At 37.6% G+C, this 110,928-nt stretch overlaps 1 protein-coding gene across 2 annotated transcripts; it reads right to left on the bottom strand.

The window, feature by feature from the left end:
* Nucleotides 1–28,232: 28,232 nt before the first annotated feature.
* On the bottom strand, nt 28,233–86,150 carry ADGRA3 (adhesion G protein-coupled receptor A3). Of its 2 annotated transcripts, XM_072862272.1 has the most exons (19): nt 85,535–86,150; nt 70,201–70,272; nt 63,916–63,987; nt 62,522–62,593; nt 61,562–61,633; nt 59,804–59,964; nt 58,714–58,927; nt 57,564–57,728; nt 50,555–50,756; nt 46,619–46,768; nt 43,751–43,912; nt 43,275–43,478; nt 41,963–42,176; nt 41,602–41,810; nt 36,638–36,762; nt 35,973–36,096; nt 34,039–34,184; nt 30,012–30,107; nt 28,233–29,813 (listed from the first exon to the last, which is right to left on the bottom strand). In XM_072862272.1, exons 1-19 carry the CDS (start codon nt 85,807–85,809, stop codon nt 28,571–28,573), a joined length of 3,978 nt encoding a protein of 1,325 aa, XP_072718373.1. In that variant the 5' UTR covers nt 85,810–86,150; the 3' UTR covers nt 28,233–28,570. The 2 variants fall into 2 exon arrangements, with proteins under 2 accessions (XP_072718373.1, XP_072718374.1); XM_072862273.1 differs by lacking the exons at nt 70,201–70,272; nt 85,535–86,150 and adding an exon at nt 67,073–67,221.
* Between the last annotated feature and the right edge of the window lie 24,778 nt (nt 86,151–110,928).

The raw sequence follows: 110,928 nt of genomic DNA on the forward strand, positions 1-110,928 counted from the left end.
TTCCTATTGTGACTTGTTCCAGAAAGTTTGATCAGGTATATAGTATTCTTCCTATATATTGCCACAGATTCTCAATTTAGGCCTCCCTCTGACTATCCAAAGCCTAAATTAATACATTAAAAAAATGTGGGTAAGGACATCCAAATTAAGCAATTCCAAGGTACAGTGTATTCCAGGCAAACTTAATGATCTGGAAGGGGTGACTTCTGAGGTAATGAAACTCACATGAGAATAGACAATTGTAATGCAAAGTCCTTGTTGGTGGGCCTTTCTCAAAGTTGTAATAACTGGCTCTTCTCTTGAGTATCACTGCTGACCTTCCCAACACTGGACATGGTAAGGGAATTCTGTGGCTAGGCTCATTGACATTTCCTTAAGAAACAAGTAAATTAAATGCACAGCCAAGAATACTCAGCTATTGTTTGCTGTTTATTTTGCAGTCCACCCTGATCCCTCATCCAGTTTTTGCTTGTTTGCAGATTGACCTTCTTCACCTGTTTGTAAATCACTTGCATTGTTTTCTGGGTGTGGAGAAGAGAAAAGGGGAGAGATTTTGGAGAAAAGTGGGAAAATAGGTGTAGGAGTAAGAAACTTTCCATGTTGCTTCTGAATTCCTTTCTGTTCATTATAAGCTTTCTCGGTATGTTTTGGTCTCTAGCACTGCTTTTTTTTTTTCCATGGTAAAGGAGTTTGGTAATAAAAAAAAAATAAATTACAACTTTGAGAAAGGCCCACTGATAGGGACTTTGCGTTACAATCATCCATTCTTAGGTGAGTTTCATTATATTAAAAAAACCCACAACTTTCCTCCTTCACTGTAGCCTTTCTAGAAACACTTTAGAAACTGGCTGAAAGTAGCAAACTTCTCCTTTTGATGAGCTATTGCTTTTTTAAGTAAATCAATCTTCATTAAAGTAGTGTACAGTCACTGTGCCCCATGTCTCTCCCTTCTCAGGCTAGTCTCACCACCTTTGTCAATAGGACTTATGATAATTAAGCATATTGAAGGAAATGTGAAAGGAAACACCTTTCACATTTTAGGCTTTCAAGCTAAGAACAGGACACCTGATATAACTTTATTAAACTTTCAGAGATCCCACGTTCCTGAGCTGGAGTCCTGGGAGCAGTAGTTCCTCCAGGGCTTTGCTCCTGGCTTCACCATGGAAAGCCAGTATCAGCTGCTTCCTGTAACTTCCTCAGATACAGATACTGATATTGCAAAGAGTTTAACAAATTATACCTGTTATCCACTAATGCATAACCCTTGGTGGTGTTAGACTCAAATAACAATCAGTTCCTTATGTCTTATGCATCTTTGTTTTAGGAAGTTACATCTTTTGTCTTTGTTTCATTGAATGTCTGTATTATACATGTAGTGTAAAACTGTCCTTTTCAAATCATTGTTATTAATAATTTGATATATCTGTAATGTGCCAGCACTGTAAATCTTTTGTCCAACAATTTTGGAAAAATCATAGTTTTGCATCAGTTTATAATGACATATTCTGACCTTCTTAAGAGAAAATTATGAGTATTAAATTACTGGGGTTAAAGCAAATGTCAGCATTGCAGCAAATGAAATAATTGGCTTTTTTTTAATTTTGCTTTTGTTTCTCCTACTTAATGCAGAAGAAAATTGCTGCCCTTATAAGAAGACTGACAAATCCTATTGCAAAACTTGCTTAAATAATTTTAACACCATATATCCTCTTATCTACCCTGTTCTCTTCTGGAAGTAGCAAGCTGGGAAATTAATAGGAAACAGCTAGTGTCAAAACCAGTTTAAGTTGTGTCTCTGCCCTCTGAACCTTGTGTCTCTACTCTTACTGGCTCAAATCAATTACTTTTCCCAGATGACAGTCTCTGTTAATGAAGTTTTTCCTCATGTGCAATGTATATGCTGAGCTAATTGCCTTCTAAAGAGGGGAAAATTCTTCTCCATTTCATAATAGCTAAAATAAGCAATTGTGATCCCAGCCTAAGCCGTGTAGAGACAGCTTAGTGAGAACTAAACTGAGGAGGGTAAAAGGGATACTCTTCAAGAATACCAGTCTTCATGTATGGAACTGTTTTACAGTGACAGATATCACAGGAGGCAATTGAAAACGCAGGGCTGGATAATGCACTGATTGCAATATCTACGTAAACAAGTGAAGCATTCCTCATGGGGTTTGCACAGAGTCCAGGGAAAGTCTGAACTTTCTATCTGTTCAGAAAGATCCATAGGGAGAAACCGGCGTTGATCTAGGAATGAAGATATGATGCATATGCACTGTAAGTAACCAAAATGAACCAAAGAAACACCAGATCCGTATCAGACTAACCTAGCTGGTGGAAATAACCTGATGAAGACACATCTGTTAGTTTTTAAGGGCCAAAAGGAAAAAGGTCTGACTTAATCTAGATGACAAAAGCAAAAGGCTTACCAATATAGAGCGAAACTATATTGTAAGGCAGAAATTACTTTAAACAGAGTTAACATACCTAATTTCAAACATTCAGTTTGGGTATTTGGATATTTAACCTTGGGGTATTTAAGCCCCAATCCAAAAAACCCCACCCCTCACACACACACTCCCCCGTATTCAAAAGAATTTACTGTAATCAAGACTTGCATCATCATACCTTAAATACCTATCTCACAGCATACAGCTCTGAGTTGACTTCATGCTATGCAGAAACTGAAACTGCATTGCTCACAGATTAATTGGTAGAAGTAGTAAAAGTTTCTTAAGTTATCTTCAAGGAACTAAGTTCATTTTTGGAACTATGTTATCAAATACTGCCTCTATAGAACTGTTAAGAGAGACATGTTAAGCAGCAAGCAGGATTAGTACTCATTTCTGCATAGACTTTATCCATTTATAGCTAGCTTACTTTAAATAACATTTCCTGCTCTAGTGTATTCTGCTGGCATATCCACTACAAATTGCAAATAGAGGAGGAATAATGTAGCTTATGGTATCTTTAATAAGCTTTAATGGCTAACAAAAGATAATGTCATAAAATGATTTCATCACTTTCCAACTGAAACTGATTTTCCCATCCGTGATCTCTAAATAGTATTTGGAATCTATAAAAATGATATAATGTTTAATCAGGTTCCAGTACAGAAATCTCTTGACCCTCCTTTGAGACTTTTTTAAATTACAGCATGTGCTCTGTTAATCAAGCTCCTTGTTGCTGAGAACAGAAATCATTGTCCTCTCAGTAATGGATTTCTGTGCCCATTTAATGCAGGAAGTGACAATGTAAACTAATCTTACTACACTGGTAGAAAGCATGTGACTCACTTAATGCTTTTACTGTCTAGAACTCAAATTTTCCAAAAGAAATTGACTGTGTTATTCAGGCTTCTGGAATTCCTGTGCGAGGAACGCAACTAAACCTGCAAATCAACTCAATGGATGTCAAAAGCTCTAAAAGATACCTCAAAACTATTGTCTCTTTCAGCCATTGTGAAACTTTCTTCTTTCTTACCAAGTTCATTACATAGAATTCAGAGCACCTCTCAAAGTACAGTAACAGTGAATGACATCTACAAACACTATGAAGCAACAGTTTGAAAGAGTTTCCCAATTTGGACACAATAGCGTATTCAGTTTTCCTTCTGATATTTCAGAAAATGCATTAAACAGGAAAGACACCTTTCCTAGCTAGGTTAGGACTGACCGAGAATCACATAGACCCTAAAGCTGTCACCACTTAATTACACCAGCTGAAACATCTTTAGGACCTGCCTCCTTGTATCCTATTTCCTTTCCCCCCCCTCCTCAGAATCCTATGTCTGGCCACCATCCTGTCAGATTTGTGTGCTAATTGTTCTATACATCCCGCTGGAGAAAAGGTAATTAAGAATAATGGGGAAAATACTCCTTTTAATGTTTAGATGGAACAACCAATAGAATTTAAACTGTAACAGGAGAAACAATTACTGAATTAAAGTTTTCTAATATTTCTCTTATTAGACCACATTATTAATAACAATGGCTCATTCCTCTTGTAGGAATATATTACAGTGGCAGGAAAGTGATGCTTTGAATTAAAGATGAAGTCCCATTGCTGTCTGACAACAAAATAATGTGTTTCCCTTCAGTACAGGTGATTTTAAATTTATGAATTATATCTATGCTCCACCCTTACCATATTAGTATTAACACCTAGCTATAAACACCACACACACAAATACTGGATAAATTTCATCCTGTATGAACAGACTACCAAATTTCAAAAGCAAATCTGAAGTCATGTGATATGTGTTTGGAGCTGGGATAACAGTATGTGTCAGCCAGCAGGAGAGAAAGCTTTAATAAGTTTTGGAATTAAAACTGAAGCATACAATATAAATTCGGCATTCTATTCAAGAAAATATTAACATTTTATAGGTCTTTGGTCTTGTTCTCCATTTTCTCAATTTAGGCTCCAGGCAGTTCAGGATGTTCAATTTATACCAATTACATGTGATTGTCTTGTGTACTTTGTAATGCTTGGAAAAATCAGGGGATGTAATCATCTCTCTTTCTGAAGCAATAATGGGTTTCATTTCAAATGTGTTCATTATACAGCACGTACTTCAAAAGCTAGATAAATCTGATGACTTTTTTTGTTTACATCCAACTTACACTCTAGGACATACCTTGCCTGTTAACACTCTGCTTTGTGGATTCTTGGCAAGGTAAAAATCAAAGAAAAATAAAGCTCTGACAGATTTTTCTTTTTTAAACTAGCGGAAATATAACCCAGCCAATAAAATACTCCATTTATCTGGGAGTAAATTTTGTTCATCTAACAAAAATCCAACGTTAACAATTCTATAAGAATGGGCTACACACCAGGCTAATGCTGCTTCAATGCCTTTTCCTCCATTCAGGATATTCCTGTATTAACCAACTGAGGCCAATATTCTTTAGATAAGATCTGCCTTTATTGTTAACCTTCTTATTATAAATTAAGGATTTGTATTTTGCTTCTTTAACACCAAACGTGCTCTTGACTAGAGGTTCCTGAAACTGACTTTTTCTGCTCTGGGGGGCATTGAGCTGAATTAGGGAGATCAGACTGCTGTTGCTGGTATCTGTACTAGTCTTGTTCCCACATGCGGTCTCAGAGCTACCCCAGCTCAATCATATTCCTTACACTGTTTCCCCTTCTTCACACTCCCTGCCCATGCAGACACTTCCCTCCACTTACTTTGTAAAAAAATAAAACAACTCTGTCCTTCTCCTTACTGGTAAAGGCTGGTGCATGTGATGGAAGATACGGACACACCACCTAGCCCTGTTCCTCCTCTGCACTGCAAAGCTGCTAGAGCTGGAGCTGATAATGTTCACACCCACAAATGCAACACTACAGTGCTTGAACCTGAGCGTCTGGCCCTTGTGAAGACTCCAGGGGAAGTGAAAGGCACCTTGAAATAAGATCCAAACCAGTCAGCTTCTAGGGCTTTCAAAAGAGGAAACATGAGCAGTGCGATGACTGAAATGCCTTCCTTTCTCAGAACTGAGGTGCTAGATAGAGGTGTCCTGGGGGAGATCTCTGTCCTTAGAAATGATTGCTCCTAGAAATAAATGCTTGCTCATTTCAAAAAACCTTTGTCCATTGTCCACCTCTCACGTCACTGTGGATTCCCACACTGGCAGAGTGTGTCAGAACGTGCACGATGGAGCACGGAGGCCCTCCTCTTGCCGCTCGGGGCATGCTCATGGAGCAGGGCTGCAGACACCAGCGAGGACTGCATATGCACCTGACCTGTACAGAGGTCCTGGAAGCAGTGATCACAGCAGAACCCTGGATGACTCCTCTCCCGACCAGCATTGCAATTACAAATGCTTGCTATCATATGGCACTCCCTCATGTATTTGCTCCTTGTGCTTGGTTGATCTTGGGTTCCTTTTCCTTCAGCCACAGAGAAGGAGAAAGGCCTTCTCTCCCTGAGCGTGGAAGCTTTCTTCTGCCAAGTGGCATGGATTTGAACTCCTCAGCCTGAGAGCAGGGGCTGAATGTAGCATTCCTACTTCCTCACACTCTGCTGTTACACAGAACATTGCTGCTTCTATCACAAATATGACCACCAGTACTGTTTTCTGTGTATAACCTGTCTTCTCTGTAAATATTACGCATAGTCTGAGAACACATACTATTTGATACCCCAGCACAAAAACACCTACTATTTGCGTCTTAATGAGTCTTAGGTATGGACTGGTACAACAGCAAGGCACTTAAGGAACTTTCAAGTAGTGCAATTTGTTACTGAACCACTAGCTGAACAGAAGAGGATCAGAGAAGTAGAAGAAGGAGCAAGACCTTATGTGTACCAAACCCCTCGCACATTACAAGGGTAGACCATGGATTACAGAGTGGGGGGGCTGGTGAACTTAAGAGAGCAGATCAGCCGCATGGCAGCCTCCTGACTCCTTAATAACTTGAGGACTTGCTTTTATACAAGGCTTACCAATAAACAAAATCCCCTTTTATCATGCTCCAAAGGGCTCATATATTTTGTTCTCTTCACAAAATATCTGACATACCTTTCCTTTTTTTTTTTTTTTCCCAGTGCATAACTCCAGGCAACCTGATTTGAAATATTTCATTTTAACCTGGATTTTTTTTTCCGTATCAGAGGTATAGGGCCTTTGGGACACATCCTCTTGTATATGACTACCAAGTTTACTCTCTGCAGGAACAAAGACGTTCTGAACAGAATTAACTTTAGGAATTATTAATAGTGACTCACACTCTCTCATAGTCTCAGAGAAAAGGAAATTGATTGAGTTAATGAATACTCAGAATAAGGGTTTATAAGAGCAGGGCGCAGGACAGCAGTCTTTGTCAGTTCACTTCCTTTCAGATAGTTACTTAGCAAAAGGAGCATTGAGACTCTGGCTTGTTTTTCAGTGATTAAGTTAAATACCTTCATGCAATTCATCAAGAGGAATTATCAAAGGTCAGTTGGCAGGTTGGAAAAAAAAATCTAAATCTTTTTCTGAGCAGAAAAATATTCCTGTCTAGCTAATCCATTAGTGACTTAAATTCTGCCTTTTGTGTTTCACAGCACTTAGTCCGATTTTATTCAGCCTGTGTTGCTCTTCTGGCCCTCTAAATCTCTGTAAATATGAAAACAAATGATATTTTAATGTAAGGGACAGCTTAGTAATATAGTCATTCACATTTACCAAAGTTTACAGGTTCATGGTTCATGACGTTCCCCTTTCCCTTCTCATTCCCCTCTGTTCCCACACACCTATTCAATTTTACTTGATTTAAATATTCCCTACAATTTCATCTTAGTAATAAACAAGATTCCCAGAGACTAAATTATCCTTGTTGAAAATATTACAAGCAGGTTAACATAAAAATTTAGAACACTTAAAAGTCAAGTGCCCCAAGTGTTGCCTCAGGTATTGGTGACTGAGTGTCACCAACTTTCTCACAGTGCAGACTGAAAGTGCCTGCTACTTCTCTCTGCCTTTCCTTGGTATCAGCTTCAGGTTTGTTTGCTTTTTTTCAGTTGATTTCCATTGGCCATTCTCTGTACTGACTACACTGCAGGGCTTGGCAGTGGAAGGACATCTTTATACCTCCTGCAGGATTCATGTGCGGTGAGACAAATAGTGCTCTGTCACTGTTCCTCAACTATAACTGGGGCTACTGAGGCTGGTCTGGTCCTCTCTGATTCCTCTGGACTTCGCAGCTTCTGTTAATCCCATCATAAGTCAGGCTGTTAGACAGTTGCTGTGCTAAAATAGATGGCATTAGCTTTCAGTCTCTCCGGTTACTGATTATGAGGCAGTTCTTAAAGGCTACTGAATGACATATGCTAAAGATGACTTCTTCACACATACCAAGAATTTATTGCGTAGGAGTCTTGTGAAAGTAATGAACAGAACAAGCACTCATTCCTGATCTTTTTCTGTATTTTTGACATTATATTTTCTGCATTTTTTCTGAAATTAACAGCTGGAGACTGCAGATTTAACCATTACTCAGTGGTTCATCATTATGACAAGTGTCTGAATTCAACAAAATTGACTTAAGGAGAAGTGTTGAAGTGAGTTGCACAACAGAATTCGACTTAGAAGCCTGTCTAGCTAGAGCCTAAATTACGAGAAAGAGATTTCAATACTGAAACATCTTTTTCATCTAAAAGTGCATCCTGAGAGTTTAAACCTGGAGAACACTGCATACTGAAATGGAGGTTAGGAAAAGACAGAGACAAAAAATGCACTGAATAGGGGAACAGAATATTTTAGTTCACTATATCTATGAAAATGCAATTGAAATCATTGCAGAGAATGATTTAAAGTCAGCTTCCAGGAGAATGCTTGTGATCTGTGTTAGAGGCTCAGTGGAGGAGCGAGAGCACTCACTCAGTGCTGTAACTGCTCTCTCCAGCTCTGCAGTTTCACATCTGCCAGCCCAGTGGAATATCTGCTTCGGGGTGTCAGCCCAACTGCTTTGCCCAAAGTGGCAAATTTGTGACTCCTTTCTCCCTCTCTCCGCTTCTTGCCAATACATTAGCTGTGGTCATCTTTTCTTCTTCCCTGTGATTTCATATACATTTAAATTAGACAAAGGTGGGTGGTTCAAGTCTCACTGGATTGGGCAGAAACATTTTCTGGCGCAGCTGGTAAACTGTGGGATTTTTTAAGGGTGCATGGGGGAGGTGGTGTTTTGGGTTTTTTGTTTAACTTTGCTTGGAACAGAATTTTTTCACTCAGCTGATGTGACTTGATGTGTTTACAGTATCTTCAACAATACCCCCCCCCAATCAACCTGTTGGTCTCAATGGATGTTTGCCAGTTCATAAAAAACAAATGTATGGTACTACAGAGGTTTTGCTGTAATCTTGAAAACCAAATGGTTGTCTCAGCAGCAAAGCTTAAACATACTTGAGAGGCTTTGTGTCTCATTGGACATGTGTTAGCCCAATTACAAAATGGAAGTTCTGAACAGGTTTTCAGGTTGTCGGGATATTGCTGTGTTTAGCTAGAGTGATAGTCTGTCCTCAGTATCTGCATTAGGTTGGCTGATTTTGTCTATAGTCACACAACGCAAAAACTTACCATCTCCTGAGATATTTATTCCTTTTTAAGTAGAGCTGAAACAGCCAAGAGTGTCAAAAAATTTTTGGAAAGGAGAACCAGACAATGCAATCATGTAAGACACATTGCCCAAGGTAACCAGGCTAAAGATACCTTTTGTTTGTTTTCTGTTGCTTTGTTTTAGGTCTGGCTTACCTATCAACCCAATTTCATTCTGAATTGAGGTCAGGCTTATCTGAAAGGCTCACAAACATTTTCAACAAGCCTAGGCTGAAGTCTTCAAATATATAACAATGAGAATTTCAGGAGCTTCTGCTCAAATTCTGTTTTGCTGAGTATCTTGCACAGCTCTGTTCTCTCCCTTGATAATACGTGCTGTTCTGGATCTGCCTTTAAGTGTGGTCTGCAATTGTCTGAGTGCCATAAATCTGCTTCTACTGAACTGCAGCACTATTGCCTCAAAGCATTTCAGTGTGCACTTCTAAAATTCAGTAGGCTTACTGAAACCCTGTAGTCAACCACTACATCCATGTGGGAGGTTTCAAAGTCATTGTGCATCTGCTCATTTTTTTTCTGAGTGTTTTTCAATTTGTCATCAATTTTTTCTAATGGACAATAGTCTATGGATCATCTACCTTGCTGATTCAAGAACTTAAACCTCCTATTTTTAAAGTTACTTAACAGTCTCACTATATCTAGACAGTGATTGAGAAAGGTGAATTAAACTGATATAATGGAATATAACTTAACTATATGTATAAGCTAGAACAAAATAAACCCAAAGATTTTTTTATGTCTTACAGATTTCAGTCCTATGAATTAATTTACTGCCCCTCGCCCCCCCCGCCCCCATGCCTCCCACAAATAACAGCACAGTTTATTTTGCCTATCTCTTTTGTGTAAGGAGAATAAAAATAGACTGCAAAACTCGCCAAAGCCAGTATCAACATGTTTCATCCCTTTCCTCTGTCTCAGCCCCTGCAATCCTATGTTGGTGGGAATAATTCCTTTTTTTGATCACCCTGGGAAACAGCTTGGTTCTAATCCATCCAGCTGGATATTTATCCATACCCAAGTATGAAAGTTACATTTGTGCTCATTTGTTTATCTGCTCATGTAAATGTGTATGGAAAAACAAGCAAGCAAAAATTAGTGTCATTAAATGTAATGCAGTGACCTTCTACTTGTCTATGTAAGTGTGATGCAAAAGGAAGAATTGCTCAGTTGGCTCATATAATGGTGCAGACCGCAAAGAGGAGATAATTAATGCGACCTTAGGGAATTATTGTCTGGTAAAATGTGTAGGTGTTTTGAATACAAACTTGCCTGAGAATAAGACAAACTTGTCTAGCAAGCGCTTGCGTGTGAAAACCTGAAATTACCACGGTAAGTCAAGAATGTTTCATACAAACTGAAATAGATGAAGGTAGATACTTATCTGAAAGTAATGTGCCCCAAATGGATCTTTTTTCCTTCTGCTTTTCTAAAAAGAAGGGAAGTTTATGATACAGAAAATTATAAGGGGAGTTTAACAGGCAGAAAGGATGAAGACAGACTTTCGTTACCCCTCTCAAGTGAAAAATTGCTGTGGATACTTGCATGCAATTTCCCTGATATGAAGGCTTACAGAATACCCACAGGTCATCTCCCTCAAACTACTTCCACACCTCCAAAAAAGGAGAGAGTTTTCCCTGGTGCTACCTGCTTATTGCAAGCATCACGCTTAGTTAAACACATGATGACTCTTCTCTGGGCTTGTCAGGCACCTTTAGCAGGAAAGGGAGAAAAACAGAGATGTTTTGCCATATCCACAACTGAAGTTCGATAGCTCCACTGGTTGCAAATACACTTTTTGTGCCTGCTGTGACCCGGTAACCTCTCTGAACGTACTACAGCTGATCCTTTGTCAGGGAACATTTTGAAGTGCTTTATTAATTTGAGATAGCTCAGAAAATCATCTAGAAATCTTAAAGTTGGTTTCGAAAGTCATCAACTCATTATTTAATGAGAGTTAGTCTTGAAAAGTGTCTGCCTAACTCAGGTCATTGAAGTAAAAGGGTGATATTGCTGCAGGGTAGGACACTGGTAATGATGGCGAAACGGTGCTGTGGTAGCACTACTTGGTCTTGCTTGGAGGCAGGACTTGCCAACTCCAGCCCAGCATCATGCTGATGTAGCCCTGCCGTGTTGTAATCCCCAGACAGCATCTCTGACTGGTACTGCCCAGCAGATATTATGTGGGTATACCATTGTGGCTGGAACTACCTGGGAAGTCTGGCCACTATATCCCATTTTTGTGATGTGGACATGCCCCATAAGCATACCTCCTTGTGTCTGCTTCTTTAAAATGCTGCTCCTTGAAGCAGCTGTCTTCCGAGTCAAATTCTAGTTGGCAGTACCCATTTTAAATATTTACTGGGAACTTACGATCTACTTTTCTCTTTCATATCTTATCACTTACAGTTCACCACTATCATAAAAGTATGTTTTCATTTTGCAACATTGAAAAAAGTCTATAAAACTATTCAGTATTGCCATTTTTATTACCCTGTCCGGTTTTATGAGAACAGTGCAATTCCAAATCTTTCCATTTATCTTCCAGACTTCTTCATGTTTCAGTAATTAAATGAAGAGATTATATATCCAGCTGGCTTTACAAGACAAAGCCAAGATTTTTATAGCAAAATAGTTAAAATCACGTTTAGGTATGAGATCAACCCCAAAATATTCTGCTTAAAGTATTAATAAGTGCTAATTCTGGGCATTTAATCACGTATTTAACAGCCTTACACTGTTTTGAAGGGGTCATGAAGATGTCTTCCAGCAACACAAACCATCTACCAAACTCTATCTTGATACGTTAATTAGTATGCAATTCACACTTCTTTCTAAGGACACTTTTGGTTAACATTCCAGTGATGGGATTTGAAATGAATCTGACTCTATTCCTCCCAAGTTTTGAAACAAGGAAAAACTAAAATTGCCTATAATTGAACTATTTTCTTTAATGGTCCTTGGAAATGGAGAAGTACTAATAACCCAGCTTACAAAAGTAAAGCCGAGGGACAGGAAAAGTAAAGCATCAGTGAGGAAAATATTCAATTCTCTGTTCTGGTGCTGCTTTTGGAGTGCTACGGGGTCATTATAAGTTGATATCTAGTATCAAGGTTGATAAGTTGATATCTAGGGTACCAAGTACTGTGCAACAGAAGCCACCAGGAGAAAGATCCTTGTGGAACCACTCAAGAAACTCATGCGAAAAGTGACAAATTTTGTGAGGATCTTCCTGCACAAACCACCAGTGAACCAGGTCTGCCTCCTGCTGAGGACAGCTTGGGGAGCAAGGTGACAGCATTGACAACGGCAGGAAAAAAAAAAGGAATATCCTCCTGCTGCTAATCACACTGGTCTTGTGGAGACCAAACATGATTTTTATGAGCTGGCGATATTAACTGTACAAAAGTATTGCTGAATTTCTGTAGAGGACAGCAGTAGTCAGTCTGTTCCAGCAAGCAGGTCCCAATCCCAATCTGATGAGAAGGCTTCGGTCACTACTCTCTAATGGGACAATATTATACCGAATCGGGCACTAGCTGCCTAGAGAGAGGCACCACTGTAACATGCCCATTGCAACAACAGGCGATAGGGAAAATCTCTGAAGGTATATCTGGTTCTGTGTCAGTCTGCTGAACCGTCTCATTAAACTAATAGTCCAATGCCACGTGACTTACAGAAAACAGAGGGGTTGAGAGTTGTAGCTTGTTGGTGAACTTGTCTGTGATGAGTTCTAAGAGCTCCTTCCTCAAACAGAAGGAGCATGATATTGATTTGCTTGGAGAATAGTCTAACCATTAGCCTAGATGTAAAATGCTCATTAATTTTTTTATTATTATTATTACAGTGCAATGAGGTACAAATTCATATTGAAGGAATTTCATGCTACTTTATACATTTGTAATGCAAACCATTACCACGCTGACTTCCACAACACAAAGTAAAGCTGCAGCAGTTTTAATGAATGAATTAATCACACAGTTTCTTTCAAAACAATTTTTATAATGGTAATAAATCCAAGAATTGCCATTGTTGTTCCTAAGAAAATTAAAATGAACAGGAAATTAAAATGAAAACCCCAGGCCCATTAAGAAACCAACAAATTTGAGGAAAAGTCTTGGAAATAGCGAGTTAACTGTTGCTGTTTTACTTTAATTCATGTATTCTCTGACCTAGTATTGTGGTTCAGCTTGCTTACTGCCAGATCTTTTCTTGGAGCAATTCAATTCGAGACAATCACAGCATGAGACCATATTTTTGTCTTCTTGGGCATGGGCTGGAGGTGAGAGAAAATTCAGTTTTGGTAAGGTAAATTAAGTTCCTCTCCTTCTTATTGACACTTTTGTTTAGGCAAGTAATAGGATTTGCATTTTGTTAATTGTTTACAGATGAGAGATATAAAAAGATTTTAATTTAACAAAGAATCTAATTTTGGATGGAACTTAGGCCTTCTCTCATCAAGATTAATCTGAGGCTTTACAGTATTTTTAAGGATTAGTGCTGACTTGGGAGAGAGAACTCCTCCTTATATCACGTTACAGTGGTGGAAAGACAAACTAAGTGATTCTGGGGTGAGCAGAGCTCCCCTTGCCACAGAGGTTACCCACAAGTTATGCAAAGATTGACTGACTGTGGGTTTTGCAGGAGGCTACTGGGGCAAAATAAAGAACTGTACTCTAGGAAATATTTACATATTGGCTGCAGATTCCTCTGGCTCAGCTGCCTGCAATATATCACACATGAAAGGATTTTATAGAAAAACGTGCACCTTGCAATATAGCCTTCAGAGCCATCTTCTGGGGAAAAAATGGACATTTGCCAATCTAGTAAATTGTATTTTATAAAAAAGAAAAAAGCAGCTGCAGCAAATAAAACCATGATGACTTCTTAAAAAAATTTGAAACACAAGAATGCAAGATGGGATTTTACAGTGTGCATTTTCAGTCAGAAGCAAAGATCTCTGTGATCTCTGCGAAAGTAATGTATTAGTTCCTAAATCACCTGGGATCTTCTGAAAATATCCATAGGAAATTGTACATTCTTTAATTAACTACCAGGGGATATTTGGAAGAGGGTGAAGCTGATACTTTTTATACGCCCACCCACAGACATACATGCACACATACAACCCCTGTTTTGATTTGCAACAAATCCTAAGAAATTAGCAAAAAACCTAGAATGAGCAGAATTACCCAGAGAATTTGGGCTCAGTTCCGACATCAACAAACACAGGCTTTTGTTAGACTGGACCCAAATTTCTGTTGTTTGTTCTTAGCCTAAATAAAGCCTCGTTTGGCAAACAACAAAACCAGCAAACATTTCCTTGATATAGGTGGCTGTTTTATTTTTTGCTCCTAGCTCTGTGTTTCCTTGCTTATTTTCTGTCTTAAGTTTCCGTGTCTTTTAAGCATAGCTGAATAAGCTTTCACCACTACCGTCGGACCTGGGAAACCGCTGGAGTCCATCACATGTACAAGTTTGTCATGACCCACCTAAGATGGGTACGGTGAACATATATGTAAATTTTGCATTCAAGAGCTAATGTTGCAAAATTGCCGTTTGATGTTATTCATGCAATGAATACTTGAAATTCCTGTTTTCATGCTTTAGGCAACAGTATCAGTTGATAATATATTTCTTGTATCTTGATAGTGAAAGAAGTTTATGTGGTAAAAATTGCAATAATTGTCTGACTGCACAGGTTTAGAGATGTCATTATTGGTTTAACTAGTACCTTCATCAACAAATAATCCCATGCAAATTGGCAGGACGACTCAAGACCTAGGAGATTACTAAGCAGAATTTAAAACTGCCTCTTCTAGCTCATGCAAGATGTATGCATGTAGGTTAAATTCCACTGGTTTCCTGGTATTGTCTATGGAAAGTTTTGATTTCCTGGTGTTTCTTGGTACCTTTATGACCATTTCTCTACTATTTTAGACAAAAAGTCTTAATGAATGCTACACTTACGTAAAAATGACCATGAAAAATCCAGAAGACCAAATTTGTTATGGCATAGATATTATGGCAAGGGTTTTGTTATTGTTGCATCCACATATTTCTCTTCTGAGATTGAAAGGTGAATATTTCAGTGCTGTACTCTTTCAGAAGTGCTGGGTTGCACTGAGATAAGCATATTCCTGTCCCTAGCTTTGAAACTATTTCAGAATCAGTAAGTGTCATTATGTTATAGTTAATAACAAAAAAGAATGTCTTTCATCTCCAAAAGCAATTTACAGCTTACAATAAACTGCCACATAAATTCTTCAGAAGCATCACTTCGTGCATTAACTTCTGCTGCACCTTACAAATATATTTAGCCATGAGAGTCAAAATGCTTTTGCTGAGCAGACATTTGAGCCTGCTGTTCTTTGATTAAACTTCTCGCATAATACAGTGAATGTTAGAATAGCTCCTTAATACAGGAGCAGCATACCAAAAATACAAGTTATGCACACTGTGATTTTGAGTGAAAGCTTTGAATTTCGTTACTATCTGATAATACAAGAATAGCATGCGAGGGGTAATTCTGCATTTGCTGGTATTAACACTGGAACCAAACGTAAGCTTTAATACCAAGGCCAGGTGTTATCTGTTTCCCTACAGCTTTAACTTCAGCGTTTTCATACACGTTTAGGGAATGCTTGTTTTTTATTGATTGTGAATCACCTTAATTCACTTAATTCTGTAGCTCAATTCTTAACCACTAAGATGCACACACAAAAGCCAGACGTTGCTTACCATAAATCAGTTTCCTTAGTGCAATGATTATATTGGCCAGGGCTGGGCAAGCAAGGTTGTCTTCTGCATCTGGATTTCATAATTAGACCTTTTAAGTATTTGGAGTTTATTGTTCACTCACTTCATAGGAGATCAATTAAAGCATCAAAGTAATTTAATAGATTACCTACAAAATAATGCAATTATTACTTTGGGAATACAGGTACATTGTTGTTCTAATAGGATTTCTATAAGAACCCAAAAGCAAAGACTTCAGGGTTTTGGGCAGGGGACATTGGTTTGTTTGGAGCCTTTTTTTTCTTCTATTGCATCAGGTTCAGAATAGGTGTTCAGAGGTTGATAGTGCAGGATTTTGAAGAGCTGATAACAATATAAGGATCAGAAAACAATTATACACTTCTAATGCACTTTAGAAAAAGTAAAAATAATAAAAGTATTTATTTATGAATGCAGTATTACCTGCTAGTTTTCTGCATTTTCTGTTTCTTATCACAGCTGCACTGTGCTCTTTGTTTTCTCTGCCACCACTATAAGCGAAGTAGGCTTTCATTCTGGAGATGATCTTGAGTGTGTTCTCATTTGGGAACTTTTTTGATTTTATTGTGACTGCAAGCAACTTTGAAAGTTTGTTTGTGGTGGGTTGACCCTGGCTGGACACCACATGCCCACCAAAGCTGCTCTATCACTCCCCTCCTCAGCTGGACAGGGGAGAGAAAATATAATGAAAGGCTCATGGGTTGAGATAAGGACAGGGAGAGATCACTCAGCAATTACCGTCATGGGCAAAACAGACTCGACTTGGGGAAATTAGTTTAATTTATTGCCAATCAAATCAGAGTAGGATAATGAGAAATAAAACCAAATCTTAAAACACCTTACCCCCACCCCTCCCTTCTTTCTAGGCTCAACTTCCAATTTTCTCTACCTCCTCCCCCCCAGCAGCGCAGGGAGACGGGGAATGGGGGTTGCGGTCAGTTCATCACACCTTGTCTCTGCCGCTCCTTCCTCCTCAGAGGGAGGACTCCTCACACTCTTCCCCTGCTCCAGCATGGGGTCCCTCCCACGGGAGACAGTCCTCCATGAACTTCTCCAACGTGGGTCCTTCCCACGTGCTGCAGTTCTTCACAAACTGCTCCAGTTCGGGTCCCCCATGGGGTCACAGGTCCTGCCAGCCAACCTGCTCCAGCATGGGCTCCTCTCTCCATGGGTCCACAGGTCCTGCCAGGAGCCTGCTCCAGCACAGACTCTCCACAGGGTCACAGCCTCCTTCAGGCATCCGCCTGCTCCGGCGTGGGGTCCTCCATGGGCTGCAGGTGGATATCTGCTCCACCATTAACCTCCATGGGCTGCAGGTGGATATCTGCTCCACCATTAACCTCCATGGGCAGCAGGGGCACAGCCTGCCTCATCATGGTCTTCACCACGGGCTGCAGGGGAATCTCTGCTCTGGTGCCTGGAGCACCTCCTGCCCCTCCTTCTCCACTGACCTTGGTGTCTGCAGAGTTGTTCCTCTCACATATTCTCACTCCTCTCTCCAACTGCAGTTGCACAGGGGTTTTTTTCCCCCCCTTCTTAAATACGTTATCCTAGATGTGCTACCACTGTTGCTGATGGGCTCGGCCTTGACCAGTGGTGGGTCCGTCTTGGAGCCGGCTGGCACTGGCTCTATTGGACTTGGGGGAAGCTTCTAGCAGTTTCTCACAGAAGCCACCCCTGTAGCCCCCCGCTACCAAAACCTGGTCATGCAAACCCAATTCACTGCTCCCTGTTGAAATCCATGGCAACACTCTCTCTGTGGTTGAAACCACCTATTGTGAGAGGCTTGCACTGCCTCCTTACCATCCTGCTATTACTCACGTTTTTACTTCAGATCATTTATTATTATGCCCCCTCCGTATGTTTGCGATGAGCTCCCATTCCTTTATTTTGCCCAACACTGCTACAAGTGGCGTCACTAGCAGCGTTACAATATATTTATACCTTTAACCATTTTTCTCCTCTATTCCTCCTTCTCAACTCTTCCCGGGCTCCCTTCAGTCCCTTGAAGTTATTTCTGCAGTCACAGCCTGTTCGGAGGTGTGGGAGCACTGGGAGGTGGCAGCAGCAGCAGGCAGTGGAGTTCAAGCCTATTGGCACTGACCAGCCCTCACAGCTAATAGCTCAGCTAGCCTGGCCTAAACGTAAAATCTTTCTACGAACCACCTTTTGTTTCACATTTTCTTCTTCCATTACCATTTCCATTCTCACTTCATCTATCTTTTTATGTTCCTTTAGTTCCTGCTCGCTTTTGCATTAATAAGTGGGGTGCAGTTCTAGGGAATTTTTGTCTTCCCACCGTTAAAGAGATGTGGTTGTAATGCTGCTGAAAAATGTATGCTTTATTTAAATCTGAATAAAGGAAAGATCGCAAAACTTGTAACTTGAAACGCAACAACTTTAATTTTGTCCTTGATGTGAAGAAGGGAATATTTGCATGATTAAAGGCTGGTTTTTTTAATAGCAAGCTTCCTTAAAACAAAGGCTGCACATAGAGAACTAAACATTTTCCCACTACTCTTAGTTGAATGCTTTGCTCTTCCAAAGTAATATATCTAGAATATCAGCCCTCCTGCTTTCCAGTATTTTTTAGTTGCCCTCCTAGGTCAGACTCGCTGTTATCATTCAAAGCCCATAGAAGTTTGTGGAAAAAGTCGGTGTTGCTGCCTTCTTCCTCACCTGGGTATGGGCAGTTCCCTTTCTTTGCACACAGCCACTGAAGCTTATACTTCTGGATGAAAATAGGAGAGTTAAAACAGATGGACAACAGTACTCTGCATCTTATGCTCATAGTATAAAAAAATGTATCAACAATTTCCACTTTCTGTAAGTAGTTTGGTTGATATCTAATATGCATTGTTTCTTTTTACTTATGTTTATTGCTCACAGGTCAAATAATTTCAAATGAAGTCTGTCTTTAATTCCTCCGTGGGCTGAGAGCTGCCAGGTGATGTGCTATAGGGATGGCTCTCCAAGGGACAGCTTTTCCAGAGCAAAACCCAGGCTTGTTACTTGCAACAGTTGTATGTGAGGCTGCGGGGGGTCAGTTGTGCAGGTTAGGTTTTGCAAAGGAGCATGCATTTTCTTCCTGCTAAGTTTTTATGTAGTATGGTATTCTGGGTGAGCAATAACTTACAGTTAGCCGGTAGCTCAGACTGCCAAGGCTGGATTTGATCATGGCTAGTGTGAGAGCATCAGTTCACTGAGATTCTACATCCATGGAAACAAGGAGTTGGGGCCTCATTATCACAAGGCACATGGTACCAGCAGCTCCCCTCCAAAACGCCTGCCTGACAGCACCCCAGCTTTGTCTGTACAGAACACGCAATGGAAATGGCGGAGCATGGGGGACGACGTGTGAGCATTAATGGGCATTCACTATAGCTCTGTGGTTCTGGACATCTATGCTGTAATAAATTAAAAAGCTTGTCTTAATGTAAAAATACATCCTAACAGTAACTTGGATCTTTTGAGCAGACACAGTTTGAAAAGAAAAACTAATTTTGTTAAGGAGGTTTGTATGTGTCTTTTTTTTTTTTTAATAGAGCTATATTAAACAGCCTTTTTAAAGTTACATTGGCAAGTAGTCATAAATTTAGAAACCCTGTAATGTGCTTTCAGAAATAAAAGGGTTGGGATTTTTATTTTCCTAAGAGTTCTGCTGTGCATTAAGAATGATGATTTAGTATTCTCTTGAGAAGACAAGGCTAAGGTGATACATGTTGAAAAGCAGAAACCCTAAGGAAATTAACAGGAATAATATAGCAGCTCTTAGAAACCTCCAGGCAATCTTTCGCATTTCTGATCCAGACTAATAATGATATCATGCTACCATAGGGCCCATCATCTTTACGTAGGTGAACAGCTGTTGTCTAACAGAAGAAATGCTGCGGCCTTGCAGAAATTTGCCATCTCTATTTTCATTTCAATAATGTTGAATAAAACTTTAAAAAAATGGTTCCTGGTTCAATAAAGCCACCCTGCAGCAGAAGCCAGTATTCCTGGGAGGAAGGAGAAGGGTATGCAGGGGACTTGGGGTGGGCTTTTTGGGGTTTTGCTCATTATGGTACACATCTTCAGGAGAAAAATTATTTGGGGAAATGAGAAAATTAGATGGATCCTGTTAGGAGAGGATACTTGACATATGTGTTGGACAAGCTGAGCTACCAACTTGCTGAGTTAACAGCTGTTACCTGTTAACTTAATGGAGGGGAGAGGGAAAAAAAAGCCCAAACAGGTGCCTATTTAAGTCGAGTATAAGCTGTGTGACAGCAGGGAGGAAATAACTTTACCCCAGTCCTAGAACTGTGGTAATTACACTGTTCTAAAACAAGATGTTTTGGGAACACAGATCACCCCTCAGATAGGTTTGGCCATTAATTGCTGTGGTATTTCTAGCATGTAACCTCACTCCAAGTAATTTTTTAGTGACACTCCTGGGTCTGCCTGCCTGTTTTCAGACAAAAGCTTCAAAAATAGGCCGGCAGGGGCTGAATTACCACCATCAGATCTCAGCAATTAAACTCCAGCATTATCACCACGTCTAGACACTGGGCACTCTAAGGGCATTTCAGTGCAAGGAGCAGCTTCATCTTTGCCACAGTGAACACATTTTTACCTGTTAAGCAGTACTAAGATTTTGCTCTCGTTCCTTTTGGGAGCTGCATCAGAAATCTGTTTGGTTTCCTTGTCCAGGAAGGCTTTTTGGTTGTTTGCCAGCTTGGGGTTTTGGTTGTTTTTTTTTTGCAAGCATTGTATTAAAAATTTCCATCTCCATTATCAGAAATATTGGACAGAATTAGGAAATTCTCCTCCAATTCCTCGAGCTTTCCTTTATACATGAGGTTACTTAGGAGTTCATTACAAAACTAATGATCAAGACATAAGCTGTCTTTATTTAGTGGTTCCTGGATACAGGAAATATAAGGTGGCAAGTGTAACAGGGAAAGGGAAACCCCACTGATTTAGCTGCTATCTTTAATGAATGAAACTTGCTGGGTAGCTCAGTGTTGAAACATTTGATGAGAGCAACTTGCAAAAAGAAAGATGAGAAAAATCTCAAAATATTTTTGTCAAAAGGATGGAAAGAACAGGGTTCACTTCTGTTGGCTGCTGAAGGTGGCAGGAAAGCTATTGAGCCATGTACTGGAGGGAACAGCTGACACTATTTGTTCCACATGCAGTTATCCTTGTGCATCTGACTTCATTTTAGATGGAAAGATATAGTTCTCTGAGATGTTAACATAAAACTGTTCTAACTGTATACAGTTATACATAGGTGTTTTTAAAGCTCCTTTGCACTGTCCATAAGGTTCAGAGAAAACTTCAGCTATAGGGTAACAGGACAGCCTTACTATCCAGGATAGGATAAAGTAAGTGATTTTCAGGCATGTGTCAATATACTGTTGATGGCTCCCACATCCAGATTTTTTTTTTTTTTTTTTTGAGAAGTACTGGCCAACTATGTATGTCACTCTGGCATGTTAGCATTTTAGGGCAATCTGCTGGGTTGCTCATTATCCACAGGTGGAAGGAACAAGGTATGGGTGACTCCATCCATTTTTGTTTATCAAATCTTGAGACTGGAATGGCCTGAGAATAGGTATTTTTACACCTACAACCACATTTAGTAAAGATGGCCTTTTAACTATCCTTTTCTGTTTCACATCAAACTCTTCTCCCCTGCAAACACTATCTGCCTTGTAGTTATCAACCCATGATTAAACTCAAGTATAGTTTTACTTGAAAATGGGTAACAGTAGTACATCTTCAGCCCATCAGAGCTGAAGATTAAGCTGTGGTCTGATCCAGTTAAGTGCTTGTCCTGGTTTCAGCTGGGACAGAGTTAATTTTCTTCCTAATAGCTGGTATAGTGCTGTGTTTTGGATTTAGTATGAGAATAATGTGGTAACAGACTGAGGTTTTAGTTGTTGCTAAGTAGTGCTTATACTAAGTCAAGGACTTTTCAGCTTTTCATGCTCTACTGACTGAGAAGGCGGGAGGCGCACAAGAAGCTGGGAGGGGGCACAGCCAGGACAGCTGACCCCAACTGTCCAAAGGGCTATTCCATACCATATGGCATCATGCTCAGCATATAAACTGGGGGAGTTGGTCAGGGAGTAGCGATCACCGCTCGGGGACGGGCTGGGCATCGGTCAGCAGGTGGTGAGCAGTTGCATCACTGTTTTGGTCGTTCCCCGTCCCCCTCCCCGGGTTTTGTTTCCCTCTCTTGTTTTCCTTTTCATTTTTTTTTTTTTCCCAGTTATTAAACTGTTCTTATCTCAGCTCATGAGTTTTCTCAGTTTTGCTCTTCTGATTCTCTCCCCCATCCCAAGGCAGGGGGGAGGGAAGTGAGCAAGCAGCTGTGTGGTGCTTAGTTGCCGACTGAAGCTAAACCACAACAGTGTTCTGTGTCAACTGAATCGACAAGTTCATGTAGCACAGCTCCTGTAAGAGCCTGTAGAAGTTGCATGTCTAGCATCTTTAGAGATAAGCCAGTTAATGATTAGATGCAGAGTACATCAGAGTATTTATTCTAATTTTAAATATCTTGCTCAGCACTTCTGGATGTTACCAGGGTTCCCTCCTCCCCCGGAAGGAAACCTGCCCTTCCTACAAGTTTCCATTTCACCAGCTGCATCCAACAGAAACACCATCAGATAACAGATGAAATTAAGTCTCTGAGTGCTGCACCTTTCTGCTGCTCAGATTTGGACTCTGATAGAGAACAACTCATTTGTGATTTAAAGGGAAATTGCTGCAAACAATTCTGGAAGCTGCTCTATAGCTTAATGATGTAGAAGGGTGTTGGAGACTGTAGCAGGCCATCTAACATTGTATTAATTTGTAGCTGAGCAGAGATTAGAAAAAAGGGTGCAGGAGGAACATTTGATGTTGAAGGAAATACAATAATCACAGTCAAACAAAACTTTTAAGTGTATGAAGTGAAAGAGTCAGGTACATACAATATGAAACATAGGTCATTACGTCAAGAATTACATAGTGATTCTACAAAGCCTAAAGGCCCTGCTATGTAAGTGTGCTGAAGTTGTCCTCCTGTAAGTGAAAATGGAAATTTACACTTAGGATTGTTTTTTCTTTTGTACGTTTGTCTTTTATGTCTTTACTCATTTTATGAAAAGCATGTTCTCTGAAACATTCCCTAGAAACTTAAATATTTAATTTATGTTATTTTAACATTTAGTATTCTCTTTCATTCATGCAAATTTAACTACTGGATTTGAGGCTGTTCAGTGATGTCCCGTTGGAAGAGATGTATGAGACTTCTATATTCACCAGTTGAGTATCAAATGCAAAATTTCAAGAATCTTCATCTAATAGAAACTAAAAATTTCCCCTCAATTTTATCTCACCTTAGTATCTTAAGTCTTGCCCCACCTATTTCACTACAGAGCTCAAAGAATGCAAGCTTTATAAGCACTATCATACTGAGTAAATGCTGACACTTCAGAGAAGATGCTGTGTTCAACTAAGCACTTAATTTGTATACTCAGATTGTACATTTTGGGATTTGATTTTGATTAATTTTCAAACACTTCCATCCTCATTGCAGATTGCTGCAGTGATTGAAGGTTTTGTTTGGTTTTTTTTTTTTAAACTAAAGCCACATTAGACATGTACTCAACTGGCTGCGAAGCATGCTTTAAGAAAGTCAGCAAGCCCCATCTCTGCACTGACCTTTTAGCTGCTGTCTTTCGACTGTGTAGAGCCATCCTCCACTTGACTCAGGATTCGGTCTACGATACCTTGGTGAGCCACAACCGCAGTCAGCAGAGAAGCCTGGTCAGCAGCACCAGTTCTGCAAGGGCTTTAAGAAGTGGCCAGGTTAGTAAACACCAGGCATACAGCTGCTTTCCTCACCTCTGTACCCAAGGACTGCAGCTACTGCCATTTTCTAACCGCTTTTATGGAGGTGAGTTTTGGTGGGCTAGTATTACAGAGATGAAAGTTTGTCATACTTCCAATCTTGCTAACCTAATAGTTTTCGAAAGTTAAGTCTTCCATATAAAACAAATTTTACATCTGTATTTATAGATATCACCACATTTCCTCCTCCATCTCCCCAAATGTCAATATTCAACCAGTCTTGGAACCAGAGAAGGTATAAGACTAATTTAAACTAAAACCAAACTCTCACAATACAACAGGTCCCTCTGGTTTTGAAAGCAGGGATTAAAAATTCACAGGATGCTTGTTTAAATTAGAAGCTTTCTTCATGTTTTGTATGTTAACCTTGAACTGTAAGGACAGTAGTATTTCTCACCAATGTCTATGCTCTTAATCTCTCTAAAATCTAGAAACTGTGACAAAAAAAAAAACCAACCCCCAACCAAAAAACATCAAACAAAACCGATCCTTCAAGTTTGCTCAAGGATGTGAAAAAGCAGCAATACAATACATAAGACAACCAGCTTCAGCAAGCAGCAGTATTAACGCAGAACTGGTCAAAAGGGAATAAAGTCAAAATGGAAGAACTTCACGAAAAGTAATTGTTTCTTCCTCCCAACACCTGAAGTATTTCTTAACCTACAGAAATTTAAAATAATTAGCATTTAAGGTGTTCCAACAACAGATTACCTATGAGCAAATAGTAATACAGGGAGCTCTTCATTCAGTAAGAGGGAAAATACTTGCACCTTCATGTCTTAATCATACACTCAAGCAATGATTGTCTGCATGTGAATTTTGTATGCAGATGTTCAGCAAAACAAGGAAAAAGTCCCTTTTGAAAAATCTTTTTGCTTATGAAAGACACTTTCTTCAAAGACATCTGTCTAATCAAAAGTTCGTTTTCTACGTGTTTTTTTTTAATGCATTCCCTGAGATTACAGTTAACAGCACTCGACATGATGCCTTTCTGCTACCCCATACATGCTGGTGTCACTCGTATTATACTCCATGAGAGCATCACAGTGGCTGGATGCCGTCATCTTCCCTCATCTGTTCCATTATAAATGCCTGGTTTAGTTCTCACCACTTCAGAATTGTCAATCTGGCTGCAAAACTCTAACTATTTATCATGTATGCCTCATTTCAATCAACTCCTTTTTCTTACTAACACTTAACTTTTTTTCTACCTCAATCCCTACCCTTGGTATCACCAAAACTTTTTTAGCCAAAAAAACAGGGTGTGTGTATAGCCGCCTTCCTCCAAACCTGTGATGCTTGCTTTTCAAAGTCTGATTTTGTCATGATTATGAATGGAAAATATACTGGCTTTTATCACAGTGACAAGCAGCACTAACTACTGCTGTTCTAGTCTCTATCATTTTTTTGGTAGAAAGCAAAGTTGTCTCAAAAAAGGCCATTCTCACACCAGTTTGTGTTATCTACTCCCCTTTATATATCTGACTAATGATTGTAGCTACTTTCTCACTGCCCCACTTAAACAGGCAAAAATGAGGTTTTTGTGTGGTGTTTTTTTCCACTGGAGTGATTTAGGTGGGTTTTCAGACAAAGTTTAATTACAACTCCGAAAATAGCCTTGCTTTACACTATTAGGAAAGGACATATAAAAAAGCTTGAAGATTTTCTGTTTCCAATTTCCTTATAAGACACTATACTTAACTCCACTTTTTCAGAGTCTAATAACCTGCCTTCCACCTTTTAGTTACATAAATTCTTTCATTTAAGATTCTTCATGAGAAACACACAAGATGAGTGTATTCTTCAGTATTTGTCAAGACTATATCTGAGAATAATGTCTTAAGTTTGTCATCTGAGCAAAAGCACTTGTTAGATTAAAAGCGAGTGTAGGTATGTACATCACTAAGTGGAGTAAGCATGTTTAATGTAAAAATATTTCTTAAATCATCACACTAATAAAAACCGCTATATGTACCAAGGCTATTCGTAATTTATTAAGTACTTAGCAAAGAGGTTTTTTTAATCCCTTCAAAACTTAAGGCAAGCTATCAAGCTATGCAGAAGTATTACCTGCAGAATTAATTTTAAAGGCATTTTTAAGATCAGCTTCAAGAAAGACTAAACAGATGTTCACTTCCAAACCTGTGCAAAAGGTGTCAAGCACTAAAAGCAAAGGGCAAGCAGATTCTAAAGGATAACTGATCTTATCCTAAATCACTATCATACCTTGTTCAGATAAGAAGAAATAATCTATGGACTGTTTTGACATTTTTACATATTATATAGGGATTGTATTTTTTTAGATCTATAATTTTAAAGAAAACAGAAAGTAGGCTTAAATTATTTGCATTAGTAACTATATCTGTTACTATAAAAAACCGGCACAGTATATATTCCTGATTAAATGTAATCTAAAAATATCTGGGTTTGGGACTACAAACTACATATGAAGGAACCTCAGTGATTATATTGCTGCTAGTTGTGTAACATACAATTCAGCTCAGAGAGACCACTCCTCTTAGCACATGCCCTTACACTTAATGTCTGCAATTCAGTTTTCATTCAACCAGTCACTAAATCAAGACAGACCGACCTGCAGCATTTGGAATGGTACAGGATCAAGTCACCAGTTTTGACTTCTAGGTCCAAAAATGTATTTTTACTAGGAAGAGGAACCTCCACCAAATAACAACCTACATACAGCTTTTACTTTTTCCCCAATTACAAAGCAGTGACTTGTCTAAGAAGCTTACGTATCTTGTTGAATAGCTTAAAATGTAAATATTTTACATTATTTATTTAGACATTTGGTTTAACTTTTTTTTTAAGTAATACCTATAAATTCCTTTTTTTGTGTGCCTATCCATGCGGTAGCTGTAAGGTTGGTTACAAGCTAAAAACTACCTCTCTTGAAGCCAGTAAAATAGAATAACAATCAAAACTGAGTCATACACTTGTCAAAATGTTGCTTTAACAATCCTTAAATGGCAAGTACTCACAAGAAGCAAAAATAGCACCCAAATCCTAACAACACTGTCCTACTGGAGAGGTTTGTACAATGCATCCAAGATTAGTTCAGACTATGAAACCAATTAGTAGAGGGTGCAGTAAACCTGGAAAGCAATAAAGAAACATATCTGAATGAGTGCTCACATAATAAATTATTTAACATAATATTTGAGTACTGAGAATGTTAGACCTGTATCTGTATTCAAACAGACTTAACTGTAAAATACCCAACAGTGACAACTCTGAATTAGGTAACCAAGTAGACAAGTATATACAATCCAATTCCATTTGTTGCTTAAAAGCTGAGTTGTGATATCAGTACTAGATCATACAGAACCATTTTTTGCTGTTTAATACATGTGGTTTTAGTAAAATGGGTATCACTTACTGGAAATAGGTAAAGCCACAAGCATTACTCTGCAACTACAACCTCAAATTTGTCACAGCAGCAGGATGACACAAAATATGATCCTGTTTACACTGAAGGCTCAACAATTTAAGTATAGAAAACTACACTCATAATTGACAAATAACCTATTCTATCATGTTGCATTTTACATAAAACCTTTTGACCTTTACTACTTTTTGTAGTTATACTGCAATTAAATTTAAATTAGAGTTTAATTTAACTGCAGCTTTTATTTTTCAATATTTACGTTATTGTAAATCACTGCACAACTTAGCTATTTGTACTGCAGGAATTTACATGCTTTATAAAACTGATAACTTTATTAATATAGCCCTTCTACGGAAACTTTTTTAAAAAAACCACACAGATGCTGTATGGTATTGGAGATTATTCTGCAAATGGTCACATACAGGTGAGTAAAAGTGAACTTGCAACTGAAAACACTCTTGAGAGAGTCAGCTTGTACAGTGACACTGAACCTAAAGACCCTGATTTTGTCTACTGATCATACTCTTAACAGATCATCCCATTACCACCTATCAAAACACTTGTGCTATTATTATTCCACACTATTACAACTGAATGAGTTTTCACAGATACGTGAAATTTGCAAATTAGCACCTATTGTCTGTGAACATTCATAACCTTCTCAATTACAAATAATTAAAGCAAATTTAAAAAACCATCCCAGTCATGTAATTATGAGGGCAAAATAGACTATTATCTAAAAACATTACCAAGTAAAACTCTGTGCAAGTGCATTAAAGTAAGCCACAGCCATCTGAAAATATAACTAACTTACGCAAATACAAGACAAAGATTTTGGAGTAAAGTTGCCTGTATTCTAAAAATCTCTTTAAAATGTAGCTTCTTCATTTCAAACAAATTCTAGGCCTTATGCAATTAATTGAGCTATTTAAATTGTCTATTTTGGACACCAAATATTTTCTTTAGTAACTGAAACTCATAATTTTCAGATACTGAAGTAGTGAAATCAAGATAACATTTAGTGCAATAATCTTTAAAAAAACAAACAAATCAGTGCAACATTGGGATGCTGGGGAAAATACTATTTATTGTACATTTAAATATAAATTTGAAATGTGTTGTGGACACATCTGCAGGGTTACAGGTAAAAAATAAAAATGTACAAAGTTATGTTCTGCATGTCTCAAGATTGACTCTTCAAAAAAAATTCCACAAAATACCAAAAGTTCATCTTTGTAAGAATATCAAAGATAATAATGCATACAATCTTTTGCTTAGCAGATTATCTTTGTTCCCTCCCTGCATAAAGTACCTAGAGTTTGTAAACAGTCTTTAAAAGCGTTAATAGCTTTAAGGAATGTGTAATCACAGTTCATATGGATTCGTCCCGCAATGAATTATAATGCTACACAGTAGTTTCGTGTTTCCACAACCCAGTTCTAATATTACCAGTACTGTCTGCAGTGAGCAAGGGTCCATCCTGTCCACTGCTTTTAAGTGGACCATTCTGAATGGCTAAATTTAAGCCATAAGATTTTTGTTGGTTTTCAAGTTCAACCGCTATTGGTTTCCTTAGAATATCTTTTTTGTTGTTGGTACCTATTGTTTTTTCAGTATTTCTGCTACTTTTTGGAAGCGTACTACAAGCATCGCTGCTATCTTGTTGGGATTGGTTATACTGACGTTCTCTATATGCCAAATAGGCTCTTCGGCTCCTTGAATGCCCTTCGCTGTTGCTTTGTCGGCTTTTAGGTAAGCCATTTTGCACACTTCCTTCCACACTTGTGGGAACATCATATGCATATTCCCTCAATACTGCAAGCCTGCTAGCACGATGTCCCTTGCTTCTGTTCTTATGATGCCGACTTGGGTGTCCGTTTGTCCGAAACTGTACCTCTAAGGGAGCTACATGCATTTTGATATCATTATCCACTGAATGTTCAGTGAGACTGTTATCAAGTTGAGGACCTGTGTTCAATGGCAGAGAAGTAGGGTGGCACTGAGCTGCTGCAGCTTGTAAGTTAGTTAGTTTACAACCTTGAGAAGAATTTTTTAGGCTTGATGCACTTTTATTCGTGCATGAAGATTCCGCGCTACTGTTGGTGCACTTAGGGGCCTCTCCATTGGTTCCACCGGAACTGGAAGGCTGAACATTTACTTGCACTGAATACGTACTCCTTCCAGGGCAGCAAGTTGTTATCCAAGCATGCCTGACATCTTCCCTGTTAATGCAATGGTGCACCATAAGAAAGGCACTGAGGCTTAAACATGTTGCCCCAAAAAAACAGCTGAAGATCAGGTCCATGGGATAATACAGGGAAACTGACAGAGCTCCAAAGATCCACAGAGCAACATACAAAAGCAAAGTAAGGCCCACTCCCAGCAGCTGTGCTTGAAAACTGTGCTCGTTCTCCAAAGCAGATGTAGAAACTAGTGACACCGACAATGAATCTTGATGAGCCAGTTCCCCGTGTTCATTGGTGGCCAGACGCTGCTGTTCCTCAACAGGTTCCTTAAGCTCATATTTACGTTCAGGGTGACGTTTTAGTTGTATGAATATGCTGAGAAAATACATACAGTTTATGAAAATTATAAAGCTAGCTGGTCCATAAAATGCTCCTAAGCTAGGTTCCCAAGTCATCCAGCAACTGGAAAAGAAACAAACAAAAGAATCAAGATTAACGTCTTCTCACAAGTCACTTAGACTTTCTCAGTTCATAACAGTACTTTGAAATTATCTTGGCTGTGTTACATTTTCTGGAAGAATCAGAATTAATTGCAACAAGTACTTAGAAAAGCAAACCCATTAAATCTTATGACAGAGCTCTTGGTTATATGGTACTTACTAAGGAGCATTAGGTCTGCTGCCATAATTTCGGATGTTTGCTGCTGCTGTTATTCCACAAACTATGATAGGGATCCCTCCACCAATAAGGTAGAACCTAAAAAGTAAAGCCAGTATATCAGTGGCTGCCTAGTGGCAATGGATTTTATTCAGTCACCATGAAGGAAAGGAGAGCTTTCCAGGATTCTGGAAATAAGCAAGTTCTTTAAGAAAATAATTAGGGTGAATCAGGTTTGGGCTTCAGCAATATCAATTTTTTCTGTCTTCCTCACTACCATTTTTTTCCTCCTGTTGTAAACCACCTCTCTCTCACAGCTGCTCACCTCCCTTGAAGGTACTGAACGAAGGTATACACAGTTAGAAGGAAGAAGCAAAAGCTGGCAGTCAAAAGTTGTAAACTGCTGGAAGAGAATACGGAAACTTTGAAGGAAAATACTAAGTGGTATATCTCTTGTTCCAGAGATGAACTTGCCTAACATTACGGACAATATGTTCAGAAGATCAGCCATAAGAGCTCTTGTTGCTTGTGGGGTTTTTTTGTGTGGAGGGGTTTCGGGAGTGGTGTTGGTGGTGTTTTTATTGTTTATTTTTAATGGGCTCTATAATCTCATAGTATATACCTCCTGCTTCCCTGTGGTGGTGGTGGTGGTAAAAACTGTGTGCCTTCACAAGGATGAGGGCATATATTGCTCGAGTATCTAGCTTTTCATTCCAGTTTCTGTGAATTCACATTGAATTCATTAGTGGCACATCAATAATTACTGACAGTCATTCAAATTAATGGCGTTCTGTCCTGCATCTTGTGTTAATTCAGTCCAAACTCAGGTCAAAACATGCAGCAAAAACTACTACTACCCATATAGATGGGTAGTTTGTGTTGTCAAAAACAGACACCTATTGCAATGGTCCTGGACCTTTCCACTGCATTTCAGATTATTCACCAGAAGTTACTGCTGTCTTACTTGAGACTCAAAACAACAGTCTAAAATAAATTAAGTGTTTCTTGGAAGTCTAGATACACTAAATATATTACTTAGTTGCCAAATCCTACAAAGATCAAATTCTATCATTGGTTTATTCTGTGTCTTGATGCAGCAATCAAGAACTGGCCAGATGAAACACATCTTTGTGGCAGATTTTACCCCACTTACCTTTCACTACAAATACTAAGTCATTGCCTCAGAGATGCACCACTACTCACACATGAACAGCTAGGTGAAGCTGGTTCTACACAAGGCAAATTGTTACTGGTGGAAGAGTGAAGCAATATGGATTGTTTGTAGCCATAGTTCAGTTTGCTGTATTGAAGGAACATATTTACAACCGGCCTTGAACCATACCAAGATACCAAGTACCAACACCAAAACAAAAGAAAAATAAAAAACCCAAACCACTTGTGTGTTGCTGTGTCTAAGTCTTCAGCAATTCCTAAGAGCCCAAATGACAAACCAAAACTATCATGCAGCAAGGAGCTGTACGAACAGAATAGTAATTAAAAAACATATACAGAGTATGCTAGAGGAGATGCAGTATTATTAAGATTTTGGGGCAGAATGCTGTACAAGCTAAAGCCTTTCCTTAAGTTAGATCAAAAAGAGAAAAACAAATCCAATGACATGGGTACACAAGAAGTGTTATGACAGCAACAGAAAAAAAATGTAAATAGTGAAATGCTGCATTTCTACGTAGAACACTCGCCCAGTATTTGTATTATAGTAATACAAGTATTTGTGTTTATTTTAAATAAAATTACAAAATACAAATATTTGTATTTTTATTTTATTTCATGCTTTACATGAAGTATCCCATTATTAAGATCTTCAGCAAAGTTCTTTGTAAAGTAGTTCTTTTAGTTAAAAATTTTGACTTTTGTCTTGGTTGGAGTTTGCTGAACAAAATACCGTTTCTGCATGACAAACTCCATTTCCTTCTTGTGACTGGCAGCTGAAGACCTCAGTTATTTTTACACCCTCTTGCCTGGCATGGCAATGCAATATACTTGGCATAAAGTTTTTCACAGTTAAACTGCAATCAGTGCCAAGTATTGCACCATCTTCTCAACATGGCTACTGTGAGCCACAGCAAATCTCTTCTCTACTGTCTATAGTGGCTTTCTGCAGAACACTGGATCCATTTCAAACTCTTTTTCCACCTTGTTCACGACCTGTGACAAAGTCCCATTAACACTGGAAGAATATCATCATCACCAGCAAAACTGTCTTACATGCAATGAATTTCCCAAAATAAAGAATAAAGCTTATCTATGCTAGAGGGGAAGGAAGCTTAACAGGTATGAAGTCCACCCTCAGAAAATACCTACAGGAACTGAAGATCAGCATAAGCATCATGTCTACCTATCATCTGCAAGGTGGACTTCTTCAAACCCAAAGAACACAAAGCAGAATAATTTACATATGGAAAATAAGGAGAAATGTATGTAGGTACACATTTTTATCAGGGTTTGTTTTTTTTTTTCTGTTCCAAAAGACCCTTTGTAATTCTGAAAAGGCATACGGAAGAGAAATATAAACAGCGTGGAGGGAAACAGAGAATCAGTTGGTTTGCCTCTTTAAATTCAAGAAACAGGGGGCCTGATAACAGTAGGTGACCGGTTGCAAACAAGCAAGAAACTCTTGCACAAAACTCTTTGCCTTATGCCACTATGGGTAGTTTTGTTTTGAACATAAGTTTAAAACACAACTGAATGAAAAAAAAAATCCTTCTATGGCTGTTCCATACAAAAACATCACACATCTATCTGACTGAGGAAATCCCTCATCTGCAAGAAGTTGGACATTGAGAAAATCTGAAAAATACAAAGCATGTTTGCTCTGTTCTGATACTCGTCTCCAGAGTTACTGCCATTGTAACAGTTGAGGTGTCCATATCCGAAATGGTACATAGATGTTTAAATCTATGCAGAGCTGAGCTTGTGAGGCTGGTAATTTTACTGCAACATTTTTCCAAAGCAAGAACTCCATGACAAATAATAAGGGATTTAAAAAAAAAAAAAAAGAAAAAAAACCCAAACAAAAAACCATCACCACAGATGTTAAAAAGGCTACTCAGCACCCTTCTGGAAGGCACACAGTTGGTGATGCGCATGATATCCTACAGTGAATACAACAGATTTACTTTTTCTTAAAAGAAAAATAATAAAAGTTAAGGAAAGCAAAGACAGCACTTAAGTGGTATAAATATTAACCTTCCCCCTTCTAACTTATCAATTCAATATTTCTATATGCTTGTATATAGTACTTCAAATTTTAGTTTATTATATTCAGGAAAGCATTTCTGATTTTCTGCAGTCTCTGTACTTTAAAATCAAGCTTTCTAAGTATTTGCCTTTAACTAATCAAAGTTAATCAACTTCTGCCACCTTGTGGAGAACGTCAGCTTAGCAGCTTTTAGTTAATATCCAGAGGCTCAGTAAGCTACGTGAACAAAGTATGTTAATGTTTTCTATTAAAAATATTTAACATAGGGTGCATTTCACAGATAGTTTGTCCCATTTCAGTGATTTCAGAAATAAAAATTCTAAAAGTAATGCTTCACAAAGAACACTATTTTCATTTGATAATGACTGATACCTATTTTTCAAACTATTTGTAAGCAATATTTGGAAGACATATTAAACTTTATTTACTTAAATTGCAGTGTTTGTTAATTGTGTGATAACAGTTATCCACATTCTTTCTTCTATGATAATTTAATGGAAAGTGTTGCTATCTAAAGTCCTAATCAAAGCCCCAGTGGTGATGCTGAACACTACCAATTTCTTAATGTACAAATCAGGAACACAGCATTGGAACATTAATATGCTAAGATCAATCGTCCTTTACCTCATCCTCCTTTACATAATGCTGAGGAACAGAAAAATCTGGAAGGGACTTTACAGACCTGGAAAGAAAATCTTCTATGAAAGGCACTTGCAAAAAAACTATTAGTGACCTGTTACATTTTCTGGTCAGAGTATGAGCATAGTGACTTGGGAAATAGTGAGTTGCAGACGCAAACAACAAGCTCACCTCAGCATTGGTCTGGGTGGAGGAGGTGGCTCATCAGGATCTTGACATCTTTTTGCTTTTTTGGTTACTTGCTTGTAAATATTACGAGACGTCACTCCCAGCCACAGTACTGTCGCAAGAGTGGAATAATGGAGAATTATCCCAACCTTAAAAAAATACAAATAAAAGTGAACCCCGAAACATTTCCTTTTCACCAAGTTAAAAAACTAACCATTTAACACGCAACTTGCATAAAGCCTGAATTTTCAAAAGCTCAGTTCACGAGAAGAAAAAAACCCTCTTGTTTTACTTTTTTGAAAACCACAATGACTTGGCATTTAGAACAGTCATAGTAAAATATGTTATGCAAACCCATCTTCGTATCAGTTGAGTCTGGAAAGGCTACGTAGCTGCAGCTGCCTCTAGTGGAAGCAAAACTTAATAACGTGGGAAGAACTTTGCTGGCCAACATTTTTAATATTACATATCAATCATACACTTTAGGAAACTCCGTATTTTATGAAACACTTAACTTTAAAATGTCTTGTGTTACAGATATTATTCAAATTGAAACAAGTAAGGGAAGAGCAAGCTAATGATATTATGGTAACTACGTAGCAGGCAGCAAGATATAGACAGCTAACAAACTCATCAGCGATTTTAGCATAATGTAAAAAAAAAAAATATTTAACCAGGCCAAACATTAATGCAAAGTCATCCTCACAGACTGACTGGGCACTACTGTTAAGAAAATGGTTGTTTGTCCGATCCTTTGCATCTGCAGTATTTTATAAACTGAACATTGTTTTCTTAAAAGAAGTTCCAGGAATTCCCAAGTCCCTGAAGTTTTGCCGAGGAAAGGCACAATCTGGTTGTCCCATATTTCCCTACTTATAAGCCAACACCAAGATGAAGTGACTGCAAGAAGTAGGTTTCATATGTCCCTCAAATGACGGCACATGTGCATGGAAGAGGTGACACTTCAGTTTCTGTTAAGATGACTGGAGGCGGTTTTTTTGCAAGTTTCAATCACCAGTAAAAGCACAACTCTTAAACAACCCATCCATATCACAGAATTTCTCTTGAAGGATTACTGTCTCCAAGAAGGCAAGAAAAAAATATTACAGTTTGTCAAACTATCTCTTCATCTCACAGGCATATGCATGCACACAGACTAGCATTCTCTTTATATTTGTAGGAGAAAACAGGAATGTATTTTATTGCAACACTTTGAACTGTCAACCTAATAACTACTGTAAATTTTTAAAAAAAGCATTATGGAATATTATAGTGAGGGATTAGAAACTTTTATGAATCACTGGATGGAAGAAAGAAAACATTAAAAAAACTTCACTGATATAATTCCAAAGCAGCAACTGTTATTATACTGAAACACTGCAACTGAATGAGAGATGACCAAATCTTAGAAGAACCAATCATTATAAAAGAGGAGTATCAATAAAGCTAGTGATGTTCGCTTAGAGAAAGCATGGGTCTTTGACTTGAAACACTTCTCTCCCCCTCCCTTTACGTTATACTGAGCAAATGGAAATAAATATTTTAATACCTGTGGAAATCAGTTTTCACATGGTCTGTAAAGGCCATATACAGGCCTATAAAACAATTTCATGAAAGGTAAGTCTCAAAAATAAAACTAACAGGTAAAACTTATTTTTTGTGATAGCATTTTCGGCAACAAAATATTCTGTTGCACTTCTGAAATACTTTTCCAATTTTCAAGTAACAATCTAGTTTTACTTTCATGGCTGGATGAAAATACAAGAGAAGTCTTTAAGGTAAAAAAAATAAAAATCAATTTTTTTGTCTAAATTTTACATTCTGATGAAAATGCCTGTACAGTACTACTGTTCTGTAGGAGGCAAGGGGGGACGTACATATATATAGGAATATGAAACTGGTAACTAATTTTTTCAAGTGTTTGCATGTTTACTTACTGCTTGGCAAATGCTGGCATTCCTGGTCTGAGTTATGCCTCCAATAAACATCACACATGTCAGGAAAATATGAAAGCTCAGGTTAACTAGCATATGCCAGCTTTTTACACTGATCCTGATCACACTGTTAAAAGAAAAAAATTAGACAACATAAAACACAGCTGCATTATTGTCTTTCAGAAACTAGCAAGATACACTTGTGATAAATGAGATATAATTACTGTTAATGATTGTTTGACTACCACATACTTTGTAATCAAATATAATCTCTGGTCTTCATCACAAGAAATTAAAACACCCTCCTATTAACCAGCTTTATACAACTATTTGGGGCCTGATTCAAAAATTTTAGGCTTCAAGCTTTCACATCAACAGAAATGTAAGAGGCTGAACAGTTTGTTAAATTCTACCATCATTCTTGAGTGGTCTCTTCTTTCATCATGAAGCAAAAGTGAAGAATTAAAGAGATACATGGTTACGAGAGCTAAATTGTCATACTCAAGAACAGATGAAATAGCTCCTTGCTTAACTGTTAGTTTGCATCAACAAATTTTATAGAAAAAAACCCCAAATGCAGATTACTGTATCATGTTCACAGCAAAAAGATAGAGTAGTCCTAAACACTATGAAACTAATTTTTTTAGTCTAGTGATTTTGATTCATACCTGTGATGGTATATGTAACTGACTATGATCATCAACAGGCACATTAGCAAAACCATGGCAGTGGCATAAATTACTGGATGCAAAAGATCAGCTGGCTGCGTATATAATTCAGCTCCTGTCAAGTCCTGACAACAAAAACAAAACTAACATTAGTTCACCTTATCTATTCATTTTGTGAGGGCAGGGGGAATGGCAGAGGAAACACAAAATGAAGAATTAGCTGGAACCTTTTAGATTAACCCCCCTCCCCCCAACCCTCCAATTATTTATTATTTAATATTCCTGGCTTTCTTCCACAATTACCTGCTATTCTGGCTGACCTTTATAAATGCAGTCACACATCTTAGAGAACACTTAAACTTCATATATGCTTGAATATACAGAGAAGTTAGCAGCTTGCAGACACACACCATTTTCTTCTTCTTAAAATACTCATATGTATGGCATGTAGAACTGTGTGTTTCAGTTATGATTATTATCTTCTGCCAAGAACCAAAAGAACATTACAGAAAGTGCCCTCAGCAAGTTTTCTGGGGAGACTGATCAATAGATTGGAGGATATTCAGAGGCATGTTGGTGAGCCAGAGAAATGGGCTGATAAAACATCATGAAATTTAGCAAAGGAAAATGTGAAAAGATCTGCATCTGGGATGGAATAACCCCATGCATGCAACAATACAGGCTGGGCATTAGACTGAACAGAAAGCAACCAAAGAACCGCTTGAGGGTACTGGTAGGCAAAAGCTGATGACAAGTCAGCAGTGTATCCTGCTGCCTAAGGCCACACTTCACTGTACCTAGCAAAACCACAGCAAGTGGGTGAATCAATTATTCCCTTCTGTTAAGCACTGTGAGACCACCTCTGCAGAGCTGTCTTCAATTTAAGGCTCCCCAGTACAAGAAAGGCATTGACATACTGGATGGAGCAAGTCTAACAGATCACTGGGATGACTAGCAGGCTGAAGCACACAATGTCTGAGGCTGAAAAAGATGGTTTTGTTCATCTTTAAGAAGAAAAGGAAGATGGGAGAAATCTCATTATTATATTGAGCTACATACTGGGATGGTATAAAGAAGACTGAGTCAAACTCTTCTTGGAGATGAACCATGAAATGATGAGAGGCAATGGACATTATCAGCAATATGTAAAATTCTGATGAAAGTGGTCACATACTGCCCAGAGAGACTGTGTAATCTCTGTCCTTGGAGATACTCAAAGCTTGACTGAGTATGACCTGGACCAGTATGATCTCACTTTGAAGCTGATCAAACTTCGAGCAGGTAATTGGACCAAATGAAACCCAGATGTTCCTACCAGACTTATTCTATGATTACTGCTTGACTGGAATAGATAGTTGATAACTCAAATAGAATTCAACAGCTCTTCAGCATCATTCAAGTTTTCTGAACCCACCCATCAAAATATTACTCAAGGAGTAAGCATGAAACGGAACATTGGACTGTTAAAGCATGGCAGTATTTCAAATAACATCTGAGGAGTGACATTTTCATTTACTAACAAGAATAGCAAGAAGAAATCATTCTGTTTGGATGCAGTTACAATTTACTAGGGTTCAATTTCCATAATGGTAATGAACAGTGAAAAAAAAGAAGAAAAAAACTTCAGTCCCTTCCAGCACTAAATAAAACAAATTTGCTTAACTAAGATTACTGGAAAAATCTATTGAAAAGAATTTTTCAGAACAGACAGGATACAGAAATTTCTCTCACCTATAATTATGAGTGGGAGTCACTCTTAAACCTCTAGAGCTGGCAAAGTTCAAAAGTGTGCTGGGGGAAAGGAGAACAAATTTGGCATTCACAAAGAACAGTAGAACATTAGGAGGAAGCTTCAGGTTTTTTTGAGAAAAATCACAGTGACATACAATCTGTTTTTAAGGTTAAGCTGGGTAATCCAATTTCATGGACAGGAGAAGGGTTTTTGAATTGAGGCTTACAATTAAATTAGTCAGCAGTCTCTTCACCACTCCTTCAATTGTTCTTTCATCAGAATATAAATTTGTTATTCCTAACTAACTCACCAACCTCATTTCAATCTAATTCAATCAGACTGTCAGTTTGATTTTTATGTATTTGGTTTTCTTTGGCTCCTGGAGAAAACACTTTGAGAAAGATAGTAAGATATTATGCCTCAGGCAGGCAGTGTAATCTGATTTCAACACTACCCATGGCCTGGTTGATAGCCAGCTGGAGATCCCTAGGAACTCATTGCTGTTACAAGCATGAGCGAATGTATTGTCACACATAGCCAGTTAGTATCGGAGAACAGAAACTAGGAGAATTCCTGTTGCTGCTTCTAGATTGGTGACAGGTAACAAGATGTCATGTGTGTATTGGTGTGAACTCAGAGAACAAGAGCTACAAATTCACAAGATTTACAATAATCTTCTAAGACATCTCAGAAAACTCAGTATGCCTAGCCTAGCTAGCAAAGGCCTTGACCCAATACACACTAAGTCAATGGATTTCTTCCTCATTGCACTGACATTTTTAATCAGACCTACTAAAAGGAGTGAGAGGAGCTAATAAAGTTATTTCTGAGCTAAACTAACCCTAAATAATAATAATAATTTAATAAAAAAAGAATAACAGTAAAACAACAGTAGAGATGACATTAAGAAGAACATTGGGGTGTTAATAGCCAACTAGCAGAACTCTGTTTCTTCTCAATTACCACTGCTGTTTTTTTTCCCCTCTGCTATAGGCCTATAATAACGAGATTTCAGCTAAGCCTCCTGGTTCTCTCTTCTACTATTAAACAGTGGTTAAAATTATTTGCAAATAAATATAAATTTTTATAACACTATCTTCCTAAATCACTAGATAGAAAACTAGGCACTCAGTTATGGGTTTCCTTATCAGACAGGACTTTACATTATGTTCTGAAACGTATAAAGACAGGTCAGTACATTACAACCTGCTTTCTACTTTAGTACATATGTGTGTAGAAAAGTAGACTACAAAAGTGTGAAATAACTCTGGTTAAGTCATTCGCCATCCAGCCAGGATGATGGAATATTGCATTCAGGTCCCTCCTGCCACCACTGTTCATGTATTTGATGTTAACGACAACTGCTGAATTAAAAGCCAAACTTCTAAAACCGAACCCCGACCTATGAGCCTGGGACCAGAACAGACTTTCACAACACTGCAAATGAAATAGGCTATTATGGCTCTTTTAGTTAATATATGGATAGGCATTACTGAAACCTTTTTCAGCAGCTACTTAGACACCCAGATCTTTTGCAGTGTATTAATTGTGTACAAGGAACATCTAACAGATGAGTGTTACTCTCTGTCCTCCTCCACCTACCTCCTCATCTCCAGTCCCTAGAGCCTAACATTTTGGGAAGTAGCTAAATACTTAAGGAATACCAGTTTTGAGCAAACATAGAATGAGAGTCACTGGCAGAAAAGGAAGAAAGATGCCCCTTCATCTAACTTTTTTGATTTCTGATTGTCAACACTTCTCTATATAACTCACGATAAGATATTCGTATAATCTTACCATGTATTAATTTAGAAATAAGTAATTTACAGCAGCAGATTGAATACGCTCTTCATTTTTCTTCCTCCAGATGGCAGAAATGTGACCAATTTAAAGCATAATCTCTCTTTACATGCATGCTACACATACAAATGAAGTTTAATTCCATTTTAAAGAATGCTGTTACATTTTAGGAAAGGATTATATATTTTAAAAATATCAGAGGGAACTATAGGATTATAAGTTTTAAGTAATTTAAAACAGTACCTTCAGAGGTAAAGTGAAAAGTTGCTCTCTTTGAGCTCTTTTTAAAAGCTTAACATGTAAATCTTAATTTATGTTTAGTTTTTTGGTATTTTACTATTTAATTCTCTTAAGAGAAAGATTTTTCAAAATTTGAGTTGCAAAACAAAAATAGCAACTTCTTATGCACTGATCATCATAATGGAATCCTCTTTCTTCCATGTACGATTACATACAGATATATATTTAATTCCACACAGAGTGTATTAACTACAACAAAACCCATACCAAACTTACACTTAACAGTATTTCCTAAACCTCTTAGTATTTCATTCAGCTTCCTACTAACCTACCATTTTTATGTATCACATGCTACCATTTAGCATCTGTGGTGATGATTGATAAGCAGGGTAGCAGTCACCTTCTCTAAAAAGGGAAGCTTCCCAGGCCAAATTCTGAAATGAAGAGCTCTGGGAACAGACAAAGAAGAAATCCTACCTCATAACTGAAGAGCACTAAAATAAGGTGTCTTGCTCCCTTCCTCTTCAACCATCACTGCATTTTAGAACTGGTTAACCATTTTACTGACACCAATATGCTAAGACTAGAGTTCAGATACTATTTTTTAAGCAATATTTCAAAAATATTTTGGATAGTAACTAAGTGTTTTGATTTTTTTTCCTTTTTCAATCATTGTCTTCTGGTAACATACCTACATACTAGTGAATGAACTGTTAATTTGCAGTGAAATAGCTATCCTCTGGTTAAGGATCACAGCAAAAAAAAATACCTGGGAAAATACTCCTGTCAGACAAAGCTAACAAATTTAATCTAACACAGAGAAGATAAGGGTTTTTTGACTCTTAGCTTTCTTTATTTTAAACTGTCATCATTAGACTAAAATTCATAAAAGCCCATTTGATTAAGTAGCTCATTAAAATGGCTTCCTATAATACTTTTCATATGAAAATTCTTTTGTGTCTAGTATATTCAGCAATTTATTCCACTTTGACAGATTTCCACTTAAACCTCATCTTACATCAACATTTATACCAACACAAGCAAAAACTGAAGATTTACTTCTTATGTCTAGTTTATGTGAAACGGAATGTGGAAATGCTCATTTTCTTTAACGCAAGAAAAAAACCCCACAGACTTGCATTTTGAATATTTTTACGTTCCAGAAAGAGACATGTAATTATAAGTGTCATACCATTAAAACTGCATAGTTGCTGAGGGAGTAGCACTGAATGGTAGTAATATTTTCATCGGACAGAAGAATGCGACAACCATCAGATTTCCATCCCCCTTGTCCGTTCAGTAGATCAAAGTCCCACTGAGCTGCAATAGCATCTGCTCCATGCGCAATGCGCCGCAGTGTCACATTTATAGGAACGTGGTGACTGGCTAGGTTTAAACCATCTGTTACAAAAGAAATATATTTGCACATAAATTTCTCAACATGTAACACATTAGATGCTAAAAACCTTTTATTAGATATACACTCGTCGAAACAAAGGAGTCAAAAATGTTTCTTATTTTTAAAGATCATAAAGTAATAATAAAAAACAAACCTATCTTAGTAAGAATAACTGGTGTTACAACTGTACGACGTTTCCCATCATCAGCCAGATTTGTTGAATTTCCTGTTGCTGGAAAAAGCTTTCCATTGCGAAATGCAATAAGCTGAAGCTTGTAGACAGATTCATCTGCTGGTCTGATTTCTCTTTTTTGCTTTTGGGTGAAAAGGGAAGCCGGCAACTGGATAGAAGCCTCTACAATTGTGTTCTAGAAATTAACAGATTTTTAAAGTTTTAAAGAGAAAATGAAATTCTTTATAGAGATTAAATTAGCAACTCCTCCAACTGAACAGTGTCAGAGATGAATGCATTTAGCAGACTATGTATTGTGACAAGCCTATTTGACATTGTTTCCAAGTAATCCGTGATAAAATAGTTGAATCAGGTTAATAAAGTCTTAATGCTTTTTTTAAGAGGAAAAAAAAAAGTTAAGATTCTGTAGTTACCTTACTTGTTACAGAGAACAAAGTTGAAGTTGCTATTAGTAAAAGTATTACAAGAGTTTTCCAGATTAGACTATTGGCAACTAGAAGCAGCAACCAAGACAAGCAAAGAGAAATGCTGTAATTGTGCATTAGTACCATTCAAAATGAAACACTGTATACAAACAGGTTTTGATAACTTGTATATAAATTATACTTGGGTAGGGAAGCATGCATGTAATTTCATAGAATTACATAAATATAATTGCAAATATAAACCCAGCAGTGACGTTCAAGCTCGTTAAGTGATAAAAGCAATCTGGTATGTTGGGGAATATAACTGAAAAAATACTTTTACAGAACATGAGGAAGTGTTTCCATTCTATACGTACCCACATATATACATGTGTGTGTGTATGCACACACACAAATATAAACCTTTCGGGTCCATTTTCTACTTCATGTTTAATTACAGTATCACTCTGAGCAGAGTATTTCAGATATTTAAGGAGACTGGTAATATGTAATAGACTGATTTAATATGTAATGAAGATGAAAATACAGAAAATAAAGCCAAGTATTATTATGAACTAGGGAGCATTTCAATTTCTATACTTATAAAAAGGTCTGAAAGCATCTTTCAAGTTAAGATGTTTTAATAAAGAAAACCACACCTACTCATTAAAAATTGCAGCCATTAAAAAATTATTCTATAATCAAACTTTATTATCCTTTGTCACTTTAATTATCTCTTGTCACAGTCATTCTGGATTATGTAAAAATGCTACTTTAACATTAAAAATTAATAATATAAGCTTGCTTTCCAAATGATTCATATTTAAGACACTATTACGAAGTCAGTAGTGAAACAATGAGTATCTGACCTTTAAAGCCAGGCTTGACAGTGTATTTGAAACATTGCACTTAAAGCTTAATTGTTTATCTAGATTTCCATCTGGATCTCTTCTCCCATAATCACTGAGTCCTGTACGGTCTGATGTAGCCACTTTCTGAAATACGGTGCATGTCATCCCAGTGAAACCAGCAGCCTTTATTACATAAGCCTCAAGAGCAATATTTGGAGAATACTGTGACGACAAAAATCAAACATTAAATAATTTTACACACCACAGGAAAAATAATAAATAATCTTAAAGGGATTATCTGCCATAAAGGAAAAAAACATCCAGAAAACTGTTTCTTTTTATCTGGCAAGGATAAATCTGTTCAGAGTATCTCTCTTCTCCCTACAGAAATAGTAGGCATTTCAGATAATGCCAACATCTATTAAGAAAAATAAAAAGCTATTGAAACTGAAGAGCCAGCAAAATGTCTTCTAAATAAATAAATTTATACTTACAGTAGAGTAAACTTGAGCTCCATTTGCAAGCCGATACATAGCAATTTTCTGTAGACACTGTACAATTCTAGTGCAAGCCTTGGCTTCCCTTTGTGCCATCCACAGAACACGTTCATCAGCTAACATAATGTTACTTGCTATGTCCACCATCACGTCACCAAGCTAACAGGGAAGAGGAATAAGACTATTTTATATCTTTGAAAGCGTTCATCAAGTAGGATCATTATCAGACAATACGAAGTGACTTGTCAGCACAAAAAGCAAAAGGAAATGGGTTGTTCCTATTTCAATCACCACTCGTCAAGTTGAGATACTGAAATACTTTGACTCATACATTTACTTCCATCCAAGAAAAATGTTATGGCAATGTAATTTGTCTGTTTACATTATACTTAAACAAAACCATGAGAAATACAGATATTTCATTAAAAGCAAAGAGTGTAATACCCACATTCTACTGTACTAATTATTTAAAAGGACTATTTATAATCAACTTGAAACCTAAAATAAATAAGCTGCAAATCAACAGTAATACAGCTTGCATGTATGGGGGAAGATAATAATAAAAGAGTAATACAGGCAAAAATTAGCACGCAATTCTGCTTCTCTTCCTTTTGCTATGTCTGCCTTTTCTTTGAGTCCTTCCTTACTTGCCTCCAATTTTGCATGAACTGTTTTACGTCACAGGTTATACATGAGAGAGACAGCAAGTACCCATAGGTACCAGCGCTGCTTTCAAACCACTAATTACATTGTTCTAAGTTTATGCTCACACTCCCTCACACTGTCTTCTGTATGACGGACAAATACAAACTACAGAGGGAATTCATTTATTTAGGCCACGACACTGCAACAATTAATGAGCACAACATTAACAACATTGACCTACACCGGGTTTCACATTTAAGAAACAGTGACAAATACTGGACCAAAAGTGAAGGTGCATGTATTTTCTAGTTGAATTGACTAAAATGCAATTCACAGTGCCTAAACTTAGGGACTGGAATTTTCTGCATAAAGAGAGACAGGGTGGGGTGAGAAAGACATCTCCTTTACCATCCAGGCTTCCCAATTTCTTTTCAGAATATTACTAATAAGGAGAGAACACAGTAGCTTGTTCTTCTATTTTTTAAATCTTTAAAAATAAAGGCAAGAAGGGGAATATAAAAATATTTACTTTTTTAAGAACAGTCTCTTTTAGGGACAGAAGCTACAATCAGTTAACAGCTAACAGAGAGCCTCAAGCAGCATTTGCAGGCTGTAGCCCTTTTCATTAAATTCTCAAGAACAAATCAAAGTGAAATTAATTGAAGATGCTTATTATGAGTTATTACTCCTTGAAAACTGGTAACATGTTTTGCACATCAACAAATGGTGGTTTTACAATAAATTATCAGTATTAAGAACTTGAAGTCACAGGACTCAATTTGTTTCAGACTTTCAGAAAATATTACACATTAGTCTTTCCCCTGCTTATCAAGGTATGCACAAGTTTTTCTAACTGCATTCTAACTTAAGGCAATCTGCTAAGAACTTTCTGAACATTGTCTTCAGTTTGTTTCTTCTTCTGACATGAAAAAGCTATTAAATGAAGCTCTTTATAATTTACAGTATTTATCTTTCAGAATAGCCACTGTAACAAAAACTGAAGAACTGACAATACAATGCTATAAGTGAATACAGTGTCAAGAAAAAGTTTGTAGAGTAATACCCTAATAAGAAATAACTCTTATTAATAGCTACTAAAAATTATTAAATGAAATTGCACTCACATTCCTCTAATATATCAGCAAATCAAAGGTTGACTTTAAATCAAACCAATTAACATAAAAAATACATCACCTAAGACCAAGGCTACCTATGAATTTAACATATATTTTCATATCCTCTACTACCTTCAAACATGGCAAAGTAATGCCGGATGGTGTCACTCTACAGACAATAAATCACAGCTGAGAAAAGAATATCCTTATAATGTTAACAAATCATGCAGCAATTTAAAACATATTTCTACTTTAGACTGGATACAAAACCAGCCATTTAATGAACTGCTTGTATAATTCCAAAATACACAAAAAAAATCCAAGCTATGATTGCAAAAAGCATATTTAGCCTGAAAATTCTCCAAGGAGTTCTGCAATGAATTTACAACCAGCATTTATGGTTTGCTGAGGGTGCACAGGGAAATTTGGCTTTTTTTTTTTTGCGCAAGTTTAAAATTGAGGTGTTGTGGTCTCCAACTTCCCAACATGCACTGTACAGTGAGATCAATATAACCTCTGTTCAGCAGTGAAACAGAGAGTTCCTACCCACTGGTGGGACTATTCAACCACTCACATATTTCTCCCCAACAATGAGCGTTCTCTAAGATTTTATTTTAATGTCTTATCTTATATCCTGCAAGATATAGGAATACTGAAAACCTTAGAGATACAGCTCAACACTGAATAAAGACAGCCTACCATGGTGGGAGGGGAGAAGATAAGTCTTGTTTTATTCACTATTGAGAGGATCTCTGAGGCTTTCATTATTTGAATTTTTAGATAAAAACCAATGAAAACCTGTGTGACCCACTCCATATTAAATAAAAACAGACTTACTGTACCTATCTCCCTGCTCCAGTGCTGACCAGAGGTGTTACTCACATTACAGGTCCAGTGAATGCTGGATCATCTCAGCGCGAATGCAAAGTCTGTGACCATGGGTCAGCAACTTCAGGGACCTACTAAACAAGCAAAAACATGGAATATAATCTGATAATCCACTAACTCAGTGCCTGCATCTAACGTTGAGAAGGTTTCACTGCTCAGAATACTTAAGGACAAACACTTTGATTATCTTTAAAGTGATGGCAAATTATCCAGTTACCTCTTTATATTTTTCAGCAAATCTTCCAAATTTCTCTATCATTTCAGCCACAAAAATAACATCCATTTTATCAGAAAAATTTGCTGCTTCAACAGTGTAAGCCAAGAGCTGTCTTGCTGTTGCCACTGCATTAGTAAGGTTGAGCGGCATCTACACAGAGAACAAACATAAGCATTTGGAAGAAGTGAAAATTAAGTAAAAGATAGAGGCAACACTTCAGCAATTAATAAATAAGCATTTTCCCAAAGAGGATAGCAATTCACACAGGGATCACAGTGTTTTAGGTAGCCAGGAACTACCACCTTATCCTATAGCAAAAACATTTCCTACAAGCCAGAGAACCAGCATTTGTACCTGTAGCCAGAAACTGGGTTTTGTCCTGTTGTCCTAGAAGGGAGAAAGGTGTTACACCAAGAAAAGGAACAAAAAAAGACAGTACTGTCAAATACTTATTTTCCTTTTCACCAGAGCCTAGACATGACAACACAAAGCTCCTAAAACATGGCATTTTGTAGCAAGAGAAGGCAAAAGGAATTCAAACACACCACTGCTGTAGCATTCACTCTTGATTCTGTAATTACAGAAAGCATTTGGAATGGAACACACACAAAAAATCCCCCCAGGACAGATTCTCTCTATGACAAAGCTCATGACCTCATTCCTGAAACAAGCACCATGCTCGAAAATTCTTCACTAAATAGTATGCAACATCAACAAGCCTGAGCTAGCAGGGACCTTTCCCAAAAATGGGAAATCTCACGTAGTACAGTGAAAAGCTGTGCAAATGTTATCAGCTCATGTTCAGATGCTGTTTATCCATGATAATCCAAACTAGCGATGTCCCATGTCTCTGTTTTTTGGTGTGCAGAGATCTAATCTACCCTACTGAATTTGCAATGTGCCACATAAGCTCAACTATATATTTGTCCCTGCTGGTCTTAGCACTTGTACATAGATTTGAATGCAATTAATGGAAGATTTTTTTTTTTCCCCAAAACACTAGAAGTCATGCATTTAAAAGTGTAAACAAAGTTCAAAGTCATAACACAGTGAACAAAGTCAACTTTCATATTCAGATATTCTGTAAAATGTCTTTGAACTTTTTCTTTAAACATTAATTTCTTTTCACCTAAAACTATACCTGTATGATACACAAACAAGAACAGTGAAATATAAAATGTTCTCGTATAAATGTTACAAAGCTTTCACTCCATTTTAAAAACTTAAGACCTCTACTTGATTTCAGTTGCTTGGCACAGTTCTAATGTGCAAAACGGCTCAACTACCTTTGTGTTCAAAGGCTCTAAAGATTATTATAATATTATTACACTTAATATTAGTCTCAAAGAGACAATACATTTCTGTGCAGAATACTGCTAAAAATTACAGACCTACTACACGTAAAAAGAGGAAGGCTCTAATGAGTAAAAACAACTAAAACCAAAATATGCCACTTCTCCCTTTAAAAAAAAAATTTGAAACCTATTTCAGTGTAGCATACCTGTGTGCATGTATTTTTAAGCAGGTAACTTCCTATTATCTACTTCACACATGGAAATAATACTTCTACTTCTCCTTTTCTGAAGATACCAATCTGACCCTCTGTGCTGGTTTTGGCTGGGGTAGAGTTAATTTCCTTCACGGTAGCTAGTATGGGGCTATGGTTTGGATTTGTGCTGGAAACAGTGTTGGTAACACAGGGATGTTTTAGTTACTGCTGAGCAGGGCTTACACAGAGTCAAGGCCTTTTCAGCTTCTCACACCACCCCACCAGCGAGGAGGCTGGGGGTGCACAAGTTAGGAGGAGACACAGCTGGGACAGCTGACCCCAAATGACCAAAGGGCTACTCCACACCATATGACATCGTGCTCAGCAGTAAAACTAGCGGGAAGGTTGGTGGGGGGGGTTGCTGCTCGGGGACTGGCTGGGCATCGGTCAGTTGTTGGTGAGCAATTGTTTTCATTTGCATCATTTGTCTTTCTTGGGGTTTATTTCTCTCTTATTTTCCTTTTCATTAAAATTTATTACTATTATTATTATTTTATTTCAATTATTAAACTGTTCTTATCTCAACCCATGAGTTTTCTCACTTTTACCCTTCCAATTCTCTTCCCCCCATCCTGCGGGGGGGGCGGGGGGGGGGGGGGAGTGAGCGAGCAGCTGTGTGGTGCTTAGTTGTCGGCTGAAGTTAAACCAAGACACCCTCACATTTTAAGCTTCCTAACACAAAGTTGGCAACATTCTTCCCCAACCTGATAAATGTTGGCTAACCAAAAGCAGTTATAACAGGCTGAAGTAATCTTGAGCAGTTGAAACTCTAAAGTTGGGCTACAGTACCTAGGCAGGAGTAGTAGCATTAAGCTGTTACAGGCCTTGCTGGAAAATGTGAATTCCTAGGTGAGGAAAAAGCAAACCAGCAGCATCAAAGCTCTCCATAAACAAACTGTCAACCTTGCTGTGTCCCACAAAGGGATCCCCAGCATCATCGCCCACCTGCTAACCAGTCATTAAGCACCACCACTACCCATTTCAGCCCTCAAACATGTTTCTTGTGACTAAGCCATGGCATGCACCTCTAGTGCTCAGAATGTAAAGCAGTAGAGCACAAATAGTTATGTCAAACCCTAAGTTTATCTTGGGCCAGAACAGGCAGTCCTTTCCCTTTCTCTCCCTCCCACCCTTTCCATCTTTCTTACACCAGTGCTCACTGGTCCTCGGGGAACCAGAGCAGGAAGACAAAAAGCTATGTCTGCATTAGTAACTGAACACAGAGAGAGCAAGTCAGCAACAACCCATCTACACAACATGCAGTTCAATGCTTTTGCCTCAAACTAGATTTAGCCCAAGCCACTGGATGTCAAGCCTTCATTGTATGTATAAATTGGAAACATCCAAAGGGCAAATATCAGTTTAGATCCTGATTGTCACAATTAGGGGCTGTGGTGCTTCTGATACACAGTGTGAAGTTTTCTCTAAATAAATGTGAGCTCACACACTGAAACACTCCGAACACACACAACACGCAGTAATCCTACCCTGAAGTCAGACAAGCACCATGGCCCATGTTAAACATGGGCGGTGCTACCAAGATCATAAACTCAAGTGGTATAGCTGTATTATTAACAACAAAACAAACAAAAAAACCACCACACCAAAAACATGCCCATATTTCCATAGTTTCACTTGTTGCATTGATGCTAGGAATCTGACAGTACGCACTGGAAAACATCAAACTTAAACCAGAGGTTCAAAGCTTTATGGACTATTTTACAATACAGCGCCTATACATACAAGGTTGGGTACATCACTGCATGGGTGCATCACTGCAGAACAGTGTTTGTGAAAGTGTGCATTAACTGGAGATAGGCCTCAAAAGGAAACTGGAGCTGAAAAATTTTGTTTCATACCTACATTTAAAATCTAGAATACTCTCTTGTATCCTGGTGAGTACTACCAGATTAGAGAAGCCTAGTTAATACTCACTACTTTCACTAGTTAACTCTCATCAGCCACACCGAGTCTATTAAGAGGTTTACAGCAATAGAGGCAGGGCAGAGTTTGACTATTATCTACTATTATAATGAAAATAACTGTTCTCCATTACAACTTCAGCCTGTCTTGTTTCTTTACAGCATGTGGGCAGGATAGGGCATCCAGCTGACAAAAACAATCATGACAAGTACCATTCTCATATGCTTTACACAAGTACACCAAAGAATAAAATTTTCCTTGCACTTCCAGTCTGGGGGCACTCAAAATAGATATTAAACCAAACTCTTAACATAAACCTACAAGATCTAGTCCTGTACTCAGAGGCATGTGTTCATCATAATTCATCTCTACCACCAGTATTACCAGCTTAAAAGATGCAGAAAAAGACTTTTGAGGTTTTATTTTCATTAAAGAATTTGATTTTATAGAAATGCACAAATTACCTGATTGAACATATAAAGAACCCGAGTCACATCATTTGCATATTGGCACCTGGAGTAGTCCTCTTCTGCCCAGTACCCTCCCCTGTCACATCTGCGCCAGGCTCTTCTCTCATCTTGTGAGTTGCCAGGATATATCCCACTGCCAGCAGAATAACGCGTACACAGCAGGTATGCTGTGATGCCTGCCAATGTTCTAGGCCACCTGGGGAGTCAAAAGAAAAAAAAAATTTAGACAAATTTACATGACAAGTAAATAAAAGGATTAAGCACTACAACATGAAATAAAGAGACACTCAAAACTAAGCATCTCTAAACTATTTAAAGGCCCACCTTGGCTCGCCTTCAGTATTTTCAAGCTGTTCATATTTGTGTACTATTAACAAAACAAGTTCTAATGCTAGCATGCTTTTTTTGAATACTTTCATGAGGTTGCAGGTGAGAGAAAAAGGTGCTTATAAAATTACTAAAAATATTTCATAATTTTATAAAAAAATCTTGCCTACTTCATGAAAAATGCGTATTAACACTATAAAAAGTTAACTACATAGTAGAAAGCCCTGCAAGCTTTCTACTTGTCCTGTTCACATGCATCAATGTAAACCTTCAAATGACTGCATTCATATCAATACTAAACTAGAGATATGAACAGAAGACTACATTTACAGTAATTAAGAAACAGTAGCAGTAGTACAACCACTTTGACTGATTTTGTAACCACACTTAATACCAAACAGAAATTAATGGGAAAAGAAACCGTTCTTAATGTTAAGAAACCAGAAAAGAATTCCCTTCGCTCAAGGTATGTAGAACTAAGCACTTTTTAAGAAAACTTCTAACATTCTCTCAACTTCCTCCTCTGTAATTTTACTGCATATTTTATCTGTATAAACATATACACAGCTAAAAATGAAATAAAGAATAAATAAATACAGAAAATAAAACTGCAATACACCTTTAGTGCACTGATCATTCATGAGATCAGAACTGATTCAAAGGAAATATAAGAAGGGAACCACGCCTGAATTAAGCTGCAATGCTGAGAAGAGAGAAGGACAGGGACAAGGAATGCCAGCCAGTCTGCCTGCCTCTGCTTCCAGCCCTCTCCCCTGTTAAGATATGCATAAGCAGTATTTTATCATTCAGAACACAAATATTTAAAGTTTAAAAGCAAAAAGCATACATACCTAGATCGCAGAATACTAAGTATCTCAAATCCAACAACCCAACATATAAGGTTTAACTAAAACTGAGAGCAAGAGCGTGCTTCATTTGATCATCCCAGGCTTTCTGTACCATAATTCAGTCAAGCTCCTTGAACAGCCTTAAGAGCTAACATACTTTTTCTCAGTTTTAAGTATTTCAAAAGGCCTTGCACAAAGCAGTTGTCTCCAAAAATTGAAACGGTCAAACAAAAAATTCTGTTAGATTACACTGTGATTTAAAGTTTGCTTTTATATCTAGACTGCATTTCAGTAAATAGCCATTCAGTCACTACTATCATCTAAATTAAGAGATGCTAAGAACATATCTATATTTGAAAAAAAAAAAAAAAAGAATTCTGTGTTTTGCAGGAGGGTGGAATAAACACCTTGAAGAATGCTCCATCTCAGGAAATTAAAATTTAAGTAATATTGCCAAAGCAGAGAAATTGAACAAGTCAGGTCTATTTTCCTTCCTTATTCATCAGTTAAGTAACGTCTCTTACTGAAGACACTGGGATTTATCACAGTTCTTTCTCAAAGAAGAGAATAACTCCAGGGATGGACCCAAGGCAAAAGGCTACACTTTTCAATTATATTAAATGATGCAAGAGATTAACCTTTTGGGGTATACTGAAAATCTTCTCTATCTCAAATTCCTGTTTATTCCTAATCAGCTCCAACAGAACAATTTCGGCATGTTCAGTAATTGAAGAAAAAAACTCTTACTTCAAGCCATTTTGGCAAAGATTACTTAGGTTTGGGCAACAAGCAACTCGAAGATAGCTGCTGGTGGCATCCTTAAAATGCACAGGTCATGGCAACAACCATAAGAGAAATCAAAGTCAGTAAGGAATCCAACGGAAAAGACTAGACAATAATTACAACCAACCAAAATAGAAAACAAAGGCTTAAATTTTACTACCTTTTATAACAGCTTTGGCATTACAAATCAGTTCTCCATATTGTAGTGACATCATTTAGTTAAGAAATGGAGACTTATTATTATGACCATCGCCATAGTATCTGAATACTAGAAGACACAGAAGATTATTTGGGTATCAGAGATTCATCCAGCCTAGAAAATATGCATACACTTATATTCAGAGCCTCAGCAGCCACTTCAAGAAATTAATAGAAGTGTCACCATTCAACCTTTATCAGAAGGGTAATATTCTGAACCACCAGAATTGGTGGCAATGGAGGTGGTTAAAAGAAAGAAGAAAAAATTAAAAAAGAATTAGCACAGTTTTTAAAAGCCAAAAATTATATACAGGTATTTTAGAGACTGTAAATTAATTCAAAGAACAGGTGCAGATTCTGCAATGGTAATGTAAATTATTTACCATCTTTTCTCCTGTATAGGAGAAATGCCAGCAGAAAGGACAAAAATATTCCTTAGAAAAATCACAACAGCCTTCGTGAATTGCTGCAATCCCAGTAGTGACCTTAGTGCAACATTACATGCACCCTAGCAAGCTAACAAAAACATCACTTTGGATCATATCTGGCCAACTCTGATCATGGACAGAGCAAGTTATGGATCTGCTGGGAAGGGAGGAAGGGATAAGGGGATACAATACATGTAAACTTACCTAAGTCTCTGAAATTTCTGCGCGGACAAATTAAAACAAAGTCCGATCAACACAGACTGGGGAAAAACAAGTACAAAGATGAGCTACTTCTATGCTCCTACTTCTTATGGATACATAATGAGCCTTCAGAGAATGAAGCCAAAAATAAAACAGGCAGATGAGGACAACTAATAAATCAGCTGGCACAGCTGGCAGAAGACATGCAGGCCCACAAATACCTTGCATAATACACCCAAACCTCAGCTTCCAGAATGCAGACAGTCAGGTTTCCAGAAACACTGACACTGGAGTGCCAAAACATCATTTCCAAAACAATTTTATCAACACTGAAATTTTAGTATTAAGTTTCCACATCAAAGATGCCACTTTGAAAGGGATATCTGTCTCTGTCTTTATAGACAGTTTTCCAAAAGTTGTATTTTTCCAAAGCATTTTAAAGCGTGGTCAGCTCAGTTTTGACTGAATGTATCACCTTACAGACTGAGTGCCACAAGGCCTTAGGATAATTTAAACTCTGCGGTCCTGACAGATGTTGTATGACACAACCTCCAAGACAAATATTTTCACTGACAAATGGCATGTGCCATTCTTTTCCTCACTATTCACACCTAGTGCTAAAGAAATAGAAAAAGAGAAGCCAGAGTGAAGCAATAAGACTTAAATGAAAAACAAGCTTTTCAGGAGAGCTTTAATTACTATGTTTTTAAATAAATATAATTTCTAAGCTATGTATAGATCTTCAGGAACTTCTGTAGCCATCAAATGGAAAAAAGTGACAGTTTCAGTGTCTAACACTACTTCAAAGGTTATTGGATTACCACAAGATTATTTGCCTTCTCTCCCAGTTCTTCTCTCCACTTCCTCTATTTTTTATGCATCTCTTTCCCTTTTGTTACTGTCCCTTTATTTCTACTGCATTTACTTTTCATTCATCTCCCTCCATAGCATTTTATCATCTTTTACCATGATCTTCTCAAAAGAATACTAGCAATGCCAGTCAGTCATATAGTCTGTGCTACCTTTACAACAAATTTAGGTATCTACAGAAACATTTTACTAATAAAACTAATATATTATTCATCTAATTATTTTGAAAGCTTTCCACTAAACCAGACATAAAAGGTGGGCAATTTAAAACTCTCAGCTTTCTGCCATAATTTCACATACACAAAACCACCACAAATGTGCAGTGTCACTAAGATAAGAGCTTCATGGGGAACAGTGTCCCTTATCATCTTTCCTCTCCCATTCACAATACTCCTTGTGTGGGTACAAGTTTCTTTACAGCCCAGTGGTGAATGAGATAGGGGAACTGATTCCAGCTGTAACTACACTTCCCTTATTCCCTATTTTCACTAAGCGAATGTTAACCTGGACCATTCTCAACCATGAACTGTTTCCTCCCAATACCTGCATGAGATGAGCTGATGAGGCACTCTCCACTTTCCATGAAGCCAGAGAGGACATCCCTCCAGCAGGGCTCAACAGGTGACTAATGACATGAAATCGTCATCATGCAAACAAAGGCTACGTAAGTTTGGCTGCATTCTTAAATTTCTTATGAGCCTAAGCTTGAATATCTTTCACAGTTTACCCAACTGCTAGCAGAAATGCAAATTTGGACTGTATTAACACTCTTATTTCATCACTGTTTATAATTAGGTGCTCAAAATTTATCACATATACATGAGAGTAGACAGCTGTAGGGGAAGAGATGGTTCATTTACATTTAAGTACTGTAATTTCATTTCAGAAAAAAAAGCCAGACCATGAGATTATAAAAGAATCCTTCTCTTCATGCATATTAATTCTGTTTTGAAAGCATTCATTTATTTAAACCAACAATAACTTTCAGTTACAATGAGTTTTTATATCATAATTTCATTAGCTTACAGGTAGTCTAATTTTTTTTTCTTATTACATCTTAGTAATTCTCTAAATTCAGCATGACAATTACAGTTTTAAGATTAATTACACCCAGTGAGTAACAGTTTTCAAAAGGATAATTCTTAGAATTCTTTCTTAAATATATCAACTACCAGCATAAAATTATTCTAAACACAACAGTTGAAGGCTTTACTGAAGCAGAAGCACTAGGTTACATTTTAACATGCAAACTGTATTTTAAATTTAATCATGGATTGCAACATATTCAGGGATATTATCTGAGTAAGACTTAAAATAATATCCAAATTTTAAAAAAAAGATTCCGTGATGAAGACAGTTTTTGCCTAATTTTTATAGACTCATGCTAAACTACTATTACTGAGCCAAAGACACTGAAGACAAACATCCTCGTCTGCTACACTTTTCTATCCCATCTCTGAAGGGATAAAAATCTAGATGCCAGTTTTGAAACAGCTTCCAAGCTAAAATGACTAACCAGTTCCAACTAAAAAACTATAAAATCAAATTCACCTAGGATCATTTACAGCCATCTGCTCAGAACCATTTTCTCACTAGTCAAAGCCTTATTTCCATATGGTCTCAAAGGTGAAAAATTACTCTTTATTATTACTCTACCTAAACTACAAATGGAAGTCTGTTATAGTAAAACCAGACATAGTGAACTTTTTGATAAGCTGAACATTTCCTGAAATCTTATTTCTTTCTACTGAATTCCAGAGGGGGTAAATCCTATTACACTGAACAGTCACTGAACAGCACAGGTTAATTTAATGGAAAACACTTTGAAATAAGCCTTTACCATCTGTTTTCACCTCTAATGGCAAATCAAAGAAGAACGATTCACACTTGTATCATTAAAAAAAATGCATAAGTGATTTAAATAGATGTGTTCTTTGATGAATACAGCATGCATCTGTTTGACTTTCTTCACCTTTTATCTTAAGCAGGAAGTTCTCATTTTCTAATGTAATGCTCATCTCTACAGTTGAAACCACCACAGTGTAAAAAGAGGATATGCACAAAGTTTCTTATATAAATAATTCCTCACAATGTGAAAGTGAAGCTCTTCAGTAGTTCCAAATTGTCTCTGTGCAGCAAGTGATCTTAACACTACTTCCCTCGCTAATAGTTCCTCATACTCAGACACCAGCTACTCTTCTTCTCAAATTGTCCAACTGATGAACACGAAGATGAACTCAGAACAAATGCTCTCAGCCAGGAGTTTACCTGAATTTTTGCTACAACTGGAGAAGGCCTTCTGCACTTGAAAGTTTGTCTTCTCTCCCAAAAAATATGTCCCAGCAACATGCTTTAACTTACTTTTCATTTCTTAAAATAAAAGATTTATGGTCTTAGATTAGCTGTATAGAAAGAAGATGACTTTGAAGAACTCTAATGTACACAGGGAAAGGAAGAAAAGTTTATAAATGTAAACAAAAGATCAAGCAGATCAACATAGCCAAGCAGCATAAGAAAAGTGAAAATAAATGAGTGGGTAAAAGCAGTTATTACAACATTAAGAAGCCCTACAAACCGTAGTGAAAACATATGCTATGACATATACTAATTCTCAGTAGGAGTTACTGCAGGGAGGTACAACACAGAGTAGTTATAAAGGGAATTACCTTACATATAGAGAATCTATACAGAAGCTATCTGTTACAGCTGGCACCTCCAGGAGTAACGTGTTGTTAGAGTGACCAGCAGCAGAAAGATCAGAAAAGGGAAAACAGGTGAAGAGGTAAGAACAAAAGATAAAATACTCTACAATATCCAATACAATGGAACATCAGAGCTACCACTATAGTTCCAACAATCATTAAAAGGAAGCACCATTCATATTATTTACTCTAATACTCATGGCGGGGGAGGGGGGGGGGGGGGCAACAAACAACCTATATTACATGTTTCTTATGTAGTGTTTTTGTCATATGGGAGCAGGAGGGTTTTAAAAACAGAATGATAACCTGGTGGAAACCCTCCCGTCAGTATGCAGTCCAACTCTAACTTATAGATCACCTACAAAGTTTTACTCTATTCCAATAATTTCATTTATATATTTCATATATCATAGCTTACTTTCCATCTCTTCCAAAGATGTGAGTTAACAGGCTCAAAGTTTATCATTTCATGGTATATTTGTGTGCACTTCTTTCAATGCATACTAATTCAGAACAGTTAAAAATCTATTACATGCCATTTACAAATGAACATCCACATAGGTGCCTTTAAAGCATAATACCTTTGTTAAAAATAAATTTAAATGGACTTTTCTTTTCTCTGAAAAAAAAAATTGAGGTTACCAACCTGAAATCCCCTTTATTGTTCACAACCCTCTCTGGAGGGCAGTACTGCGCAGAACTTTCTAGCACCACAATGTCTACTGTCCTTGTGTTATTCCCACGCCTGGTTTGTACATGGCAACCCCAGTTTCCTGTGGAGCCAGCCTGAATGTTTGAGATTGTCAGTGCACTGGAAAGATAAAACAAACAAATAAAACCAATAAAACCCAACAGTCTTGCAATAAAATCGATATAAGCTTTTACCAAAAGATGAATAAAGTACAGAAAGACAATGGAAGAAACAACCAATTACGTACAACTATGAGTGATCTTACAAAACCAGAGCTATCTATGAATCAATGTACTGTAATTAACTGTAATTAACAGAGAAATATTTACTATTCTTCTAGCTCTCAATTTTGCCAAGGTAGGAAAGAAAAAGAACAGTCATGGGAAAATATTCTTTGACTTCAGAAAGAAGAGATGAGAAGTCTAAATTCCCCAACTGTTATCATTGCTCTTCAATAGAAATTTTTATAGTTGTTCCAGAAAGGCCAAACTAAAATAACTTCCCAAATGCATAATTTGTGATAAAGTCAGAAGCCCTATTTACTAATACAATTACAAGATATATAACCACTCTGTAGATGCTGAATGAGTCAAAAATCTGCTGCAGGCAGAATAAATTATACTTCCAGATCTCTGCTGGAGAACTTCAATATTACTAACTGTGGTGTCCTCAAAAGGAAGAGGAAAGAATCCATGAGTAGCCCACTTAAATGCCTTGTTTTCATAATTTTAATGTTCCAAGAGAACAAATGTAACCTATCACAAACATATTTTACATTAACTGCATTGGGTAATCCTTGGAGATAATTAAAACCCAACAGCAGCAGTCCTGGGCAATCTGCTCTAGCTAACCCCTGTTTTAAGCAGGTGGGTTAGACTAATCAAATCTCTAGACCTCCCTCCTCAAACTTGATAGTTAGCAACAGTGACCAAACCCAGGTAGTTTAAGAGATGTGTGAAGTTACAGACTACTTCCCTGCTTGGGAAGTTTCTGTCTCTGTATGTTCACTCAGCAAGGCTAGGAGAGGGCCTTACTAGTTATGGAGATAGTCAATAAATCAGAGCAGAAAGTGAGTGGGAAATACATTTTCTCTTTATGGATTCACCTTGCAATCAGTGAGCACTTATGAATCATGTTTTTTTCAACAAAAATACCCTGGGACTCATCAGTTTCCACTATCTTTCCATCCTGATACCACAAGACTTGCATGTCTTGATCAATATACGAAGCCATACATTGGAAGGGTAGACTATCTCCCTCAAAGACAACCTGACGGTGAGATGGAGTCATATAGAAAGATGGTAATTCAAGCGGTGGTTCTAGAATTCAAGAAATAAAAGCACAATTAATAGCAAGAATCTGTTATATACATAATTTTCGAAAGAAGAGAAAAATACACTGAGTATCAATTATTGATATAAGCTCCTTGTAAGCTGCATCTTCCAAGATTTATATAAGACCTACATTTGATGCATCAGGTACTGAAAAATACAAATTTTCATGATATTCTTTTTCAAAATGTGTATTCCTTTAATGTAATACATTTCAAAAATCTTTTGCTAGCCCACATCCAAAGGAGTGAAAAATATAAACTTGAATTAAAAATATATTTATGCATTTTATTTCTTTACAATTTTTCACTATTAATATTTCAAAATCATAAATGCATATCTTTTATTATTTTGACAGGCAGAATAACTCTAATACAACAAAGAAGTTAAGCAAGTTGGTCATGGTTTCATCACAACAAGAAGGCTAATCAACAACAGAATCACCATGTAGGAAAGTAAGTAATGAAATGAAGACCATTTAACTTCAGAAACTTGGGCTTGGAATAATTTGTGCATCTGAAGTCAGATAGCTAGACTTCGGAAAAAAATTATCAGTTTCTGATTCCTCTTGTGAATTTTAGGTAAACATCCCTGAAAAACATGGATTAGCAGGAAAAAGGAGTTTATCTCCAGAGAGTGCTACTCATCCTTAGTTTCTAGAGACTAACATCCACTACCACCAACTTAGTTATTACTTACTTCCAAAACAAATAACACTGAATCATTACTAAAGATCAGCCTTCGAAAAAGAATCACAAGTGCTGAATTTCAGGGAAACAAAACAAAGCAAAAAAGTCTGTTCACTAATATTAACAGAATACAAAATGCGTTAGAAAATAAGTATCAGTTGTCAGGAGTGCTTACCGCAGGTGAGAAGCTCCTGCTTAACACCAGTCACCGTCTGCGACTGAAGTGACTTGGGATAGGCACATTTAGTTTCACGTACAGTAATATTTCTTTCTTTTAACCACTGATGCATCCACAGTATGTTGCAATCACAAAGAAGATAATCGGTCTGAAATTCTCTGCAACACAAAATAGGTATTCACAGTGACAAAATGCCACACTCAAAGGTCTGAAAGCTTGACATCAACAGCTGTACAATGCCTCTTATTGTTACAGACACACAGACAACAAGCAGTCAAACCCCAGAATACAGCGGAGTTGCCTACCACTACCTACTGGAAGATACTCTAATCCTCTGCAAGCTGTGGTCTGAGAACAAAAGTATACACCCCCCAAGGAAAGGAATCCTTTCCATACATACGAGGAGCAGCTAATACCTGCACATGAAAAAATTTCTAGTAATTTCTTACTTTTTTTATGTTTACCTTATTTAAGTGAGCAATAACAAGGAATTGCTTGAATATGCATCACCATAACTTAAGAACACACTTCATTGCCTCAATTTAGCAATCAAATGCTTTAACAGTAAAATCAACAGAAATATAGAAATAGCCTCTCACTTATTTCTCTTTTCACTATTCATGCAGTTTTAATGATAGTTTTACTCCGCTTTATATGAAAATCATATAAAGCTTTTCATTGATTCATAAAGTCTTCTCTGTGTAATTAATACTTTCTACTAAAAAACCATACCAAATCCCCCCATAGGTGTCTGTTGTAGTGAGCTAAATTAAAAGAGAAGATAAATATTTGATCCGTTTAGAAACAGTTAAAAATGTATCAAAATATATCTCTGTCTACACTGTTTTTTACCTCTAGTGAAAACATAATTTATTGTTCTTTTTGCAAGTGTCTAGAGGATAACACAACATCACAGGCAGAACACTTCAAACACTAAATCGACATTCCTGTAAAACTCCATTTGGTCTTTGTTCACAGGAATTCCTCCAGACACACACATTTTTAATAGCAATGGTTATATTCAGGTTCTCTTGTCAGACCTGTGATGTTCTTGGACAGCAACCTCTATGTACACAATTAAAATACCAGGAATAACAACTTATGAACAATTAAAAGAAGCTGGAGGAGGGAAAGAAACATTTGCCTTTATAAACAAGAAATTAATTTGGTGTCAAAGCCAGAAGTCAGAGCTTTTGAGAAAGCCCCAGTACAGTTAAGCCAACTGTCATGACTACCAGGGAAAAATGCAAGCTAATCATCAGCACTGATAATTTTTTTCATTTATTTCTTTCTTACACAAGTTTACAACTGTCATGAAATTAAAGGAGAGAAAAATAACATGAGGTTGAGATGTACCCACTGTTACATGTAACAAAACTATACTGTTCTTCAAGGACTAAGATCTTTCTTAAAAGTATTTGTTCCCTTTGTTAAAAAAGGTGTAAAACACTATTTACTTAATATAAAGTAATAAACAATGCATACAGAATAAAACTTTCAGAAGCACAGATGCCAGTATAGTTTTGTTCTCTCATAACTATGTAAGAAATACTGAGCATCTTTTGAAGGAAGTTAAACAAACACCCAAATATCTGTACATACATTTCCCATGCAGTTATTCAGATAAAGAAACCATTGTTATGAGGTTTAAAAGTAAAAATGCAACACTGTAGTACAAACAAGTGTATATAAAATGGTTTTTGTTAAGAACAGAAGTGATCATACAAATTAAGATTAGATGCAATAAGTACTTACAGAGACTTTAGTGAACCAAGATGATCAAATGTTCCCTGTGTAAGTGTAGAAAACAGATTTCCAGAAAGATTCCTAAGAAATAAAAGTATCATGATTGGAAGTCATGCTCAAGCAACTGACATTTGAAATAAAAAAAAATTCCTCTTCAAGATAACATTATTTTAAATCCTACAAGATACTATTATGACACTCCGTCATAGTTCACAAGACTGTAAGAATAATAATCAGGTCTTATAGCCTAGCAAAAATCCCAAAATAAACTGTTCACCAATACTTCTTTTTTAGCTGAAGAATTTTAAGATTGGGAACACAGATGGAAAGCAACAACTAGCACATGTTGAGTACACATTTCAAGAAGTTTAAAATTAACTTCACTGTTCACAGGGAATAGATGTGTTGCTATTAACGTGCTGTAAGAAGCATGTTTGATCTAGCAAAATAATTTTTTAAAATATTATACATCCTCCTTCCTCTACATCAGTGAAAACACTGCGTAAAAAGCAAACAACCAGGGTAAAGAAACTTTTCATAATCTTACATGTTATTTTCTTAACGTAAATGAAGAACTACAAAACGTGCAAGAAAGCCAGCAAAACAACCATACTGATGCCATAGTAGAAGGCACAGATATTAAAACATTCTATAAACCCGAAATATTTTTCTAGGGAAAATATTTTGTACAGTCTGCTACTTTCCCCCCCTCCCCCCGCTATACCTGCTAAGAAACTGGAAAATGGTTGCAAAGCAGACAGAGCACTAAGTAGCACGGTTTTGGTTGCCCCCTGCCCCCCCCCCCCCCCCCCTTTTTTAAGCTTGCTACTGAGTAACAAGCCACAATCATAGCCACACTGTATCTCTTCCAAGCACACACTAAAACTACTCCTATTGAAACAAAGAATGTCAACTTACATAAGACTAAAACTTAAGAATTGAAATTATATACAACAAAATTATACTTACAATCTAATAAGATTTACAAGTCCTCTAAATATATCTGCATTCAGGCAGCCTATTCTGTTATTAGTTAAGTCTCTATAAATAGGAAAAAGCAAAAATCGGAACAAACTGTTTTATTTCCGAATTACATACAGTCTGCAAACAGTATTTCAACTAAAATTTATGAGTAAAAGATTGCACCATATATACATTTAGTCTTTTTCAGCAAAACCCAAAAGGCACTGTTATATGGGTGTACACACATGCACACAAAGTTCTTATTCCATTTCTAAAGTAATAATGGTTTGCCCATATACAGTTAAATGAGCCTAGCCTACCAGTAAATCCCCTTAGAACAGGCTTGGCTTACATCGCTACAAAGTAAATTTTCGTATTTGTACAGTATATTCATCACGTGCTACATCACTTAATTTTTTGACCTGCCAGAGACACCTATACTAGTGCATTTATTGTACATAAATAGGGCCACTTCTGTATTTGTACTTACATAACTATTTAAATATTATATATATTTTACAATGAACGTCTTCAGTTGCCAAAAGTTCTTAAAGGAATAAAAATTAAGCTTGCAAGTAGTAATGGTCCAGAATTGGTCCTTCAGCTTTATTTTTAAGGTTTTTCAAAAGTGCAATTACCAACAAGTGAGCCAGATAATCTGATCAGTGACAAATGAATACATATCCTACAAAAACGTAAGAAGGAAAGGTGTATGCTGACTAAAGGCGGGGGGAGGAGGGGGGTGGGGCAGGGAGGGTGGCAGTGAAATCACTAAGACTTAAAAGCCATCCCAGATATTCCAAAAATATGAAGTGTTTTAAAAAAAAAGAAAAAGGAAAGAAAAAAAAGGGGCCATCATGCTGAGGTCTTGTTTTTCAAGTTTCATCTGGGACAGAATTTTTACAGCCAAGGTATAAATCCCAAAAAAATGTGTTAATGGGAATGTTGGCACAACCTTCAATAAAGCACCATTAACAGCGCTCTAACTTCAGTGTAGTATTAATAGTGAGGGACTGTGTTCCACTATGACCTTGGGGGGGGATCATGAGTTTAACATTTAACAAAACAAGACCTGATGGCATCAAAGCTCTGAATGAACGTTCACCCAGTGATGTTTAAAGTCACCAAATTACAAAAAGGGCAGAATAATACAAGAATGTCAGTAAGAATAAGTGAGACTGCCAAGCCACAAGCAGGGGATGTTCTTCAGTCATAAGACTGAAAGCAGACTTTGTTTTATACATTCATATATGTGTGTGTGTATAAATTTAGACAGCATATACATATTCAACTTTTAATATGTAATAGTTTTGCTGTCTACATTTCCAGAACCTAAGACTTACTCTACTCTCAGGGTTTTTTTGTTTTGTTTAAACTGACTAGCTAGGTATACTACTTACAGTCTTTTCAGAGATGAAAGCCCCAGAAAAGCTCCTGGATCTATAGTACTAATAAGGTTGTTCTTAAGATCCCTGTGGAGAAAAATTAAGACATTACATTTATCACAAACCACGCCTTGAAACAGATACACATGCATGAAGATACACTTAACTTGTCTCCACTTGTATGAAAACTGCCCCAAAACCCCATACAACACATTTCTACTTTCTCTAACATAGTATCTTTCAGAATTTGAAAATCTGTATTTTAACTAGAAAGAGGAATATAAGCAGTGTGTGTATTTCTTTAAATATTCTATCAGTTTCTATCACATGAAAGGGTGTAGAGTCAAAGACACTTTGTCACAGTGTCCAAATAGATTACAGCTGCTCAGGGTATAACATTTGCTCATTACCCAGTGCAATACTGTTCAGCACAGTGTTGTCTTTTTCAGCCTACACAATTTAAAATACTTTAGTGGTGCCCAACATCTACCAAAAGAAGCAAAACAAGATCCTAAAAATACACCAAAGACACAACATTGAAATTTTCCACAATGGCACAAAAAGCAAAGCCCTGTCTGAGAATCCCAAATAAAGCTGGTGAAAAAACTCAGAGCACAGATTTTTAAATCTTAAGTTTCCAGAATATGAGATTTTAAGGAGAAATGTAAAGTAACTATGTCATTAAACTGCTTTATTAATTGTACAAGTGATACAGGAGTTTTACCTACTAACTTGTGATATTTTGCAGATACAGCTTAATTTGAAAGGTCACAGACATCATCTGCCAGCCTCTACACAGTTTTGAGCAAACTTTATCACTGCATGAATGCTAAAATTATTTCTACCTCCTTATTCATCCAAGATTTTTACTATACTATTATCTGAAACTTCACAGGCATTTATTACTACACGGAAGATTTATCATTCCTTAGTAATACGTGTACATTCTGCATTTGAAAAGAAAATTAGTAAATTTCAATTAAAAGCAATGTTTTAGTAAGCAAGGGTAGAAAAAAACATCTCCTCTATCTACCACAGCATTAATAACTCTGCCTGAAAGAGAACAGTACAAGAGGATTACATCTACCATCACACAGATATGCATGAGCGAAAACATAAATTCATCCCAAGATTTCACAATAGCATTTCCTGCAGCCAGATTAACAAATCATGGTACAAAAGACAGCATCATGGCACATGGATCATGCTTCAACGCTGTACCTAATAAACATTTTCAATACTTGAAATACTTTAAATAATTAAAATTTACCTTGCAGTACAGTAGATTAATTTTCAATAAAACTATGACATATACACACTTCTCTTAACCTTATTTTCTCGCTCTATGCAGTGGCAGGGACTGCCAACTACTTCCAAAGCAGTATCAGGAGCCTCAAGAACTGTCATGTTTTTAAGCCTCTTTCAGCAGGCTTATAAACCCAGTACTGAGACTGTGACAAATCTGAGAATACTAGTTGTTAATCACCACTTATTTATTGGGACAGGGAAGAAAAATGATACTTAATGTTCATATTTTAAGTTTCAGTTTAAAATCATGTAACTCCCACTTAAACTTAAAATCTCACTGTGCAAAACACTCAGGGAGAAAAACCTTGACAACATGCCTTGGAAATCCACCAGTCTGGATCATCAGTGATCTTTAATTTCATTACTTAAATTCAAAGCGTACTCCCTGATACACTTCTTCCTTAAACCTATTGCTTCAGTGGAAAAAACCAGTATAGTTTTAAAATTAAAAGCAAGAGTTTTACTACTTCCACAACCTGTTTATACATTGTGTCAGATTCATTGATAAAAACTGACTAGTCTCTTCTTTATGTAATTTTTTGCCTTTTTCCCCACCCTTCATAGGTCTTAATACCAGTTCCAGAAGGATAATTACACTAGAATTAATAAATTATTTTTAAAAAGAAATGCCAACAATTTTCATGTTTTCATAAAAGTAATTCAATGTATATTCTGTATTTTATAAATAAGATAGCAAAGTATTAATGAACCAAGTAAGAGTACTTAAAGTACCTTAAGTAACCTTAAGATCCAATAAATGCTTATGACTCATTAAACAATTTTTATGTTTTCTCATCATTCACTGTCTACGATTTAAATTCTACCCTATACATACATAGGCTTTCTCCCTAAAATATAGCAGGCCATATTTATTTTGAGTTTTCACCATCAGTGTACCAAATATTTAGGGTACCACCAAAACTGTTGGTAACTGTAAGAACTTCAAAAAGTTCTTACATATGCTTTTGACATCCCCTTGCATCTAAAGAAATCGACAGCAACTTGGATCATTGTGTTTTGCTTACCCCATATCACCCGTGACATGCATCGATGAACCACAATAGTCAAAATTTCTTGAAGATGTAATACAAAAAAAGTAAAAAAAAAAAAGCTTGAGACTACCACACTTCTGCAAATTAAATGAAAGCTAGAACCTAGACCAGAAAACCTTGTTTCCTTCAAATAATTTCTAGACTTCCAACAGTTCAGAATACTCCAAAGCATTCTATTTCACAGCACAGATTTTTCAGCGGAGACTAGAAGTATATTTTCCTCCCCTCACCACTCATCTTTCAGAAATTACCCAAGAAGCAGGTGAGGATGGGGAAAATAAATATTTTGTTAGCCTAACATTCTCAGTCTTCTTTTGAAACAGTCACAGCTAACAGAGATGGAGCTTCCAGAACAAAAAAAGAGAACTAAAGTTAGAGCAGAAAACAAGTTCCTGAACATTCATAAAACTGTTTCTCTGCTCAGTAATATTCAAACAAGAAATACTGACATTTTCTAATCACTTTTAAAAACTTCCAAAAAAAAAAGTTCAGGTCCACCACTGGGAGAACTCAGGTCCATCTTTTCACGTGCTCTCCTGCGCTATCACAAGAGGAATTAATATCAGAAATTGTTACTGTCTGAAAAAAAGTATTAGATGCTCCTTTTTTTATTTAAGGCATCCATATATCTGTAGATTGGTGCTGTAAAAACAGGAGAAAAATAATGAGACTGTCTACAAATAACACTCCCTTCACACTGCATATTTTCCTTTTTCAACGGTATATTAGTATATCCTAAAAATACATTGGTAAACCCTTGTCATTATTTACAGTTCAATAAATATCAAACCCTTCTTTTGCTATTTAAATACCTTACTGAATTCCATGCCTGTCTCTTCCTCCTCTCTCCCTCATGTACAATGAAAAATAGTACTTTATAAATGCATAAAGTAATCTTCCTTATCCTTGGAAAAATCAACAGACAGCATTAGCTAGCTTCCAGATGGAAGACAGCAGTTTGCTTCTAAGTTGCTGGACTTTCAATAATGCTATATAAAGTCAAGTATCTGCTAGATGAAAAATTATCTGTCACAAATTAGTTGTGCAGGAAGTGACTTCAACATGTAAACTGCAGGAAATTCATAGCAAAACATAGCAGTAAAGTCAGTGGAGATTAAAACATTTAACATCTTTCTGTACAGACACTTTAATTACCATTTATGGCAGTAAAAATCTTTGACCTGCTTACTGTTGTTCAGCTATTATTTGCATTAATTTTTTTCCTGTAAGAGTAGATGTAGACATAGCATAGTCATTTTCCACTATAATTAACAAACATTTCACCCCCCAGTAAAACAAAACACTTATTTTGGTAATCTTATCACCCTGTTTACAAAATAATGCATTAGCAAATTCTACATTTTCATTAATTAACTTATGTGCACAAAATTATTAACAAACAGATTTGAAATTCCTACTTGGGGCCAGCATTTTTAATGAACTTCCCCCATAGTTTTGGGGCACACAAGCAAGAAATAAAACAATCTCTCCCTTTCCATAGTAACAGTGAAGAATGGGGATGAAGTCAAGAGATAACATGTTTGAGCAAAACGGTAACCTAAAGGGCAACAATTTGCCAGCTGTAGATACCATATGCCCAAGCTTATCTGAAGAATTGAAAAAATAACAGAAACCATTTTAAAAATATGTACATTTTCATTAAGATGTCCAAGAACTAAACAGGAGAAAACAAGTTTAGTGTGTTAACAGACTAAACTAGTGTGTTGTGAGTCTGTATTTCAGGATTCAAAATATTTATTAAAATGCAATTTAAAACAATTATTATGCAGGTACATGTTCCTGACATTTTAATTCGCCTTTTTTTTTTTAAAGGCTTTGGTTAAATATATCTATACATCTAAACTCTATCCAAAAACCATTAAGGAGAAACAGCAAAAATATTTGCTATGAAGTATAACATTACAAGGAATGAACAAACAAGCATTAAATGTATACAGAATCTCTCTCCTGGTAAGCAGTAATGTTAAGTGACAACACTACTGTCTAAATTAACTATTTAAATGCTGACTGAATTTATTTGTTTTACCTCTGCTTCATCTCTTAAATTAAAAGTGGGGAAAAGAGTGTATCTACAAAGAAAGAAAACCCTCATAAGGAAACAAGAGGGAGTATGAGTAGTAAGAAAAAAGAAAAATAGCAGGAAACTGTCAAAAAAGTGCAATTTTAAAGGCAAGTTATCATAGTGAACGCTAAGGAATATAATTTAAAACTGCTGAACATAATGTTACTGTTTAAAATAGTTACCATGGCTTTCAATTTTTTTTCCTTTTACTATTGACTATTCATTTAAGTTTGAAAAATTATTTTAATTACAAGAGTAGCTTCTGTACAAGGTCACAAGAGCATTTAAAGCAGAAAAGTTTACTTTTACTGTGGTTAAATAGATTTTTTTGTGTGTGTGCAAGACTTTTTTTAAAAAAGTCATGACTAGTGTATTATGCTAGATATCCCTTCCTTTATAATGAAGGCACCTGACCATTAACAATCATTTGTTGATGTATTAACTCCTACACCAGTGCATATAAAGTGTGTTATCTCATTCACAAGACCACTATACCATCTAAAATACTGCTATCCCAGATCACTTTAAATGCTCAAAACATGATGCCTTACTGCTTTCTTTTCCTTTTCATGAAAGAAGATATTAAAATAACCTAAGAAATCCTTACAAATGACAGGAGTTAAATGGAAGAATGCTGGGTTCTTATAATTTTAAAGAAAATTAAGATTTGGATTCATAGAGCAAATGTCAATGATCATCTCAAACTAATTAGTTTCAAGTATTTCCTGTCTGAAAATTGTAATGAGTTATAACAAATAACAACTGTCAGCAGATGCCTTTATTACCTAGAGCAAGGATGCCAAAATAATGTGTAAAGATCTAGAATGCCATCACTGCTGATAACCTTGCTTCTTTGGCACAATGGGTTATTTCTATAAAGTTCATCTGCCAGTGCAGAAGACAAATTTTTCTTCTGGCATGTGGGAGATGGAATGGTGGAAGTGTTTGAATTTATTTAGGCCAGGTGACCAGGATTGCAGCCTTCAAGTTTTAGAGGAAGAATAAAATACTTATAATCCCCTGAAGCCAAAAGTCCTTTGGAACTCTTCCTAGATGCTGCAAGATGATTATGAAACTGGCTACTTTCCCAGTCAAATGGCCTAGAAAAATCCTTATCTCTAAAGTTTCTGCTTGCTCCCAGGTAGATCAACCTGCCAATCCTGACCTTCTACCAGCGGGGGAAAAAAAGCTGACTGTAACAGAAGCTACAATGCTTCTTCTTATCCCATAGGTGATACATCATCTGAAAGGGAAAGTGAAAACAAGAAGCAAAAGGTGTCAAAGAAGTTACTCCCATCAGACTCACTCCCATTTTTTCCCCCCATACATTCAGTATATACCAAAGTTGTACAGTAAGCAGCAAAACTGTTAAAATACATTTCAACAACTTAAAATGCATCTCTCTAGCCTCTTTTAGAGGCTCTAATACATCCGCTTCCCCTACAAATATACTTTGTAATTGTTCGATAAAGGGCTTGACACTTCATAAGAAAAAAAAATAAAGAAAGAATTTTCTTTACAACATAAGTTTTCATATTATGAGACCAACAACAACAAAGCAAATGCAGTCATGATGGCATTCTAGTGAACTTCCCACTGAAACTGCCCTAATCTCACCCGCAGGTGAGATTATCCCTTTATCCCTTTAGGGGATATTACATTATCCCTGTTACATGACATTCATATTCATTAAAAGAATGCTTAACTACATTAACTCTTCAATCACAAAAAAAATACATCATAATAAAGTAAGAACACATCTCAAATAAAACATTTTGTTCTCAGAATTATTAATGAAACATAAACAGTATATCACTTAATTTTTAAAGTGAAAATAGCTTTTAAAGAAGTGCTTACAATCTTTCAAGAAGGTTTAATCCAGAGAAGGAACCATTCTTCAACTCTGTTATTTTATTGTTACTCAGAATCCTGTAAACAAAACCAGACAAGAACAATATATTATAAATTTGGTAACAAAATTATTTGCGGCAGCTTACATTTCTGGTGTAAATCTCTTTAACAGCCTTTATATCAAACTACAATGCCTAGCTTATTATCTGAGGTGTATATAACAGCACTGCTTAAATATTATGAAGGAAAAAAAGAAGTTTTTCTGTGTTATGTGCCCTAAGTACCATGCAAGCTTACATAATTAACATATGAAAGAAAGTATACCCACATAGGATTACCATAATAAAACACTAGAATGGGCATAATAGAAAATGAAGTATTAAACAACCAATCTACACATTCAATGTTCTGTTCTTCCATACCCATTTTGGTTTTCAAAACCACGCAGCATATCATCTGTTTCCCATTTCCTCTGCTGCCACCCTCAGCCCCTAGCCCACGCTCACTTCTCCCATGTTGTGCCACCTTTCCCAGACATCCTTCACACATTCATCCTTCTCATCAATGCAATCTTCTTAAGACATCTGCAAATAAGCTCAGCAAGCACTCCTTTACTTCTACCTATCCTTTCTTCTCTTAAAGGAACACACAACCACAAGTTCCCTCTCCCACAGGAGTAACTGGATCAGGCCCATCTAGCCAAGTACCCTATTCTCCAATCACAGCCATCTGCAGATGCAAACTATCCTCAAGTCAGGAAATCCCTTGTATAGCTGGATGCTTCCTTACTTAGAAGGACCTGCTTTCTATACAGCTACATGTTTCTCTGTCACAAAAAAGCCTATTTTCCTTTTGAATCACGTAGAATTTTGGCATCCACAACACTCCTTATGAAAAGTTTCGCAGTACAAAGCTCTGTTCCATAAAGAATGCCTCATCTCACTTGTTCTGAACACATCACCTGCTAGCTTTATTTGATGGTCCCCACTTCTTACACTGAAACAAGCAGTAATCAATCCCTACCTACCCTCTCTTTATCACATGTAACTATGTAGAAACCTAAATGGTCTCTTGCCAGATGGAAAATTCATATTTTACTTAATTACTCTTCACACGAAAGTCATTTTGTGCCACCTTAATCATTTCTGAGCTCTTTCCAGCTTTATTGCACTCAAAAAATTCTGAGATAAGACCACCAGAACCAAAATAGTATTCAACACACAGACAAGTCACAAATCTACATAGTAGGATAATGATGTTCTGTTTTGTTTCCTACTATTTTCCTAGCAATTCCTAACATCTGATCTGCCTTTACCACTTGTACTAAAAATTGAAGATTTCTGGTCAGCTTAGTGCCCATCATCTTATATATGAAGACAGAATTGTCATCATCCCCAATACAATTTTCATTTTTTCTACAATATGCTGCTTCTGCCGTTTTATTGCCCAATTATTAGTTTCATAAACTTCTTCCAAAATTCTTCACTTTACCCTCATCTTTATTACATGAAGCAACTCACCAAACTCTATCAATTCCCTACTCACACTGTTTTACAGGTCATTGAGAAATATGTTGTGCATTACAGGTCTCTAAGACTCCACTCCACTGAGAAGGCTAACCATTTACTTCTACATCCACTTCTTATCCTTCAGCAAGTCAGCTGTTCATACAGTGATTCTCCTTTTTAGCCCGACATACTATTTCCATCAAATGCCTTTGGCAAGGGACCAAGACATGCCTTTTGGAAAAGCATCTATGTCTCTTTATATCAACTGGATCATCCTTGTAAATATTTTGCTGAGTCTGAAGAACTCCAAAGGTTTCTGGGGAAGAGCTTCTCATTACAGGAGATGTAAATTTTCTAAAGTACATCTCTCTCTCTCTTTATCCAGGTATCCAATACATTCATTATAAATTCTACTGATTTGTTCAACACAAACATCAGACATGAAACCATGTAGTTGCCCTAAACTCCCAATGCACCTATAAAAATCAGCATTTGCCATCCATCCATTTCTCAAAAATCAAGTTCATTCTAAGCAAGACTTCAGACATTCATCATTTGACTTCTTCATCCCTGAGTTCTTCTAAAAGCTCTCCAGCACACACCATCTTGTCCTGGAAATTTATTCACTCTGTCAGTTTGTTCCACAACTTCTGCTACAGTCATTTCAATTTCAGACAGGTCCTCTATCAAATGCATCCTGCAGATCCAACATGTCTGTGCACTTCTTCACTTACACCAATTACATCTTCAGGCTGGATAACTACTTCCACACTTACAACTGCCACTAGGAGATTTCTTTCCACTCTACTATGTCTTTCAGATATCCTTTACAGTAGCCATAAACCAAAACACACACACATGCACCCCTCTTTCCTCCAATGCGTAAAATTTATTATCCAATGACAAGGATTAGTACTCCAAAACACATCATGAATAAGATAAAACTAAAATACAGAAATACCAATCTATGAAAACAGCATCATTTTGACACAACCATATATTACGCTAAGCAGTTTTCTCAAATATTCCCTCAAGCCTCTGTGGTTTAGAAAAACACAGGGCAAGCAATTTTTTGTCTCAAAGCTCTGGCTTTGAGTCAATCTCTCTCTCTCTCAATCTCACATACACAGAATCAAGACAGCTGAACAAATTATTTGAAAATCTTTCTATTTCCAGTCTGACAGACAGAAGGTTTGAAAATTCTTGAAATTAAGATTAAATCATTCAACCAAGGTAACAGTTCTGATACTAAAAGGAGGAGATCCCATTCCTTCTCCTCCCCTTACAGTCATACCATGTATTTCTGCAGCTCATCACAAGTCATCCCTGGTGTCCGCTGCTCCTCGAGCAACAAACATTAAACTACACATTTACCCAAGGCATCTTCCAAGAGATTAATGTATGTTTCAACCACAAAAGCATGATCAACATAGTACACTACACAGTCAGCTAATCTCAGGTGAAGACTGGTCACAGGAATGGTGGAAAGGATGAGAAAAAAAATACTTAAAAGTATACCAAGAATTTGCTGTCATATGTGCCTATAAAGCCTGTAACATCCACTAGAGTATCAGCTAAGAAAATTTGCTCTTGTGAAAATATAGTTCTAGAATCAGATACATTAAGCTACCTTACAGGAAGGAAAGAAGGAAAATTGCCCCTTGGCTGCAGCTGTGATAACCTAGATCACTGAACAAATGAAAGAGTATTTTTAAAAAACACATGTACAAATCAAGGAAGCCTGGGTACTCCTCAGAAATCTACATGTATTTCAAGGAATCTTTGCTTCAAGAAAGGCCCAAGGTGTAACAGAAAACCAGAATACAACTTTGCAAGACTGCAAGTTTGGTAAATATAATCATCATCATCATCATCTACAACTTGGAATGCCTGAAAAACCAGTAAAATCTAACTGAAGCATTAAAATCACCCATCCTAAAGTCTTTGAAACTGCTTTCACTTCTACTCAAAGAGAAAAAGGTTTCAACTGAAATAGTAAGTATTATTTGTAGAAATGGTAGGTACAGGATTCATTCTGCAAACCAAATCTATTCAGAGGGAAGTACACCTTTATTTCAACATTCTTCTTGGTTTCAGAAATGTATGCGGGAAGAAAAATAATTTATAAAGAAACGAATGAAGGAGCTTATAAAAACCTAATTAATAGTTAATACAAACTGAACATAAGGCATAACAGCAGCAGCAAGAAAAAACACCGACCAATTTCAGGCTTATGGATAAAATTAAAAAAAACCACACACATGAGGTTCAGAAAACATCCAAGTCAACACAAGCAAACAAGCAAACTACAATCTTTGGTAGTGCAGAAATAGTTTGTATATTAGTTATAATTGACGTCATCTTAAGATTTATTGATTTTACCTGTATTTTTTCCCGAAAAAGGAGCTATTCAAAATGGAGCAGAAACCACTTCAAAAGTAGCTATAACTGACTGAACTAAATTTAAACTAAATAAAAATTACAGTTGTACAAAAAAAAAAAATAGTTTTCTGACATTGCCTATAAAATAATAGGCCTAAAGTAGAAGCCTTTGAATATCTGTGCACTAAGTAAATTTCTCTCTGGAGTGTGATGTACAAATTATAGTCAGCCTGATTTAGTATTTTCTCTGCAGAGGCTGTTAGTTGCTCAACCATAAAGGTTTAGTACAATAAATGATAGATTTTACAACACTCCATATAACCCAAGCCATTTCATCACACTTAAAAATGTTGTAAGTGTAATCTTTAAAAAAACATGCAGTTTAAAATTTGCTATTAATATATTTAGTCTATACATTATCTGAAGTGTTAAGGGATGTGGCATAAGAACACAAAACATGATAAAGCATTCACCTCAAAGTAGACGTTTTATAGTCACTTTCACAATTTCTGTGCATTAATGTACAGTGAAATGATGGACTATTATGTACCACTTAGACACAGAAAATTATTTTTGATCAATAATAATTCTAAGTTACTAGTTTAAGATCATAATTTTTCCTAAGAGGCATGTAATTCTGAAAATATGCAAACTTCCATCATTAAGAAGTTTAAAGGGAAAATGGTAGAGAGCTACAGATCTCCACTCATCCCCATCTTGTTCAACTCTTCTTTAACAAGTGACTTTGCAACATAAATGATGAACCTGAAGATTCCATGAAGGGGTTTCCATAGCCCAATGTCATTGTTGCTCCATATGTCTTACAAGCTCCAGATCAGATTTTTTTTTTTTTTTCTTTTAAATGACCAACAATACCTGCTTGGAACAAATGCATTTTGCTTGTCCAACCCTTACATAACAGAAAATAAAATGTGGAACTACCGCATGCAAACACACTCACAGCCACGGGAATTAACACAAAAAACTTGGAAGAAAAGGCAGCTGAAAAGTAGGTTCTAGAAAACTTTGTGGACAACGTTTCAAGTCACCTTAAAGCAACACATTTCCCCCTCCTTTGACTGAGCAGAATGGTTATAGAGACAAAGAGGTGATCTGAAACAACGCACCTCAAGAACCCCCCCACCCCCGCCAAAAAAAAACAAAACCAAAAACCACCCCAGCTTTTCACTCATTCCAAGAACATTGCTGAAATGTTCCTTTGTTGAATATAGCTTGGATCTGAAAGCCCTGTTTCCATTTTGCTCCATAAAGTGGCAGAAGAATTTGGCAAAACTCTGCAAAGAAACTCAACTCTGGCTCTAACTTATTGGCGAGACCTTTAGCAATAGCTGCCCAGTTGCTAGCATGCAAAACATAACTATGCAGTCAAACCCAAAGCCTGTCCTTTGTACTACAAAGAGTTTTAGCAACAGATACTAAAGGTGTTGTAATCATTCTTTTCTTTTTGATATGGCAGGGAAAAAAAAAAATCAAGGCTTGATATGTTTTTAACATTAGAATAAGGTGATAAGCACTAAGTGAAAAAAGTTTTATTCTATGAAACAATTTTGGCTTGTCAGCTATAAAACAACCATCACTAAGACAGCAGTCAAGTACACAGGAATTTACAATGCATCTCCAAACTTCACAAATGAATCCTTTCATAGGATACTATTAAAGTACACAAACATCCATTAACACTATTACAAAATGGTCAAAATGGCCTCCAAGAAGCCTGCACTGGGAGATAGTGTAACTTTTAGCTGAATGCTGAAGCAGCTTCCAGAACACCTTTTAAGAGACTCAGTAGAGAGCCAGGAAATAGAAAACAAATCAGATCATTTCATGATGATGGCTGTATACTCTAAGGATTGGGAAAGCAGCCACCAGCAAGAATTGGACTAAAATAACCATCTGTACAACCAAGAAAAATGCTTTCTGCGGAAAGTTGTGAACATGCAAAAAGAAATACATTTTTCAAAGTTTATCTTGTAGAAGCTGTGATTTAACAAGGATATAAACCCAATATTTTTCAACAGTTAGTATTTTGCCTTCTAGTGAGTTACTGGTGTCAAAAGGAAAGAAATGTAAGTAATGGACTGAGCAGAACATGAACAGTACTTGCTTAAAAGTAACCCTGAAATGAAAACACTCCACAAGCTATATACAGAGAAAGAATTACGAATCTTTCCAAAGTCCCTAACAAAAGGAGACAGCATTTTCCAATTTAACAAAAACATTATAATTGAGAAAGCTTACCAATGAAACATTTGCAAAATAGAAGTTTGCAACAGATAAAAGATTTCCTGTGCTATTTCATTATTATGTACATTAAACAATATTACGATTGTAAACTAACACACTCAGAAGTAATGAAATTACAGAATTAAAACTGTGTCTATTTATATCACTTCATTTTTAACTGGGAATGTGCTAATTTGTTTTCCTACACAATCCCTGCACCATTCAAGCAAGGATGCTCACTTTGTGCACTGCTATTCAGTATGTGGCCACATGCTTTATTTATTGCTTTTCTTTAAGGACAAACTGTTCTTTAAGGACAGAAATTCCTTATTTCTAGTGAAATATAGTGCCAATCACTGGAGTACCTCAGTGAATTTTCTATGTAAAAGTACTAAATAAAAATCATCTTAGAAAAAGGACAGAACTGAGGGGCAAAACAGAATGCAAGAATGAGTAACAATGTTGCTGAAAACAATACTACTATCAAAATAAATTCTTGTGATATGACTTTACCAACCAAACCTCTCTTTCTAGTATTTATCCCAGGTTGGAAAGCCTACCTAAGAGAAAATTAAGAGGACACAGCAACGTCCAATTTCTTCTAATACTAACTCAGATTTAACATTTCTAAAGCTAACCAAAAGGACTGGTAACCTAACCCTTGTGACCATTACATTCTGGGAAGCTTCCTCCAAGTTCTCTCTCCCCCCCCTTTTCTTATCTGTAGCATCTGCATTAGTTTAAGAGACGATGATCGACTTTTTCTGTAGTAACCCTCCTGTCTTACTCCCTGCCCTTCTGCTCCCTCCTGAGTTTCCGACTTCTTATCGGTATATCACCAGATGTACCCTTTTTAGGATTCTCACTGACTTGCGGTTCAGTGAAAGTTTACCCTACCCCTCCAACCTCCACACATACATGCAAGAGTAACTCGCTTCACAGGAAATACCGCACACACACAGATGCCTAGCCAGACTCTCATAACTTAAGCTGTTACAGCCAATACATTCTATGTGTCATACCACAGTAGTATTAATTATAGCATATGCTGTCACACCCAGTCTCACATGTATTTACATTTCCTATCAGGTATACGTGCTCTCTAGAAAGTGCTTTGTCTAGACACATTAGCAAGCACTTCCTGTCAACTGCTGGCACATGAAGATACATTTTCACAAATATTGATATCCTAATCCTACAGAAGTCAACAGTTTCTGGATAGTTTAGCTCCCTGAACTGACTAGGCATGGAGCCAGACAAATGCTAGTACGGGGGGGGCGGGGGGGAGACGACGGGGTGGACGACGGGAGACGGACACGGAAACACCCACACAGCAAGAGACTGGGAGGTGAAGGTACAAACACAGCAGCTCCACTTCAGACTACAGTTTTACAGGCAGCCGGATGCGGATGTAACTTTCTGCACTCAGAGGGGGAGATCTTTCCCCTGCCCTTGCTCCTGATCATCTCTGTGTCAGAAGAAGGAAGAGAGGGCAGAAGGGGACCTCTCTTCTCCAGCACAGAGCTGTAAGGTCAGCTCGCTGCAACCCACAGAAACTTTAATGAGCCCATCGACACACAATTTTGAGAACTGGTTTAAATTTCGGTTAACACCAGAGGCTGTTATCCTAAAACAACAGTTTGAGGTATTAGAATCAGTTGTTCGGGATGTCTTACAGGATGCTTTTAGAAATCTGAGCGTAACTTGCAAGCTCTGCCTGATACTAAGTTTCAAGGTAAAACCTATTCTATAACAACATGGGCTAACTAATAACAAGTTCTTGTATCTGACAGAAATTAGCCTTTATGTTCATCTCCTCAGACGGAAATAGCACATCATGTGGACAATACCAGAAGAGTCTTCCCAGACCGTGTTATACCACTACCATTTCCTTAGATGATCCATCTTCTCCTGCTAGCATCCAGTCACTAATCCCACCTTTACTGATTTTGTGGGTAGTTGCTGAATTTCCAAGAATTCCTGTGCATCTCTCGCTAAGCCAGTTACACTCACCCTTCAGCACCTTATCTGCTCTGCCTTCATTCCCTCTGAAGTCCTTCTGATTTCCCATCTCCATAACCAACACATCCATTCAAAGAAATCCCCCTCCCATCTCAACTCCTCCCCAACTCCCAGTGGTAGTTTCTGCCCTTTAATCCAATCTCCCTGCCTTTTTTCACTCCATATCCAGACCCTAACTTCCCTCCCTCTCCTCAAAGCACCTTATTTCCCTAGATTGAACTGACCTAGCAGAGGACACAGGTTGTAGTCTTAGACAAAGCACCTGAAGTCAGAGCAGCCCACAGCCATCTAGAGCTGTAATGCTGGAGACTTTCCTGGATGAATCCTAGAACACTCTCCAGCACAGACAGAATTGTGGAATTAAGCTGCCTATTTCTTAAACAACTTCAATCAATCCGCATTTATTATGTTTGGTTTGTTTGGGTTTTTTCCCCAAAAAAGCTCTTAGTTGGTCTGCCTTGCCAAAAAGGTCAAGTTCCTGCTCCAAAAGCGACAACTCTGCAGCCCTGCCAAAACTGGCTGACTAGCTTGGACCACACACACCACCAAAGCAACTGCACTACTTTGGGACCTAGCAGCTCTGCACTGCAGTGCACTGGCATACCATTCACTCTAAGGCAGCTTGGAGATCTGTAGGACACTACTGTACTGCACCACTGGACGTGCCCTGTGTCATTACCGAAGGAGAAGTCAGAACACAGTAATGCACATAAACAGCAATTAATGGACATGATCTGTCCCACTGTAGCACTCTAAGGGCAGCAAGACATTGCAGTTTTCACTGCTAAATAGCTAAACAGTTAAACCCAAAGGTGAAAATAAAATTCTCAACTATTCACTGTGTTAAAGACTAAAGATATTTAATAGATTAAGATTTTACAAATTAATATTTAAAATTCATTATCTCACTGCAGAAAGCAAAACTCACAAAAACATGCTTTAGTTATCGTCTCTGAAGTTCTTAAATTTAAAACAGTTTATTATTACTAATGAAAAGAAATGCTCAACTGTTTTTAATCTTCATGGATTAACTACTGGTACAAAGAAAGCATTTAAACTGTATAGATTCAAAAACTATAGACTATTATGGTGAAGATAAAGACTAAATAAGGCAGTAATGACAAATCCATGAACCCGCAACATATCTGGCCCATGCAAAGTACACATGGGAACCATTAAATTCTGAAAAATCTAATCTTGTAGCTCCATACTTAAGTTACAAAAATAACCCCTGAAACATGAACAAACTGCAAGCAAAAAGGAATGACACACATGTAGTTATCCATTCTTCATCACTGCAGCACAAATTCTAGTTCTATTTCTTTAACTCTTGACATTAACTTTTAGATTTTAATATTTTGCTGTTTTGCCAAACTGAATCAAAAACAAGAGTACTACTGATCAATAAAAGACAACAATACAAGAAAAAAATATTAGTCTTGAAGATGACAATCTCTCTTCCTGAGGCTAGATACAGCATAACACATTGAACATTTAATACTCGCTGAAGGGCTAATGAACACATAAAGGGCATTGCTTATATGGATATCCTCATGGGAATAAAGGTATTGAGCAACTCTACATTCATACTGTGGCTTGGAGAATTAAAAAAAAAATTAATTTGTCCTCATTACAAAAATTTAAATTTGCTCTCCAGAATTTTGCAGCACTTATCTCTGTCCTCCTCCCTTATTTTTAACTCAGCAGTAATCAATACATAGCTCTCATTCAAAATCTGAACCCCAGGCTTGTAACAACTGCCTACAGTTGTATCTATGGTACAGAAGCCATATCTCTAATTACTTCACGTATTTAATCAAAAGTACAATAATCTCATTGTGAATGGCACCAATTAAAAAATGCTTATATAGATGAATAATCTTAAAAAAAAAGTCAGTATGCATTGATACCATAATTGCCTGAAGACTATTACCAATTACAACCCATCATGTATGTTAAAGCCATTACTGCAACACTAAGAGAAACAAGAAGACACTATTCAAACTTGACTGCGTATCCCAGTAGATATGTATTAACAACGTAACATGATGTCTTCTGAAGTTGAATAGTTCTTTAGGTAGAACAAAATACTGCAATTTAGAAGAAAACGCTGCTCAAATTGTGAACTCAGAATTTTCCTGCAATACTCAAATATACACAAAAGCGTACACAATCATAAAAGAATACTGTATATATTCAATATCCTATAGTAATAACCCCACAATATTGAATCAGTGTTGGAATAGGGCATACAGCAAAGCATGAATCTGATTTTGAATATGGATTGCTATCTTCTCAACAAGGTAAAAGACCTACTCAAAATCTGATAGATGTATACTGAGTAGGTCTACTAGAATACAAGCCTAACAGAAAACGAAACATCACTAAAGATTTTTAGGAGTCAGATGCCACTGGTAAAAAGCATGCACAAGTACTTGCTAATTCCTAAATTGTGGATACGACAATTCTCAAGTACTGTCTCTGTACTGCCACGTGTTCATGAGAAAAATATATTTTGCATAGTCCGTGTATCCACTGACTGAAGAAAATTTTAAGATAAGTTTTAATGGGAGTTATTAGCCCTTTGCGTCTTCAAAAAAATGTTATCGCTGCCCAAGTTATTAGTACTGAGCACTTACAACAGTCTAAAATAGACTGTTTTAACAAAAAAGGGATTAGCTGTCAAGAGTACCTTCAAGTTAATAATGCAAATGTACTTTAAAAGAAGAGGCAAACTTCCACAGAAGACATTTACTATGCCTACACTTCCTGTTTGTCAACGTTTTGGTAAAGGACACTTTTTTTGCAAACACATAATAGAGAAAGGCCCAACTAAGTAAAACAAAGGAAATGAAAACAGTTTAGCAAAGCCTCAGATAATTCTTCAAAAAAATAATATTAAAAACCATAAATATAAGTCACTACACAATATCTATTTGCTTTATTTTTAAAACCTGAAGAGTCCTTTTTCTGTAAGAAGGAAAAAATTACTCATATAATTACCCGTAATTCATGTAATCATGTAATTCAAACACTATAATGTAATCACACATCATGATACGAGTGACTCCTTGCAATATGAGTGACCTTTTGCTTTGAAGATTTTGGAATTTAGGAATTTGTGTTACAAATGGAAAGGCTGCACAGATATCTGGAAGGCCAAATAAGTACACCTTTCAGCTGCTTAATGGACGTAGTTCGACATGATTATATTTAGGAGCTGGACAAAAACTGTGATATTTTAAGATGTTTCTCTACAGCAACCCAGTTAAGCATATCTTTGAACAGTTCTGAACACAAATCCAGGCTAATGCTCTGGCTTGTAAATTCTAACACTTGTAAGTGCAAACACTGATACTCGTATGTTCCTATCAGGAAATGTGGGTAAGCAAAGCTGTTTACAGACCAGTAAAGCTCCTGATTCAGAAACACAATTATTTACTGAATATATAGGCTTTTCCTCCATTTATTTAGATTCCTATAGGATAACCTACATATAACAGGCAACTAAAATTCTCAACAAATAACAAGGACTACAACTTCATGGCCTTGTCCTCAGTGGGATTACACATTCTCTTCCAAAGAACGAAGTAATGGCTAATATCCAACAAGTTATGACAGCATCATTTGAGCTTATATCAGAGAGGCACAACAGCAATGGATATCTTATCTCAGACTTCTATTACAAGAGTACAGTGCATTCCTTACTTAAATGTGAATCATGGCAACGGCTTCAGTATCTACTGAAATACAGAGCATATCAGACAAAGCACAGAGTTACATTCACCCAGTCATGTTATCTTCACACCAAAAGCATCTCATCTGGCTGGTTAAACTACAAAGGTCAAAGCCATCCATGGTGTTCATGTAGATACACCCTTCATTTGCATCCCAATCAGTTTTTATTACATAAGGCTACAAAGAAGTCCCTTCCTTAGCTATAACTAAACTTGAATTCACTTTGGAATTTGACCTAATGCTCAGTAAAGCACCAGCTAATTCTACCTGGATTCTAAAGGAACCTCAATCTACAGTACTGCCAGAAATCCCAAACATTACTTACTCTCCCATGGACATGTCTCTATACATTAATACCCTTCTTCCAGTGTTTGCTTTCTTTCCTCAATCATGAAACAAACTTACTTTGTCTCTTACCAATTGCAATCAAGTTAGGATATTTTTTCTAAATTTTAACTAAAGATTCTAAATAATACTGACCTAAATTACTAGGACAATAAAACGTTTTGTGGCAAAGGACAAGGCATTTCGTAAATTAAGTGACCTTGCCCAACTTATCAATATCATTGTTAACCACTAACTACAATGGTGTGCAAGAATTAAAGAACCTGGCCAGCATCCTCAGATGCTACTCATTTATCCTAACTTCTACTATTTCTCTTACTTCCTCACTTTTTAGAAACTTTTATCCACAAAAATATTTCATTGGGGAAAAAAAATTGTAAATGCTAAATGCACAGCAGCTGATCTACTGAAAGTCTAGGAGCTTGATCAGCAATAAGGATGGAATCAGGATTTCTAAATCACTTCATTTGAGTCATTCCTAGCTCACTCAAAAAACAAAAAGTTATATAAAACTATACAGGTCCTCATATTTAAAATTGGTTTGTGCAAAATAAGAGTCAACATAAAAGAAAATTAACTGAATTAAAATGCAGCTGATCTACACAATAATGATCTATTTTCAGCTACTTATCTCTTCAGTGATCCAATAATCCAAAAAGCTATAATAGAACTAGTACTTATCTTAATAGAAGAATCCCACAAGAATCAAGATTCAAGATAACTCAGGGCAGTTTGACTCTAATCAGACAACCTTCCACTATCCACCAAGTGCTGCAATTCTAAGTATTAGGTTGGAAAAAAAAGTAATTTCTGGCAAAAGATTAGATAATGATTAACCTAGCCACTACTAATCAACATGTTTGTGAAATGGCACTTGGCAACACACCCCATAAATCACCAAAACTTTCTAACCAGGTTAACACAGATTCAGTTAAAGAAAAAAAAAAAAACAAAAAACAACCCTCTCTCAGATATGGAAAGTCATGCTTCAAGAGTCAACAAACTTGAAAGATCCTGAACCACAACAGTTATTGCGTCCACTCTCTTAGAAAAAGCAGGAGCATTGGTTTAATAATCTTTGCCTTATATTTGAGTAAAATTTAAAGTGTGTGTTCATATTAATTGTATCAACAGTTATGATACTACAAATAACAATGAAAAAAATCACATTGTTTCTTGCTACGTTTATTAAAAAATTCAAAAGGGAAACATAAATGTTTCAGAAGTTATCATGAACTTCAAAGGCCAGTTAAAACTGAAAGCAACTAATCAGTGCATGTAGATATGCTCTAGATACACTCTAGATAATGAAGGAGTATGAAAATCAAGATAAAAGATGAACCAGTCTTCCAAATTCTTCTGTCACTGCAATTATGAACAAAAGTCCATTCACAGCAAGGCTGCTGTGTTTGGTATCTGCCTGTCTTTCACAGCAATCAGAGCTATGACTCAAGTTTTTTGAGCCACAAGACCCCCCCAGTCAACTTCAGCGTATCAACCATACTAGCGTTTACTTTCATCAAATTTTAATGGATAATACTATATTTTTAACAGTTAATCAGCTGCAAAGCATTTGAGGCTAATAAAGACTAATATGGATTTGTTGATCAAACAGCCGTCACCTTCTACTTTTTGCTTTCTTTTCTACTTCAGAAACTTCACATATGAATTTTTCTGGTCACTTCTCACAAGTCATTTAGAAATATTCTCTGAACCCTTGCAGATTGCCAAGCGAGAACAACTACTTTAGCCTTAATAACCTCCCTTTTTTTGGCTTTCCCCTTTCTCATAGGTCCAGATCCATGCATATGCCACTGACCGGGTCCACACCTCACTAAGACTTCCTGAAGGAAGCCCTTCCTTGGTGTTTCAGTGCTGCTGAAGTTCACAAAAGCAACAGTCAGACTGTTGTTGTCATGACAAGCACTATATACATCCTGTGCTTACTAAACTTAAGATTAGTGGTAGATCTTCCAGACCTGTGACTTCCAGTTAAGTAGATAAAACTCTTAAGCTAGACCCCATAGTTCAGTTTCTTTTCATCGATTTTCTTGCATACTACTTGGTTGCACTTGAGTCTTCCCACAGTAGCACAGGTACTTTAAGGCTCCCCAAGAATGGGGTTTTTCCCACTGATGAAATCCAGTGCTGCTGATGTCCCTGCCCATAGCTGGGGGAGTGGACTCGATGATCTTTAAAGGTCCCTTTCAACACAAACCATTCCATGATTCCATGAACTTTTTTGCAAGCTGTTTTTCTTCCCGAGACATTAACTAGTCACTCTAGCAAATCCCTCCTTTACTTGTGCACACACATGTCTAAGTAAATAGCAAGATATTTCTTACTTTGGAACAAGTTGCACATCCTGTTTGAAACTTGTTATTCAAATGGATGAGCTAGGATGGCCTCCACATAAAAAGAGCACGCCTACTGCTACGTGGAAGTAAACTGACCTTTTTTCCAAAGAAAAAACAAAATAAATCCTTTCAGCTGGTTTTATTGTGAGCTGCAATGAACAGGTTGCTGTTTGCTACCGCGAAACTTCAGGCCCACCTAGCCTACCACACACTGAGCGGCTCACGTTCTCTATTAGTGCTCGGCTGTTAAAACTACCTGAAAGCACGGTACTCCAAAGCAGAGTTTCTCCTGAGATTAAAAAAAAAAAAAATTAGGGCAATTTAAAAAAAAAATATTGTGGAATTACTTTTAATAAAGGAACACCTCAGCTTTCTGACCAGCCTGAACCCTTTGATGAAAAGCAGCCCCAAGAGGGAAGAAGGGGCAAGGCGGGGGACGTGGAGATGCTGCTCCGCGGCGCGGGCGGCGGCGCGGGGGGCTGCGCGGGGCGGTCCCGCCCCGCGCAGCCCCCGCGCCGCCAGTGAGTAACGGGACGCTTCCCCCCCTCTAAAACCACCATCCCTGGAAGCTATGGGAAAACATGAACAGCACAGCCAAAAAAATCCGCTCCTGGGGCTTTCCCCGGCAGCAGATGGGGTCAAGAGCGACCCCCCCCGCCCCGCTGACCCCGTTTTACCTCAGGCCAGCGCTCCCTCCCCCGTCCACGTCGCACCAAGGCCCCCCCACCCGGGGACGGTACTCACAGGGTGACCGTCCGGTTAGGCAGCGCCTCGGGAGGCAGGACCTGAGCGAGCTCCAGGTTGCTGCAAACTACCTTCACCTCCACCGGGCCGCCGACCGCCGCCGCTTTGCCGGCGCTCTTGGGGCGACCGTCGTACTTACAGCCCGGGGGCAGCGCGGCGCCGCCGCCGCCGCCCCCCAGCGCCGTCAGGAGCAGGAGCGCGGGCAGGAGCCCCGCCGGGCGACGACGGCGGCGGCGCGGTGGGCGGCAAAGAGCGCGGCGGCCCGGGGTCGGCATGGCGGGGCTGTGCAGGGCCCCGCTCCGCTCCTCCCGCAAGCGGCGGGGACGGGGTCGGCCGGGCTGAGCGGGAGAGGAGCGAGCAGGGGGAGCCCGCGGTTCGCCCCGGCCTAGCTCCGCGGGGGCGGCGCCAGGCGCGGCCGCAGCGCTGCCGCCATGTGGTGCCGCGGGGGCGGTGGGCTGCGGGCGGGCAGAAGCCGCGGCCGCCACAGACGCCCTCGTCTTTGTGTCGGGGCCGGGCGGGCTCCGCGCAGCGGCAGCAGCGCCGCCTTCCGCCGGTGCCGGAGCCGGAGCGGGAGCCCCGCGGCAGCGAGCGCGCCCGCCGGGCCTGGGCCCCACTGCGCAAGCGCCGCGGTGGCGGCGGCCGCACCGCGCCTGCGCAGCGGCGGTGAGGGAGTCGCGGAGTGGCGGTGCTGCTCCCCGGCGGAGGGGGGCTTTTGAGGGGGAGAAGCGCCCAGCCGGTGGGAAGCCCCCGGCCCGTTCTGCCGCCGCGCGCTTGGCAGGGTCGTCGGCAGCGCTGGGGCTGCCCTCGGTCCCGCCGCTGCCCGCAGTGCGAGCTGTCGGGGCCTTCCTCCCCCGGCCTCCTCCAGCAGGAGCTCTTTGCCCGGGCCGTTGCCTGTTCCCCGATGGCCGGTGTCTTTGGGCCCCCCAGCGTTCTATAGCGCCGAGGGTCCCTTTGACCCTTCGTGGGCCCTGTCCCCCTCGCAGGAACAAGGTGGAGTTTTCTCTCTCCTCTGCTTCTGTGCCTTTCCTCTTGCCTCCAGCTCCAAATCCTTGGTCTTGCAGGAGGGACTGTTGCCATTCATGCTTCATGGAGAAAGGATAATCCCCTGCTGAGGTTCTGAATGGCTTTCAGTATTCTAAGGCCAAGTATCTTGTGCTTGTGAGACATTTGTGCTCAAATCATCCCTGTAAAATGACGTAACCCTGTTATTCCCACTTGACAGCCAAAGAGCCAAAGGATGGAAAAACTTATTTCAATATCATCAATCTCAAATGTAGAAAAAAACCACCTGCCTACAATGTGTCTTTTCACTGCACACTTGGGACTGCTTTTCTGGGCGTAGTTAGGTCATGTTCTCACATTTCACTGCAGCCAGGACAGCCAGGCACAAATGCCTTTGTGCTAATGACAGCTGAAATTCTCAATACGTCCTTTGCCTCCGGTAGGCGTGAGGATAATAAAATAACTGTTACCTAACTCACAATCAAATTACAAGAACTGGCAACACCTACTGTAAAAATTTTAAGAGAGACTTTGCAGAACCGATAGGAAGTTCTGGTCCCTAAGAACTCACAATGCCCCGTCCTTACACAAGAGCACTGGCAAATAGCACCCTGCAAAATACCTGTTATTACACAGAAATGCGATGTTAGGCATTGGCAATAACAGCTGCCAAAATGAGTCTTGCAAAGTCTTTAACCTAAGGTGCCCTTGAATAATGTTGAACACTCAGGTTGTGACCCAGTTTTAAATGTAACCTAATGAAAGATACGGGCAAACAATAGGAATTGTGGATTGGGGCAAGTGGAACAAAGTTACGGTAATAACATCACAATTACCTGGGCATGTTGTAGATACCCTTTACCCACCGTCAAGTTTTCTCTCCTCAGTTGTATGGCCTCTTACAAATGAAGATAGAACCTGTCCCACGTACTGAAATTGTTGACCAGAATGCAAAGAGGACACAGGTCCTTGAACTTTAATATTAGGTTTATGTGCCACTGAGTCACTCAGCAGGACTAACCTGATCTGGGTGAGCTGCGAGGCCACTATTACACTTGAACTAAATTAGGTCAGGACACAAAATACAAAGCTGACAATGCCTTTGTGCTCTTACGCTGCCGTTGTGCCAACTGTAAGAGAAGAGAGATCTAATTAGCATGAAACTTGCCAATGTAAAGTTAATTCTTCCATTTTGGGCTTTGTTTTAAACAAATTCAAACTGCAGAGTGAATTTGTATTGGATCAGTGCTTTGTGTCATGGAGCCCCATCATTTTTGATCTGGCACCAGGAGTTTTAAAGCTGGACTGACTATATCAAACCATGGCCCAAGATACTTTTTCCTTCAGAAGTAGTGCTAGGTTAAACAGTTCTTCCCTTTTGCTACTTTCTTCCCATAACCTTCAGCTACATCAGTAACATGATCTGATTCACCACACAGCTACATAAAACATTTGTGCTGAGTTAAGGATCAACATGGAGACAGGGCATACAGCTGCCTCTTCCGGCAGCAGAGCCAGTTTATGCCAGTTTAAACCATTGATCCCACCAGAATTTTGGCTTGACATCACCACAGTTTCAGCATAGCTAATCAAGACTGCACTTCAGTGCTACTGAAGAGAACATTCCCATGTTTTTCTGAAGGTACTTGCTCCTCTCCCTTGTCTTGCATTTGTGGCAATGCATATGTTGTGACCCCATTAGTCTCAGTGTATTGTATCAGTGAGATGATCCACATGGCCACATAATCTAAAAATGATGATGGAAGTGCTGAAGTGTTGCTTCTGCTGACTGTGATCATAGACCATCTTAACTCTTTATTTTCCCCATAATCCTGGAGAGACAAATTTCTTGCCACTGCTTTTCATCTATGTCAAGTCCAATTCCTTTCCTTCTAATTTATAGATTCAAGTGTGTTACTTGCCCTTGATATTTCTGAACTATCATCTGCTCTGTTCTTTCCACTCCACTGAGACTACCCCTACTAAGATCTCTAACTATAGATCCCAGTTGCAAAGCTCCTACAATTTTAAATGATGCCTCTGTTTAAACTGCTACTATTGAAACCTTGAAGTGTTGTTCTCTGTTGATTTATATTCTCTTAGTTTGTCTGCTTCTGCAGTGAATCTAATTCCAGGGCATATTGTTCCTCACCTGCTTTCAAAAAGCTTTCAAAAAGCTTCAAGCAAAAGGCTCTTCTTGAAGGCTTGTGCTTTTACCCTCTTCTTTCCTCTTTCATGCAAATTACTGCAACTTCCATTCTGTGCCAAAGATTTGAAAATGTATTTTCTTACCTTGACTCAGGAAAGCTCTTAATCCAAAACATATGTCCCACAGGAGTCACTTAACAAATTTAATGATGTGGGGTTTTTTTGAACTGCGATATACCTTTGTTAAATTTATTAGATCACTACCTTTATTGTAGTTGTAGTGGTCTAAGGATGTAAGGATAAAGTTACATGGTACGTCTGCTTCAAAAACCAGAAAGTCCTGTTCCTCCTAGCTTTCCAACAACCCCTCTGCCTTTAAGCCTATATGCCCTTGCTCTTGGTCGATCTGTGGTAGTCATCTGATTGTTCAATAAACCAATTCAACTCAACACCTAAGCTAACCTTTTTTTGCATTTAGTTTTCTGCCAAGTTATTGAGTTGAATCAACTCAGGGAAGGGTTAAAAGAGTGCCAGAGCTGGAGGAAGTCAAGGGCACTAGTGAAGGGAGTGGAACCTCCCACCTGGGCAGCAAAGTAAGCCTTTGCTGGTTCACAAGCTTCCTCAGCGCCATCTTTAGCAGTTGGTTGTTCCCCTCTTCCGGGCCAGGCTTCTGGGAATGCCCCGTGATGTGAAGCTTTTGCTTGATTCCCAGGGGTTGTCACACCCCTTTTGTGACTTCTCCGACAAAGCGTTGGCCATGGTCTGAGTCAATCTCCTTCGGGACACTGCACCGTGAGAAGACGTGCTCTACCAGGATCTTTGCGGTTGCACTGGCCGTGTTGTTTTGAGCCGGAAACGCTTCCACCCACTTGGTGAAGTTATCGCTGGTCAAGTTACCTTTGTAACTTCAGGAAAGACAAGGTTTGTAGAGGGAGGCAATATCTTTTATTATAGTAGCTGAAATAGCTGCAAAAAAGGAAGCAAGCTGTTCCCAAAACTTACTGGCTATAGCTGGGGTAGCAGCTACTCTAAAATATTACCTCTTTCTGCAATTTTTGCTTCTTTTTCTGAATTGAAAAAAAACCCTGAACTTTCTGTCCCTCAATCCCCTCATTCTCCATCAGCGTTGGTAATCTTGTTGGTGCTGGTAATGCTTTACTTGAGGTGAGGCATGTAACTTGAACTTTTTTGAATGCGCTTTGCTTCCAGATTGCGAACAAGTATACTTTGTTCTTTTCTGTTGTTTCCCTTCCCTTCATAAAATTTGCCACTAGTACATTCAATTTTGAAAATTAATTTTTCTTCTCTTCTTTCTAGTCTACTAATTACTAACTTCTTGTATCCAAGATATTAAGAAGAAGGGTGTGGGAAGGAGGGAAGGCAAAGAAATTCTTATCAGTGTTTATGTGTAAACAAAGGTAGCTTTGGCAGCACTTCAAATCCTTCATATGTCCTCAGGACAGAGAGATAAATAGGAGCTTTTAAGTGATTTTCTGTCTGTCTCTCATTCTGGTTCTTTTCTTTGCTTACTCCTGTCCTTTGCTTTTATCAGTTCAAGTTTCACATCCCTGCACATTTTTCTGGGCTATCATCACCTTCACCGAAATGATTGCTCCCCAATTCTCCTCTCAAGGGACTCCCATGCTGCCACTACCTTCATATCTTCTCTTTTTTTTTCCCCTCACTGCCATGGAGTCTTCTACCTACCACATTTCATTTCTTCCCTTAATGGGCTGAGACATCATCAGTTATGTTTTGTTTGCTACAGCAGTTGTCAAGGAAGAGGAAGCATTTGGTTGCCCTCAGCTATGTCTGCAATACTGTGGTTATTTGCTATTCCAAGTACAGGGAGGTGATGATAACTGCTGGCACATACTGGCTTGCTCTTGATAACCACTAAATTCAAGCAGGCTCAGAGTCACCTTTCTACAACAACTACTTCTTACGCAGCTGCAGGTTGTAGTATTATATCCCTGCCTCTCAGACAGTTCACTGAGTTACCCCAAGCTCTGCTGTTGCTTGTGACAAACACAGGTATTCCCAGATGCTTGCCTGATGTTTGTCATGTTGGACAGCCTACATTTGTTCTCAGACAGAGATGTTCTCTGCAAGCCCCGCTCCCCAGTCTACTGCAATCAAGGGTCAGGGATTTCAGTGTCAGTAGTAGAACTGAGGAAAATACAGTTTTTAGACTCAGTCGGGAGTCTGAGGAGAAACACTATTTCCCTTTACCTGGTTGTTCCTTTAAGTAGATATATTTCAAGAATGCTTTGGCAGAATACCAAATATTAGTTGGCTTAGTTTGTATACTTCGTATGGAAAACTTTTTGGAAATGCTTAAAAGGAGAATGCTCTCAAAGCTGTTTATTTAGAAGTCTCTGGGTTTGGTTGTCAATAAATCCCAAATTAAGCCAGAATTAGACACTGAAATTTTGTATATTAAAACTTGAAATATCACCAGATGCACTTCTGAAGAAAGAACAGTCAGGCCCGGAAGATTTTCATGCTTGATTTTCATTATTTTCTTTGCCTTGAGTGAAGGAAAAAAACCACCATACTATGTGGATTCAACAGACTCATACAGGGATCTCACTCCTCTTCTGCTGTTCTAGTCTGTAATTGTAGATGGAACACTGACTTTGAAATACAGTCCCTTCACTAAATTTTCAAAAGCAATGTACGCAGCTCAAAAATATGGAAACTATGTTGTGCAAGGTTTCTGTTTGACGTGTAATTCCATACCCACTTTTTCACTGTTTGGCCTCCAAATAATTGTTTCATATAATTTTGAAACCTCTTGGCTTTCTATATATCTGATGTGAATTTTCAATAAAATAAAAATAAAGCTATAGCAATATATATTTGCATGAAGAGGAAGAGATAAATATAGTTTTCATACAACCTTGCATTAAAAATTTTGCTAAAATGTGTAACTGTCATTTCAGCCCCTTTTGAAAAGATTGTCATCAGTTAGGCACATTATTCAGCATTAATAAGCTTACAGGCTTCCAAGCAATAATCTACTAATAAAAATGGAAATGAAATAGTTTTCCTTCTACTCCTTGTTATACTTTGTTAAATACTGTAGTAGATGTTATCATGTAAGTAGGATCCAAACACACAGAGTTGTGGGGAAAAATTAGTAGGAAAAAGAAAAGCTGAACTACTTCATTACTAACACATCAGTGCTTATGGCTGAAAAGAAGGTGATGGTATTCCAAGATGATAGTGATTATGTCTAGCTAGATAGATGGGGATTTGCAGTGTTGTGTGAACGATGCATATGAAAGAAAAGCTGTCTGATGCTTAAGCATTTCAAACGGTTCAGAAGTTAAACTTCCTTAACATGAATACTTTGAAGAATTTCCTTCACTCCCAAATCTTATCACCTTAGATTTTACAAAACATTAACTCTAGAAAAGTCCCAATTTTATTGGCTGCATAATGGCGCCTGAAGCAAGAGATTCTCTTTCTCTTCCCTGCACAGTACCTTGAACTCAGTCAGAAAATTCAGAAGGAAAAACAGAAGGGAAAAGACTAATGTGATAGTTAAAGAAAATAACAAAGGCTACACTGGCCAGAGGCAAGCAGCAGCTGAGTCCCACACTGACACGGGACTAGCTCAGACGATATCCTACAGAAGATATCCATCAGAGGATGGAGCCGGGCCTGGGCAAGAGTCAAAAAACCAAAAGGGGAGGATAATAAGAAGCACATCTGGGCTCAGAGGTGTACCCACAGCCGATGGAGCAGGAGTTACAGACATGTTGATGACCACAAGTAACATGTTGCCCTTGAAACAGAGGCTGGGGTCCTTGCTGGCAAGTAACCAAGATGCATCTACACCCTATATGGCATAAAGACACATGGCACAGCCCGTACCATGCAGAGATGCAAAACCAGCAGTGAGTGGATAGGAGAAGCAATGTGTCTTACCGCGGTACTCCTTCTGAACTCAACCCATACCTTTCAGCAGGTGGAGCCACAGCAGTAGGTTATAGCATGCCTGGCTGGTTGCAGAGCTAACGCTCCTGTCATTAAAGAAGTGATCTTCGTGGCACCCTCAGTTACTCAATAAAAACACGGTCCAAACAATCTGGTAAGACTCCTACCGGTCTTTTCTCCCAGTACATTTTATCCATAGGATTACTTTTAGTTCTGGTAAGCAACCACAAGCCATAAAAATGAAGCAATAGGAAGCATAATAATAAATAGCAATTAATACATCATTATAGGTTTACTTCTCGAGGCGGAAGGAAATGGGGAAAACAATGCATTTTGATGTCAACATCAGCAAAATTTCTGGATCCTGCTTTTTTGATACTTAATCATCCTGACATCTAGGCACTTTCATGGGAGTTTCGGCAGTGAAACTATCGAGGGAAAACTTTTTGTTCAAGCAGGCCTCAAAGCAGACTACTCACCTTTATGTTGTTTTCAAAACAACGTGGTTTTATCTTGAGAAACACAGCATGGTAAACGTATTCCACATTGTGTTTTGTACTTCCCAGACATTTTTTCAATTGAGATTTAAGTATTTAATTTAGACTTCATTAAACAGTTATTATATATTAAACAAATAGCAACTACATACTAAAACATATTTGCAGAGTATTATGGCTATGCAATAGGTCCATATCAATTTCACAGTTATGGATCTGTTACATAACTTTTAATCCTTGGTGAATGTTTAATAATCAGTATTCAAATAACATACATTAACTGTCCTATTAAATCTAAATTAATTGTGGCTCAGGGAACATTAATTTAAAAGGTTACCTATTTTCCCAGCAGATCAGATCTTTGTTTCATATTTTTCCATTAAAATTAGTGTTAAAGACAGAGTAAATTTGTTTCATTTAGAATATAGTTACTAGGTGCTCTGAATACCTGTGAATCACGTTCTGCCAAGCTTCTCTGCCAATAGCAATATTAAAGATTCTCTCCCATTTTCTTCCGGTGTAATTACCTGGAGATAATAAAATATCACATATTTGTTTAGGAAAAGTAATCCCTATTGAATGAAGGAGCTGACATTCAGCAGTTCATTAAAATCTGTGAGTCAAAATTTGGCTGTGGGATTTGCATGTTTTGAGTTTACAAAATGACCAAGTCTCAGGAAGGGACGTAAGATTGAAAATTTTTGAAATAATTTTCTTCTTTAAATGAGTCAGAATCACCACAGCGTTGATCTAAAAGTGACTGTATCCCTTGCAGTCCTCTGCATAACAAATGTGAGAAGCTGCAATAAGGCTGGATTTAGACTTTGAATTCTGTTATTTGATGAAGACTGCACAGCAGTGAGAAATAACTGGCATCAAAGTGTTTTGATCTGAGAAGTGAAATGTTTCATTGGAGAAAGAGACACGATTCCTTGAAATTAATGCCAGAAGAAACTGTTGAATCATATAGTCTAACATATACTATAAGAAGCCATCAAAAGCCTGTATTGATCTCAGTAAATTGTATCTGATTCAAGCTCTCTAGAAAGATATTTCTGAGAACGTCCAGAGCTAGAGAATTCATTGGTTCTTTTAGTAATCTGTTCCCAATGACTGTTCACCTTCAGTTTTAAAAATAAACACACCAGTTTGAACTTTTCTGCCTTGCCTTCAGTTACACTATTTTTAAAAGCTAGTATAAAGGCATTATTCAGCACCCTATATCTAATTCTCTTGATTGCATCCATACACCCTAATCATATCACCTCTCAGTCTTTTTAAATCGAAACAATCTCTGTCATACAGAAGTCTTCCCAGCCCTTCTGTGGATCTTTACTTTACTCTCTCCAGTTTTTTAACACCCCTAAAAAACACAGTTGCCAAAACTGTATACAGTATTCCATCAATGTCTCATCAATGTGATATAACTTCTTTGTTCCTACTTACCATTATTTCCAATGATTGTGTTTTGGTTTTTTGCCACTGCACATTGAGAATCAGCATTCAGGAGCCCACTGAACAGTCTGTTGTTTTGTAGTTCTGCCTTGAGTTCTTTGTCCTATCTAGATACCATGCCTATATTTATCTGTGTGTGTGGCAATATGAAGATGCATATAAATTTCTAAATACAAACAGTACAGCAGGCTGCTCCACGTATTGCATGTTAGTTTTGCATGAAAGACTCCATGTTTCTGAAATCAAGCTTTTGATATTCTACTGATAGACCTATTACATTGATGCTATAATAACGTCTAACATCCAAACCACAAGCACAGCAGAACAGTGTTCTGGCTCTTCTTCCCAAAGCCATTCCCACTGAAACCTGCAATTTTCAAATTTGACTCATAGTGTATTTTAGATTGGAAGGGACTTCTTTCCATCATCTGGTTCAGCTCTAGCTCTGAGCAGGGCCGACTTCTATGTTAGATCAGGTTGCTCTGGGCCTTACCTAGTTCTGTACAAGTTCTTACCAACTTCCATGCAAGTTGCCATGCTACAATCCTAAGGGATCAGTATTATTACCCCATACATATTATCCATCACTGTCATGCAGCATTATTTATTTCCAGAATTGAAATGAAAATGTTGGATAGTACCAGAACTGAGTCTCTCATGAGACACACTAGAAAGATCTCAGTGTAAGGAATCTTTAAATGTGTTGTTTATCGAAGGCTTAACTTGAAGAATGTGTATCCTATTGTTAACGTATAGCACTGATTTATTTTAAAACAGAATGCCGTTTGGTATGGTGTTATAGCACTCAGAGAAATCATATCTATGAAGCTACCTCAATCATTCAAACTTTGTGTCAAGAAAGAATGAGCTCAAATATATTTAAGAGGTGTACTTAAAAAAACGACAGATGTTAACTTATAACTTTTCTCTGTTGATCAATTCAATCCTGTGTTGATTTTTGCTATACTTTTCCAGATTAAAAGTTCACACAGGTCATTATGCTTTGAATACTGGCACAACAGTAATACTGCTTCTGTCCTCTGGAATTCATTCAGCTTTACAAGACATATTAAATTGAACATCTCAGAGTAAGAGAGATGCTTAGCAGCCTCTCCTTGGAGTCTCAGCCACAAGCTAATTGAGCACTGAAAAAAAAAATAGTATCGTTTATAGATGTTGTATGACATTCTCCATGGCCACAACAAAGAGACAAAATCAAATGTGTTATTTTTACAAGACACAAGACTTCCAAATATGAAATATGGAGTTTTCAACTGTATTTTCTCCACTCCTGTGCAGACCTGTTAAGTTTGTCCAGTAGTTCCTATTTTGCAGCATCTTGCAAATGGGCTGTGTTCTCGTAAGTTTGCAATGCCATGTTGTAGTTTTTCTCCCAGTCTATAGCACTGCATGCCAGATGTGTCAACTACCTACCTGTCGCTGGCAGGCAGAGTCACAGAACAGGATGGAGGCTGGCGTGATATGCTGCTTCAGGTGAGCAGTCAAAGGATTGCTGTTAAAAAGCACATTCCTGAAGTGCAGGCTAGCATTGAGGCTCTCTGGCTAGCTTCACACTTGTTGCATAGAATCTTATTAGAATTTGAGTCTGTATTTGCTGCATAGATAAAATAGTGTCGGTGAGGACTCTTCCGCAGCTCCTTCTAGGGTCTTGATCATCCGGTGCTCTCTCTCGCATGAAAGTTGAATATTGAGGGAGCTGATGGCAGTCACAGCCATGAAAAAGTGCAAGCCTCATATTCTTCTCCAGTCTGAGAAAACTGAGAATATTTAAAAAGAGTTAAATTGTGTTAGCTAAAGAAACAATATAGACAGATTTACTACCCTTTACATCGTTTAGCTGTTTGTGGCTGACCATTGAGTTTAAGGACAAGATCCAAAAAGTTGATGAGATTTAAGTAATAAATGACTTCGTGGATTAGTCCTCAGCTACTTAAGAACCAGACGTTTTATGTTTCTCTGCACTGCTCAAACAGTACCCATTTTCTTTGTCTTGATAGGACTCAATTTTTGTTTCTCATATAAAGCCAGAGATTACATCATTTCTGGCTCTTGCCATCTATTCCTTACTGTACTGTCATAACACTGATGTTGTAGCTCTAGCTCTAGTTTGGCTGGAGCAGCGATCTTTAATCTCAGCTGATTCATGATCCAAAAATACTAAGCAAACAACAGTGCCAATGTTTTACTTTACTGTCCCTCTCACCCTGAAGTACAAGAAGTACAGAAGTACCGGAAAACAAGAAGTACAGGCAAGAAGAGAGGGTATGGTGTTGTGAGCCAAAGATGGAGGCCACTTCTCTAGTCCAGTTTAAGCAGAACTTTCTCCTTTGCCCACTGAAGTAATTTGTTGATCGAACTAGATTTTATTCATCAAGTGTTACTGGTTACTGCTTAGTTTAATATCCATCTCCATTTCTTTGCCTCTGGAAACTAAGGGGAGGCTAAAATTATATTACAATTTAAAAGAAGAGAATAAGTGAGGGTTGAGGAAAGATGAAGAAGAATTATAGGCCACTAAATTTGACTTCAATACCTGACAAATAACTAGAACAATTAGTAAAGCAAGAGCAATCAGTATGTAAACAGGTTGAAGAAAATGCAGTGATAAATCGGTAACACATTTGTAAAAAGCACAAATCAAGTGAAACCAAACTAATTGGTTTCTTTGCTGGAATAATGAATGCGTAAAGGAAAAGTGGTAGGCACAGAATTTCTTAATATTAGTAAGACACTGATACTGGTTGCACATGGCATTCTCAGAAGGAAGCTAAATGAACTTGGGTTAGAGGGAGACAGCATAAAATGAATACACAGGTAAATAAATCAAACGCTGAGAAACTTTATGAACAGTTGAGCTGGAAGCTGGGAGGAGGTCAAAACCACTTTAGATGGCCAAACATCTTACATAGCTCAATTTAGACGTGAAGGGGTTTTGTTTTCTTTTTTTTTAAAAAGACCAAAATAAACCCATAAAACAGCATCTAGTGTAAGAAACACCTAAATAAAGAAACTGAGCAGACCAGCAAAAATGACAGCCATTTTGGTTCTATGCCAGCACCAGAACAGCTTACATCAGCATCGTTTTTCTGCTACACAGCTGAGTTTCTTTATTTAGACGTATTAAATACTCCAAAGCATATCTAAATAGAGCTTTGATTACTGCAGGATTATCTCAAATTTATTTATTGACGTGGCTTCTGTTGACTGATATTTCTGTCCATTCATCTAAAAATCGCATGATTCATGAAATGTTTATGCCTTTTTGTTGTGACTGAGTGAGAAAAGATGTCTAGTGGCATCACATGTCTCTGGGAACTTTTGCTCTGTTTTCTTTATAAAAGCTAATAAAGATTCTTATAATTATTCATTTGTTTTTACCACAGCAAATAGGCATGCTATTGACAGTTATGGCCACCTATGTGTTTTGACACCTACAGAACAAAAACTTGTTCTTGTCCCAAAAGCTGATGTGACAAGAGACAACAGCTGAGAGAGACACAAGAGCCCCAGATATCAATGAGAGGTTTTTTGTAAGCTTTATAGACAGCAATTGTAGCAAGAACTTCAGCTGCCTCATCATTGTTAAGATTTTTCATAGCTATTAGAGGAAAGAAACATTTTTTAGAGTCTTAGAGGAGGGATATCAGGTTAGTTTTGCAGATTCTTACGAGCCAACCTTCCCAAGTAAGAAGGGCGGCACACACCTGAACAGAGAGTGAGCTGATCAAATCTGACAATAAAACACAGCAAATGTATTTTAGATATTAGAATAAAAATGTGGTGTTGAAAGGAGACATCAGTTATAGAAAAAGATTGAAATGTGGAGCGCAGAGAATAAGCAGATGCAATTAACAAAGTGTTTTACACAAGAAAAAGCAAATACCATCAATTGTTATTGCCCATACAGACTGCAGTAGTGTTTATTTTAAAGTATAATGAATGGAACCAGTAAGATATAGGTGGCAAATAAAATCCTAGTCAGTAAAACTTTTGCCACAGTAATTTCTGCACCCTTAATATAGTCCAGATTGCATTAAAGTTGAAATAAATGCAAAATTGCTTCTGACTTCACCAGAAGTGGCTTTGCACTCATAAGCAGTGTGCCTTCTAATTTCAGCAAAGTACCACATGACTTGAATAATGGATTTTAAAAAGGGCAAGAATAAAATATCATTAGATAGATTGAGGTTACAAAATTGGGGGCTTATATATAAAATAATAGAAAAATACTACATTGATTTTTTTTTTAGTGGAAGTATCACATGTAAAGATGCAAAGAATAAGGTAACTCTGTTCTCCTTCATAATGAATGTTACCTCAAATGTGCATACTAGTACAATCACAATATTATCTTAAGATAAATTTAAGAGTTCAAAACATATAATAAAAATGAATGGATTTAGGTTTTTTCCCTTATAACTCAGTTTCTAGGTGGGCATGTTCACTTCATAGAAAAAAATGAAAGCAACATTTAATAGCCTACAAATACAAATCTAAATTAGATTGCAAATATTGCTTGCTGAGAACAAAATAAAGAATACAGGCAAATTACAAAGGGGAAATTTTGTTTACGATGAGCAGATTAGACAGTAAACAAGAGTGACTGTGGAGTTGCTGTTACTGGAGATCCATATGGCTGGAGTTGATGCTGCAGTGTCAAAACAGAAGACATGAGATGTGTTAAATTAGTCTCACCAGGCAGTAAGGGCAGTGTAAAACTTCAACTTCCAATTCAGAGGCTACCACGATTTTTAAATACTCTGCCACTTAGGAAGCCCACATGCACCAGTACCTCTTTCCAAAATGTGCCAGGCACTTTTTACAAAAGTTGCTGGGAAGAGTACACCCCATCTAATGTCTCAGTTTTTAGATTCCAGCTAATTGGCAGCCTGTTTGAGACACTGGTGCTTTGAAGCCACAAACACAGTGAAGGATACAGAGGGTTACATGGGCTCTAAAGTTTACCAGTCTTCCTTGTAAGTTATAATGGATTTAAATACTGAACTTTCTACTCTAGAACTAAACCCATTTCTTATAGCATACCTAAACAGATTTATTCATAAGTGACAATACTTTCCCTTAAAAGAACCCTACTGCATCTGATTTAGGGAGGTCTGGTCAAAGCTTCTAGTTCAAAATATATTTTAAGGAATGTTTTCTAGAAGATGGCATTTTTTTCCTTCTTAATTGAGAAGCTGAAGTATAAGCATGTATGTACAAACACAGACAGATAAATAGTTCTCTAAGAGTTTTAAAGTGTTTTTCAGATCTACCCCATAGAAATGCATTTGGGCACATGAACATAAATAAGAACATAAAACAAGATAACAAATGGTAAGATAATTATACATATGTCCTTTCTGAATGCCTCCTGCAAAAAAAAAAAAAAAAGCCACTGCATAAGGTGATGGGGGTTGTGTGATACCCTGAAGTTGAAGAAATTTGAATTACAGCAGTATGTGAAATTTAAGGCTCAGATGCTTATTGCTCATAATTACTATTCTCCAAGTGCAGTCTACAATGAGAAACAGAAAGGCCAAAACTTGGAAGATATTTAAATGAACTATCAGCATAATTTATTTTCAGACACATACCTCCCACAAATCTCTACCAGCAATTTTTCCATCGAAGAGGTACAGCTTCTTCTGAGGTGTAGCAAAGAGTGCCAGACAGTGGTCTACTACACAATGGTCTAAACCAAGAATCAAAGACAATATCTGAGTAAGATTAGATGGCAGGAGCAGGAAGATTTTAAACAGGCAGAACTGTATTACTGGATGACATTTAGCCAAGGGAAATAGCACAATACCTGTTATTTCAGTTTCATTGAGTTTAGTCAATCTAATTGCCATTTACAATCTGGAAGAAAGCATTTCTAAGATAGCCATGGTTCGATCCTCTCGTGGGACATATATCCAAGACTTGCAAGACTCTCAAAACACCTATGCTGCACTCAAAAAGCCCCTTGGAAAACTAGCTCTCACAGATAGTAGCTGTAGCAGAGGCAGCCTACAACACAGCTGTGGACAGCTGTATGGCCATGGCAGCACCAACATAAGTGCAGGCTTGCCATCCAAATATTTGTGTGAGTCTTTAGTAGATTGCTAAGCACAATTGCTAGCACTGTTACAATAACATTGCTAACAGCTCTTGAACTAGTTAGCTGAAACTCTAACCCCTGTAAACGCACAGAGCTAATCACAACCTTCACTGTAGCATAAATTTACTGCCAGAAGGAAGAGCATCACTCCTGACTTGCTTTTGAGGTTCCCTGTTTCCTTACAGTGGCTTCCTGTTCAATTACGGGCTTTGCCTAATTTTGCATAGAGTGAACAAAATTGCAATTTTCAGCTTTGGTCCACAGGGCCTAAGCCTTCTCCAACCGTTCGTTTAGACTGAGAGAAAGTTCGTTTGCTCACTGGGGGTTCATATGACTTCTTCTGAAGCATCTTGAACTGATCACTGCCACGCCCAGAATACTCACATAGGTGGATGCACTGAATCCAATTCAGTATGTAACCCCTTAGGATCCTAGCTCACAAACAGGTTCCAGTGAAAAAGTAATAGTAGTGAAAATCCTAAGAGAAATGGGAAGTTGGGATGACCTTCTCAGGCCATGACAGCAGGCATAGGGAGGCAAAGCTGCATGAATTACAATTAATTTATTCATGACACAGGAAAAAAATAGTACTGAAGGTGGCTAAAAAGACTTCAGCTTATGAAAACTTAAATTGTCTAATACTAGTATGCTAGGATCTAGATATATGTTTTAGCATAGCATTACCTTGTTCGTATAAATACTAGCAGTGTACTAACATAGGTATGCTCATCCAAATTTCACTTGGGCCTCCAATTGCAATAATGCCATTGTAAATCAAGGGTCTAATTTTACCAGGCTTCCCCACTTTTCCCACTAGAAAAAGCCCTTTGTAATCCACTACAGAATGACGACCATGGCCCTTAATTTTTGTAATATAAAGGTAGTTCCTCCCACAAGCTTTTCACAATCTTGAGAAAGCTGAGTTCACCCAGTGCCCACCCCCTTGCTTTCTCCACACCTCAACCCACCAATCTGAGATGCAGTCAGATTTTATCTGACTCTCACCGGACAGGAAACTTAGTGTTTGTATCATTTTGTTTTAACTAAGAGCATAACCATATCTAATCCACTTCACATTGAATGACCTAATCCTTTGTGATTTTGGAGCTGGGTAAAAGAGCTGTAAGTATTAGCAAGTTTATATTTCTGGCTTAAAACGCCTGGGGTTCTTGAGCTGACACTCTGTACATTTGCCTTGCTTAGGTAGCATTTGTTAGTGAAAGACCCTCTTCCTCAGCATTTGTGCCCCAGATAGTCTGGCAAGTCATTGTATTCATATCTTCAGAGTATGCTCCAATTTTCCTAGGCTCTTTTCTGAATAGGGTATGTACTGTCAGGAGAACAATTCTTTCTTCATAAACAATGCCCATGTTGATGACTGTATTGTTTATAAAACTCACCTGTTTTATAGTCAAGCAGTATATTATATAAATGTGAAAATAAAATGCTTATTTTAGGGTCTTAAAGATGCACAGCTGAAGACCTCCTTCCTCTCCTAAATGCAAATGCTATTAAAATCACTTTTTCAGCAATTAAAGAGCATTAGGTAGACTCTCAGTTAAGATAAATTTACCTCAAAAATGTATTCATCACTCTCTTCAAAAGTAAAGCCCCAAAGCAAAATGCATATAGTTGCCAGCAGCTTTAGTTAAAGCTAAAATTAGCCATGCTGATTAAGTGGATTTTGCATAACCTTAACTATTAATCCTTCATATTGGTCTTCTTTTCTTTGAAAAATCTTGAAGTACCAATAACCTAAAGGTTTATAGAGTCACTTTTTAATACTACTTAGTTAAGATTTAATCCTTTGTATAATAGTTAACATTAGCACCATCTTTTAATAGCCCAAGATTTCTAACATGCACTTGCTGAACAAAACAGACATTTTAAATTCCAGGGAAATAACGGCAACACGCATAGAGCAGAAGAACTTTGATTTAAAGAATTAAAAAATGTACTTACAAGAGATAAAATGGAACTAACAGTAAATTAATCTCTCAGTTTTCACCCTTTCTTTAAATAGTGTTCTTTTCATCCTTAATTCTCTCCCCTTCCATTTTCTTTAACTCAGGTCCTTATTTTCTAACAGATTGCCTCCCATCTTACCTGGCTAAGCAAGGCATAAATTACATTTTCCAGTGAGACCAATATGGAATTTGACTCCAAGTCTCTTTTTGAAAGCAGCCATTGTTTTATAGATACTTATTCTGAAAAGGCGAGATAGTACTGACTCTTGGATCATTCTGTTGCTGTCAGAGGGAAACTAAATTGCCACCTTTAAAAATGGAAATTGTTCCTATTCTCAGATCAGGACAAGGAGGAATGAGGTAGGTTGTTCTTCATGAAGTGGTGCGTCATTGCAAACTTGGCTCTTGTTTAGGGCTGGTCCTGCTAACAGAGGGTGCTCTCCCTGAAGATTTATCTAACACATTTTGCTTCAGATTTGCTTGAGGCTAAGAGTGCAAATATTGTTAGTTACCCAAGCTCAGCCGACACCTGGAAGCTCATTAGTTTACCGTAATTCCTTTGTGTGCCCCAGCCCTGCCTCAGCATTTCATAGCATTTGCTCATCTGCCTTTTTTTTACAAAAAGTAATCAACCTTCACATTTTGTAATAATTGGCATTTTCTGATATTTATTTTTTTAGCACCAATAATTTGAAGAGAGTTTGGCGGCCTCAGTGATCCTGCTTCCTTCACTTTAGAAATAATTAACAGAAATAAAAAAATGTGCTGTTATTGGTGGCTGGTAATTATAGTTCACACCTCTGTTTTGCCAGTCAAACAATTCAAAAAATCAATTATCAGGCAAATTATTAATTAATTGAGCACTAAACATTTTTACTCTTTTATATCAGTTAGGCTTTTTTCTTCTGTTTTCAAGCATTAATTCATTAATTGTTTTAAACATCACTTCATCAGCAGTAAACTCAGAGCAGCTGACAGTTGTGTTTTGTTTATATATTTGATCAATACAACCAGATGAAAACTTTCAGATCATTGATCATGTCATGTTCTGCTGAGTAACTGGCCAGTAAAACTGGATATTTGGAAACTGATGACTTAGTGGTTCAAGGGTCAGTCCAGTAAGAAGCTGAAGCTGGCTAAAACAGACTTTCTTTTCCTCTTTGTCTTTTTCTTCAGTAGGTGGTCTTCTGGCTGATCTATGATCTTATCTCCAGTCTTCGTGATGTTTTTCCTCCTTATTAATGACAGATTGTTGTTCCATAGATCACCTTACTCTGCTATCTGTACTGCACTGAAAAGTACTAGCAACGGTATTCCAGATGGAGAGCATAGTGACATTTATAGTTTTTCTTAATGTTTTCTTTCTGTCCTTTTCAGTTATTTATGACTTTGTCAACTTTCACCTTCATAGCTGAATTTTCTCAGATATGATCATTGACCAAAGGTCAATTTTATCCTAGGTCACTTATTAAGTTTTAGGGAAAAAAAATATATTTCATCTAGCTTTGTGATCTTAAGTCATGTAAGAGTTTGCTTTTTCTTACATGAAGGGTTGTGGATTTTTTCTGACAAAGCTTTAAGCAACACTCATATCTGAAGACTTTGAAGTTTAGCTCGGAGAACACTTAGTGTAGACATGTTCTTTTCAGTGCTTTATTACTAGTCTGTTCCTATTTGGTAGAGTTATACACATTATCCAAGCTATGTTTCTTTTTCAGTGGTATGGGCCATGTGTGGAAAGAAATAGAAATTTAAGAAATAAATGAAATTATGAGATTGCCAGTGTTTGGAAACTTGAATTGTTTCCTCTCCTCTTGATGAGGTTCCTGTCTTAGAATAAGTGCACGCAAACATTTACTTCACTAAATGATGCAGTAGGAAACTAGCACCTAGGAGAGACTCCACAATGGTCAAAGAATCATAAACAGATGTAGTGCCTGAAGAAGTGAGTGGGATGAGGGAACTCCTGGGAGGTTACAGGTATCAGATGCTGTGAGTGGGATAATGGCATTACTCCATAGATTTCCCTGAATTAGGCTCAAATAGCCAGGTTTTTGGTTATTTCCAGCTTTCAAGGAAACTTTCCTTCATTTATCATAGTGATGAATATCTACACTATATATACACAAACATAGTTTGAGAAGAGTTTGTATTCAAGTTTTAATTATTGTTAAGAGGATAAATTTTAAAGTGCTAGGTGGGCAATGACAGAGATAAACCACAATGGAAAAGCATAGCAGTTTTTTGATGCTGTCCAGTGAAACAGCAATTGTTTGCAGATAGATTTGCCACGTCTGTTAAAATTCTAGTCCTACAATCAAATACTTATCCACCCTTTTAGTAGATTGTGATCACAACTCACTTCAAAAGCAGTTATAATTATGTCTTTTATAAAATCACCTCTTTCCCTTACAGATTCACAGGAGAAATTTGAATGATAAAAAGGTAATCTCTAATGTCATTACAGTGTTCATGTTTGAATTGGTTGTATACTGAACACAAGCCTTTAAGATTTCCTTCTCCACAGGAGCTGAGATTCTGTAGTATTGACTTTAATAGGCAATCATTCAACTTTTAAACTTTTAAAATACAAAGTAAATTTAGTACAGGAAACTTGCTATTGCGAAGTTATGGATTAAAAGATACATTTCAGCATCCACTCAGCAGTGCATACAGGTTACTGCATACAAAATGTTCAGAAGGGCAGAGCTGGGATACGTGATTTTGAGTTTCAGGTCTTCTTTCTGACATTTTAACATTTGAGTTATAAAGCTCCATTATGTCAGTTTTTGAAGGAATGCATGAAGTTTCATATTCTGTTAAGCATTTCTACAGACATGCTTTCCAGAACAAAGCAGCACTGTAAACTTACTTTCAGTATATACATAAATATAAAAGACAATTAAAGCTAATGAAAAAAACTTCTAGCTTTCAATTTTTATAATTGCGTATTATAAAGCAAAACATCTATCTGCACGTTTTCCTAACTCTTCAGAAATGTGCTCATTGCCAGATAATTCTGCAGTAGATGTGAGAAGGTACAGATAGGTATTGTCCTCTGAAAAGGACATTTGCCTGATGAAAGATCTAAATGTTTTCCTAATCCTGATATTGATCTTTTGTATGGCTTTTGAGAAATCATTTCTCTTTTCTCTGGGGACTCTGTTCTCCTGTATAGTGTCTTTTCAGGGACAGAGAAAGAAGATCTGTGCATAACAGCACTGGAATCTTTTTGCACTGGAATGTTTACTGTGTTGTGGCAGGAAACAATTGGTATCAGTTGATTTTTTAAGGATAGTTTGTCTTTTGACAGTGTTATTTCCTACTTGTTGTGTTCTCTTTCCATTGTTCCATCTGTTAATTCTTATTTGAAAACTCAGCACATTCAAGGGAAAAAAAAAAATTTAAAAAAGTTCAAAAAATTAATATCGCCTCTTTTTTTAAATAGGGGAGAGAATAAACCAATGCTAGAGAAATTAATGGCTGTAAAGTATTCCGTGCAAATAACCAGATATTGCCAGAAACAAAAGTTACACTAATCACAAGATCTTCTCTTAAGAAAATATTCCCAGCTTGCTTTGTCATGGTAGCATTCTTATCGAACTTTCCTAGGGGAACAAAGGTTTTGTTTTGTTTAAACCTTCTCCTTGAATGGCAAAGGTATGCTTAAAGCACTAATCCAGCTGTATAACAATTGCAAGCTTTATAACCAATAGCACATGACAGAGCATGCTGAGAGATACACATCTTGGGTCTGTTCTAGGCATCAATCCAAGACTGCTGTAACTGCAAGAGAAATACAGAACCTGCAGTCTTTAGAAAACCCTTAGAAATCTTATATATAGCATATGTTAATGAGGAGTTGGCTAATCTTGAACGGAAGAGGGAGAGTGAAAGAAAAAAATCCCAGTCCCTTTTGCAATACCCATTTAACATCCCATTGCTGTAGTGGAGGTTCAGCCATGTTGAAAGAAGACTGAGAAAATAGCTTTTAAAATATCAGTTACAGTTATATGAAAAAAGACATTTTGTTGGAGGAAAAAAAGTGTGTACCATTCATGTGTTATACTTTCTTCTCCTTTTATTCAGGTTGATTAAATGGTTTATTTTGGTGAAAGCCAAGACCTGATCCAACTTCCAATGACTTTAATGGAAAGCTTGTGTTGATTTTGTTCGTAGAGGCTGTGTCCATATAGAGTCCAAAATGGGAATCTTTTTGTATTCTACTTGTTGGAAGTATGATAGAATTTGCGTTTTTCCACTGCGCTCTGAGGAATTCCACACTAAAACATTTAAAAGGAAGAAAACAGTGAATATGGCAAGATGGGTTTTAAAAAGCAGAGATTATGACTTTTTTTAATTCTTTTTTTACTGTGGAAAACTGACAGATCCGTCAGAACCAAGATATTTTGTCAGAATGCAGCCTTGTGATACACTTTTTATCAATAAGATATCCAGAATGCCAAGAAAAGGAGGGGAATTTATAAGTTCAGTGCAGCCAATACTTTATTGCATACCAATAAGCCAATACGTGCTGCTTAGGACACTCATCTGGTTAGTGAGAAATGCACATTCTAACAGGACTCAGGCAAAGTAAGAACTGGACTCTTTTCTTGCAAATACTTCAGCTAACACCTCTAATAACTATTGCATCTATTCCTCACTGTTTTGGACCATGAGTCTGACTGCCTTTTTCTTTTCAGGCTCAAATTTGTCCTCGTATGGATCAGAGGTGTCTGAAACATGAGATTTTTGCAGGAAGAAAACAAGATAGCTTTAGCATTTCCAGACACTGAAGGAGCGAATCAAAACTGGGACATCAATGACACATGCTTGTCAGCATACCTCTCTTGCCATGTCTGTTAAGATTCATCAAAATTTGGACCCAGTATAAGCCTTGGAAGAAATACACTTTACATAAGCTCAGTGGAGAACTTGTTAGAGTTTGGTTGTGTGATCTGCCAAAGATTCAGTCCACTTTGAGAATGCTTCAGCCCCTCTCAGCTTCTTTACATTAACTGGATTGGGCCGTTCCTGCCGAGGTTGAGCAGGCTCCATGCTAGAGTTCAGAGGCCAAACAAAACTTTCCCTGCCATTTTCCTACTGCTGCCAAAGGTTGTTTTAAAAAACCCCAGACACTAAGATCAGGAATGCAGACCAGAAGCAGAGTATAACAATAATTTATAATCAGTAGAGCACACTGCACTGCAGAACTTGGAACTCAACATAAAGTTACTCAATCTTTGGCAAAGAAACAAATAAGTGAAACCAATGACAAGCTGTAGTAATAGTCCACATAAAAGGTAACGGCTTTCTATTGCTACAACCTCTTGCCTTGGCTCAGACTGAGAGGAAAGTGATGTGGGTAGCAGCACCACCAGCGGACAGTTTTTAAATACGTTTAATAAACTGTTATATGTATGCTGCTAAAATAATGGTAATTTACAAATTCTGCTTTTCAAAGGCTAGCAACTAAAAGGTTGTCTTTGTGTCCCCCATCCCAATCTATGTCATAGATCATGATGTAGTCTTTTAATTACATAAACACCCACTATTTTTCCACAGGTCTCCATGGAAATGTAAGGAAGCAGAAACATTTCTGAGAGCTCGGTATGTGTGTTCACCCAGCCTTCATGTCCTCACATCTTTAGCTGTTGCCTCCTACTGGATATTGATCGCTCAACAGCCAAAAGCTTTAATACAGCAACCATTACTAGGTCTATTCACCAGCCTAGTTTGAAAGAGGCAGTTAAGAGAGAGAGATAAAAAGGAGTTGGATACAAAAATAGACTTGCTTACCCATAAACTCCACTTTTTTGGTTGTGCGCTTATAAAATTCTTTAGTATTTCATCAGAAGGACAAAATGTGTATGATTTCATCTTCACTGTGCAACTGTTCAGTTTTCTCTGTGCCAAGCTAAAACATGAGGAAAGATCTAAGGAGCTTAAATTGAATGAGATACTGTATTCATCCGTGTGACTTCTTTGTTAAGTGGACAACCTCTGTGATGATAAAAAGGTCAGTGCTGCACCATTATACCTACTGTATCCTTTAATCTTTTTTTTATTTATGTGTTTAAATCAAGCAAGAGAGAGCTATGTTAAACAGTTGTATTGATTTTTTTTCTTTTGATTCTATTAGTTTAGCTTCAGGGTCAGGTACGTGTTTTGTGATATTCCCAGAATAACATAATCCTGAGACCTCACTGCACATCTGTAATACTGTTTGGAAGACCGAAAAAATATATATATAAAGCAGAAGTTGTTTGAAAAATAACCTGTATTTACTGAATTCCAAATAGGTATTTGGATTACTTTGTCAAATTAAAGTACTGCTGTACTACTTATCTCCCTTTCCAGGTGCAAGCAGTAGTGTTCACTAATATTTTGCAGGATAAAAATGAAGAGTACAATGGATAGTATTTCTTGCAAAAGGAAAAAATATTTACAGCATAATGGTGTAGCACAAATCTTTTGAAAAGTAATATCAGCTACTGTCTCTCATAGTGTGCTGCTGCTTAATAGTAGATAGTTCCATATTGCTGATATAGGGAAGTGAATTTTATGTAAATGCACTAATATAATGGGATTTCTTAATCCTGACTGGTGGAAGAAGCTTTTCAAGCATATTTGCTAAAGTCATAGTCAATGTCATTAGTCATAGTCAGTGACATTAGAAACAGCATTTCTGTAAGAAAAGAAAATGAAAGATACAGTTTCACTGCTATAAAAACTAGTCGCACTATTTCCAGCTAATTCTGAAAACAAAATGTGGGACTTTACAGGACTTAATACATATCATAAATGTTGAAATCATTTGGTTTAGTCAATATATCCCCAGTATAAAATTGGTCTGAGCAGAATCCTTTCCTAGTTTATTCTGCGTATGTGTTAAAATAAATAATAAAAAAAACCTTGAAAGGAAAAAAAAACCCAGTAAAAAGTGTTAAGAATTTTTCTAGGTTATCAGTGTTTTAGTGAGAAAACCTGCATAGAACTGGAAAAAAGAAGTGCTTCTATGATCATTCAGTTTTAAAACCAGGTTTATCTGAGGGTTTTGATTTTTGCTTTTTTGTGGTTTTATGCATCTTGCTTGAAGCATTTCTCATATTATCAGCATCTGTAATTGCGTATATTCTCATGAGTATATTCTCTGGTGCCTAATATTATAGGTGCACCTACTTTTCAGGCTTTCCATCAGTTGCAACACCAGTATCAGTCTATCCATTTATTCAGCCATGTATTCTCACAAATGTTAGTTTTCTGTCAAATTTGGTTGGCGCTGGCTAGTGATTTCCACTGATATCAGTGGAGGGTTGATAGACCGTGAGGGCAACGCTTCATTGTCCCTGTAAGCGTTCAAACTTCTCAGCAACGTTTTTACCCACTGCATGATGTGATGGGAGCACACACTTCTGCCTCCTGGGAATGGCGTGGCAGCAGGGGCTGCGGGTGGATGTCTGCGTGGGGTGGGGGCTACAGTCCCCACAAGCTCTGCCCTGCTTTGGCTTCTTCTTGTTGATGGCATGTGGGGCCAGAAGCAAGCGAAAAAAATCCGTGCTGTGCTGGGAAATATGCAAGTTGTGAGTGTTAGAGTGGGAGAATAATATAGACATCGTGTATATAATCTCCCAGGAGTAAAACCCAAGTGATATGACAGGTTTCTAAGGGTAACTATGATTTAGCTGTTAACAAGGGAGAAGTTTCAGATGCATCAAAACAACCAGATACTGGGCCCACATTTTCAAAAGAGTCAAATTTGACCTGTAGATTTGTATTCATATGGACACTTAAATGATGTTCCATAGTGAGGTAACCCTTGGATAAGGTGCTGGGATATCAAAGTTTACACGCTGTAAAAAAATGGGGCATACTGGTTTTCAAGCAGACCTTGGTATGTGCAGCAAAGATTGTATGTACATGATATTGAAAATTCAGCTGTGTAGTGAAATAGGATTCATGACATAAATAGGGAAACTATACTGTTTTCACACACACGTAAGACTTCTTTGCCTTCTATTTTAACAATGTTAACAAGTTTAGTTTAAAATCATTCAGACGCGTCATTCTAACCAGTTGCAGCCAATCTAATTAGGTACAGCAGATATTTTCCTGGCAAAATCATATCAAGCAAGTTTGCCAGTACGTAGTTTCTACAAATGTCTTGAAACTCTCAGTTTCTGGAAAACGTAGGCAGCTCTCCCTGAAACACCAGTGAAGGGGCACTGTCTCAGCAAACAAGTTGCATTCACAAGGGAC

The sequence above is a fragment of the Ciconia boyciana genome, chromosome 5 (genome assembly GCF_034638445.1).
Source record: "Ciconia boyciana chromosome 5, ASM3463844v1, whole genome shotgun sequence".
Taxonomy (NCBI): domain Eukaryota; kingdom Metazoa; phylum Chordata; class Aves; order Ciconiiformes; family Ciconiidae; genus Ciconia; species Ciconia boyciana.

Excerpts from the sequence above, each read along its gene's own strand:
- ADGRA3 (XM_072862272.1), bottom strand. The coding sequence starts at position 85,809 with ATGCCGACCCCGGGCCGCCGCGCTCTTTGCCGCCCACCGCGCCGCCGC. Across the intron at positions 43,479-43,750 it reads GAGCTCAAGTTTACTCTACT|TATTCTCCAAATATTGCTCT; the intron begins GTAAGTATAAAT and ends TTGTCGTCACAG. Across the intron at positions 29,814-30,011 it reads AGCAGACCTAATGCTCCTTA|TTGCTGGATGACTTGGGAAC; the intron begins GTAAGTACCATA and ends TTTCTTTTCCAG.